Below are 144,179 nucleotides of genomic sequence, written 5' to 3' on the forward strand. Positions count from 1 at the left end.
GAGACAGCGGAGAAAAATTCATGTCATCTGTATTGGTGACAGCTGACAGCATGGGTGGTGCAGGACAGTTGCAGGGGATGGCACAAAATTTTCTAATGAGCAATTTAAATTAAATTAAATTAAAATTACAAAAATTTACTGTGGGGATATTTGGAAGATCTGTTTATTTAATATCATTAACTATATGATAATCCTGATTGATTTCACTTGCTTCAGATATTTAATTGTCCACTGACCTAAGAACTTGGCTATATATGTGAAAATATTATTTGTTTTTTGTACATAAATGGATATATGTGATATATTATGGTCAATAATCTTTATTCATTTGTTTGTATATACCGTACAATGGATAGTGTCATTCATATAATAATAGTAGCTAACATTTATTGATTAAATACTTATTTACAAAGCTATACTAATAAGACGCTACTTTAAATACAGAGAGGTGGAAAGTTCTTCGATAGAGTAACAAGCTTAGTCCATTAAGAATATTTTTAACATTCTTTTAAACTATTGGTCATTTTCGGATTTATGTATGAGGTGTGATAAAAAAAAATACGGTGAATATTTTTTTTATTTCAAAAAAGTAATAAACTTACATTGAATTTGATTAATCTCTAATTTAATTTAAGTACTGTTCGTGGCTGGTAATGCACTTATTCCTAGGATTAATCAATGATTGTAAACATTTCTGGAAGGCTTCTTTCGGAAGGGCTTTTAGCTGCTTGGTCGTGGCTTGCACAATGTCGGGAATGGTTTCAAAAGGTTTTCTTTAAGCATAGTTTTAATTTTTAGAAAGAACCAGAAGTCGCATGGTGCTAAATCGGGTAGGTACGGCAGATGTGGTTACACAGGAACATTTTTTCTGACAAAAAATTTTGAATGATTAGTGAGGTGTGACATGGCGTTTTGTTGTGTTGAAGAAGAAAGTTATTCCCCAATTTTTCAGGCCTCTGTCTTCATATGTTGTTTCGCAAAAGTTGCAGTATGCCCTTATAAAATTCAGAGTCACAGTTCCCCTTGGAATATTCTGATCGCAGTATGCCCTCATTATCGAAGAAAAAAAAAAGAAAGAGCATGACCTTCATGTATTTATTGTTCTTAAATTAAATTATGGTTTTATAAACACTACAGTACCAAAGTTAAAATTCATATCAGGATTTACACAATGACTGATTGAATATGCCCAAATCTTTCACTATGTTTACAAAATAATCATTGAAAATAATTGTAATCGACTTGGGATCTGAGATTGTTTTATCTCCATCCATCAAAGAAAAGATTCTGTCTCCATCCATTTGTTTTACTCACAGATAACATAAAATTGTTTAGTAGAAACGTGACTGTGTGAAGGTGAACCTTGTTATGTACAGTTAAATTTTACATACTATATACTTGGCTGAGGATAGTGGAATTAATAAATATATTTTACTTTACCAAGAACAGTTCAACATATGATTAAAAAGTACAGCATGTAAAGAAAATGTATTAAAAATGTCATCTGCACAATACAATTCTCCAAGTCACCCATCTTGATTCTCCATGAATATTTATTTATACATATGTTCTATTTAACTTAAACATAAATAAGTATTGTTTACAAATAGAACCAAAAGTTTTACTCTTGATCGGTTTTTATTCCAAAACAAATAAATTACTAGCAAAGGTTTAATATTTGGATGTGAGGTGATAACACCAGAGTATTGAAGAATGGGCTTGCCAGTTTGGTTAGTTTATTATATGTAATTTTATTCTAAAGATTTAGCTGTATTGATTGTTTTATCATGTTGCTATAAGTAGTAGAAGAGCTTTTAACTAAGAAATTAACAAGGAAACCTTTGACTTAAAAACTGTTGTCGAGTATCATGCTTTTGATTAAGCGAAATACAAATGTTTAATTTAGATAAGGATTTTGAAACAGAATATATTTTTAAACTAGAACTAGTAGTAAACTAGTGTCAGAATGAATGTTGCTACTTTAATTTTAACAAGTGATTTTTTTTACTTAATTTTTTGAAAGGTGTAGCACCAAAACAGGTTTAAGAGATAAAAAAAGGTTTAAATATTTTGAGATTTTACTAGTTTAAATATTTTGAGATTTTACTAGTTTAAATATTTTGAGATTTTACTAATTATTCATGTAATAATATTGATAGTGATTATTAATATTAAATTATTAATTATATTATGTGTGTGTGTGTGTGTGTGTGTGTGTGTGTGCGCACGCACGCGCACGCACACACACACACACACAGACACACAAACAGACACATTGACATTTATATAATATTGTTCAACTAAGTGAATAAAGTTTTCACCAAGGTATAAATTAATTATGTTTGGAATTTTATTTCAATTAGGGACTCAGTGTATATTAATTATATACTATATGTATAAAGATCTCAAAAAATATAATCATAAACTATATAGCAGCTTTTTATACACTTATTTTGTTTTATACAAAGTAAAAATTATAAGACTTTAATTATTGAGTAAAAATAAATATATAGCACACTAAATTGAACAGCTTGTAAAGGTCCATTATTGTTCATCAATAAGTCTGCTTTTATCAAAAATGTTTTCTGAAAACTGCTTCTTCATATTATTTATATTCATTAAAGTTTTCTTATAAATCACTACGAAACTGTTATTTCAGTGATACCATCTTTATAACTATGATGCAAAAGACCTTTATGAATTGAACAGTCTTGACAGAACGATTATGTAACATCTATAAAATTTATTTTCTGATGATTTTTGAGTTTATCTTTTATTTTGAGTTTCCATTTTATTTTGTCATGTTCACTTATTTTATCCGATAATATTATGTATATAATTAAGATTTTACTTCAAAAATGTTTTATAGAATTTAAACATACAACAGTTAGTATCCTTATCGGTCTTCACCTAAAACCAAGCTGGAGCACTTAAGCTGTACGAGATGAAGCGAGTGGTGCCATCAGAAATCCAAAGATTCTGTAAAGATTGTCTTGAGGTGGTAGGAGCATCTCCTCCCCATGCAGCGTCTCTGGCTGCAGTCCTGGCTCAGGCAGACCAGATGGGCTACTTCAGCCATGGTCTCAACAGGCTTGGTCAGTATCTTCTCTAAGAGAAACGATTATTAAAGTAGCCAGTATAGTTCAGTAATGACTATTTGATTAGAAAAGGTAAGAGACAAAGAATAGAATAAATTAAAGTTGATATAAGATGCACAATCCTTTGCATCTTTTTAAGCTGTAAAAACAATATAAAATATAATTTGTCTGTTGCCAATGTAAAAAGTTAAATGGTTTGGTACTTATACCAAATGACCTAAATGGTGATAGTTGGTAGCCTCTAAAAGAAGTGCGTAATAATTGTTTCCATAATAAACCAACTTTTTAAACATATATTATAGTGATTCAAGCGATACAAGTTAATGCTTTATACTTTAACATTAGGTAACGGATATTTTATTAAGTTAACACTACTATGAGGTAGAGTCAAAAAGTTCCCGGGATTGGTTTATTATATATTTATTGAACAAAGATGAAATCTTATAAATCTATTTTGCCTCAAAATACTTTTCTCCTGCAACACCACACTTGCCCCTATGTTTACACAGCTGTTCAAAACACTTTTGGAAATCATTAAATGGAAGTTCATTAATTTTTTTGCCACCATTTCCATCTGCAAATTGTTTTCCCTTTAACAATGTTTTCAACCACGGGAAAAAGGAATAAATCGGCTGGCACCAGGTTAGGTGAGAAAGGTGGGTGTTCTAGTGTGGTAATACTTTTCTTGGCTAGATAATCCTGTACATAGTAACAAGGACCATTGTGCAGGGGCATTGTCATGAAGTAAAACCTATTGTTTTCCACCTATTTTTCAAGGTGTTTTCTCCTGATGGTATCTATTAAGCAACTAAGAATGTCCACTAAAAGTTCTTTGCTCACTGTTTGACTCTCTGGAATAAACTGGTAGTAAATTAAACCTTTATAGTCAAAAAACACTTCCTGCATAACTTTTCTCTTGGTTTTGTCCACATGAAATGTTCCATTCCTTGGGGATGTTTTTATTTTCAAATCATATGGCTGATGTATTGTTTTGAGAGCCATAGCCAGTTGCAATATTTGTTTTTTTAAATCCTGAGCCACATTGTATATGATCAGTTTTAAAGAGTGTTGTAGTCCCACGTTGGCTGTGTCATTTTTCTCCGAATCGGTGTTTTAAAAAAAATGTTCAAACTTCCAATTCCCACGTCGATGTGTCCTATGCTGTGGAAATTGTATGTAGTGTTGTTGGAAGTATACTGAGTGTTAGTGAAAGTATACGTTATATGTTACTAGGACTAGGCCTATACTCATCTCAGGTTTTAAATATGTTAAATGATAGTGCAAATTAAATATCACTGCATTGAAGGCTCACACTTCTTCGCAGATGGGATAGTCAATCATATTAAAACAAAGCAAATCACTTTGATACGTTAATTTATTTTGATGTAATACAAACAACTAATTGTACTCACTTTGCTTTGTTGTTAATTTATTCACTAAAAACAATATCCCATCGCCCGGTTATAACTTTTAATACACTATTGCACAATTCCGTATTGCATTACTGCGAGGTGGATCTACACGTCTGACGTCCTCTTTGCTTCAACTCTCCAAACAGAAGGAAGATTCTGGGGCCAAAACCTTGCGTACTGTCTCAAACAATGCTCAACCCCTCTCCCGTTCAAATTAGCGTCTTCACGATTGAATATAAGTTAATTTTTTTTCTCATAATTATCGAATTTTATCACATTCACTATAATTGATCAATTCAAGTCTTTATATTTTCTTTAACTATTTTTCTATCACTTTTATTTAAATTTTTGCAACATGTGCTTTCTGATGTCATCAATACGCAAGTCATTTTATCCCACAATTGGCTTTTTTTGCGTAATTTTATTTGGTACTTTTAGTAAAAACAAATTTTGGTTATGTTTAGCTCAGTTTAATTATTTGAATTTGTTCCCGTATAAAGTTTAACATATTTCTCTATTATTAATTAAATAAATCTCAATTCCAATAACATGTGATTTACTTGTGTCACGGTCATTTGGTTCACCATCTGCTAATTCCCCGCGAATATTTAAATGTCGTAATTTGACCTGTCACAACATCAATTAAGTCACCTGCCAGTAACATTCAATTTTCTTTGTGCTCATCAATTAGCATTTTTGGAACAATTTGCAAACAAATTGTATACGTACAAATGATCTCGAAAGATGCTGGAGACACTACCATGTGATAAATTTACATTAAATGCAATTTCATTAATGGTTAGTCTCTTGTTTGCTCATACAACTTGAATCAGAATCAGTCTTTATTGTTACGTCAACGTTTATACATAGCATTGCTATAGAAACAGGTAACATTGTCATAAATTAATGTAATAATGATACATACACATATACATTCATACATATGCACATCACAATTCACATATACATATAAACTTAATAAAAATACATATAAGAGGTCAAGACAGCGTAACAAATTTAATGTAATCTATGTTAAAACACAATTTTAAAATTCAGGATCCATCAAATACTCATCAACACTATAATAGTTTTTTTCCAACAAAAAATCTGTTAGTTTGCTTTTAAATGTTTTTGAATTGATTAAATGTTTATATTTTTGAGGTAACTTATTGTATAGTTTTTTTGCCGTGTATATTGGAGTTTTTTCTACCAGACGCAGTCGATGTATGGGATATTGAAAATTAGCTTTAAATCTTGTATTGTAATTATGATCAAAGTTATCACTTGATAAGCTTTCAAAATTTGATTGTACTGTTAGTAGGGTTTTCAGAATGTATAAATTTGGAAGTGATAAGATTTTTAATTCTTTAAACAGAGGTTTGCAAGAAGTTCTAAATGATGAAAAGGTCATTAATCTCATAATTTTTTTTTGGATCTTAACCCTTTCAGTGCCAGGGTCTTTATTTTTTGCCATGCATAGAGTGCCAGGGTATTTTTTCATATGTGTATGTTAGAAGTGCCGGGCCTAATTATCATATTTTGTAGCGTTTTTAGTCAAATAATGATATTTTAGTTATTTTCTTGACCAAATCACTCCAAATTTGGTTTATATTGTTGTCGATAATATACTGTTTCATAAAATATAATATTAGGCTAGATAAAAACTAAAAAATAATAACTTTTGAAAAAACTCACCTTTAGAAATTTTTTTTTTTTTCGAATTTTCCAACTTTTGGTCTGAAAAAACTCCTCACAAAAAAAAATCTCAGAACAGTTGTAAATCACTTTATATCAAAGTCTATCTATTTGTGAACAATTAAAAAAAACACACACACTCAATTTGATTCGTAAACATAGAAATTATAAATTATTTTTTTTAAAAGTCTCTGTTTCATAAGTTTTTTTGGTTTTCACAATCACTGAGCCACTATGTAAACAATTTTTTTTTCTGTAGCAACCAAAAATATTTTTTTCAGCTGGTTGTGATATTTATTGTTACTTTAGAGAAGAATAATATCTAATATATATATATTTTTCAGGTCTATGTACAGTATATACAAAAGTTTCAAAACTGCAAGCTTTAGCAGGAGTGCAACGGGTAGCACAAAGAGTGCACCCCCTTTTTACATTTTTTACAAATAAAAAGTACTTTTTTTCCTTTTGCCACCAACTTGCGTTACTGGCTTTACTGCATATACAACAGTTTTTTTTTCTTTTTTTTGAGGTAGTTTTTCAAAAAAAGACTCTGGGGTCAGTGTGCTTGCGTCACCACCACCACCACTTGGGCCGTTCTTGGAGTTTCAGGAGGTGTGAAATTTCTCCCTTCCTTCTGTAGAAGCCAATCTTTCGATAACTCTTCAACTAATTTTACAGTAAATAAAATTCTGGTCAATGGTTTATCGGTATTCAACTTGTATAAAATATATGCATTTAAAATAATACGGTTGAAAATACTGAAAGGTAACTTTTTTCCAGTACTTTATTGACTTACGGTCATCCATATAGGAACATAACATTTGGTCATTGCCATCTACACCTCCCATGACTGCATTGTAGTTCCTGATTATGTTTGGTTTATTGCTAATAACTAATTGTTGTGCCGCCTCTTGGTTTTTTGAGTTTGTCCTGCTTTGTCATCTGTAGACAATAGAATCACTTGTTTTCTTTGCGACTGCTTTTCTCTAAACCCAACCATCAGCATATGATCTTTCCTCTTATATTTTAGTTTTTCCTACTTCAAATTTTTAGCAGTAAATCTTTTTGGTATTCCTTTTCGGTTGGAACGAACAGTTCCTGTTAGGGCTGTACATTTTGTATATAAATACTTTGCAAGTTTGAGTGAGGTGAAAAAATTGTCTATAAATATGTGATAGCCCTTGTTCAATAAATTTTCCCATTTCCAACAATTTCACCACAACATAATAACCTAAACCTTTCTCCATAATAGTGTCTTTGTCACTTCCTTTCGATCCTCTGTAAACAAAAAAAAAAATTGTAGCAATAGTGTGTGTCATTGCGTCACAAAGCATCCAAAGTTTAATACCCCATCTGTGGTGTTTTTTCGGCATGTATTGTCTAAGTTGTGTGTGAGCCTTAGAAGCAATGATGCTTTCATCAATAGAAATATTTTTATCAGGGGTAAAATAATGTTTGAATAAACGGTTTACATGGTCAACTAAGGGGTCGAATCTAGCACAAGGATTGTAATTTTGGTTGGCCAGGTTTAGCGAGATTAGTTGTGTCCAACCATATGGAAAAACTGTAAAATTGCCTGAAATCTGTTTCGTTTGAACATCCTTGAAAAATATGGTATGTATTGCGAAGAGCTTGTCCACCAGTAACTATAAATTGTTGGTTGTTTCTTTAGGCCCATATTTATCAAAACAGCAATGAAAGCCTGAATTTCCAATAAGCTAAACGGGTTTCCAGTTTTTGGCACGACTGTGGGGTTTTTTAGGGACTGTTGATGGTAGGCTAAAAAATTTTTTGCATATTGATTTGTGTATTTTACAAAAATATCTAACAATCCTACAGTGAAAAATAATTGCCAGTATGTCATGGGAGAAGAGTTTATTGGGGGTGCATGTTTGATCCCAGGAACCTCTCCGAAGGCAAATGGCTTTTGGAATCCTTGGTCATTTATTTCATCGACATCTACCCACCCAGAACCATCCTCTGAGTCACTTTCAGAACTGGATTGATCAGTTGGTACATTCCTAGGTCTTTTCCTAGGTCTTTCCCCTAGGCCTAGATTGTGGTGGAGTAAATCAAATCAAATCATAATATTTATTTCCCAAAAATATTTACATGCTAGCACATTTACTATCAAATCTATATTATCTTGTTACTATAATATTTAAATGTGTACTTAAAAAACATTAAACATGAAAATATTACACTCATCAAATTAAAGTGGCCTAGGAAATGAGCCTACATGGGCAGAAAGCCTGTGCGTAGGCTCGAGTTGCTTTCCTGGAGATTGTGGACGAATTGAATCGGGTGATTAATTATCATATAACATCAACACAAAACACACACTCACAACACACACACACACACACACACACACACGCGCGCGCGCCAAAAAAACCATATTTACATATTACGGTATTGAAATTTATCAGCGTACATACTACCAATAGTTTAAAGGAAAGATTTACTGAGATGAAAAACAATTAAGGAATGGTGTATTTTCAAGATAAAAAGGTCAACACGCAGAACAACCTAACCTATTACTAGCAGATTTTCTTGCCGAAATGTTATGAAATAAAAAATAAATGTATAAAATAGGAAAAAAACCATAGAGGCATCAGTGCTGTTGAAGTGGCATTTAAGAGGAGGGAGGCAGGGTCAAAAGTCAGGTCCGTCTGTAGTCAGCCGTGATAATTGCCTCGGCCTCTTCTCCTAGTAGGACTAGGCCTAGGATCAGCCTCATCATCGCTAGATGACGACACAGGGGGTCGGGTAAAGCGGCTAAGTGTTAGTCTAGGATTACCTAATACGGTGTGGAAGGGCCGGGTTGATCAAATGAATCTTCAGGGACATAGTCCGGGTCAACATCAGTGTCATCAGCAAAAATATCACTGCTGTTATCGTCACTCTCAATGTTTTCCAACATCAGACACGAAATCATCACTTATATAATCCTCTTCAAGAAGTTGCCTAACTGTCCCTTCACTTACTGGCGATTTCGGTGTTTCTCTGTTTCATTTTCAAATGAAAAAATAAACAATTACAAACAAATTAACTAATGAAAACACGTCTAAGTAAAATAAACGCAAACTGACAACAAACATAACCATGAAAACCAACTGAGGTATTAGACGCACCAGTGCTGTCAGCTGTCTGCTTCTCTTCACAGCACAGACGTTCAGATGTAATTACCGATATAACATTCGATATATCGAATAAAATCGATATGTCCTCATTGTAAAACAGATGTTCCGCTTTACAACAAGGAAAAGTATAACCTGATTGGTTGATACACAAGGCAAGAAAAAACCTAAAACGAGACGTCCGTATATACGGACGTTGGCACTTTATGCACAAACGGCCGGCGTCCGTATATACGGACGTTGGCACTCTATGCACAAATTGCTGACGTCCGTATATACGGACGTTGGCACTTAAAGGGTTAAAAACTTTATCAAAGTCAGAAGATGATCCCCAAAATTCAATACCATATTGAATTATTGAAAAAAAGAAAGAGTAGTAAATTATTATTCTAGTTTCCAAATTAATTGAATTTCGTAACACTAGCATTTGATAACATGCCGAGTTTAATCTTCTAATAATATTTTCAATACATTTTTTCCAAGAAAAGTTTATATCCAGATCTATACCTAAAAATTTTGCACTATCACATAATTTTATTTGTTGGCCGTGGAAAATCACATCCTTATTATAGCCCTCCTTTAATTGTGCTGTTCGAAAATTTAATAGTTGAGTTTTCTCTTGATTTAATTTCAATCCGTTAACCTTAAACCAGTATGCCAATTCATAAAAAGCTTGATTTAATTTATTTTTCAATTGAAAGTGAGAGTTTGCTTTAACAACTGCGGTTGTGTCATCTGCATATAATATAATTTTTGGTGAAACATTTTTAGGTAAATCATTAACATACAGAAGAAAAAGTAGAGGCCCCAAAATAGACCCTTGAGGAACGCCAACTTTAATTTCCTCCCAATGAGATCTAGATTTTACACTATTTTTAAAAATTACAGTTCTTTGAAATCGATGAACTAAATAAGATTCAATCCACAGGATTGATCTATTTGAAAAACTGTACAGTTTAAGCTTTTTTAAAAGGATATTATGGTTCACACAATCAAAAGCCTTGGACAAATCACAAAACACACCCATGGTTCTCTGTGACCCATCCAAAGCCCAAGACACCTCATTTACAAGTTTATTAATGGCCCCTAATGTACTGTGACCCCTCCTAAATCCGAATTGATCACAAGTCAAAATTGAATTAGATTCTAAAAAATTTGTAATTTGGTTTAGTGCTAATTTTTCAAATACTTTAGAAAATGATGGCAGTATTGAAATTGGACGGTAATTATCTGGATTTTGTTTTTGGCCTTTTTTATAGAGTGGTTTTAATTCAGCCCGTTTTAAATTTTTTGGAAAACTACAATTTTTGAATGATTGATTAATTAAAACTGATAAAGGAACAGCTATACTATACATTACATGTTTCATTACGTCCAGAGGTATTTCATCCCACCCAGATGATTTTTTATTTTTTAATGATTTTATCACTTTAACAACATTATCTGATGACACATTACCAAAATTAAACTTAAAAAATTGACATTCAAGATCAGTTTGTGCTAAATTTAGGGCCTCTTGTTCACAAGGTCGAGCCTTAATTTCTTTGGCCAATTCTGCAAATTTTTTGTTGAAGAATTGTGCAATTTCCTTTCCATCTTTAACAACCCTACCACTATCCAACACAACATCAGGAAAATTGTTAACAGATTTTTTGCATCCAAGCTCAGATTTAACTACATGCCAAGCAGCTTTATTTTTATTTTCAGAATCTTTTATGAAATTAGAATTATACATTTGCTTTGATTTATTACAGACATTTTTGAAAATTTTTTTATAATTTTTTACATAATTTATGAAATTTGGATTGTTTGACTGTTTGGCTAGTTTACTAAGCTCCCTCTTTTTAATGCTTGAAATTTGAATTCCTTTTGTTATCCATTTTTTATTTTTGGATTGTTTGGTTTTGTTAGCAGAGAATTTTAATGGAAATGATTCTTCAAATATATTTTGAAAGCAATTAAAGAAATTAGAACAGTTGTCAACAAAAGTAAAATTGTTTGAAACATTCCACTTAGTGTCTTTTAATCTACTGCTAAATCTATAAAGAGCTTTTTTAGAAAAAATCCGTCTTTTTACTCTAAGTTTAGTATTGTCATTATCAGAAATAAGATCTTTAGAAATATCTAAAAAGACTGCCCTGTGATCCGACAAACCCAATTCCAAATTCATTGTCTGAGATTCAAAGGATGACTTAAATTTAAAAGTTAAAATATTATCAATGCATGAATTTGTATTAAAAGTAATCCTAGTTGGTGATGCAAAATGTGTTTTAAAACCGTATGATTCAATCAGAGAAAGGAATTCAAATTTCTGCTGTGGTTTATTTGTTGTTTCCATTATATCTACATTAAAGTCTGATGCAATATAAACATTGTTTACATGGTTTTCTTTACCTAAAAGTTTTAACAAAGCCTCAAGCTTATTTAAAAATAATTTGAAATTTGAATCTTCTGGCACTCTATAAATAGAAATGATAATTATAGGCCTTTTTAAATTAATTATTTCTATGCATGAAGCTTCAAAAACTGAATCCATATTATAAATGCACAGATCTTCTCTGGTTTTAAATTCAAAATTATTTTTCAAAAGAATACATGAGCCTCCATGATAATCTCTATCTCTACAATAAAAATGTGCCAGATTATAATTAGAAAAACTATTTAAAATGGTAACACTATCCCTACTCAACCAATGTTCATTTAAACAAATAATTTGAATATTTGAATTTTGTAGAATTATTTCTAAATCAATTTTTTTATCAAGTACTCCTCCTTGGATATTTAAATGTAATAGCCAATTATATTTCTGATCAATTTTGGCTTCCTTACAAATAGGCCAAACATTCTTAAATTTTAAATTTTGATTTACCTTATTTGCATGATAGCAGTGAAATTTGTTACAAACTAAACAGAAGTTATCTAAATCTAAGTGTTCTTTATATTTTTGTTTGGAGGTTTGTTTTTTAAGTCTATCGCACCATCCTCTCACCATCCTCTTGACATACTCGCTCAATGTTTTCATCATTGGTTGCAGTTGAATTCACTGTAAGAGTCATCTTCAGTGCTTACGCAACCTTCACGAAACATTTCATAAACCTGACTCTTCTTTATTGCCATAAGTATGAATTAGCAACTCAAGGTGTCATTAGGTGACTTTTGAAGCAAAATGTTTTACACTAATTGCCATTTTTTTTTTATCGAGAATGTAAACTAGCATAGAATGTGAATTCTTTACTTTGTTTTGAAATTAGAGACATCTAGACAACAAAATATAAAAATATAGTGTAACCTAGGTAAAGATGTATTCTTATTTTCTCATCACATGCAAAACTGAGTGTACTGCAATGTGTCTGACATGATCTCTAAGCACAGTGGAGCAACCAAGTTTTCTACACGTGAGGTAGCTGTGGAGAGAAGAGTTGACTTAATGTGAGTGTTGAGTTTCACTCCAGATCAAAATAGTTCATTTTGAGCTTCACTCACATTTTTCAGATTTCTTCAAATGAACTTGACTGCAGATTCCAGGAGTCAAGTCTATGACAGTGTCAGATTCCAGATACTGCACTAAGAGGAAAGTGAATTTGAGCTAAACTCCACATTTACATTGAGTCAACCCTTCCCACCACAGCTACATTATGTGTGAAATATTATTAATTTACTCTCGTGGAATTTACATGTACCATACCCAATATCTCAAAAATCGTTCTAGATAAAAAAATGTTTATAACAAAATGTAGAAAATTTTACAAGCAATAGCAATGTTTGTATAGAACAGTTTTAGTTTTTTCTTTAAGTTCCTAAATAATGGAGTTGTGAATTTTGTTGTAAAAGGTATAATGGCTGCCATAATGGAAAGAAATCAACAAACTTAGTTAAGGAATTTAAAAGGTAATTTTTTAACCAAGTTTCAACTTGTTTCAGCATTCCTATCACTTGATGATAGAAAAGTCCAATGGGAGATCAATATCTCAAAACCGTACGAGATACCAAAAATTGCTTATTACAACATTTTTAGTAAATCTCATAAACATCTCTGAACACATTTTGTCATTTTTGTCTAGGTTCGGAAATAACGAAGTTGTGAATATTGTTATAAACCGGTGCTATATGGAAACAAAATTGTGTACTAAGCTGGCCAACAAACTTAACCAAAACATTAAAAAGATATTTATTTGTACCACATTTCAACTAATTTATTAGTTATCATTAGAGAGTTATCATTTCCAAAAGCCATGTACATTTTGAATAGGGGTGATTTTGGACTCTGAGGGTCATATTTAATGAAGTTATGAAGAAACATCTCCAATGCTACCATAAGGGCAATTATAATACACTGATTTTGTATACCACATGTATCTAAAAGCATTCAATTCAATTGTGATAAATTCTTGAAGAATACATTTGATAAAGTTGGAAAGCCAAAATAGATTAGACCATACATTAGATTTTTTGGTGGAAAGAAAATTTTTATTTTGTTTGAAAATGTTTAGTTATGATTTTGTAAAGTATTCTAAACAAAACCAGCCAAAAGGATAATGTGCAACACTGTAATTTTTAAATGACAGCGCCTGCTTTACTGTGTTTATTTTACAACTGATTGTGGATTGTACTTAATGTGCCCAATATTTCTCAGCAATAAATATTCTGACATCTTGATCACATTGGCTATATTTACTGTCTAATTATTCAAACTCATTCAATGTCAAAGTCAACAAACTAATTTTAACTGCACACTAGAGTAATAAAATAGTAAATAATATTTATAAGGGAATAAAGCTCTTGTATTAGTTGTTTTAGGAGGTATATCAAGAGGCGGTCTTCAGAACTAAGTTAATATCGAACAACCTTTGATTAATTTTTATTCAGATTCATTCAGCCACAAAAATTAATTCCAAATATTGTATATTTTAAATTATTTTGGTTATTTACAAATTGAAAGCATATGAGAGTGTTAACTTTAGCTACCAAGTGGTGCATACATTAGGAGTGTCACTACTCACTATATTACTGTAACTATGGTAATGAATGTATTAAACAAATAGGCTAATTAGAATATTTATTACTTTTTTTTTTATTTTAAAGACTTGAGAACTTAAGTCTCAAATTTGAGATGCACAAAAAACAAAAAATGAAAAAGTTGTTTATGTCTTTCTTTATTTAATTTAAATAATCCCAAAAGCTATTAAATATGTGTTGATTACAACATCATATAGAGGGGTATAAGGTGGGGTCTAACATTGCATTCTCTTTTTAATTCTAATATGTTTGTGATATGTTGTGTGATATGTTATTACAAATATTTAAGTAAACAAAGTTTTCTCTACTCTAAAGCCTACATCTTAAAATTACAAGTTTGAAATTGTAAAATCTTTTAGTTCAAAACGCGTACAACCTATATATATATAAACTACGTATATTTCTAGTACGTACAAATAAGCAGCCAAATTTCAGCTTGTTGGACTTGACATTTTGATACTAAAGAGGAGTTACCAACAATCAGACAACTTACTGTTTTTGAAATTCTTAGTTTTTCTATAGTTTTAAAATTGTGTTGGTATGATCACAATAAAAGTTAGTTATTAGAACACAAATAACTGTAGCTTCTTCCATTTGTTTTTTGTTTTACTTTAATGATTTATACTCTAAATGCAAGTCCTCTACATCTTGTAAAAATTATTGTACTATTTTGCACTCACTTGCTCTTCACTCCGACTAGCGGTGTATGAAATGTGCTCGTAATTAGAACAAACAATACAGCCAAACCTGACCAATTGTAGACTACCCAAGTACATATACATTACAGTCCCCATAAAGAATAAAACAGTACAGCACCAGAGTGGGACCTACCAATCAGAAATCAATCTCCAGCCTAATGTTGGTGTTGGGCAAGCATAAATGTTTATAGTCTCATCAGCTGATTGGGGACTGTGACATTGCATTATTCAGAGAGAGTGACTGTAGTATTGCTCCTTTCTCATGTTAATGGCCGACTATTTTGTGATGGGTAATCACTGATCAACAGAAACTGGATCTAAGATAAGTTTTATAAATATCAACTATTTCACTTTAAAAAGAGTGTTATGGCTGTATCAGACTTTATATTAAAATACTATTGAAGAAATAGGATTTTTCCAGACAATTGCCATCGTGCAGTGATACCAAAAATCAGTAACATATGTTACTGCCTTAAAAATCCTGTGTAGCACTAGTGTTATGTATTTTTTTTGTATCACTGAATAATGACAAATTTCCGGAAAAAACCTGTTTCCTTCACATTCATTCCATGGTCAAACATTCTTCCTTTTTTTTTTTTTTTTTTTTTTTATGATGCCTTAACCGGCGAAAGCGCTATTTTTAATCAATTTATTGTGGAAGTATCTAAGAAATGTCTTTTCCATTAAAATTCTTCCAATTAACAAACTTCAAACATAGATACGAATATTTTTACGATTATTGAGGGGTTAAAATTGATTAAATATATAACTAACCACATTTCATTATTTATACAGACAATTAATGAAAAAATATTATAGGTACCTACATATCTTTTGGATCGTAATGTTAATAAAATAATGTATTCAAATACAAAAGGAAATATTTGTAATTAAATTTTATGTACATTAATAAATGTTAAAAAAGGCAAAATAAAGAAATACTGAATGTTTTATGAACTTTGAAAAAGAACTCTGTAATGGTTTTCAACTTTAACATTTTAAGCTGTATCCTTACTAATCAATCCATAGTTTCTCCGAATCAACTGTTAGTCCACTGTTGAAACCATATCTGCATTAAGATATTTTTCAGATAATTTTTAAAAAATTATATAAACTATGACCAGCCTATTTTGTAAATCCAAAAGTACAATAACTGTTATATACTCTTATTAATTAATATTATGTTCCTCTGCAGCAATATATGTACAAGATGTTCAGCTGAAGCTGGCTGATGGTGCTGCCGTGCCCTCCATTATCAAGGAGACCACTGCCACAGCCTGGGTGGACGGGAAGAATGCTTTGGGTCCTGTTGTTGGAAACTTCTGTATGGATGTTGCCATCAAGAAAGCCAAAGAGTGCGGTATCGGTTGGATCGTTGCCAAAGGTAACTTTTTCAACTGAGTTAAGGAATAGAGATCAAATTTAAAATACATGAAAGAAACAGAATTTTTCTGGAAAAATGCCTTTGTTCGGTAATTAAAAAGATCAGTAACACTATATTTCAAGATCTGCAATCTGATCCCTTCTTCAGGTGCATAACTAATCTAACAAAGAACCATGATCTAAGTTAAAATACATAAGTCATACCAGAGTGTTGTCACATGCATAAGTCAGGAATAACAAAAACCATGTTGTGTTTCATTGCCGTTCATACATCACAAAAATGTTATATGTACAGATAGATAGGCTCGACTTATTTCCCCAATCAAAACTCATTATGAAAGCTGCACTGGTGGTCATCCATATTATTTTAGCTATCTAAGAACAATACTAAACTTAAAATATCTTTATGATCTTTTTTAGTCGTAGAATTACAAGAGATGTTTCATTTTAAAGATGTAATTAATATATTATCTCTAAATGATTTTTAGTGTTTAAGTATCTATATTGGTTATATAAAACGTCATACAAAGTTTTATATAGGCAACATTGAGCTCTATATTGATCCATCTCACTCCATGGTATTTGATGGAGTGTTAGCGAACATTTTTACATTGGTCTTATTTGTAACTATGATGGCAGTAAGAAAAACTTTGAATCAATAAATCTGAAAGCAAAATGAGTCCAATAATTTGATATTTTAACATTATATCTCATAACACATAAGATTTCTTTGTTTGATTGGTTTGTAAGCCATTCCTTTTTTACAATACACAGAAATAGAGTATAAATCAAAGAAGTGTGACAGTAAGAACAATATTCATATCTGATGTAACATAACAAGTTTATATTAATTATTGACCACTGCCGAGACCTTTAATATTCCATTGTAATATTCCATTTATTTGTATTCAACAAGACAGAGTTCGATGAGTACATCTCCTTTCATGGAATTTGGCTGAGAATTAGCAAAGCTAATAAAATGAATTGAGCAATAAACTTTAAATTTTGCATCCAATTTCAGCTAAGCTTTTTTTCCTTTTCATATCTTAGAAATAAGACATCTTCCATAATTCTATGACCAAAGTTAACAGTGTACAAGTGTGAATGTTGAGTTTAGCTCCAGTTCCTTTTAGCGCAGCGTCTTAAATCTGGCGCCACAAACTTGACTCCTGGAAACATGTTCATCTGAAGAGATCCAAAAATATTTAGGAACTAAGAAGCTCAAAATGAACTCTTTACATCGTTTCAATATCAGAGACACCTAATAATAGTGTAATTTAGGTGAAGAAGTATTCTTATTGTCTCATCAGGGGAACAACTGAGGAAGATGAACTGAAGCTAAACTCAACATTCACAATGAATCAATCCTTCCTACAATACCTACATTAAGTGTACAAGGTTTTGAAGTTTAACATTGTTCTTATGGGGTGAAACTGAAGGTCATTTCACTACTGTTAGGTCTTAAGGGACTTCACTTAATGATAATTCTATTGGGAATGCAAGTAGGCCATTTACTGGTAGGAACATCTCTGAGAAAAGGGTTTTTAATAAAAAAAGATTTGTGTAGAGAGGTTATTCCTTATAAAGCTTCAGTTTTACAGAGATTTTTGTTAGATAGAATTCCAAAATCTTTATATGCCTGAGTTCTTAGAATCTAATTACAGCCCACATAAATGTAATGTTTGATTTTTATTAGTAGGACGTGTGATAGTAAGCTGCATACAGTAAACAGACTTTATAATCACATAAAACATATTACATTTTATTTGCTTGTCTTGGTGACAGGTGACATTCTTGCATTACAGGCTCAAACCAGTATGGAATTGGTTCATGGTATAGTACACAAGCACTGAAGCACAATATGTTGGTGAGTACCTTCTCACTGCATATAAAAATGTGATTTATCTTTAATCATAAAATGTCTTAAAATAATCCGTAGAATAATTCTGTACTTACAGTATTTAAAAATAAATTAAAATAATTTAAAATAATTTAATTTAAGTAAATACAAAATGTTTTTTTAAATGTTTGTTAAATTTAGAATACATGTATTATACAGTTTTTAAATCAGAAAATATGTATTTTCTAAGTTGTATACAAAATATAAAGAACAATTTTATTGTAACTGAACTAAAACAATAGAATAAAAATTGAGCTTAATAAACACTAGACAAAATCCTCAATCTCATACCTATTATGAGTACAGACAGTAATTATCATATCAAAGCACAAGGTTTTAGTGACATTGTTATCAATATGAAATATTTAAACTTGGGGATGAGGTCACTACTTATTTCAGGTTTTGTATAGAGCCCTAAAATTACTTGAATTGTGAATATTGAGAATGTGCCTAGACAGTATTAACAATGAAAGCTTATTTTGATCTTAAGCAAATTAGTACATCAGTTTTTTTATGAAATTGTTTATTTCAGACTATTAAGCTCAACTCAGGTAGTCTTTAAAATGTGAACAAAAGTATATTGAAATCTTTTTCAGTGGTTCAAATGTCAAAATTTGTAATCCACATTTTGTGAAACAGAACTTAATGATGGATAAGGTAAAACGACCTTCTTGTTTGATGACCTTTATCAGTTTTTAATGCTTGTGATAAAGAGTCAATGTTTAACAACTTTGATATACATTAGTTATTTTTAAAGAATGTGTTTAGTTGTTTTGCTACTTTTAAATAAATTGTTAACAATGTAATTGAATGTAAAAATAATGCAGATTTTATGTAGCACATTTAAATTTAACAATTTTTACAAACTACTAATGGTATAGAATAATAAACCATCAAATCTAAGATTTAAAACCAGATAAAGTTTTCTTATTCGAGTATTCCTTTCGGAATAAAAGGAACTAGTTTCTCCATATTCTATCATAGTATTGTATACTTCCAAATTACTTATAATACACCTATTTATTACACAACACCTCTCCATGTTACAGGGAATGGTTTTTAGCAATGCATCTCCTCTGGTACCTCCAACAAGAAGTGAAAAGGTATATTTTAAGTTACAGAAATGTGTAACATTGTCGACAGTTAATCTACCAACACCAGCAATAATTACCTATAAGTAATGGGTACTAGGAATATATTTGATTAATAAAAATGAATGAGTAACAAGTTCTGAAAGAGTGGAGGAGTTCTTTGGTGTTAAAGGGCTCAACACAGAAAAAGGGAAAGTGGTCAAAGGTAGGCAATCTGGCATACCAATTAACATATTTTTTATGCAGCTGAAATACTTCTCTACTGCCCTCAATTTGAGGGCTAGATTTTCTGTCCTCCCATCAGAAATAGATCTCAAATGAGCCCCTTAAGTTTGTGCCACTTACACGAAGGACAAACTAAAAGTGGTTAAATCTTGACACAACCTACAAAAAATTTCTTTTGGTGATGAGTAAAAGGGATAAGTAAAGTTGTTCCTTCCTAAAGTATAGGTTGGAGTATGGAATTATGGATGAAAATTCAACAGCTGCATTTCTTGTACAGTTTCAGACTTACTGATCTTCTTACAAATATTATAAGTGTATTTAACATTTCCAGAGACATTATCTGTTGAATCATTCAGATCCTCTCTTTCAAGTCACCTGGAATAATTTCTTTTTAGAAGGATCAAACAATTTTTAAGAATTACTAGGTTTGCTGTTTAGGGATTTTACTGATTCAAGAACAACATTTCTGTGAAAATTAGTATCAATAATTAATCACCACTTAGCAATTATCTAATTGAAAATGACTTCCCAAATTATCTAAATATATATGAATATGTATTCATTTTGATACAAAATTAAATGCATGAGATCTATTAATGATAAAGTTCTATTGCATATTAATTACATGTAGAGAAGGAACGTGAGATGTCTAGTAGGATACACAAGCATACACTGGGTAGTGGGTATGAGCTGGCATCAATGTCTCCCACCCTTAATTTGCTGCTAATACATCAGACATTGTCCACAAATCACGGTTGGCTAAGCCATATGTTGGGTTAGTTCTTCCCCATTGTTCAGTAGTTTTATGTTGTATTGTCTGCTTTGAACTGACATCATTAGTTGTATTTATACATTGTGACAGTGTCAGGCCAGAAAAGTTGAAATTGAAAAGATATGATGCTGTGTATTAATATTAGTGTTTTCTTAAATCTATAATGCAAAAGGTGACCATCAGCATTTTAGACCATAGTATAGAATCATTGACGTCAGCCAATGAAAAGAAAACACAATTAACAAAGAAAAAAGAAAATTATTCTTTAATGTCATTGGCAATACATGAAATGATATGAGGTTGACAGAAATACATTTATTCCTTTTTGGTGAGCAGAAAGATCTTAATCTTCTCTGTTGCCTAACTCGTGCTATAAATATCTAAGCCAGCTAAGCGAACACGACTCATGACTTTATTCAACAGTAACTGAAACTTATTGCAGTTACTTACCATAATAGCAGTGTAGTTTCATCTGCATATCCCATGAAGAACATTGTTGAGGCAGTTAATTCTATTCCAATTCCTATTTCACAGTTACAGACTTGTATTCCTAAGCACAACCTCATCGTATCTGGTGAATGCACAACTCATGGTTCGTTTGAATTATATGAATTCCACTGACAGCCTCTTCCTTGCCATTGGTGAATTTGTAGGTGTACTTATCTGTGAATGGACATGGAAGCAAATTTCTAACCCTGCAGTTCACTAGTTTGCTCTTTGTCTCAAAGACCTATTCAATCATTTTTTTCACAGGTTTTAAGAAAGCATCTTTCTTGTAGAGAGTTTTATTACAATAACACTTAATTAAAATTAAATTAAATTTTTAGACATTAATGCATTTCAAATAAAGTTTTACACATGTAAAATGTTTATGTTTTTACTGATCATAAGATAAGTTTCCAAGTTCTCAATATTAAAATATAAAATACTAAAGGTGCTTTATTCTCAATTTAATTACTACATTGCTAGCCAAAATATATTTAAATGTTAAACTTCATACTGATGCTTAAAAACAATATTTTAATTTGTTTTGAAATTTGATTTGCTTTGTTTGTTTCTCATACATTTTGAGATTATTAAAATATGCCAAACAAATAAAAATGCAAAAAATATGCACCTTTAAAAATATGTTAATCCACTTGCATCCAGAAACAGTCCATAACCATATTTCTCTGAATAGGACACAAAAATTATATTGATGTTAAGTGATAGCAGTTCTCATGCTCCTTTTAGATGTTGTACGATTTGGAAATTTCCAGTGAATTTCTTGACATTTTTCACTAGCACCAACTAAGATGAAGAAGAATTGATTAACACATATACCATACAGTATCATAAAATTGTTAGTGCTTGTTCTTCTTCTAGTAATACTCAGCTTAGATGCTAATATAACAAAAATCATTTCGTTTTTGTCTTTTGCAAGGGTATAAAAAGACATTTATGCAAATATAAAGTGGTAGCTTATTATCATGCAAACACAGAGACTAACAGATAATGAATGTTTTAACCCACCTGAATATGTGTTTCAGAATGCTATGGGTACAAACCCTCTCTCTGTAGCAGCTCCAGCTATGGATGGAGACAGTTTTGTGTTAGACATGGCTACTTCTACTACTGCAGTTGGAGTTGTGAGTATAATTTTTCTATAGGCTCTACAAAAACCCTTTCTATTCTTACCTAATTTTAGATTCTACCATACAAGCTTGACTAATGCCTAATACTTTTTATATTACATCTTCAAAAAAAGATAGTTCAAATTTTTTCAAATTCAAATTTTTTACCGTCACAATTTACATAATACGTTCAATAAACCAGCACAGCTGGAAGAACAGGTGACATTGTCAATGTATAAAATAGAACTTAATATTAATATCAGTTATGAAAGATTGTCAATGTAAAATGTACGAATTAAATACCGTATGTATAATGTTAATAAATTATAAAACTGTCATTAAAATAAATTAATGCAAACATATATTAAAAATAGTAAAGGAACCAGAATTTATCTTTGTGGAATTTTACTTGCCATGCCAAGTTTTACTAGTCTATAATTATTTTACTCGTCACATTACTTGAGCAAATTGTCCATTTTTAAGAAGAACTAGTGTGTTTTTAATTGTTATTGGCTGATCTAGTGAAGTCTCTACATTTCTGTCTCTTTGTACACACAATAACCTCCAATAAGTAGAGCTAGATAGTTTAAATTTTCATGAACCTTCCTTTACCTGTACCACCTTTACCTCTGTACTGAAAAGGTTATACTGTGGTCCATTGAAGTCCAATCTCTATCTTTCATGGAAATAACCCATTGGTATTATGGGTACCCATGTTAGCCATGATAAAAACAGAATAAAAAAAAATAGTAAACAAACTGACAACCTACTTGGTTGTATTAGTTGGGATTCATACAAAGCTTGAACATTTTAGCTTAATTGCAATGTCATTTTTATATCAAGCTAAACAGTAGGCTAAAGGGCTTTTTACTGTTTTTGTCTGAATATTATTACTGATAAAAAATGGTGTGGATGGAGAATGTATGGTAGTTTGAAAGTTACTATTAATATACTTTCTTGTTTGTCTGTTAAGTATAAATATTTTATTGATTTTAAACTATGTTTGCTAAGACCTAGTTCTTGAAATTTGGAACATAGGTCAGAACTGGATAAAAGAGCTATAATATTATATTTTGATTTTGATACTCTGTCTCAGCTAATCTATTCATTTTAGTGAATTAAATAATGCTCTATATCAGTTTGATTTCTGGGTATAGAAAACTTTTTTTGTCGTTATATAAATACATGGTGGCGTGTACAGAGTGAAATTTCTAAGAAGAAAAAAGAGAAGGTTCCTCTCCAGGACATGAAAGATAACTACCAGCCGCTGGGATCATTTGGATCACTCTCTGCTCCCATCCGCAATCTTAAACTGACACATAAAAAATTGAGTGTAAGTTAAATATAAAGAAAATGTTATTTTCATTAGTCAAAAATAAACACATATAGGGTGATGAAAATCTCCACCCCTCCCACACTGCTAAACTTAGTTGCAAATAGGAAAAGGAAATTTAAGAATATTTGTACATGAAGAAAACCATAATTTTTCTACATTAAAAGATATGACATTTCCCAAAAAAGGGGGCAAATTTAACTTGAACCATTATGAAAACTACCCCTGTGTGAATAATCATTGATTATGGAATAACAAAGACACAAAATTAAAGAGAAAATGGATTTTTAACTAGTAATCAGTTTGTAGGCTGAATACATAACATAAATATTTTGTGAAATCTATTTAAAAATTTGAAAAATGCAATCTATGACTGAAATTTTAACAGTTGGAAACCCTTTAAAAAAAAAACTGTCAAATATTATTTTTACCACTAAAAGACATATGATCAATTAAGTTTTTATATAATTGTGGGGTATCTTAAATGTAAATAGGGCTTTTCTTGACATTTTTATTTTTTAAATTAAAGTTACTGAATTTAAAATATCTGTAAATATTTAAATATGATATAGATTTGGTTTGTATTCCAGGAAACATCTCTTCAAAATTTTAATACGTCAAAAACTAGAACTAGAACATTGACACAGGAATATTATCTTAGTTTCTTTTTACAATCTACAATTTAATTTAAAAAATTATAAGGAATGGAGTTTTCATCCCTCTGTATAATAGAATAGAATATATTCATCGTGTTGACAATATTTATATTACATTGTATTGCAATAGTCAATGATACAAATTGTATTTATCTTAAAAACTAAATCCATTCACTCGACTTTCCATACAGCTGCACGCAGGCACACATTCATACACATACATAGAAAAAAAATTCAAAATTCTTGGGACCAACCGCCAGGATTGCAACACCACCTCAAATATCAATCCCAAGTGTGCTCCATGAACTTACCAACTGAGTAAAAAGTGCAAGACACCAGGTAGTGTTTTAATTGGGTTTTTAATTTGTTGGATTTGTTTCTAAATTTAGTGTTTCAGGGAGACTGTTAATGAATTTGATCCCAGCTTGAGAAGGGAGGCATTCAAATGCTGCTGCTATTCTATGCTGTTGGGCTCAAAAGCGCTCCCAAGCTCTTGTCTCGTATCTATGTATATCACTGCCCTGTGTAAATATACACTGAAATTGACAGTAAAATGAAGTCTCTAAAATATACAAGCTGGGTAGAGTTAGCAAGTTGAGCTACCTGAAGGCACTTTGACATGACTCTCTGTTGTTCAATTTTGTGATGATTCGAACAGCTTTTTGTTTGTAGTCTGATTACTCTTTCCAAGTTTGATGCACCACACAACTGCACCACAGGGAAATTCCCTACGACAGGTATGGAAATATTAATCCATAGTAAGCCATCATTAAAACATCAGACGTAAAAAGCTTTGATAAATTTCGAAAGACAAAAATTCCAGTTGCTAATTTAGCACATACACTTTTAATGTGAACTTTCTAGGTTAACCCTTTACCTAAGTCTATTCCTAGAAATGTAGCAGAATCAGTTTCCTACAGAACAATGTTATCCACCATTACTGTTGGGGTTTCATAAGTATTCAACCTACGTAAACCGAAGTTGATGTAATTTGTCTTTTCATGATTAGTTTTGAGATTATTTACCAAAAATTTTGAATGGAGGAATAAAGATCAATGAAGGTTTGACTCTCCAAAGAAGTCAGAATCAGCCTGGAAACAGAGAGTCATGTCATCTGTATATTAAACGATTCTCCATGGATGTTATTCACATAAATCAAGAAAAGGACAGGACTCAAGATTGATCTCTGTGGGACTCCTTGGTATATTCTAATACTACTTGATACTGCATTATGGACCTGAACATATTGACTTCTGCTGCTCAAGTATGAATGGAGCCACTAGTGTGCTGTCCCCCATATACCATAGACTTCCAGCTTGTGTAGCAATATACCATGATTAACAGTATCAAATGCTTTTGAGAGATCAGGAAAGACACTGAGTGTTCTTTGGTTAGTCTCAAAGCGTTACACAGTAAACTGTACAAGTTGTGTGATTACTCCTGGTAAAAGTTTATTTTCCTGGTCTGAAACCAAATTGTTGATCAGACAAAATTTTGTGTTTTTCAATAAAATTAAAATTCCAGGAACAATTTGTCAAAAGTTTTGCTAAAAACGGATAAAATTGAAATTGGTTGATAGTTATCCACTATCTTTGGATTGCCTCTTTTGAAAACAGGTACGACTTTTGCCAGTTGGAGTGCGGATGGAAAGGTGCCAGTTTCAAAAGAAACATTTATGATTTTTGTCAATGGACTTAAAATGTGCTGATAACATTGTTTTATAAGCTATATTGATATGCTATTTATGTCATTGGAAGTTTTAGCTGAGAAACTTCTTACAATACGTCCCACTTTTTCCTCACACACAGGAGCTAGAACCATAAATGAAGCAGGGGTATGTGTGTTGACTGTATGTAATTCCAATTCACAGTCAGCATCGAGAGAACTAGCCAATGAGGAGAAAAATTTGTAAAATTGCAAAGCTATTGCGTTGGGATAGGTTAATTTTATCCCATCAGCATCAAGCTGAATAGATTTTGAAGATGCTTTATTTGCAGAATTTTCTATGATGTTCCAGGCTATCTTAGAAAAGTTTGATGACTGTTTTAGTTTATTGTTTATTTCGTATAATTTTGCACAAGTTATTACTTTTTTATAATTTTTTTGTGATTTACTATAGAAAGATTTGAATGTATAACCATTAGTGTTCCTGAATATTTCATTATAGAATTGTATTTTATTTCTAGAAATCAGAATTCCAGGTGTTATCCAAGAATTCTTCTGAACTTTACCTTTTATTTTTATTTTCTTAAGGGGACAGCAAGCATTTAAGTGGAACATGAAACAACTGTTGAAGGAGTCGAATATTGTCTCTGCAGAAGTAAAAGAATCTAAAAAATTTCAATTTTCATTTGCCAGACATTTATTTAAAAGATTTATGTTATGGGGTTGCACAGTTCTCCTTAAAACAATGTTGTGGGATTCTTGGCTAACTGAACATCCAAGGAGCATCACCTCCTGTGCGTAATGGTCATATATAGCAGTGTTCAGCACTGACACAGTACTGAGTACATTTGTTATGTCATTATCAATGGCAGTACTTGATGTCGCTGTTACACAAGTTGGTTACACAGACCATCTACGACTTAACATTTGAGCAAATCTTTAAACTGTTGAGTTTGATTATCATTCATATTTAAAACATTAAAATTGATATCCCCCATTATAACAAAATATTTAAAATTATGGAGAAAATAGTTTAGAAGCCACTCAAGCCTCTAGAAAACAAACACCAAATTGACCATTTGGTAATCTGTACAAAACAACCACGGCAATTCTCCCGAGAGAACTCAAGCAGACTTCAACTCCAGCCACCTCAAAATTTAATTCCATAGCTACATTAAACCTCAGTGGCTCAGACTTGATTCGATCTCCAACTAAAACTGCTACTCTACCTCCCTTATAAAATTGATCCTGAAATGATTGGTCCAAATCAAAGTTAATAATTTTGAAAAATGTATTATTTCGTTTGTAAATGCGTGTTCTGAAACTATGAAAACGTCTGGTTTTAGTTCCTCACACAGAAGAGCAAGTTCATCTAGCTTATTTGTTGCAGTTTCAGCATTTTGGTGGACTATGCTGAATGTAGAATTTGTTAACAAAGTTTTATTTTATATCTGTGTTTTGTTTTTGGAAGAGGTTTAAGTTCTGTGTTGCAACTCTGGGGGTGGAACCTGTGTCTCTAAAAATCATCTGTACATGTTTTGTTGTCAAGTCTTGTTATAATTGTGGTAGACACTGGCACTGGACTGTCTCTTTCCTCATGTGACTGCAGCACTTCTGATGTAGTTGGGGTGATCTCTGCTTCTCCTTCTGGTGTATCAGTGATCCCATTGACAGCATCCACGTACGTCTCATGGGGAAGTGTAATTAGTTCACTCTTAGTAGTTTGTGGAAAGACATCTCGAAAGGGCATTTTTGAAGGAAAAAGGCTACGATCTGTGTAGCCAAATCGTATATTTTTGGATATATGATGATTCCAAGACAAATTTGGTTTGAAAGTTTAATTTTCCCACTTGCATTAAAGTGCAGGCCATGTTTGATATGATCATGCAAGGTATATTTAGTATTTGGTACAATGACGAAGTTGTGGCTATCAAGTTTTGAGACTCTTATTTATTCGATCAGTGTGATATTGGATCTTTCAATAACATAATTCGTATTGAACCCTAACTTATCAAATCTATGTAGAATTTCAGGTATAATTACATTGGTTTTATGGGCTACTTGTTTTATTAAATCAAACCAAAAATCTAAATCTGATGTTCTATTGTTGAAATTATTTGTTCCTGCTAGGACAATGACATAATCTTTATTATGGTATGACTTTATTATTATTAGTTCCTCAATATTTTCAATGGCATCATTAAAATTTGCATTGGGTTTGATTATTTACGTAACCACAAATATTCTACCAAGCCGGTCCCTGATGTGTTCACCACATCCTCTCTCATGACTGAATAAGGATTTTATTTTTGTTTATTGTTCCAGACTGCATTGAAGGTGTTGATACGTGCATATTTTGTTTAACAGCATGTGTAGCAGAATGGCGTTGATTTTTACTTTTTGTTTTATTTTGCCTTGTAGATTTAAAAAAATTGATTTATTTTTGTTAATTTGTTTACTGTTTTCCTCTTTTGATTTTGTAGCTACTTCTGTATCATCTCCATATTCGTCCTCTCATCAGTCTCCTCTCCTGACAATACTTCAAAGTGATTGTGCATATCTATCCAACTACTAGTGGTTTAGATTTTTGGAGTTACAGATTTTTTATGTACAACAGGAACTTTTTGCCACTTATTTTGATCAGCGGCTATGTTTTGTATACTCCCTGTGTTCAGTTGTAAAGGTGGAAAACACTGAATACATTGAGATTTGTTTACAACCTTCAGTTCACTTTGTAGAACTAGATTTTCATTTTTTTATTTCTCCTGCAGTGTTTTATCTCTTCAAATTTTTTAAAATATACAGCGTGTTCAAAAAGTATCACTACAGTTCTATTCTTTTTTACCATTGCAGATAAAGAAATGAATTACTACATTTATACTACACTTATCAAATTTTCATCAATTTTAGGAGGCAGTCCATGAGTATTCAGAAGACAAGCTTAAATGAGAGCATAGGTTGAGATTTACATCAAATCAAAGATGTTTGGAGCAAAACACAATGCCACAAGTCTGATCTCAAAAGAATATAACTAGTTTAGAAATTACAAACAAGTTCTTTTTATTTCAGGACAGTTACATTGTAGATGCTTCTTATTTATTGGACTTAGTATTCTTCATTAATTTAAAAATCAAACAATCCAATATATCGTCTAAAATACCTAAAAATCTCATTATTGGATGGTTTAATTTCTTAAATTAACAAAGAATAAGGATGGTTGGTTGGTATAAAAAAGTCCAGAAATTACCAAGAAATATTTTTATGATTTTATTTACAAAAGTAAACTTTTGCACATCAATAAAGGGCATATATCCTTATTTTCTCTATTATCAAAGACTTTCTACCTCCTCATAAGGGTGGTCCTAGAGCAGTCGGAGGCAAACTTAAGTGTAAAGATAGAACAATAATGTAATCTTGTGAAAACATTAATTTTGGGGAGTAAAATATTAAGAAGCATGTCGAAAATAGGGTTGTCATTGGAAAAAAGCTATCCACTTTTACAAACTCATAAAGAAATAAAATGTTAAAAGTGTCAAATTTGTTAAAGTATAGCTTTACTTGTTTATTGTTGCACCTTACCTCCTTTGCGTTTACAGTTAGAGCACAAACTATTTTCTTTCTGCACTTTGGCAATGGGTTAGTCAGTTGTAGTAACCATATATGACTTTCTGCAGTATAACAACAGCGATTTCTGCAACTTCTTGCAAAATTCACTCTGAAAAGTCATTAATATCATTGGGTTATGTTTCATAAAAATTCTTGTTCAAGTGTCTCCATAAGCGTAATCCAAAGGAGACAGTTTTCAACTTTAAAATATGTTATATATCATATATTTAAAATTAATATTTAACACCTTCACTCTTCACTCTCTATCTGATTCTGTGCTGTGCTATAAGTCATTTGCTGCAGTCAACGTGTTAAGCATCTACCTACTTCCATACTTTGAACTAAACAGATAAGTAGGTGGGAAGAAAGTACTAGTCGAAAGAGGATAGAAACTATTACATTTATTGTAGAATTTGTATAAATAAGATAATATTGTAGTCTGGTGGCAAAGAATGATGAACCAACCCAATCTTTTCAACTTGAAAGAAATAATATTTCTAATTAATTTAAGAGTATTGGAAATTTTCAACACTCTTACTATTACTTTCAAGTTTGCATGTACATTCACAAACATTGGTTGACCAGAGCTATGTGTACTAAGTGTGTGCCATTCCAGTTTTGCATAAGAGCACAATCAGTCACATTGAGGAACATTCATGTTTACAGAGGTTAAAACTTATCTTAATTGTATTGCAATTTGTATTTTATTTTATTCTTATTTGTATTGTTAGTATTATTAGTTGTATTTTTTATCAGTAATGATATGAACCATGCTATGCACCTAATCTTTAAGAGAAAAGACAGAAAAATTAAGTAGAACAATCTATAACACCATTATGCCTATATTAAAATTAAAATGGTTTGTTTCAAGAAGATTAAGGAGTTTGGTTTCTATGCACAGAACAGCTAAAAATTACCGAAACTTAATGTACCTACAAACATTAATGGAGAAGCAACCATTTTTCATTTCAACTTGGTTGTTAGTCATTTTATACAATTGTTGCTACTAATTCATAAAAAAATCCCTCTATTTAATAACAATTCAGAGTTTACAGCTCTTGTAAATTCTTTTATTGTCTGCTTCACTTCTATTGTGTGGTTTAAAAAGCATGTTCTAGACCGTGGAAAGCCTTGCTGAGATCGAATAAATAAATAAAAGGTATCTAAAGAAAGAAGGTAGTGCTTTGGAGAGTTTATATTAGATATGAAGGCATAGTTGGAGGTACTTTATTAATTGCAGGAAGTTTATTCAGTATATCAAGTTGAGGGTTCAAACGAAATTTGTTCTTTGTTCATTGCCCTACTAACTGATTCCAATCCCACTTTTCCCATGACAATGTTTTCTATCTACTCGGAAATTCAACGGCTTTAGCTGAATTTTGTATCCATTAGCTTTACATTATCGCACAGAGGAGAAAGTCTAATTTCTTTAGTTCATATTAAAGTTTGAGGAGACATGAACCAAAGTAAGCCAAAAACCACAATAAATATAGATTCACGTTGTATAACTTTGAAAGATTTCTTGAAAGTAACTATGATTCTTGTTACATATTACTGTTTTTACAACTAATAATTTGGTTTTGCTGTGCAGTTCTGCGTATCAATAATAAATCATCGTGTGTTCATTTTCAGATTGAAGTGAAGAAAACGACACAAAAAAAAATTCCTATGGCTTGGGCTCAAATTCCTGATGAAAAACCAAAAGACACTATTGCTAAACTTGCTTGGGACATCAAGGATCAAATGCCATTAGGTGGGGAGGAGATAAATTCTGGTTATAAAGGCTATGGCTTGGCACTAATGGTGGAAACGTTTTGTGGAATTTTAGCTGGTAATCACAAGCTATAAATGTTTAAGTTATAGTACTTTTGTTTCAAATGTTTTGAAATAACAAATATACTCACTACAATAGGAAACTGAGTAGACTAACTGGATGTACCATGCATGTTAGACTGAATTTTGAAATTAGTTTAATCCATGGTCAACATATCATGGAACGGTTTTATGATGGTAAATAATTAATTGCAATATATTTCTTGAGTAAACGTGTTTTCAAGATGATATATGTTCTGATGTGCTTTGTTGAGTAGAATTCTAGCATTTTGTTTTAGCATATGAAAATATTTTCATGTATTTATTTGAGACTGTTTGAATTTCAAACGCCACTTTCCAAGTTCTGAAACCATTTAAAGAAAAAAATAATAAACGATAAAATGATGTACCTTAGTTAATCTAGAGATTTTCTACAACTATCGTTATTTCATTGAAGAATCATAGTTTTACAAAAGTTTTATTTAAAATAAAACAACACTTTAAAATGTAAACAAGACATTACCTGATTCATGAACAAAGAACATTCATCATTATTTAGTCCAATATAAACTTATTTTAGTTATTCAACAAACCTTTCTTTTATTCCATTTTTATTGAATCCATCCTGAGAAGTTAGAACTGAAGCATCAGTGGCATCTGTGTTAACAGACTTCAAAAAAATTTCATTGTGTCATAGAGCTTTTATTTATGGTGTCGTTTCACATCTGAAGGAAGGGAGAAAATAGTTATGAAGTGAATGAAACTTCAATGGCCTACCAATTAATTCAGACTGTTATTACTATAGTTTGTTTCTCTGTATAGAACTATACAACTCTCATGGTTGCCATTGCTTACTGGGATAAACACTTGCAAAGAAACAGTCGCCTTTAACTAACTAGTCTACTTATTCTTTATTGCTTTCAGCTTTTATTCATATTTGTTTTAAAATACATACTTGGAAATTTCATAATCAGTAATCAGTAATATATGTTAGATTTTATTTTAAAATACTTTTGGTAATAAAGCTACATACATTTGATTTAATAAATGTAATTCACCAAAAATCGCTTAACAATAACCCTGTAAATGGTTTCAGGAGGTGACTTTGGTCCAAACATCCGGGAATGGACAGATGCTAAGCGACCGGCTAATCTGGCTCAATGTTTTGTAGTTATTAATCCAACCCACTTTGCTCCAGGCTTTGAACAGAGAATGTCAGAGATGAATAGAATTCTCCGTAATTTGGAGCCTGTAAGTTTTTATAACAAATATCTATTTAACTTTAAATCTTTGAGTTTGAATTCATTGGAAGATTTTGCTAGACATAGCTTTAATTAAAAGAAAAATTAAATATAATAAACACAAGGGAAACAAGATGTAAGGAGCAACAGTAAGGCGTGATACAGTTTTCAAATCATTATGTACAGTTTCAGGGTGTTTATTAAAAATATTGTCTATTTTTTAAACAATAAACACCAAAAATAACATATTTTTGATGTTGTTTTATTGTTAAATAACAATAATTTCTGTCAATACATTAGTATTGTTCAGGGCAAACAATTACTAAAAAAAGTTCATTAGGAGAGAACAATCACGAAAGCCAATTGTATAGATTAGGTACAATTATATTCTTTTATATTTTCTGATTGTCAGCATTTTCTCCTTTTTTTACTAACTAGTTCTGTCACTTAAGAGACCAAACATTTTATTTTGATTTATTTTCTTGTTTTTTGTAAATTGTTTGGCAGTGGTTGGCCTCTACACCTGGGAGGTTATACTATATGTTGAAAGGAAGAACCTACCTCGAGTTGCTGACCACCACGACTGCTACACCCAACCTCCTGCATACTACTCACTACCAACCACCATTTAACACTGTATGAAATAAAACTGTCATATCCTGGCAAGAATCTGTACAACCTACTCCTACAATAATTGAAAGCTCTTAAACAAATAAAGTTGAAGGCATCGCTGAATGACTGGTTGACATCAACACCCTTCTAATTGTTAAGTGAAAAAAGTGTAGATTCTAAGTGCACTGGAAAGACATTCAAGAGTGACATTTCTGTTATACAATTTGAATTGTATCCATTGTAAACTGTCACTATACATTTCTCTAAGAAATTTTGTGATAAGAGTTTCTAATTGCAGTTTTTGTTAAATCTGGCACAAAAAATTTGAAACAGCAACCACTATGAAGAACAACAGAAATTATTTTTATTTTTAGCCAATAAGTAGTATTGAGTTCAAACTGTTAACTGTGCAACTGAAAGTTTCTACAGTTAAAAAGAATATTTGTAAAGTAAATATAGACGGAAAACTAAGCAATATATTGTAATAACTTAACTGTGTTGTTAGTTGTTTTACCAATTATATTAATAATTGGTACATTAACTTGCCTTGCCTTATCAATGACTGCTTGTCTTGACTGTAAAAATTCAAGCATTGTGATAGCATATTACCAAATACGTAAGGCACCTAGGATTAGATCAATAATATTTTGGTTCTCTACATTTTAGTTCATAACGTTTCAAAATATTGCAAAAAGTTAAAAGCTTGAGATATCCACCTTACTGTGGAGAAGAATCTTCTAATCAAATCAATCCCAAACTTTTCATTAATCAATTTACAATAAAAGTGCATGACAAATGAAATAATAATCTAGTGGCAAAAATAAGGAACAAATATTAAATACGGCTATATGCAGTGTTAGTGCTTATTAATAATAGTGAGTTTTACTTTTGGTGTGAAAAATATGACTTTTCTCAAGGTTTGTGAAAGTATTAAACACATATGAAGCATGTACTAAATAACCGGTTTAATTTTAGAATATTCAATGATAAAATTGTTGTAAATAAATACTATTTATTTTATATTTATAATTAACTTACGATACTCTACTGCTACCTGTATAAGACCCAGCATTACAGTGTACCAAAAGTCTTTACTCATCATGCTGCAATACTCATAGGCAGATGTGAGTTAAAGTGAAATGTAAATACTTTAAGTTAATTAATACTAGACTCAACAATTTAGATATTTTCATAACATTTGATATTATAATTATCAATATAGGTGGTAGCCAAGGTGTCAGAGATGTGTGCATTTGACATTAAGATTTATTAATAATGGAACCACTTTAAAATTATTTTGTTCTAGTCCAAAATATATATTTAATATAGAATGTTGTATGGTGTTATTTATCGTCCATATAATCAGTTCTTTAGTTAATTTTTAATTAGTGTTTATATCAAAATAATGTTACAGTTACACCCAGACAAGCCTGTGCTGGTGCCAGGGGACCCAGAACGCAAATATATGGAGAAAGTCAACAAGGAGGGTGGTGTATTGTATACCGAGGATCAGTTAACAGTTGCTGTGAGCTTATTTTAAAATAAAACCAATTAGTAGTTTTGAATTGCATCACAGATGGAACAGGATATAAATTGGGGCTTAGTTGTAGAAAGTTAATATTACAATTTATAATCTTTGTCTTGCATTGAATGGTAACTTTAAATACAGCAATATACTGTTATTTATAACGTAAAACAATAAACGTTAATTATTTTTGTGTTATGATATTTATGTAAAATACCAATCAGTACATAAGGTATTATTTTGATTAAAAACAGTTGGATTTACTTTTAAATACGCCTCTGGTATATGTTCAACATGTAGTATACACTATACGTGAATATTGAGACTATCTCTAGTTAGCTTCCTCCTACGTGCAGCATCTGAAATCGGACACTATCACAGACTTATACATCTGGAAAGATACAAAAAGAGTTGGCATTGAAGAAGCTTGAAAACTAACTCTTTTAACATCTAGACATCAAAGACATCTAGACTCAAAATTAAGTGTAATTTAGGGGAGGTGTTCTCAATTGAGTGCATTACAATGTTTTAGAAATGATTCCAAAGCACAGTAGAGTAAGAGTTTTCTAGACATAACGTAGCTATGGTGGGAAGGGTTTCTAGGCTCAACATTCACACCAAAAAAAGTTATGTGTGAAAAAAGAAAACACATCAAAGTTTATAGCAAAAAAGATGTATGGCATTAATATAACATAAACCTGAAACCCAATACTGTCAGGAGTACAGATAAAAAAATATGGCACAACACAGACGTACAGCTAAAACATTAGATGCATGTTTCACAGCAGATAAGTTGAGACAAACCAGAAATTCCCTGAAGGTATATCCTGCATCACCACAACAGCCTGGTTCAGTGACTCAATGCCAACCATGGACGCTGACAAAGATTGACAGGATGGCAAGAGTTGATGGGGAGGAATGGATATACGGATTCTTCCTGTCTCCTATTTACTCCACTCTTTTGTTCTGGTTCTTGAAGTTATCATGTCTGTCCAAACTTTATTGGATAATGTTGCTTTAATTTTTATAATTTGGTTAAGTTTCCCAGGCATTTGATTTTTTTTTTTTTTTTTTTGTAACAGAGGGCCAGGTTTTCTAGGCCTGGTAGTTGCCTCTCAGCCATCCGGCTTATTGTGCAGCCTCTCCCAGGTTTAAGCTGTACCAAATACCAGGCCTTTACAAAACCATGAGATCTTCTGAACAATGCTTTCCTGTTCTAACCCCTCTTCCGTATGCATAAGAACACCTAGGGATCTTGAGCGTTTGCTCTGTAATGCCGGACATTCAAATATGACGTGCTTGGCTGTTTCGTCAGCCTCGCCACATTTCCTGCACAGTGTTTCCTGAACTGGAATACTTATTCTGTTCTCAGGTGACTTCGGAATATCCAATGACCTGTAATAAAACCAGTCACCTGTCAGATCTCCGTTCTACTCATTCTAAGGACATCTGCTGCAATGTTCCTTGATGGTCCCTTGAGCATCCGCTTTGCTTATACATTCCCCTCAGTATTTCTCCAATGTTGTAGGTGTTTGTTAGCCATCTACTTGGTAACTGATCTATGTGCTAAGTTATATGAGACCCCACACGTTGGTTCAGGACCGGTAAGAGGACAGTTGGCTCCCAAGTTAGCGCAACTGTCTGCCCCTTCATTTCCTGTGATTCCTCTATGTCCAGGCACCCAAGTTAGAATAACTTTATTGGTTTTCGCCAGCAATTTCATGACCTTATGGCATTCCCAGACTGTCTTCGAATTACAGTCATGGTTGGCCAAGGACTGCAGAGCAGCCCTGCTGTCCGAGTTAATGTAGATGGTTTTGCCTTTGTAGCCCCTTTCCACGTTAACTCTTGCACATTCTGCAAAGGCTTTAACTTCAGCCTAAAAGACAGTTGCCAGTTTACCTAGGCTAAAGCTTAAGTTAACCCTAGGTCTGGCTCCCCAGACCCCTGCCCCAGTACCCTTCAGAGTCTTTGACCCGTCCGTGTACCAGGTTAGAGCCTTCTTCATGTAGTCAGGCTCACCTTTTGACCATTCGTTCCTTTCAACAATGTTGACTTGAAATGGTATTTCCCAGTCCGCAACCTTTGCCATTCTGTCAGACATCATTTCTAGAATATCCAGTTTGAGAATGTCAACGATCTTGGAGTACTTACTAGCATGGTGATGATGCCAGTTCCCATTGCACTTCAGTCTGTAGGCAGCCATCCTAGCCTCTCCTATGACGAATATATCTAGGGGTGGGAGGTTTAGCACTACTTCCATAGCAGCGGCTAGTGTTCCTCTCATGGCGCCCATTGTCCCCAAGCATGCCAACCGCTGTACCTTTGACAGGTTTTTGCGGCAGTCACCTGTTGGACTTTTGGCCACCATACCACTGAGCCATACACCATCATTGGTCTGATGACTCTGATGTACAGCCAATGTGACATGTCGGGTCTAAGCCCCCATGTGCATCCTACCGCACGTCTCACCATCATCAATTTAGTCTGAGATCGGCTGATTATGTATTCCAGATGACTATTCCAAGTGAGTTTATCATCTAGTTTGGCTCCTAGATATTTGAACTCCCTGTTTATCTGTATCTGGCCCCCACATAGGACTGGCTGTGTGATTTCCAGTTTCCTCTTACTTGTAAATGGTATCATGACGGTCTTCGAAGGATTCACTGCAAGTCCTTCTTCGTCACACCATCGCTCCACAATGGCCAGTGCTCTCTGCATCATTTCCAGACACGTAACCATATGCTTGCCTCTTATGAGTATGACAACATCATCTGCATAGCCTTGAGCGTACATACCCTGTTCATTCAGAGTCCAGAGTAAGTCATCCACAACTATGTTTCACAGGCTTGGTGATAATACACCTCCTTGTGGACATCCTCGCTGCGTTTAGACCTCTCTTGTGACTCCGCACAGAGATGCCTGTGCTCTTCTGCTCTTAAGCATGTTATTTATCCATCTAACAACAGTTTTCTCCGTACCCCTAGATGTAAGCTTAGACACTATAGAGTGAGTACTCGTATTATCAAAAGCTCCTTCTATATCCAGGAATACTGCTAAAGCTATTTCCTTTTGTTCAATAGCTTGCTCAATCTTGCCAACCAGACAGTGTAGGGCTGTTTCACAAGATTTGCCTTTCTGATAGGCATGTTGATTTGGATGTAAGGGACGGTTGATGAGGACTGTGTCCCTTAAATGCCTATCCAGAACCTTCTCCATGGTCTTGACAAAGAAGGATGTTAGGCTTATTGGTCTATAAGCCTTTGCAACCTCATAGGAGGGTTTACCTGGCTTCGGGATAAATATAACCCGAAGGTCCTCCAGGATGAGGGTATGACTCCTGTCGCTAGACTAGTTCTAAACAGTCGTAGAACTAGAGGTATCACCAAGTTCCCACTTTCCTGCAGTAAAGCAGGAAAAATACCATCGGTACCTGGTGATTTGAACGGCTTAAAAGACTCCAGGGCCCGTTCTATCCCTAAGTAGTTGACAACAGTCTTTGCACAGTTCCAGTCCTCCTTAGACGAGCTATCTCTAGGTTCTCGCCGCCATTCACTAACAACTGTTTCACTGGTTTGAAAAGATCCTGGGAAGTGTGTATTCAGTAAACACTGAAGAGTCTCCACAGAATCCTTGGTCTGAGTCCCATCTTCCCTAAGTATAGTACCCACCACATTTATGGGGCTTCGAGCTAGGACTTTTTGGAGTTTTGCACAGTCAGGTACCTTATCAATACTCTGACAGAATTCTCTCCACGAGTTTCTCTTAGCTCTTCTCACCTCTCTTTATTGTACTCTGTTAGGGCAGCAGAGTACCTATCCCAGTTCCCTGCACGTTTGCATGTATTATATGCTCTGCGAAGGTTTTTCCTCAAGGTTTCCAGCCCCTGGTTCCACCAACATCCTTTTTTCCTTGAGTTTTTTTCTATCACGGGGCAGGCTTTGTGGTACGATTCTTTCATGGCGTTTTGCAAGGAGTTCGCCATGTCCTCGACCCCTTGCCCCTGATACCCATTTTCCCTTACTAGATTGCTTTTTAGCTCTGCATTGAAAGCTACCTAATCTGTTTTCTTTGGGTTTCTATAGGTCTCATTTCTTTTGTACGACCTTATGTCAAAGGAGATATACCTATGATCTGAAGCAGATGCTTCATCTAGCACACTCCAGTTTAAAACTTTAGTTGCAATATAGTTGCTAGCCAGAGTTATATCTAAGACCTCTTCTCTTACCCCTGTACCTCTTCTTTGTACAAAAGTTGGTTTACGGCCTTGATTCATAATAACTAAGTTAGATTCTACTATAAAATTCAAGAGGCACTCACCCCGATTGTTGATGTTGCTGCTCCCCCAAGCGGTGTGGTGGGCATTCGCATCACAACCGACAATCAGGTGCCTCCGCGTAAGGGTTCCGAACTCCACTATCCGCCTCATCTCCGCAGTTGGCGGTGATTCTGGAGAATCGTATGGGAGGTAAACCGCTGCAAACAGGATTCTGATGTTACCATCACCTGTCTGCAAGTGAACCTCTGTCACGGCTGTGTCTCTAGAACACATTTGTGCCATTTTTAGTGATTTGATTTTGTTACTGACATATATACATGCTCTAGGGTTGTTACTGCCAGAATCGTAAATCAAATTACCTTTAGCGGTGCTCATCCCCATCACACGACTGCCAACGGTCCATGGTTCTTGGATCAGGACCACGCCTATGTCGTCAGCCAGGATCTTCTGGCAGAGTGTTGCCGTAGCTACTCTGCTGTGATGTAGGTTTATCTGGAGCACCGCTGTCATCCTCTATTGGTCGTTACTTCTCTGCAGCTAGAAAGTGATCCTGTCGCTGCCCAAAAATGGGCGCATCGCCAGAGTCTTCAGCTTCTTCAGGGAGTCTTCGTCCACATGACGGGCCAGGAATTCGCCGTTGGTGCTAGATTTCCCTCCAAAAGCAGTCCATTGGTCCGTGTCAAGGTCATTTTGGTTTTTGTGGGCTTCGAACAGCTCTTGCTTGCTGTCCACCTCGATGTCCTTAGGGATGAAAGTTGACACTTTAAAAATCTTTACAAGGCTTTTTAAACATAACATAACATAAACATAACAAGGCTTCTTACAAAAATTTATAGCTGGGCTCATTTTCAGCTGAACTCCTTCAAAAGGACTCAGCTCCTGGACCTGCTTCTCCAGCCACTCCTTAGTTTCTGTGTTTACACAGCCGACCACTATCGCTCCACCTTCAACATGACAGCTGGACATCCTAACGTTTTTGCCCTTAAAGGCGCGTTTGCCCAGCACTTTCTTCAGGTTGTTGGCTTCTTCCATCGATAGTGTTTTACTTCTGGGTGTTCAAGCCGGACAATAGCCAGCTTCTCCACAGAGATCTTTTCGGCATATGTTTCGGTTGTCTTCTTAGTGACACCTCCATCATGCCCCTTCCTTCTTTTCTCCCCTCCCTTTGCTTGTTCTTCAGGTGTCAGCTGCGATCGCAGCCTCTTCACACCTGCATAGCTTGGGGTTTGTTGTTTTTGGGCTGGTACGGAATGAGTTTTCCCTTGCTCTGGGGCCCCGACAACAACCAAGTTCCCTTTTGAGGAACCGGCTTCGTTGTGTGGTTTTATCAGAGCTCGGTTTTTCTCTTCCCACCTCTTCTGCCTTTCTTTCCGGGGGATTATCGGCTCACCTCTAGCGACAGCCTCTTCAATCCTCCGCTTTCGTAGTTCGCCTCTCGAGAGTCGCTTCTTTTTTGGCTCTTCCGGCCGAACTTCGCCTTCTGACAAGAGAAGTCTGTCTTCCTCCATTGGGGTCATCTCAGACACTCTTAATTGCTCAATCGGTAGCTCTTCTGGTTGAGTTTCGCTTACCTCTTGAGTTTCAGTTTTGTTTTTATTTTCTTTCTCATGCTCCATTCTGTTCCCACGAGAACCGGGTGTTTGCAGTCCATCTTCCCAGTGACCCGGTTAGGAAGATAAGGGTAATTACGACTGGGTGTCCCCTGGTTCTCAGAAGGCTCCGTTGAAGACTCTGAATATACCCCCAGTGCCACGAGACTCTCAGCACGGGTCGCATAACACCTTAGTCTGGGGTTGTTGGTAAAGTAGGGGTGGGAACATCAGGAAAGGAAGGGATAGGTAACTGCTCTCAATTTCAGGGCCAAACCAAGAGGGGGGAAAGGTTTTCTACCCTTGTCACTGGAATAGTGATAAGGGAAGGTGGCTTCCTTCCTTTGCCCTGCCACTCCCTTAGAAGTTGCAGCACAAGACGAGGATGGTACATCACCCACGATCCCATCTGGGACAGTGGCTGATGCCCATGAGGATGCCAGTCCCCCACGGGCCAGGCATTTGATTTGATTTCATGAAATGGTACTTGTATTGAGACCAGTAACATAGAATTTTGAGTAATTTTAGACTATTTTACTGTCCCTTTTCAGAAATGTTCTTGTGTTTTTTGGCTTGCGTTTAGAGGTTGTTTTGTCCATCCTATGTGTGCCCTATCACAAAAACATTGTATATCGTAAACACAATGTTTGAATCCTCCATGACATTGTTTTATTTGCTGCCAAGTGATTCTTCTTCAAAATGTATAATGTTATGTTTCTTCCCCTCCACCTCCCCACCCCCAACGTCCTTTGATAATTCCAGTTCATAAGGAATTAACATGTATGCAAATTATTATTTGTTTTCATTTTATGACTGGAATTGTTTTCTGTTATTTCTTTTGCTTTTAATTATGAATGAAATATCAGTTCTGTATAAAATTTAAATTGAACTTTTTCAGCTTTTTTTGTCAGACAGAGAGTATACAGCCACTTCCATGATACATGTGATTGTTTTATGAAAAATTTAGATGTTAACCCTTGTGTTTTCTTTCAATATATTGCCACCTTAAGTATGTTTCTATTCTTTGAATCACATTTTTTTATTTCTCGATAGTTTTTAAAATGTTACTAAATAATCTGACTAAATATACCTGTCTGTTGCAGGCACAGCTGGCAGCAAAATTGAAAGTTGCACCATTAAAGGTTTTATAGCTCCATTGTATAAAGAGTATTTCAAAATGTAATATAGTTGAAATGTATTAAAACAAACAATATAGGTTTGTGTTATTTATTTATTATTATTATTTTATTATTACAGTTAACAGAATTAATTCGAAACTAAGCACTGGTAAATTTACAGTAATTAAGCACAATACATTAGTACTAGAGGCTATATAGAAATAAGAAGAAGCAGGGGTGGCTCGAGATAGAAACTGAACTCATGCAAGATCTTATATTGGCACCCCAATCTGCTCCTCTATCAATATTCTATACGAATAGTTTGCTATAAGCCTTCAATAATATTATTTTATTATATATTTGTCTGTAATAATTATCTACTTGATATAACTGCCAGACCTCCAAACTTCCTAACAGTTTACAAGCATTTGGTATAAGTTGGGGGTAAAGATGGAAAATAGAATGGTTGATAACATAATTATGTAGTTACAGTTATAAACATGTTTCGAAACGTCATAGAATCCTTTAGAGATAAAATTAGACTTCGGTTTTAATCTAGCACTATTACCTGATTGGTTGATATTACTTCCTTGCAAGGACTTAGACAGAGAAATTCTCATCAAATTGGGAGAAGTGAATAAAACCTAGCACTTGCTAGGTCTAAGAGATTTTAAAGCAACTGCTTAGTTTGAAGTGAATGAAAAGCTAGCACTTTCTAAGGACTAGCAACAGCTAGGAATTTCCCAGAAACCTAGTACTTGCTTAAGAATTCAAGTGAATAAAGAGAAATATCTAGGTCTTAAAGCTAGCAATTGCTAGGATTTTATTGTCTCACTCAGGGCATGCTAGCTTTTTGTTACTGGATAGTTTTACCTCAGATATGGCGGAGTTCATGCACATGGCAACCAAAAAGTGTAGTGCTCGTAGAAAAATAAATAAGTATAAAGAACTGCTACGGTTTGAGACAGAAACTTTAATTTTTTTTTAGCTGGTGAGTTTTTAAATGCAAGTGATAATCTCGGGGGTGGACTTTCTCCTAGGAAACAAATGGAGATGTTCTTAAGTTTTGTGGCCAATCCTGGTTTTCAGACAGGCATTGCCAAAGATTTAGGTATTCGTAGATCTACAGCATGCAAAAATATAAGCCATGTTATTGATCAAATTACTGATAGAGTTAATTTTGTATCAAATGCCCAACAACACCAGTAAATGTAAATGAATCAAAAGTTCTGTGACAGAGACAATTTTGTTTACCTATTGCCATTGGTGCACTGGACTAAACACACGTAGTGATTAAGAAACCTATTCTCTATGATGACGAGTATGTAAACAAGAAAGGGCTTATAATAATTAATGTTCAAGGTATATGTGATGCTTGAAAAATGTACAAGCATAAGCATAGAGTGGCCAGGGAGCGTCCATGACACCTGCATTTGGCGCAGGAGTTCAGTGAGGGAAATCTTGTCCCGTTTTAGTAGTGTGGTTTGTCTTCTTGGTGAATCTGGATACGGAATATCGCTACGGTTGATAACACAATTTAAACCGCCAACTAATTATGCAGAAAGAAACTTTAGCTTGTGTCACGCTAGGGAAAGAGTTATAATTGAAAGAAGCTGTGGGCAACTTAAGAGAAGATTTCCCATTTTGGGAAGTTGTGTTAGGATAGCTTTAGATAAAATACCTGAAAGTAGTTGTCTGTTGCACTGTGCTTCACAATATAGCAAAACATATTTTTTTTATTCTGAGGGACAGAGACGTATTGTCTCTACACTTAGTCCTAAAAGGACCTTTGTGCCTCCCTTACTTACATTTGTGTCCTCAGAATTTGAGACTTTTACAGAAGCCGATAAGATTTGAGGGCTACTGTTCTCTGATGTCCTTGGGGCTGAAGAGATATGCCCCCAGGACTCTTTTCCGAATTTTTAATATGGCAGGACTGTTTAGCCAAATATGCTCCACTGTGATTCTTCCTCTTCTACGCAGAGTCTGCATTCATCAGTCTGATTGCTTTTGCCCACCCTCATAAGATGTTTCCTAAGGGGGCCACGTCCTGTCAACATCCCTAATATCATTCTGATATCCTCCTTACTCTGATTTAGGATAGATGCCCACCCTTTAGCATTACTCCAATTTAAGTTTCTTATCTACTTTCCCCAATCTTTTACAAGAGCTTTGCTGTTGGAGAAAGCTATCCCGCAACCTGGCTCTGGCCTCACCACCATGGACTCTGCTCCCATTTTAGCAAGGATATCTGCTTTTTCATTTCCATGAATACACTTATGGCCCGGCACCCAACCAAGTGTTACGTTATTCTTAGCCAGCTCTGCCAGAGCATTCTTCCATTCCCAGAGTGCTTTCGAATCAAACGAACAGGTATCAAGTGACTAGTGCAGCCTGACTGGCAGAAAGTATCAAGCATTTTGCTCCTTTTGTCCTCACTTGTATGGGTCTTCTGGCACATGATTCTATTGCCATGACTTCCGCTTGGAAGACCGTGGCATGTTTACCCAGGGGCACTGCTAGGTTAAATTCTGGTCCATATATTCCAAAACCCGCCTTAGAGTCAAGGCGTGAACCATCTGTGTAAAATTTCAGGACTCTTGTACAGTTCGAGGACCTTAGCTGTGCGCGTGACCTTGAGTGTGTGGTGATAGGCGGGAGGGGTGGCGGGGTAGCATTATGCGCTGCGTCCCGAAAACATTTCCTGTGACTCATGGGTAAAACCCTCCTTTTAGGTATCGTATTGAACCAAATAACTCATCACACTCGCTAAAATCAGTCTGTTTTGTAAAAGTGCTGATTGTGGTGGAATTAAATAATAAGAGAAAACCAAATAATAGGAATAATAGGACTTATCCTTGTTTTTAAGTTGTTATAGTGTTGTTTAACGTGTTTTTGAAAATAACGTATTCGTCAATTTTATCTGCAAATCAAAATCGTGAGTTTAAAGTCGTTAAAGAGATTGTTGCGCCTTCATCTCAGCGGCGAGCACGTAAACGCAACCCGCCACACAGATAGCGTTTATTTGTTGAGAGGGTAGTATCTGGGCCCTACGAGCACAGCTAAATTCCTCCAACTGTAAGGTAGGCCTCCTTTTTTAATCCATTTCTCCCTTTCTTCAATAGAGACTATTTATGGTTTTTCAAAGGAGTATTTCCTAACCATTGCTTCTGACACATTGGTTAACATTTCAGCCTCAGGAAATTCCTGGGTTATTTTCATGTGACCTTCTGAGGAGGATTACTTTTGTAACTAGAAGCTTCAATGCGCTTAGAGCGGCTGTCCTCATAACCTCCTTCATCAGAGGAGTGCATCCCAGGACCGCTTCAATTGCCAGGGTTGGACAGGAACTCATCATTCCTATGATGCGTACACAAGCTAGCCTTTGAAGACTCTGTAGCCTCTTGGCAGCTGTTTTTGTTCTACTTTCAGCCACCACACTAAAGCAGCACATGTGACCATCAGTTTTATTATAGTTTCATATATCCAATAAACCATTTTGGGTTACAATCCCCATCTAAATTCAAAGAGTCTCTTGCAGGCCCTAAGGGCCATTGTCGCTTTAAATAGCGTATTCTCAATATGTGAGTTCCAAGTCAGCCTCTCATCCAGAATTATACCCAGATATTTGACTTCCTTTAATTGTTTTATTCTGATTCCTTTCAAGACAGGTTGTACAAGCTGGAAATTTCTTTTCCTAGTAAAAATTATCATATTTGTTTTGATAGGTTAATTTGAAGACCTTCCCCATGACACCAGTAATGTTGCTTACGAAATTTAATTCTTCTTGAATACGCGTTCCAGCGTGCCTTTGTTTTTCCCTTTGATCATAAGCACTAGGTCGTCTGCATAACATAGTAGCCTTATTCCCCTCTTCTATGCTTTAGTTAGAAGGTCATCAACCACCATCGCTCACAGGAGAGGGACAGAACCCATCCCTGGGGACAGCCGTAATGGTGACCGATTCGTCCCCGTTTTTTGCTTTAACTTGTCTGCTTTTTAGGAGGGCTACTGTCCACTTGACCGCATCCGAGGGAACTCCAAATCGTTCCATAGCTGCATCTATGGATTGATATGCTACTTGGTTGAAAGCTCCTTCAATGTCCATAAAGACTATGGCTTCCTTTTTATTGAAGCAGTTCTCCACCGTTTCCACTAAGCTGTGAAGAGCGGTGGTAGTTGATTTACCTTCTACATTCGCATGTTGAGATAGTCTGAGTGGGTGTACTGGTAAGGTTTTATCCCTAATGTGTCTATTGATTATTTTTTCCATACTTTTCATCATGAAGGAGGTTAGGCTTATGGGTCTGTACGAGTTGAGTTGAGCCGAATCCCTATCTTTTTTTCGCATTAACACCACAAGTTCCGTCCTCCAGTTCTTTGGAATAAATTCTAGGGCGTAGCTGCTTCTAAACAGAATAATCAGAGTATTTATTAATCTTGAAGAAGGGCTGAACAAACTCCATATGCCCCAGGAGATTTAAATGGCTTAAAGGATCTTATTGCATATTTAATTCTTTCAGATGTGAATATTCTTTTTAGGTCCCCGGCATGAGAAAATAGTGGCCGCTGAATAATACTAAAGTACCAAAAAGACTTTCCAGAGAAAAACAAATTGTCCTTTGAAACCAATTAATAATGTTGAAATAGGTGTGGAAGTTGTTAAAACTAATATTTACCTACATGGGTCAAATGAAAACTAATTTGCAAACAAATATTTTATAAAATCTAATTTTTATTTCAAAAACTAGCGTTTTCATATGCGTAACCAGGGAAGGGGGTTTGAGGGTGGTAACCTCCACCCAATGTTACAAAATATTCAAGGTATATTTTAACTTGCGTTAAACTGAAAATATACTTGTAGTAGATCAATGTAACTTAGTTCAGTTTTGTTTTAATTTGTTTGATATTTCAACAATAACAGCTGACATATAGTAAACCACAAGACTCATGCTTTGTAAGTTTTCGAAAGTAGGACACGTAGGGGTTGGCAAACATAGTACAGTTGAAGGAATTTAGCTGTGCTCGTAGGGTCCTAATACTACCCTTTCAACAAATAAACGCTATCTGTTTGGCGGGTTGCGTTTACGTGCTAGCCGCTGAGATGAAGGCGCAACAATCTCTTTAACGACTTTAAGCTCACGATTTCGATTTGCCGATTAGTATTGACAAATACGTTGTTTTCAAAAACACGTTAAACACTATAACAACTAAAAATACACGAATAAGTCCTATTATTGCTATTATTTGTTATTCTCTTATTATTTAATTTACAATCACTTCAATAATATTTAGTTAATTAAAATGCTAGAATATATATAATTTTCTAATAGCAAATGTTACTTACGAGTACAATTGTTGTTTTTTCATTGGAGTTCTTCAATCCCACTCATAGTCTCCTCCTCTTCTGGATCACTGTCACTGCTATCTGTATCCGAACCAACTGATACAATAAGGGATTCTATAATATTGTCAATCTGGGGTTCTGCGGCTGCATAGTCCTTTTTTATTTTCTCTTCGTGCTTGCACTTTACTGACCACTCTTCTGCGCCCATACTTGATATCTTGTCTTCGCATAGAGCTTTAGCTTGAGACATAGTAAAAGATGCATTTCCCATAGCTACATAACTTTTGACTTCGGCCCAAATTAACTCAATGGGATTGACGTCTGGGTGGTAGGGCGGAAGTCGTAAGATGTCATGACCCTCTAGTTGAACAGTTTTGTCCAAGGCGTACCAGACAGGCCTTGGTTCATATAGCTGCACAAGTTTGTAGGTTTCAGGTAAAAACATATCGTCGCAGAATGGTATTCCTTTTTTTGAAAGCCACATCTTCATATCTTGCTTCCTACTTTTTTAAGTAGGAGCTTTTTCCATTTGTATGTTGTAAGTAGGGTGCGTTATCGACTACCAGCACTGAATTTGGTTCCAAATTCGGTAACACGTTTTGCTTTATCCACTTCATAAATATGTCCCCATAAACGTTGTCGTGGTAGTTTCCACTATGGTTGCTTGCTTTCCAACAGGTAAAAGCAATGGGCACGAACCCTTTCTCTTCACCCGCATGGATAATTATTATTCTCTCGCCCTTGGAAATCGGCACGTGTAACCCTTCATTTGAGCCATCCGACCAAGTTTGGTTAGATACGTGAGACGATAGTATAGGCTATTTTGTAATAGTCTTAATGTAGTTCTATCGTTTTGTCCCGAGTTAGCGAAAATAAACTTCACCGGAAGTCTCCTCAATCGCAACAGGAGGTCTCGGAAGCGCGCCCCTCCCAAACTTGGAGCAAAGCATAAAAAAACAATCACATGCCACTAGTGGGAAGAGAGACAAAATTTCGAGTACATGAATTTAATTAATTAGGTGGCAAACATTTTCATACAAAATACAATTACTGCAGCACCACGGTGCACCGCGTAACTTACAAACTAAATAACAACAATAGATAAAATTCCAATATTGACAATAACATAATAAATAGAAATTTGACAAATAAATAACATAATAAAATATAGAAATTGTATATATAAATAACATAATAAATAGAAATTTTGTATATAAATAACATAATTTCAGGTACAGCAGTAGTAAATATAAAAATTTTAACTGGTAATTTTTTTTATGAACTGAGGGGAGGGAAAAGGTTGTAGAATTTCTAGGTCCACTATTTTTAAAAAGTAATTTTGTTTCAAGTTTGTAGCCGAAAATTAAAAAAAAAATATTTAAAGCCGATTTTCGAAGGAGGCGGGGGCTTAGTTGCCTCCACGAATCCGAATTAAAGAAGAAATCCTCCCCTTCAGATCATGTCACTAAATTAAACAAATACTAGCTAATATACTGGCCCTCCCCCAGATATAATATCTGGCAGCGCTCCATACAACCCAATCCTCTCAAGTTCAGTACCAGAAGAAGGAAAAAAACATTTTGGATCCAACCTTGTTCAAGACGAATAGGAACACAGACACTGCAGTTGGATGCCGGTACAGTAGCGCTGGCAGGGCGCGGGCATTCAATTTTGGTTTCAGTGCTGTTTGGGCAGACTCGCCGCACCAGTCCCGTTGACGGCACTCACGGGGACCCTATTGAATGCCAACATAACCGGTAGATAATCAGAATAGTTTATGTTTATGTTTATGTTATATAATTATGTTTGTCACAAAGTAAATATAAAATATTTACATTTAACAATTAAAAATAACAATCTGTAACTAACAGTACCTTTTATGTATTGAAAAACTGTTTCCCGAAAATAACTCAAGACACCAAGTATTATAAGATACACTACTTGGTGACAATATTACAAAACAAATACAAAACAAATTTTCAAACATTTAAACATTTACTTATAGGCTAGAACAGCCATACTAAATTATTCAGCTTGGTAACATTTACTTGTAACAATAATTCACTGTATTTTAGTCATTATATAATATTAATTGTAATGTAATAATAATTATGTAATTTACAAATAATAACAGTACATTATTTTCCAAATAACAATAATTAAATTATAATCCGTTCACGATACTATAAAGCCAATAATTAATTAAACAATAAAATGGAAATCATGAATGTTGCCACCCAATTTTGCACGCAACACAAAACACGTGGTAACAATATTTGCAAAGTCTGTACACGTCTCGCAACACTAAATAAAGACAACGTGATAACTAAATAAATAATTTCCGTTCGCCGAACGGATCAGTTAAATAAGCACTAGTGCAAAAATATAATAAGCTTAACTGGCATAGTTAATAATTAACAATTTAGAACGTACGAAAGACAGGATACAACACTTAGAACACTTAGCGACACGAAAACGTACACAAGGAACACAATTTACAAAATAATAAATAAGCTACTTTTAACTAAGCTACGAAAATATGTGTCTGGATGGGAGAGAAAACCCGCCAACAATATTAAGTTAAGAGAGTGAAAAAGAAAAACAAACCTGCCGAAAGTAGTAGAATTAGCCAGCCATGGGCATCAGGACGAGCAGTGAACAGCCAGAGAATCAAGTCGCTTCTGCCGAACGTGTCCGACCGCTCCGAACAGTAGCCGCTGCCGGTAAACAGGTCAGTAAACAGTCAAGGTCAACCACCTGACCTCGACCAATCAGTCCATCCAGGCAGAAAATAATTAATACGTTGACGGAGTCACTCCCCCACCGACTGACAAAAGTGGCCGAGGTGGGAAAGGTAAAAGACAAAAAATGTCCAAACTGAGTCCCGGCTCAGTTTTCGTTGTTGGTGCTATTCTTATATTAGTGACATGTATTATTAAATGAATATAGATAGTGGTAGTACTAATAAAAAATAAAATATAAGTATAAAACCTCTAGATGCTGATTTTACCATTTATAAATATTATAATACTTAAAAATGGTTAACTGTTACTTTCTGTTAGGTACTTTTATACACCAAACTATACTATAAAACTAACTATACCAATAAAAGAATGAACTTTTAACCCTTTAGTGGTGAACTTTTAATATACCGTATCTGAAGTTACATGGTTAAATGTTTCAATAGCAATAAGTTTCATTTTCAAACTTCTTTAATTTATAATAACTATTATTTCTGGTGGGACATTGAATGTAAAATAGGAGCATCTTGAAGTTCTCGACTGTTAATTTCAAACTTTCTTTTAAAGACTAGATTGTTTTAAAAGCTACAACATCTTGGACTTTTGTTTTAATCAGTAATTCCGGGAAGTTATTAGATAGTGGTGAATACGTGATTGCCACGTAGTTACTAAAGTATGCTAAGCTTATTAAACTCATGCAATTGATTTGTCAAGGTTATTTGATTATTGTGGACAGTGATTATCACAATTTTTATTTTAAAATTACTACTTCTAAATGCCTTTATTTTAGAGAAAACTGGGTGGTATTATGTAAAATTTATGTAACAACACTTCCAGAGGACATCACAAAACAATTATATATAATATATATATATATATATATATGTGTGTGTGTGTGTGTGTGTGTGTGTAGTTAAGCCTTTTGCCGTTATAGAGAATAAAAGACCACATTACTTCTTTGGTCTGTGACATCTCGATTTAAAGTACTGTATTGGTATCATAGAACAAGCTTCCGTATCCGATGGTGGTGTTTTTGTTTTATAAGTGTTTGTTTTGTCTGACAGTTTCTCTCTATCAGATATTTGTTTTAATCTTTGGTGAAGAAGATGGCCATCGGTATTTAGTCTAATTCGTCTTATGAATGTGCTTTGTGACAGTTACTTAATGCTTTTCTTTGTTATTTAGTGAATAACAACTAGGAATCTATTACTAATAGCCATTTATTTGCTTGATATAAATATATTGATTAGTGTTTCTGTCTTTGGAAATGGATAACTTTAACTCAGTACCGATACAAGAACCTTCCTTTCCAACAGAAGCAGAAGTTTGCTCTTATTTTCATCAAGAAGAATGGGTTGTAATGACTGAATTTGAAAAAATGTCATTTAGGAATATATTCCATAACTATAATATGATGAAAGTATTAGGTGAGTAACTCATACTCAATATGCTGGCTACCTAGGCCTAGTTTATGGATCATTTAATGAAAAATCACACAATATATCGGGTAGACTTTAATAAGCATAAGGGGCCAACACTCGATTCGGTTGTTTTAACAAATTGTTCGATGTTTTTATCGGAAGGCAAAATTCAATATTATAATTTATTTAACTTGGCATATAATTTCACCTTATTACTTATTTACTACGGTAAATCTTAAGATCAGCGACTACCGCTTCAATCGCCATAATTTTTTGTATACTAACACAGGTTAACGTAATTTCACCGAAAAAAATAGTCCCGATTAGCTAATAGGCTAACATATAAACACCAGTTTTCAGCAGTAAAATGTTGGCAATACAAAACACATAAATAACAAGATTTTCGAATATCAAACTAAAAACAATGGCCGACCATTATCGTTTTGATGAGTTGACAGTAGTCACGTGACAAACAAGAAAGTTTCCGATTGGCCGGGCGGGTCACGTGACCTATAGGACGGCTTTGATTGACCGCCAGACGTAATCAAACAAACCCACATGGACAAGGAATAATTAATTAGTGAAGTTATTGACATTGCGTGCGATGGTTCTTGTCACACGCTAAAAAGACCCTAGTTTGCCTATTCAAAACTCAGATCACGCGATGCTTGCCCGCTGCGCAGCGCTTTGCGCTGCTTGCTCTTTTAGACAAAAATTAACTCGAGCTTGCAAAGTCCAAGCCCAGATCACGCCATGACTGCTTACACACATAAAACTCAGACAGAACTAACGCAGGTTTCATTACAGGCAAAAGATAAGCGGCACACGTTTATCGCTGATAAGATATGACGAGTTTATACTAGAAGTAGTACCTGGACTACTGCCCTACGAACTAATAAGACCAACAAAACAAATAAATGCATTGTCAGTCAGGTTTTTTTAATTTTTTTTTTTTTTTGGGGGGGGAGTAAACGGCTACGGCGATAATCGGGACTATTTTTTTCGGTGAAATTACGTTAACCTGTGTTAGAATGTAAAAAATTACGGTGATTGGAGCGGTAGTCGCTGATCTTAAGATTTACCCCTAGCAGTTTTAATGTAAACAATAAACAGCAAGAAGTAACTAATATTTTGAGACTGAAAATGGTGATGAATATGAGGAAAATATGTGAGATATTTCTCACAAGTGACGAGATTAGTTTAAATTGTACAATTAGAAATAAATTAATTGTAATATCGAATTATATTTCTTTGGATAAAAACATCAAACCATTCGACAAAAACAACCGAATAACAAGTGTAGGCCACTTATTAAAGTCTTTATAAGTAGTTAGCCTATAATATATTAAAAACAAGAATAATATATTACATTTTAATAACATTAATTTAACAATAACATTACAAAATAATAAAACCAACTATGGCCTAGACATACATATTAGAAAAACATTAGGGTCGGTCGGGGTAAAATGGGTACAAAAACATGCTCTTTTTAACTTTAAGGCCTTTTAAAAAGTTTCTTGAAATAATTACAAAATAATTACAGGTTCCAGCTTATCATTGTGACCTCTTAGAATAGTTTAATATGTAATAAAAGTTAATAAACTATTTAGTATAAAAGTAAATTATTTTTTTTTATAGTATACCTATTTTACCCCATGGTTTGGGGGAAAAGGGTATATAATGTTTTCATAGTAAAAACACAATAATTACAAGTGCTGTACTTATTTTACCCCAGTATTTGTGTAAAGTAGGCACAGTAAAAATAACTAATGAAATATTTTTGGTCACAAAAAAATTTATTATTACTAAAAAAATTCAGTTAGACAAGTAATTTATTTAAAAAATTAAAACATAGAAAACAGTTCGTTGAGAGGGGCACTTCACACAAACTTGAAAAATCTTCCATTATAATCTGGTACAGAAAAAACATTAGAAATTTGTCCTAAATCAACCCACTCAATGTCTTCTTTATCAGGAAAAAATGTAACGCTCTCCTTCACCTTTGCATTTTGTCAAAAAACTTTACGGAATATCGCTCCTTGTTGCGAAGATCTTGTGCCAGTAATTTGTCCCCTGTACTCCTTCACAACCGTGCCACATTCACTTTGGTAGTTTTATACCTACCCATGATCCTACAGTGGGTTCAGTAGGTTTTACGTTTTTAGGTAGGCTGCTTTCATCGTCACTTTCTGCCGTATCAAATAAGCGTTTAGTAGCTCTAGGTTTTTTTTGCGGCTTTGCTTGGACCAATCCAGGCTCTTGTTTTATTGTTTTTCCTAAGGCTGTAATGGGTTTAGGCCTATTAGTTTTACTTTTTATTTTCTCTTTTCTGGCATCTTCTTCTTCTTTCAGTCTGTCCATTACTTCATTTGTTGTCATTACTTCACCACAACTTCCTTGAACTCGTCGCCTTTTTGTCTTAGAATTTTTCAATGCATCTTTTACACTTGATGACTGTTCAGGTGACAATGTACTTAAAATTGCTTCTCTCAGTTTCTTCATTGGTGAAGGAGAAATTTCAGGTAGGCCTGCTACAGAACTTGATGGGCCGGGTAAATCTTGTACAGGATTAGCTAACTTTAATCCAGTGGGTTCTGGTCGGCCAATGGGTGCCTCTGCGATGTCTTTTGGGTGTTTCGATGGAGTTTTGCTTAGGTTGTGCTTCCACTTTGTAAGTCCATTGGCCTAGGTTGGTTGTACTGAAACAATCCTTTTTTCTAAAACAGACTTATTCACAGGATAGATCCCAGAGCCCTTAAAACCACCAATAATGTGCTCAGATTTGAATGAAGTCGATACCAGTTTACTTAGAAGACTTGGAAAAAACAGCCTTGTCAACATTTTTAAGCCGCGATTCACGATACAGTTCTTCAAAATTTCTCTCCACGCACTTTTCATAGGAGCAAATACCCCCAACATCCAATGGCTGAAGTGCATGGGATGTATTTGGGGGCAAACACAGAAGAATAATGTCATTGTCTCTTGCCACTCGGGTTACGTTATAGGTCAAGTGACTTCCATGTCCGTCAAACAAGACAAGAACTGGTTTTTCAAGATTTTTTGTCTGATTTGCAAAATTAATGAGCCATTTCTCAAAAATGAAATCTTGCATCAGCCAGACTGTGTGACTCCATAGAGTGCACCTGGCGGTCCTCCTTGAACCCAAGTTACTTTGCAAATCTCCCTGTCCTTTTAAAAACAACACAAGGTGGGTAGCGTTCACCGGATGCACTGGCTACAAAAAGAACACTGTATTGCAGTCTGCCAGCTCCTCCTGATCTTGAATAGGACACTTTTGCACTTTTAGGGACAAGACCTTACCCTTAGTGGGATCTGTGCCTAGGCCAGTTTCGTCCAAGTTGAAAAATACGTTCTGGGTGATTTTCTAACCCATTTTCCACAAGAACTTGCTCATAAATTTTAAAAAAACTCATCTACCACAAACTGAGACAGTCCTTCAGCCCTTGCTTTTGTTAATATTTCGGGTTTCCGTTTTGATAGTTCATGTGCCCACCTTTTTTCAAACCCTCTTAAAAAGTCATACCCTGGCATATCGTCTTGAATGGCGTCTTTCTACCCACTGATTTTACATAGCTACCACACCATATATTGCAAGTCTTTTCTATCTAGTGGATAACCACATTTTGCTGCATACAATAAAGCCTCCACAATATAGTTTCCTCTTCTTTTGATAGCACTGTTGCCTTTCCAGAACCAGGAGTTTTAGGAGGATTTTCACTCCACCGCCGAAGGGTTTCATAAGGAATGTTTTATATTTTTCTTGCTGCAGCATATACTGAGCTTCCATTGTCAACTTCCTTTACTGCTTCCTTCAAGAATCTTCATCATATTTTTGGGTTTTTTCTTTTATGTATGTGCGTGGCATGATCTAAAACAAAAAAGTGAGGTTAGTTTTCAGTTTTTAAATATTATACCTATTTTACCCCATGTTAACAAATTATGAATAGCATAAAACCTATTAAACTTTAAAACATTAAACAAGTTTTAAAAGTTAAAGTATATATGTGTAATGTATACATACCTGAATTTGAAACTTCTATTTGATTAGGTTAACTTTTAACAATGTCAATCAGTTAGGTTGTCTTGGTTACAACTGGACTCCTGTGAAACATATGTTTTTTTCATTTTAAGAAGCTACCAGCAGTTTAGCCAACTCACTTTCAGTATAATATCATATAAGATGATGTTATACATTTATGGTATTTTTTTCTGATCCAAAACATCAATAACTCAAGTTTTATAATATTAAAATAATGTTTATACCCGTTTCACCCAGTATACCCATTTTACCCCGACCGACCCTACAATACTAACAGCTTGCCCATCATATCAGTGATCAACTGCTTTTTTGAAAAGTATTCTTCATGGGTGACCAGGAGCCAAACCCACAAGTTTATATAGAAGTATCTTACATAATTGTCTCATATTAATTGTCTCCAAAAATTAGTTACTTCTTGCTGTTTATTGTATACTTACATGAAAAATTACTGTAACTAGCCTAGTTTAAATCATATGGTTAAATAATTGTAATGTTGAATTATTCATTCGGTTAAAAACAATTAATCCATTCAAAAAAACAACCGAATAACAAGTGTAGCCCGCTTATTAAAGTCTACCCTTATGTCAAGCAAAGTAAAGTCATTTTTATAGTATTTGAGTAATAGCCATAAGTACAATAATGGCGATAAATGTGAGTTAATTATATCACAAGCTGCCAGACGTATTTATCCTCCAAAGTAGAAAAAAGTAACTAGCTTAAATGCTACATTGCTTAGTTTGTTATATTTAATAAATGCACATAGCCTAGATAGTCTCCATTCGTCTTTAAATTATTTCTTTCTGAGATATAAAAACAGCTGAATGTTGTAGCCTAATTTGAAATACCTGTAATGTAATTCAGTTTAAAAACATACTGGGGGGTAGAGTACGATAAGTGGACCCAGTTTTTTATATCTAAATTATCAAACTGTATTTAATTATTATACCCATTGATATAATCAACCGATAGTAATTAATTAGAACAATAACTAATCATCTGCACCTATACATATATTTTCATATTCTAAACATAATTTATTTTGTACATAGGTTTTTTTTAAATAAATCAAGATAATTAAGTTTAAACAACTATTCAGAATAACACTAAAAGATTATTTATTGTGTCTTTCTTGGTTTCAAAATGTTTGTTTTGTTGTTACGTTATCTTTATTATTTGAAATGACGTTTTCCCGATCACCCGTTTTAAGTTTTCGTTTGATTAATGGTTATGGGCTTTGTATTATTTTTGACATTACATATTATTGTATAAACTATTTCTATTAATTTAAAAATTGTGATTTTAATTTATTTTTTTATATACGTTGTTATCAATTGATGATTCTGTTATTCAATATTTATAAAGTATCAATGATTTAATACCACTTATCATACTCTGCTCCATTTTGGTTTCTGTAGTTTAAATAATCATAAATATCAATGTGATGGTGGTCGCTTATCATACTGCAGCCCAGTGTTCTAATGTATAGGCTACATTGAGCATTAATAGTACTGTATGTCTAAACAACAAGAGGGATGTTGAAACGCCACACCATACATTTAATGTAAGCTATCTTAATTCCAGAAAAATAAATTTTACTAATATGTTTAAAGCATATTATTACCACCTTCCTGACTATGGTTTTATTAATTTTATTGGTAACCACAATGGAAATTTCATCTCTAGCCTGTACCACTATAGGTGATAGGTATAATATAGCTTAATATTAAATTTACACAGCCCTTTGACTTAAAATTTATTTTTTAATGAAATCTATAGGCAATTTTAAGGAGTTGCAGATATATTTTCACCAAGAACATGGGGGGTACTTATCCGGAGGCCACTATTTTTGGAACAGTTTTTCTTACCAGGGACCTAAAAAAATTACAGTATTAGAAAGAACAGACTTTACTAGTCTTACTGTGAAAAGTATATGTCATTATGATGATCGGTTCTTGTTTTTGTCTCCCAAAAGGAAGCAATGTCGTCCAGAAGTAGACCGCTCTGTCCTTATTTCCTTTTTGTTTTGAAGTGGTTTAAGCGGTTAGATTAGGTTATCGTAAATATGTCACTATTAGTACTAGTTAAAGAGAACCTGTACGAGCGCTCATGTGACCTAAACTTGAATTTGGATTGGATCTCAAGGAATGTTTTTCTTTTTTGCCAGAATTGCGGGAAGGTGTCACCAAGCCCGCACTGATGGCCAGGGGTATTTCCAATTGGTACTTTCCTGCCTCAGATTACTTCTCAGATCATCCAACTTTTCCGACGTCGGATCTCATGCCAGATCGCCCAACGTGATCTGAGGTCGGAAATGACCTTGGCCAACATCACGGGCTTCGGTGGCGCTACCCCCCACACTTCTGGCAAAAAAAACACTCAAGATAGTACCTAAATTCTCATATCACGTGAGCGCTCGTAAATATCAACTTTTAACTTTTATACTTATAACAGGTATGTATTTATAGCCTGTAACAAATAGTTAATAGGGACAGAGTGGTTGGCTTCTCGCCTACATTGCTTCCTTTAGATAGGCAGAAAACAAGAATAAATTGTCGTATTGACATGCAATTTTCACAGTAAGTCAAATAAGATCTGCTCTTTCTAATAATGTAGTTTTTGTAGGTCCTCGATAAAAAAAAGTACTAAAACATGTTTTACTGGATCCTATTTCCATCTTGTGTAATAAAATAATTATCTAAATACAAGAAGAATGACTTTATATAAAGGAACAACGACCCTTTCAATTTTAAACTTTCAAATTACAATCCTTAGTGCCATAATTATTTTTGATAAGATACTATCTATGCCTACTCCTTCGACTCTAAAGCAGTAAAGAAATGTAGGAATGTACTAGTGGTACTGGCAAAGAGAAACAAAGTTACAGTTCATTGGATGGTGGGCTACAAAGGTATTCAGGGAAATAAAAAAGCAGATATACCAGCACAGAAACCCTTCTGGTGTGGCCAGATCCAGGCTGTAGAGTTGATTTTTCCTACAGCATTACTGGTTTAATTTTGGATCATGATAATGTCTCTTCTCACATGGTTGCAACAACTTTGAAGTTTTTAGCCAAAATTACATCAAAACTATGGTACACCTGCTTTATTCATCCAATCTTGCTATGTGTGCCTGACTTGTGGTTATTTTTCAATCTGAACAAACAATTGCATGGTCGCCTTTTTTCGTTGAAAATCAAAATTAATGATGAGATTTCTAAATATTTTGACTCCATTCCAAAAATTGAGTGGGTGTGTGCTTTCAATGAATGGGAAATTTTTCTCAAATGCATTGATTTTGGATTTAATTACTTTGATTATGCCTGATTTTCATAAGTTTAGCACAACTCACATCTCAAAGTTACCTTCCCATTAATTGACTTTTCACTTTGATGTATTGATTGACAAGAAGAAAAGATAATCAACCCATGGGTACAGGAAAAGTAGTCATCTTATTAATCCAATGAGCCTTCAACCACTGCACTTTATGTGAGACAAGATTTGTTTAACTTATGACTCCATTTGCTTATTCCCCTTTTACAGTACTCATAAGATCAAACTAAATACAACATATTTTGTCCCTCAGAATCTCAGTATGTATTTATAAAGCTGATATAACTGAAAGGTCACAAAATAAATGACAAACTAGCTGCTGAGAACAGTTATATTAAAACCACCTAGGGGTTACATGGAGCTTCAAAACACAGTGTTGAAAGCAGGCTTTATTTTTGTCAAAAAGTACATGGTAGCCATTTCGAGCATCTCGTCTGATTGAAAATGGGGTGAGATTTCAAGTTTTTTACCATTTCATTTTGCTATAAAATTATTCACAAGTAATGGGGTTTTGTAAAAATATTCAAACTTTAATTAGCCATTAAATTTAGTAGAGTAACATTAGAGACGTCTAGTTTTTGCTATTATTCTTCTTTTTATAATACCTTTAAAATGATGAGTCACTTGCTAGGGGTTCCTATTTAAAAATTTTGACTTACCTCCAAACTACCGCATTTTGGGGGGAGAGGTTAAAAAGTTTTCATACATAAAAAACTCCTAAAATTGTCACATAAACATGCCCCAAAGTAAACCACTTCATCTCTATTTATAAGAAAGTTAATAGTGGAGGTTGGACTTTTAAGACACTCAGTATTATGTAAACCATCTACATGATATTATAAAAAGGTTTTTAATGGATTCTAGCACTGTTCAGACAGAGTTATTAATACAGCGGTTGATGCTCACAACACACTAAAGGCCACACATGTACAAAAAGAACTATTCAGAGGTTTATATAAATTAATTAAATGTTTGTTATAAATAAAATCATTTATCTTATAATGTTTAATGAAGAAAATCTTGCAAAAAAACTCTCCGAGGTTTTATTTTAGGTTTGAATCCTGAGAAGCCACAGTTTATGATTCACAGCTCTCAGAAGCCTTCTCTTAAGAGAAAAGAGGGCAAGAGTAGCGGTCCTGTCCCAGGAAAGAAGACACACCAAGAAAAGTCAGATACAAAAGCTACCATTAATGTAAGTTATTAACATATAAGCAATTGGTCACTGAAAATGTTAAATGTTTAGTCTAAAGGTGTTTAGTACATCTTCTTTTTTCCTACACTTCTGCACTTCTGAACACAATTTTCTGGATGAGGCCCTTTCTTTAACTGTCAGATTTCATCTTTCCCCCTCCTCTTGAAAGTTAGTCTGGCTAAGTCACTGACACTGATAAACGTAAAGGAACAAAACAATGTTTAGTTTCTTTTACATTCTTTGGTGTGGATGTGTACATATATACTATTCAATTATATATAATTCAATTGTATCTTTCTGTCTGTTTGTGTATTACTCAATTACGTAACATTACTACATTAAACGAACAATAATGTTACTAATTGAAACATCATGTTCAGTGTAATTAACCGTTCTGTGTAAACATCGTATTATGACAGCACAACCACGTAGTTGATTAATTTTACCACTATTTTCAGTTTGTTTACATTTATAGTCTTGAAAACATGAAGTACGCTTGATAGTAACACTTCTTATTTCAACCTTTTCTGCTGAGCATAGATTAAGCAAACATCCAGATATGAAAATTATAAGTTTTAGTAAAAATATACTTCTAACTGTATGTTTTAGCAAATATTAAGTATGCAGTTCTTGGTTAGTACTGTAATGCAGATATCAAAGACAAAAGTTACTATCTAACTTGTACTATATATTTAAAAAACTGTTATAAAACCTCTTTTGGTTGTCTTTTGATAGAAGTGAGCTTCCCAGTCCTGTTTTTGTATATATATGTCCTAGATGAGGGCAATGAGCAAACTCAATTGTTTCACTAGAAATATCTTAGAGTGGAAGTAAATTACAATGGCTGAAAATAGACACTTTATTACTAAAGTAGGCTCCTCAAACCTGTGTATTGCTATTATATATTTTTTCTTGTGAGGGAAACAAGTCAAAATCGGCTATGGCATAAAAAATACTAAGATCACAATAAATTACAATGGGCATAAATATGCACTTTTTGACATCACGTTAACTAAGAGGTAAACTCAACATTGGTGTCGGAAATATAATTCACTCTAACCAGAAATGCTCATACATATCCAAAGCCTACAAAATTGTGTGCAAAGCCGGAGGTAAATGCTAGTAAATATTATATGTATATGATTCATTGTTTGTTGAAATTGAATTCGGCTACTGCCAATTATACAAATTTAATGAATGTGAATAAGTCGTTTGACAGGGACTTGGTCTTCCGATCATATGTTAGTTTGGTTATTTAAATGCATATGTGATAGAAATGGCCAAGTACAATATAATTGAATCTTTAAAAGTAAGGGCTCTATGGTGTAGTGGTAGTACACTCACCCGGTAAGTGAGAGATGAAGGTTCGAGTCCCGGCGGATCAAGTACTTTTTGTGACTCAATGTTTATTGAAATTTAATTTGGTTATTGTCATTTACACAAATTTCATGAATGTAAATATATATATATATATATATATATATATATATATATATATATATATATATATACAGAGTGAGTTTTATGTCCTGGCACACCTGGATATAATTTAAACGGCCCAAGATATCTATGTGAAACCTTGACCTTACCTATTATAACATATTTTTTTAATTTTTCAAGTTCTTGAAAATTTTTCTCCCCTTTTCTAAAGGGGGGGTAAAGGGGGGCAACTAAAAATTTTCAAATATAAACCCCTATCATGTGACGCCTCATTTTAAAGGGAATAAAAAAAGAAATCCAATAATGCAAACTAGAGGTCTCTACGTTTATTTTAACAGATTTTATGACAAATTTACAATTGAGTAAAGGGGGGCAACTAAACATTTTCAAATACAAACCCCTATCATGTCTGAAGTTTTTACACACGTCTAGCACAGTGTCAAACAGCCGAAGGTTTTGTCAAAAGGCGAACAGTTTGAACACCTGCTACATTAAAACAGGTAACTGTTTTTGGAATTTGCGTTAGTGTTGACTCATGTTACGATAAACAGCACGAGACAGTTACTGATTTTATTATTGTAAATTTGTCATAAAATCTTGATTTGTATATATTAAACTATACTTGTTGGTCCTTGGCTTTTACATAACTTCAAGGACTAGAACATTAAATCTAGTCTGAAGAAAAATGCTACAAGAAATAGTAGGTTTGTATCTGAAAAAATTGACCTCAGCCTCTTTACCTGTTATTTAGAAATAGATTACAAAATGTTAATATGATCTGAGAAGGTTGATTATTATGTCAGTTCAAAATATTTTGATTTCAGGACAAATCAAAATATGAAGATGCTGGAACCATTCATACTGCTCTCAAAAATAAGTAAGATTATCTAAATAGGTTTTAATTAAATGTATTACATCTAAGCTTTCATAAATAAAACTTACAGTAGTATCTGACATAAAGTGCTAGAATTACAGACATAATTTGAACTTGCATGATTGTAATCTATAATCCATATAGATATGACAGCTTTAAAACATGGCTACTGTCACTGCACAGGATTCAAGTGCCAAGCACAAATCACAAGTAGAAGGATAACAATCACATATCACACTAGCACAGACTACAGTGGGATACTAACAAGAATGATGATGTCGGCTTTTTCATCGGCCTCGTAGTGTCATCTGAAACAATGGGACAGGAGGGCGATGGTCATAAGGGTGAAGGAGTAAAGGTAAGCCGCTTCCAGCCCTAAGTTTTGGTCCTAGACCTTAGTATCATGGTGTGTGTGCGAACTTTGTTGGTTGAGGTTTGTTTGATTGTTATAATCTTATTAGGTTACTAGTTATTATTTTTTTTAACCCTTTGAGTGCCAACGTCCGATTTTACCGGACGTTCGGGAAAAAGTCACTAAAAATTGTAATCTTTAATATTTTTAAATAATATCATATTGAAATGTTTGTGAAGAATCGTTCTTTTCAAAATAAATTGTTATATTACACTTCCGATCAAACTTTAAATTATGAAACTAACATATAAACATTTTTGGTTGCCATAGCTACCGGAAACAATGTGACAATAGTTTCTTAAAAGTTGTATAACTTACTCATTATTGTTATTTGAGATATACAATATCTACAATATACAAATAACAATATACATTTTTCAAGATTTACAGACAATTGCATACACTTTCCAGTGATATGGACTAAGAAAAGGATATGAATTTTTTTGGTCATAATAATTTGGTTGAAAAATGAAATTTAAAAAAATTTTTGAATTTTTTTTAGGTAAGTCCATTTTTGGTATTCCTAAATTTAGTGTTATGGTAACTTTGTTATTTTATGTTAATGAAACATAGTTATCAGAGAAAAATAAAAAAAGATTCATGTTGATAGCTTATTAAATAATCAAACTGTGAATTTTTTACTAAAACCTTGCAAATTGCCTGCAAAAGGGCTGGCACTTTTAGGTACACCCACTAGAAAAATACCTGGCACTTTTCAGTATACCCACTCAATAAATACTTGGTACTCAAAGGGTTAATATTGGTACCCACAGTGGTCTAACCTCAACCAAAGTTTGACTAAGTGGTGGGTCTGCTAATTTTATGTATAAAGCCTCAATAAGTTTGCGTTTGAAAACATTCTCCTTGCTGTGTATTTTCCCATTTCATGTGATAATTTTCAGACCAGCAATCTTGAACAATTTTAGGCTTTTCCACTAGTCCTTTTTTCGTTCTTTATGTTCTTTAATTCTCACATTTAGTGGTTTTTTTTTGTCTCGTCTGTGTGTTTCCTATTACAAGAACATGTTATACTGTAAACACAGTTTTTTTCCAACTGTATCCCACTGTAGCCTGTGCTAGTGTAATGTGTGATTGTTATCCTCGTACTTGTTATTTGTGCTTGGGACTTGCATCCTGTGCAATGACAATGCCTGGACTCCAAGCAGCTTTTGGGTATGTTTGAACCCTTTATTTCTTTCTGTTTGTTACTTTTGTATGTATGTTACCTCCCCCACTTGACGAAGAGGATAGATTCCAATCCTCGAAACATTGTGTTATGTCTTTTATAAACTATAACGATTGCAAATGTCCGAAATCCTGTTATCCTTCCAAATCTTCCATCATCATAACAAACTTTAAACAAAGAATGGTTACTAGCTTTGTATTATAAGTAAGTTTAATTAATGTATTTAGGTTAACCTTTACACAAGTACAATTATTTGTTACTAGATAGAGTAGACGTTCTACTACAATTGTCCACTGCTCTTAACCCTATGCACTCGAAGGCAGTATTTATAATTTGTCTTTGGAGCTCGTATAGCCAGCTCTACTGGCTGCCGCAATTTTGTTGGAAGCGCAGATTAATTTTTGCTGTAATGTTGTCTCAGCTTGTATATCCAGCTGTACTGGCCAAGATATAATAAGTCCATAGCTCGTAAGGCCAGCACCACTGGCCACTAAACATAGCAGTTATTTTCTAATATCCTCTTTGTTTTATAATGAATGGTGAGTACTAAAACCTATTGAGCAGCTGTTTTTTAAAGTAATTTTTAGGTAAAGTAGTAAATTTTAAATTAGCTTACAGTCATTTTCTAAACATTAACTGTGCAAATAAGATTAATGACGTTTAGTGGTCCTATACACTGAAGTGATAGAAACCTAGAAAATTTTACTAGAAGATGTATGCTAACTATTCTTGACTACACATAGGTGTGTGTTTTAAAAAGTTTTATTCCGTTAAAAAAAATGTAAAGACTGAGAAGATGTAAAATAGTTCATGTCTGAGTATAACATAACTGTAAATGCTTACTTTATAATATTTTATTTACATATCATTTTAACAATATACATATAAGAGTTAAATTTTCCAAATGTGTGTTTATCTTTGCAATAGAAAGACTCATTAAAAATAAATTTGAATTATTTTTCATTTCTTCTTTAAACCTTAATATGCAAATAACGCAGAGAATATTGAAAAATAATTCAGATCTGCAGAGGCAAACAACAAAAATGGCCAATGAAAATAGTGCGGCCATCTGTACTGGCTATACGAGATGCGAGGACAAACTACGGCAAAACTAAAGCGAGCTGTCTGCAACCTTGGTGTGGCCGGTGCTGCTGGCCTTTCAAGCGCAAAGGGTCAACCTTCAATGACTGAGGAACCTTATCATCATTGTCGATACTCTCTGCATTCTATAGTTCCATTCATTTACTGTGCTGGTAGTAGTCACTTCATGTTTTTTATATTCAAAATAATAATTTTGTTATTAGTTTACATGTTGATTTATGAATGTAAAAATTAAACCAGCATATGTTTATTGTATTTGGAATATTATTTAATTCCTATATCTGTGCTCTTATGAATATAAATCAATGATTAATATAAATGTAATATAATTATTTATGCATTAATTCAAAGCAATGAATCATTGCAAGTTTGAGTTACAACCAGACATACATATTTAATCTTTTAAGGAGTAATCATGTCATACAACTTGGCACAAAAACCATCGTAGATAAATGTGGACTTTTGCATATTAACATGGATAGAGTGATAACTTTTTCATAGTAATTGTTGTAAATATGTCTATAAGAGTTTATTTTTAGCCACAAACATACTAAATAGGTAGTAATAAAAATTATAATTTTTAAGATTATTTTTAACTGTCACAAAATTTTATAAGAATAAGATCAGAACATTGTTTTTAGAACTTAGCAAAACGTGGATAAACACACAATGTCGCCATACATTCCTTGTGTTTTTATGAAGTGTCTTTCCTTTTCTTTATTGTTGCTGTAATCAAAACATTGGCACTGAATCCTCTTCCTCCCCTATTCTCCACTGAATGGTAAAAGTGTGGGAAAATGCCGCTCAAAAAGTCACATTGCATCCTTGTCCTCTAGTAGTGGATGTTTCATTTTCTTTACCCTTGATAATGAAAGAGCCTGCAGTAGTTGACTTTTGATATTTAGTCTGAAATCGCAGAAAGACTTTTTCTTTTTGTTTTACGCTTGCTATTTTATGCATGTAATGTGGATGTGAGCATGGCGACGTGCACCAAGTAGAAAAATAACTTGTCGTACCATTTGGTGGTTTTTCGTGAACTATCACTGAATGATATTACCATATCTGCCTTGTTAACAGCTCCCATGTTTTTGTTTTTGTTACACACAGTTACTGGTTTGTTTGTAATCTTTCAAGATTTTTCTGTGGTTACCATTTTGTGTTTGTGTTTGTAGCATAGTCATGAGTATTTTGTTATACCACTTATCAGCAAGCATTGTACACCTTTCTCTTTTTAATTTTTTTGCATTTGTGGTTACTTCTAACAGTTCCGCAACTATCAGTGGCATTTTCAAACAGCCAAATATACAGCTGAGGACTAGAATACCGTGTAAATTATATTTTTCAATCCAGTGTATGGTTGCATCAGTGATTGTATTACCTGTGCAAATCTACCTAAGTCTGCAACTACTGTATTATCTATACTTGACTATATACTATGAAATCCTAAAGAATGCCACTGCTACAGTTACACGGAACAAAAAGTTTGATTTCAAAATGTTTGCTTTTTTGGGATTTTATTGTCTCCAACCTCATCTGCCTCCCCATCCAACCAGGCTTTCGTCAATTATTAGGTTTTGTTTTGGTTTGAGAAAGGTCATGTACCTGCACATCAGTGTTTCAATTAGTGTATGTACTTTATACTTGTCTCAATGTGTTTTACTTTTGAGAAATTACTAATCTCATTTTGCAAATTAGTGTAAGCATATTTATTAGTTTCTCCTGCTATGTGGGAAATATCCCAATTAAAAAACTGATAAAAATATCATTTCCATTCAATGTCTCAAGAGGTTTGCCATTTATTTCCAAATGAAGGCCAGAGTTAGTAAGACACATCGAATTCAAATTTATTTAGTCCAAAATTACCATTGTGGTGTTATTGATATAAATTATACAAAGAACCATTGTCTGTACTCACACCATTATTAGGTAATCCCCCTTCTTCAGGAAGGTCCGGTTTTGGAGTTTGTAACACTGAAACATATGTAGAATTCAGGGGTTCATTGCTTGTTGCATTGGAATAATTTTTTTTTATGTCCATAGAGTCAAAACTGTTATCACTAATCAAACCTTCCACTTCTCTTCTATTTTCATCACTTCGTAACAATCAAACCTGTTCATGATAGTGCATTTTTACAATCACCAAAAAAATGTAATAGTTTATAGGGATACACTTAACGTCTGTGCACCAAAAAGAACATTCAATCACTAATGGTCACATAAAAGGCGCAATGTACAATGATGCTGAAAGAAAAAGTATGAATTCCCGCAATTATTTTGGTGGGCATTTAGGTTTAGCATAAAGTAAATTCCCACGGATCTGTGGGAAATAGATTGAACTACTGCTCTGTTGTTTGTTATTGGCTGCTAGATTATGTGCAGAACGTTTTACAACTATGGCATAACAATAGCACATTATGTATTCTATCACATATTATTTCGTTAACATTACCCTTTAAAATATAAACTCCAAATATGTCATATGACATGATCACTCCTTCACCACAAAGCATGAGCACACCAAATGATGTGATTACTATTTTAACGAATTTTTTCATACTTGCTAAAGGTTAAGTATACACATTACATTTTTTGTGTGAACTCTGTCCTACAGAAAAAAAGAAGCATTAGTTAAGTAAATAAAAGTTACTGTATCCGTAATGGTTGATAAAATCATGTATTATACATACATTAAATCTTGATGCTAGTATCCTTTTTATAAATTATTTTAGCTATGCTGTATTCAATAGTACAGAATACGTTTTACAAAAATCATTCCTAATATCACTAAACAAACAGAATTCAAACCAAAACTATTAAAAAATTATTGTTGGTTGTAAAAATAACTTATTAATTTCTATTTACAGGAGCATCCAAATGCATAATGTATTCAGTGAAGTATTACAAGTGTACCTACGCTGCAATACCATAATCAAAGGTAGTTACTTTGACCAAAATATGCCGAGGAGAAAGACAATCACAAATGCTATAAAAAAGAAAGAGGTTTGCATTGATAGTAAGAGTGCAAAAAATAGATTGAGTTTGGATACTGAAGTATTGAAAACACAAATGACATCTGATTCTAATATAGACAAACATGCAGGAACTGATAAGAAAATGCATAGCGATAAAGGGACCACATCTTCAAGAACTAAACACTTGGAAGGCAAGTCCAATGAGTAAAATATTGGATTTAAAGTATAGCTTTAATACCTTATCTGGTTATAATTTGCTGAAATAATTCCATATAATGATAATAAGAATAAGTTTTTTAAATTTAATAATTCAAACTGTACTCTTATAAGCTAGGTGCCTTTATCAATCCGTTCTCTTAAAGAGCAAAGATAATTTGGTTATAGATTTCACCACACATTGATGTCTGATTTATTTGATCATTCTAGGATTTTAACTCCAAATTAATTGGTTGGAGCTGTTTGCAAAGAATCGATCATATGCAGGAATTAAATTCTATCAACTCCCTGGTAATTAAAGAAACGAAAATAATTTAAAAAACTTAAAAATCTAAGAGTACCTGGTAAATAGATATTTACATTCAATTGAAATTTTTTTGAAAAATTATAACTTTATTTTTGTTACATGAAAATTGTTTTATTATATGACAAGTAGTAATAAAGCAGAAAATGTGAAATTTATTAAATGATTGATTAGTCTAAGAATAAAAATTACATTTTTAATTTTGATAATTTCTCCAAACAATTTAAAAAAAATATTGTCACCATTTGTATTGTACCATGTACTTTTATTGAATATGATTGATTGATTGATTGATTGTGATTGAATGGATGTATACAGACTCTTTGGTGATCTTTCGGAGATTTGATCTTGAGGTTAATGCATAGAAAAAATGCAATGCAAACGTAGGTCAGAAATGCTCGGTTTGCTGTCTGTATGTGCTTTTGTAAATTACACTTTTTATTTAAAAAATCAATAAAGGAAAAAATTGGATAAAAAAAGGAAAAGGATAAAATTAAAAATTTTGCACAATTATTGTTCTTCTAATCTCAAATGAAGAGGAAAATTGTATTAGATTATTATAACATGTTCCAAGATAACAGATGTTTAAAATCTTAAAATTATTATCATGTAAATAATAATAAAATTATGAAAGTTTATAAAGAATGATACAGTTTCTCAATTTAAGTACAACATTTTGACATCTTGACATTATAACATTATTTTTATTACCTTGGTCCATAAATAATGTATATGTAAACTTTTAACTGTTGTAACGCATCCCAAATTTTCGTTGTTTCCCTGTTCATGGCATCATTAACTGGTCCATTACATAAGTTAATAGCTTATATATGTATATATGTTATATATATAATTTACTGACCAACATTTATGTTCGAGGTGTCACAATATTTGTGATTACATTTTGTAACTTTTATTACTCTTTAAACATGTTCATGATTTTGTAAGTTTTTATGTTAATAAGCTTAAAAAGTTTGAACTGTCTGCCTTCTTGCAATTATGGCCATTGATTATTGTTAATAAATCATTGAAGAATCTTTAGTTATTTTTCTTTGTGCTGACAACAATTATTCTTTGAGCCATTTACGTAAAGGAATATATTCATAATAATTGTTGATTATGTAGTCGCAAACAGTAGCAGAGTCATTCTAAGAATTACATGTAAAATAGTATTGCTTATTTTAAACGATGCTCTGAGCTGTTTCCAGTTGTTTCAAGTGTGGGCATATAAAATAACCTCAAATCACACACTATCTTAATGCCACTATTAGGCAACTTTAATGACTGGAATCAGTACTTTGTTTGAAGGTTATTTTTGACGATGGAAGGATTGTGAAGGAAACAGGACTTTTTCGGACATTTGCCATCGTTCAGTGAAACAATAAATCAGTAACACTACGTTTCGAGATCTGCAATCTGATCTCTTCTTCAGGTAAAGAACTAACCTAATACATAATATTACAAACTAGGTTAAAATAAACAAATCTTACCAAAGCGTTGTGGCACGCCTAAGTCAGGAATCACAACCTACATGTTGTTTGTCAACTTCACTAACTCTATAAACATGCACTTAATAAAAAACTATACAAAACACTAATCATTAAAACTGAACTACGGAATACAGGTCACAATGCGTCTTCATTCGTCTACTAACCACCTACGACTAACCAAAGGGACTAGCCAATGGTAATCGTGACGGCAGACTAAAACAAGATGGCGGAAATAAAAAGGAAGGGGGACAGGAATGGGAATCTGTACAGAAATTTATTGTTTCACTGAACGATGGCAAATGTCCGGAAAAATCCTGTTTCCTTCTGGAATCAGTAATTCTTCCATTCTCTTTTTTAACCCAACACATACAAGTTATATGTCAAACATATGTGTCAAATTAACTTACAAAAATAAGGCATTGAAATATTACAGTTGTTTCAAAATCAAACAGCCTAGCCTGTTTATTACTATGATTGGTAATAATTTAGTAATAGTAATATTTATTAAAACTGTATAAATATTTTTGTAAATATTTTTTACTTTTTCAGTTGGAAGCAAAAATCAATCTAATGAAGCAGGTGGAGGGATTCCAGTTGAAAGAATAGTTCCTCAAGACATAGAAAATATTCTAAAAAAGGATGAAATGGAAATTTTTGCATTCTCTGATCTCTCAGATCAAGAAACTGGTCAGTACTGAGGTTTTCCATTAAGGGCTACTGTAACAAATAAATTAAATGTGTAGTTCTTGTTTGGAATATAATTTTCCCCCTTTTTCTGAAACTCAATAGTTTTATATTTTATTCCATATAATATATAAAAGATTAAAATAATTTTAAAATACATAGCTGAATCATTATATTCAAATATTTTATCACCCTTAAGTAATATTATGGTTAATGCATATATGAACGCCAACTTTTGTAAAATTTTACTGATTCCAGGTCAGATTGTGTAACATAAGGAAATATTGTAGGCCTATATCATTTTGATGCTTGGAACATTAATTTAAACACTGTTGTAACTGAAATTGACATTGAATGTTTCAGATGAAATGTGTAAGAAAACAGTTGGAGAGAAATCAGAAACCACTTTGATTACAACAAAACCCCAAGATCAGAGAGACACAGAAACTGCTGACACATCTGGGGAGTCTGGTATGTGGGAATACCGCTGTACAGTTAACTGTTGTAATAGTAGACTGAAGATAATATCTGTTAAAAAAAGTTAGAATTCTTTGTAAGAAAGGAAACAGAATAGTTTTCTAAACTCACGCTGTAGAGATCTATCTTCAGTCAACACTTTTGGCTGAAGATGATTGATTAGCCAAGTTTCAGTTCTGTTGACTAATATAGAAACTGCTGACATGTTCAGGGAGCCTTGTATGTGGGAATGTCTCACTGAGGCCAAAACATCTTCCTTGTGAACTTTTTAACTGGAGAAAATTGTTAAGATAGTTAATTTTTTATGTGGGAAAGCTATTTATTCATTGCACAAGGTATCATAGATTATTCTAATAAAGATACAGTATTTAAAGTGTAGGAGGGGCAAAATTGTAACAATAATAATAAGCAGTTACTGGAAAATGTTAATTATAATTATTGGTTGGTTTTAATTGAAAACTGTGATATTTTTGTGCTTTGACTTGAAATTGTTAATTAAAGTAATTTGTTCAGTAGGTGGCATTAAAATCTATATATGTGTGTGTGTGTGTGCGTGTGTGCGTTTAAAGTTTGTCTGCTCATAGTTTCAGAAAAACGCTACCCTCGGCGTAATGTTCCAGTACTAAACTACACAGAGTCAGAACTGATTGAGGATGACGAGTATTTGTGTAAGTTTTATTTCCAAAGATAAATAGCTTCATTTAAGAGTTTTATTGTAAGCTTTGTTTGGTAATTAGTAGTGTGTCCAAACATTAAGAGGTATTAATGTATCTTGGATACTCGACACTTACTCAAAGAAGTACTTTGTGTTCCAGTTGCCTCTGTAATATCATCTGTTACCCTGTCACTTCTTCAACTGTGTTCTAGACTGATTCTTTTGATTCTTGAGTATAAAACCTTACCCTTGGAACTAACATACCACAAATAATTATTTTTACAGAATTTATAACTATCTGCAACAAGTATTATGACAAAGACTTTTCACTTTCTGAAAATCCTGAATCTGTTCAGCTTCCAGCTACCCCTATATTATCATTGTAAAATTAAACAACGTGATCCTTAAATTTTTGATTGACTCAAATGTCACATATCTGCTGCAAGTGATATATAAAGAATAAACACTATATCAGTAAACGCAAAGATCTTACTACTACTATGTTGTATATTAAAATTCGCTGAGTATCTTGGATCATCCTTTAACTATTATACATCAAAGATCAACCAATCGTTATCCAAATACTGTTTGTAGTCAACCTCATTACGTCATTAGATGTGCGAATAAAATAAAAATAATTACGAGTACTTGGGTATTTGCATGCAATTACATGAATAAAATACAAGCACAAGCTCCCATTCAATACAAGTAAGCTGTTCACCTATTTGATTAAAACAGCTTTGCAATTGGCCTAAACATGGTGAATACATTACCCATCATTGACTCTAGAGCAGTGATTCCCAACCTGCATATGTCGGCGAACCTCTCTGTTTAAAAGGTAATTGCCACGGACCACCCAGTACATTATTACAGATAGAGATCTGTAAAAATTACATAACGTATTTTGGAACACATTTCATGGTAGAAATGTTTAATAAGCGTGTCTGGTCTTTCATAGTCAATCCGTACATTGCAACATTGACACATTAAAATTGTATTAACTTACAAATTCTGACTTTTTATTCTTGAATAAATTCTAAATTTTTATTTATTTATTTATACACGGTTGTCACCATTTTTACAAAGTAATATAATAAATAGATCGTGTTCCACAAGATGGCAATATATACAATCAAAACAAAACAAAACTTCATCTTAAGTGAATCATACTCATGCAACAGGAGAGAAGCCAAGAAAATTATGTACATGCAAACAATACAATATGCTAAATACAATGCTAAACACAATAAACTACTATGCATAAATAAACAACTGACAGACATGCAATACATTTGATTCATTATGACTAGTTCATGCACGAGCAGTCTGTATAGATTCATATACCCTAAAACAAACTAATACAACAACCAACAACATGCAACCAGTACATGCCATTAATATCTAAAATATACAGTTTATATACAAAATAAATATATTAAATAATAAATAACAATAATATCTACATAGAAAAACACATTGAAAATAACTGCAATATCGGCAAGGTGCAATAACTATTTACGAAATATAGTAGGGCAATAATCAACAAATACAGTAACTAACTAGTACAATTCAACAATAAAATACAAAAGAGCTATAAAACGAACTGGTAAACAATGCTCTAACTATCCAGTATCAGATAATGCTTACATAGTGTAGTCCAATAATAAAAATATCCTTTTCAGCGATGACACACTATTGCAAAAAAAGTCGTGGTGATGGCAGATTAGGTTACCAAGCCGGTGTAATCTGGGGATGACACTGTGAAATTCATAGTTGGTGGAGCAATGCTGTACACAGAAGATGTCCAGAGAGCGAGTTCTACCAGGTACTCTGAGATTGATGAGGTGGAGTAACTCCGAGCAATCGATATCTCCAGTGAGGATCTTCTGTAGAAACACCAGGTCATGCAGTCTCCTTCTCGCATATAATGGAGCCAGCCCCAATTGATCCGCTACCAACTCCAAGGGAACTTCACTGTAGTTGTATCCCAGCTTGGTACCAATTATCCTAACAAAGCGATCTTGTATGCTCTGCAGTCGCTGAATATGTCCAAGTTGGTAGGGACACCACACAACACAGCCGTACTCCAACACAGATCTAACTAGCGCTGTGTATGCTATCTTCATCGCCTCAACACTAAGACCGCTTCTAGAAGTCCTTATGATAAACCCCAACATCTTAGCAGCCTTCCCGGTGATTATGTCTATGTGTAACTCAGGGCTTAGATCCGAAGACAACCCAATTCCAAGGTCTCTAATGTGAGACTTACGGCAAAGTGTGGTGTTGCTTAGACAGTAATCAAACATCAAAGGCTTGGAGTTCCTGTGAAATGTTACAATAGCACACTTCTCGGCATTCAGTCTCATTCCGTTGAGTAGGCACCACTCCTCGATTCTCCTAAAGTTACGTTGTAACAGATGGCAATCCTCAATGGATGAAATAGGACAAAAAACCTTAATATCATCAGCGAAAAGTAAGCACCTTACGTTGATAACATCCACCAAGTCATTGAGAAATACAGTAAACAAGAATGGGCCCAGATGAGATCCCTGAGGCACCCCCGATGTAGCATAAAAAGGCCGAGAAGTGGCACCCAAAAACTTCACAGAAAGACTACGGTCTGCCAGGTATGATTGAAACCATTGTAGAAGATTGCCAGTGATACCATAAGCGTTAAGTTTGGCGAGAAGATGCGGATGACTCACAGTGTCGAACGCCTTGGAGAAGTCAATATAACCGGTGTCAACCTGCATTCCATCTCCAAAAGCTGCGATGATAAAGCTTTCATACAATGCAAGGTTAGTAGTAGTTGATCTTCCGGCTGCAAAACCATGCTGCGCAGATGTAAGAATGTGGCGAAAGGAAAATCCAATGCGATCCAGTACAAGTGATTCAAACAGCTTCCCAAGTGCAGGCTGTATGACAACTGGGCGATAGTTTCGGACATCCTCGATATTTGAGGACTTGTGTATAGGAACCACAAAGCTGGACTTGAGTCTATCCGGAAAAGCACCTTCGAGTAGAAACTTATTAAACATAACGGTTAGCTGGGGAGCAAGAATATCACTGCATCTCTTGAGAATTAGAGGAGGTATATCATCAGGGCCAGTACCCTTGTAGGGATCCAGTAAATCAAGCTTTCGTTTAACTTCATCAACTTCAAACCCACAAGAAGATAAATTTGTATGTAGATCAAAACTATATGGTGGCACAGTCACATTTGAAGCAGAGTATACGGAAGAAAAATGGTCGGCAAAAAGATCACAAACTGTAAGTGGAGTTGAAGCCATACGATCTCCAAGGGTATATGAGTCAGATGATGTCCGATGACTTCCCAAAGTTCCATTGACAAAGCTCCAAAAGGACTTAATGTTCCTGGGAATTGAACCATTTACATGTGCAATATAACCCCTATAACATTCAGAGCTGAGGTCCTTGCAGAGAGCGCGGACATGCCTAAATTCCTCGTAATCTGTAAGTCGATTAGTGACCTTGTATCGCTTGTGAGCAGTCTTCTTAAGAATTGTCATCCTCTTCAACTCAGCCGTGAACCAAATGGGAAACCTTGATTTGCCAACTTTCCTAGTAGGTGTGTTTTCAATCACAATACTCCGAATCTTGTCCAACAGATCATTGAAGAAATCAGAAACATCAGGCAGGTCACATTGAACAGTTCCAAGTAAATAATGCAATCTTCTAGCAATTTCACCCACATTACATTTAATAAAATTGTAGACTACACGTTGGTCATCGACAGTCATTTGGGGAGAAGGTATTTCACAACAAATAGCCGGGTGAGCAGGTTCAATAGGCAATAGATGATCAAGGGCAGCAGTAACCAAAACAGAGGGGTCAGAGCCAAATATGAGATCCAACAACACCCCGCGCAGATTGAGCACAGCATTTATCTGGGTTAAACTATAAGTGGCTGCAATTTCAATAATATAGGAAGCAGCTCCATTAGAAGCGAGAGGATCAAGTCGAGCCCAATCCACATCCGGCAAGTTGAAGTCCCCCAGCAACAAACTGTGGCAAAAAGTAGTACCATCTGAAAAAACTTCATCGACTGCATTGCAGTAGCGGGAGAAGGTGACAGCGGGCTGTTGTGGTGGAATATAGACTCCTCCAATCAGTATAGGTAAATCTAACTTATTGGCCTTAACAGACAAAAAGATGCATTCAATATCTTCTACAGAAGTATGTATAACATTAGATCCCAGATATGTACTGGTGGCCACTAGAACCCCACCTCCACTTTCTTTATAACTAGACTGAGAAGATCTGTCGTGGCGATACACTTTAAAATCATCAAGACCCAATTCGGAGCTATGAATATCAGAATTTAAGTTTGTCTCTGTGAAAACCAGGATATCATAGATGCGTGTAGCTGCTGCTTTACAGAGGTCATTTAATTTGGTACGGAGACCATTAACATTTTGGTAATATACCGTGAGATGAGATATCCGAGAGTTAGCTAGTTTTTTGGACTCTGTTTGACTATCTTAGGAATGCCGAGAGTATACTTGATTGTGAGACCAATCTCACCAGCGTCCTCTCTTCTCCTCAACTCAGCCCTAAGATTAGAGAGATGCTTTCTTTCCTGAGGGGTTCTGTCCCGGGAGAAACTAATTCCAGAGAGACGAGAATCCAGGCCGTCTAATGAAGATTGATCAAAGTGTCTGGCAAAGTCGGTGACATCATTGCAACTATTTAATGCTACTTTCAGAGGTCTGGGCTTTACAGCAGATGGTTTTCCTATACGGATAGACTTAAAAGTCATATCCTTGCTAGCACAAAATTTGCTTATCAAGACGGCAATAAGCTGATTGTCGTGCTCAACTCTTACAGCCAACGTTTTACTACTGCTTTCAGGTAAATCATGTATGATAATGTTTCTGGACCGACGAGATCTATCAGACATCTCCTCCAACACAGACTCAATCCCAACCCGGGACTCATTGCCAGTCTGTAAATCCTTCAAATGGTCCTCAAGTGTCTCCACACGTTTCTCAATATCAGCAATGCGGGGCTCGAAATTGTTTAACTTTTCGTTAACTGAAGCAAGTTCATCCTTAATGGTGCCAATGTTCGCAGGAACATCCTTTAAGTTATCCAATTTGGTCAAAACAAGTGCCATTTGCGAAGCGACCACATAAAACCGAGAAAACATTTGGTTGAGCGGATGCTGGTTTGGCTTGGTACAGTCCACCCTATTACAAAACCATTTAACTTTATTATCAGTGGCCAACTTGCGATACTCCGTATCAGTCACATTCATGCAATGGGAGTGAAACCATCTACCACATTCCTTCTCACACTGAATCCCTTTCTCAGTGTCTAATACTTCCTTCATACAAACCAAACAGACAGCCACATCAGGCAATAAAGACATGTTGGAGTATAGTTAATTGAACAGAAGAATATGCGCTAAAGGCCTTTAGAAATGAACTTTGACAGGGATGAGCAAAATACACAAAGCATGGATAGCTACTCGATCCACCAACGATGAAAGTGCATTTGCTATAGTATATGTGAAGAAAAGAAGAGATATGCGATGTATATCGAGAAGGCTGTGGCGCTTGTGCAAACTGACGTGGAGACTTTACACGATAACAGATGTTTGCTTTGACAATCGTTAGTGACAATACAGGGATATGGAGCAGAGTTATTCGTGAAAATATTTATTCTTTGATGAGGTTAGTGAAACATTCAGACTTCTACAGACACAAATCACTTAGCTGACCAAAATTAATTAAGTTGAGATCATGAAATCAAGCAGGACACACGTAATGAAGCATAAATTGAAGAGTGAATCTCAAGTAATCCAAGCTAAGCAGCCATCTTGTCTTTTTTTCAATTTAAACTCTAAATCTCGAGATTTTGTACTAACAGAATTTTTGTGCATTTTTGACGACCTCTGCCTCTGGCCAAAGGATTGAAACTACCGAACTGTTATATGAGATGGCATCAATAGCTATACCATTGTTTTCTTGAAATGCCTAATGATTGGTAGGTCACTTTGACATCACACAACTGATCTTTTCTTCCATCTCTCTTTCTGTACCATTCCTACCTTTGCGGACACCCTTTCTTGAGAACTTACATTTTTAATTTACCTATGTTTTGACAAATCTACAGTAGTTATATTCTAAAATATTTTTGTATTATTATTTATTTATTAGATTTTTATTTACTTAGTGTAGCAAATGCTACAGCAGTTTGATATATTCTGGATGATAGACTGTACAGTGTCAACTAATATGAAAGAATACCTGTGTTTGATAAACTCCTCCTCTCAGTTATGTTTACCATTCCCGGATTCTTGTGCAACTGGTCTTCATAAAAATATTGATATATTGATATTGTTAGTACCCTATAAACTTTGGGTAGAGTTCAATTGTATTTGTTCCAAATCTGTCATTAATATAAACCGAGAGATAATCCTTCCAAATCGTTAAAATATATCCACATACTGGTTGGTTGATTTAAATAGCTTTCAACATCTCTAGAATACCGTTTTTGACAACGATTCAGTTCTGCTTTTATTGGCAATTCGTGTGGTTTTCTTAAATCCAACTTAAAATGTATTGTTTTATGTTACAGTTTGTGACATTTGTGATCGAGAGTATGAAGGTGATTGTCCTGTACATGGCCCTTACATTATTTTCCATGACAACTATGTAAGTCACTTTGAAATATTTCAATTTACAGGTAGCTAATAAAATCTAGAGATTACAATTATACTGTTTCTCTTTGTAATAAACCATACATTTTTATAAATTTCATGTGTTTGGTTCCAAATTGTTAAAAATTTATGTTTAATTTTATGTGTTCCCAATTTATCTGATTGACATTGCCTTATGCTTCTTTCAATGATTTAAGTTTGGTTATTTATGTCATGTTCACTTGGAAAAAGAATATAAGAAAATCTCTCATTTCACTTAATCATAAAAGGACTGTTTTGGTACTTTTGGAGTGACAGGATTGGTAAGGTTGGTGATAGGAGCCACCTTCTTTCGAAATAGCATGAGGATAACTGACAATATGTGAGTCATGTTATTTTGGAAGAAGGGGAAGCTAGCTGTGTTTCAGTGTATTCCAGTCAGAGCAGGCAGGGAGACAATACTCCCTTATGTGTAGACTTATAATACAGCATTTAATATTAACCCATTGCGGATGGTATTGTTTAGGCGCGCAAGAATATTTTATTGTCATCCTACATATGTGATGCATTTACTTAGTACAACGAGCTATTATACTGAGATACCATAAATAATATAACATTAGAAATAAAAGCTATGGTAAGTACAAAAATTAAAAGATCAATACTTAGTTACAATACAAGTGAGAGTCCTAAAATTGTTAGTTATATAGATAATACAAGATAGCATTTCCTAAATGGAGTAGAAAGCCTTTTGTTTGAGACACCTTGACATAACATTCTTAAAATGGTTTTAATTAGTATTCATAGCAATAAGAGACAGTTTATTAAAGAGTTTAACATAAAGAGTTCAGCATAAAGATATGTATGGTGGGTTTTGGCTAGTCTAATATATTTTTAATAAATTAGGTATCTATTTCTGGTAGTATAACAGTGAAATTGGCTTCTCACATTGAATAAATGTAGATTTTCCTTGAAATACATTAAAATTTGAAATTAAAATTAAGTTATTAAATTAGATTACATTTCTAATAAAATTAGGTTGAAATTAAATCATTCAGTAATTTTTAGTACGTCTCTTATTGCAGTTTTTTGTGAATGCTATGACTTTCTGCATGATCTCTTGCTAAAAATATTACCTATGTAATAATTGTCAGTCACTAAACCGAAATGACTTTGCAGCTAATGCATTGATAAAAATTGTATCCATTACTTACTTATCCACTGTAATTGTACAAGTAAAAATGGAATTACCTTTATTGGATGAATTACGAGATAAGAAAGAGGTAATGATTTATTTCATACATTATTCAATAAATTAAGGGTTTAAAAAAATTGTATATAATTAATCACTCAAAAATTGTCTTTAAAACACAACAATGAGAAAATGCATCAAATTAGTGTGAATGTTTACAAATGAAATACTAGCTTGTGTGTTTTAAACCCAAACAATAATTATAAATCAAATCACAAGCTGTGCTCAAAAGTGATGGATAGGATAGTATTTTCTGTATAATTATAATCTGTTGAATGTAAAAGTATCAATTTAGTTGTGTAAGCCTTTCATCCATTTGTTTTTGTTGACCGTGTGCTATGGACATTCCATATGAAATGTTCCATTAATTTCTTCTAGCAACTAAAAGGATGTAATTTACATGACTTGTTATTGTGTGTACAAAATTCAAAACATAGAATAGGAGATTCATTTTTGAGTATCTTTAAATAAATTTTAAAATTGTGTTGTTATTTCTAGGAATATGCTTTGATCATCTGCCATAATGTAACGTGAGTTTACATGTAATATATTGTACTTGTGTCTGTTGCTTGCACCAATTGTTATGGTTTCACTGTAACAAACTACAATGTTGCATGTTGGTAACTGGCCTTCTGTGTTACTGAGAATATAGATATAGAAGTAATATATACATAACATAGTTTTTTTAATCCACACTACATCAACAGCTCTTAACATGTATAGGCCTTTTACAAGCTTTATAACAACACCTCAAATGTGTTGTAATAAAGCCATTTAATATCTTATTGTATTTTTATATCTAGAAACTTAAAAGGCTCATTACTATTGCTAACTATTTCAGTCTTTTTTACTTGTAAAGCTTAATGTAATGTCTTGAGTTTTACTCTGATTAATATAATGTCAACTTTGCCATGCACCAGTCTTCTACAATACAGATTATACGTTTAAGCTCATGCTTGGTCTAAACCTAGTTTTTACAACTTTAAGCAACAAAAATCATTGGCAAAAATGTAGGGAACAACTATATTATCTGTAGCGATATCGCTTGGCTTGTCATTTATATACAACATGAACAAAATGGAACCCAGAACTGAGTCTCGTGAGACCATTGTATTCAACTAATTTAAGACCTGATAGAGAAGCCATTGACAAAAACACTTTGATACCTTTCTGTAAGATAAAGAGTTTATATTATAAACTATACTGACTAATATTCAGACGATAGAAAGACTAAAAAGTCGAATCAAGATTTTATGGTTCAGTGTCCTAGGCCAGAAAATCTTCATTAAAAAACTACCTTTCTAAAATCTGGCATAGGCAAAAAGAAATTGTCAATATTTTGAATGTTAAGTCCAGCAGTAGAGGTTATCAGTAAGAGGTTATAAAAACATCCGAAAGTGAAATTTGTTCGAACTGTAATAGCCTAAACCAGTGATTTTATAGTGATTATCTCAAATGATTTACTTTATAGCCATAAAGTATATATATTGATTATATATATTAATATTAAATAACGTCTGACAAGATTTCCTTTAAATCGATTGATAAATTACATTTCATGGGATCACAGTATTTATTAATGAAATTGATGGATGCAGATGGATTCCAAAGCCAATACCATTACTCTTTCTCAAAATCTTGTCAATTTAGGTATATAAGGTATATATACGTTACTTTTTTGTTATTAATCTGTGATTGTTATTTTTGTCTTACAAATGTTTTTTTTAATATCCAGTTATAACATTTCAAAATAGGAATATAATTATTTTTGTATTAGAAGACAATCTTGAAGTAACAACAAATCTATGTGGATTTTACCATTTACATTTTTATTTTGTCGTCAATTTCTTTATCTGTTCATGTATATTATGTATTCTGTGACCTTACATACCACAGTTGGAGATTAACTATTAAAAATAAAAAAATATAAGGCTTTATTAAAACTACTTTTATTGATGTTATTTTCAAATATTTCAGGAAGACTATTTTTGTATCCACAAAAGTTCTTATTCTCATTGCTTACAAAAAACATTTATTTATTATTGCCTTAAAGTGATTATTTTGCACTAATGAATTAGTCCACTTCGTACAACAGATTTGCTGAAAATAATCAGATGTATGTTAACTTATAACATATTCTATTTACTGTACAATTTTTGTGTTATCAGTTTTCAAGCAATAATGTATTAAGGGAATGTCATTCTCATTTAGACAAAGTTAAAAATAATTTTTAATTTCTTACACATTTATTTGCCATGACATTTTTATATCATGGATTTTTTTAATGTTTGTCTAACAAACATTTTACTTTACAACAATATTTTTATGCAAAGCAATTTCATTTATCTTATGTAAAAGAAATTAAACAAATAGATTTACTGTATGGCATACCAGAATGGAATTCTACATTTCCTAATACAAAACACATTTAGCAATATACATTTTGAGTAGACTTTATATAAATAAAGTTTTTTTTTTAAATAAGCTTGCAAAGTGCTGAAAGCAGGGTGGCCATTTTAAACATTAAACATGTCCATACATTTAGGGTTAAATTAAACTATGTTATATTTCCCCTGAAAAAATTAAGTGATATACAATGTTTGTTGCAGTGGTCCTACACGATTTTCTGCTATAACATTATTCTATTTAGTATTTAGTTGTTGATATAAATAAATCAAAAGAGCGGACCAGAGAGAGTATTGAGTAAAAAGAAGATAATACAAAAGAAATCTCTATGTGTTTACGTCCTAAATATTTTTAAATGTTCTTTTAAAATCTTTTTCACCTCCTAGCATGAAAAATATTTAAAATTACTAAAAAGCATGTAAAATAATATTTTGTATAAAGCTCCAAACCCTTGCATGTACATTTATAGTTTTAATATAGTTATAAGAGATAGCAACAGCTGATTTTGTGTGTACTTAAAGCATGCTTATTGTGTGACCACATATTTACTTTTGATGTTAAATGTGCATGTACTCAGAAAGTTTGCATGTTTTCAGAAGGAAGCTTCAGTTTTCACAAAGAAGCTTTGTAAGTGGTTACTGGTTAATCCTTTTAACAGCCTTCAAGAGTTTGTACAGTTGGTTAAATTGCTTTTTAAGAATTATTTACTCTCTAATGTTATTAATCTCAACTTTTTACTAGTTGCTTTTTCCTTGTAATTGCAAATTAGTCTATAAACTTTAGTTTTTATTGATGTACTGTTATTGTTAGTTCATTTGTAAATATTTTATTCATTGTTGAATTTTAGTTTTATTTAATTAATACCATTGTTTTAATTGCTATTTAATTGTAGTAATTTATTTTAACTAATTTATAGCATAGTTTTCTCTTTTCACACCTCAACATATAGACCAAATTATAAAAAAATATGAATTTTAAATATAATCATTTATCTGTAATTTATAGTATATCTAGATTTGGCATTTTGCTGCAATACTGTCGTTGTTAATACTTGTAAAAAGTCTTATAACAATAAATTTATGTTATTATTACTCGAACAAGTGTGTATTATGCATGAATTTTTTTGGCCATGAGTTTATTTTCAACGCATGTGTATTGTGAGCATTCACAGACGCACTCTGCTTAATCATGACTTACACTAAAATTGTACACGGCTTCAAAATTCTGAGCCCATCTTTGTTGGCATTGTTATGTTTGAACTTGACTTTCATGTAGATAAGAATGTTTCATACTGAGCGGCTATCATATAAAATTATACAGTTAGTAAGGTCAAAAATGCAATTTTTTAAACTCAAGGAGTAAAATGTTTTATAGTTGACCTCTTAACAGCTGTAGGCGTGTTAATGCATAAAGTAGCGCCGAGCCAGCTAAGTAGGAGAGTCGCAGTACAGCCAGTTCAAGGTTAGATCATGGATTTCGGTATACTGTTTCAACAACTGCTTATACTTGGAATAAAACAACTGTTTCTTTACCTAAATTTTAATTTAAAATTGACTGGTTATATTTTTGTTGTTTAACTGTTAACTGGATTCTTCAAGAAATTTTCTCATTTTACTTTTGTCATTGTCAGCCATAATTGCCTTACACCCTAAAATATACAAATCATAAAAACTATCACATGAAACATACACAAGGTTAATAAATTACAGTTAGACATGAGATAATATTTTGATGTAAACATGTGCTTTCGACATAGTACCAAAGTTGTAAAACAGGCTATGACACTCAAGTAGTGCTTACTTCATCATAGTACTGAAAATAACCACCAGAGAGCAGTCAATGTTCCTTAGGCAGGAAGAAATAAACAATAATCAGCCGTGTCTAAAAACTTTTCAACACAAGAGTAGCAGAGATGGAACAACACATCGGAACATGTAAACATGAGTAGTGCTGGATGCAATCAAGTCGCTGTATTGCAAAGCAGTTAAGGGGTTAAAACATTTCACATGTTATTTATAATGTATGTTACTTTTAATTATTTATAATTTTGTGAATGTTTTGGCAAAACTTCAAATTAGTAATTAACAGTGTTTGTTTAGAGGTAGAATAATAAAATCAGGCACAAAATTACTCTTCAAATATGTCTAGTTACAGTATGTAGAAATAACTTACAAATTTATGTGAATTAAAAAAGAATCGATTTTGATCATTTATTAGAAAATAAGGAGATCTTTATTAAATAAAAATATGAGCATGTTTTAGGGTAATAAATTACAATTTATGAGTGAAACCAATAAAAACTCATAAAACTATATTCATTTGCAAAGTAAATATTCACTTTTTAATTGTTATTAAAGTAAACAGTTCACTTATCTAGAGGAACTTATAGCATAAAATCTTAATATGCTAAGTGTTATTAATTTTGGCTATGTTGTACTGTCATGTCTAAGTTTGTATTACATTAAGAGAAATATTTCTAAGACGTTTAACAATTGTTGACTCCAGGTTCCAGTCACAGGTGAAGAAGGCAGAGCTGAGAAAACTTCTCCTGCCCTGGTGCATGTGGCTAAGTCTAAGATACCAGGAGGTGGTAGTGGAGTGTGGACAACAGTAGGGCTCCCAGGACACGCCAGACTGGGGCCGTATGAGGGCAAGAAGAGCGACCAGCCAGACCCTCTGGGCTACAGCTGGACTGTAAGTTACCTATAACACAAAACTAGCTGCAAGTACCAAAACAGTAGCCAACAAAAATATCAATTTAATTAGCAATAGTTATCTTAATTATAAATCCACGCTTTTAAAATTTTGTAAAAAGAGTAAAATTAATTTTTCCTACATAGATGCAAATTTATAATCCATCCAGATTACACTAAACATTTGTAGTAGAGAATTTTTAAATATGAAAATACTTGTAAAACTAAATAAAAACACAAGGTGCATGGCTGTAGATCATTTATGCTTGAAGCCATTTCTTTTAGCCTATGTTTTTTTTTATTTTGATTGTACTAATATTTTTATAACTATTAACATGAACTATTACAGATTTTTAGTACAGTCTGAATTCAATTATGAATCTATATGCATTTTACACATGTTATAATATGTATAAATATGAAGATTTGTTACAAACGGAATTAATATCACAGTTCCAACTAAGTTTTCCAAGTATATTAACACAAAACCTAGAAATTTGATTATGTCAATCTCATTTATAAATTATTTGGCCATAAACAATTAAGAATTTATCTAGTTTTTGTTAAAAACTTCATATTGTTTTGCTGGAGTCTGGCAATACATCTAGTTCATATAAGCAATGAAATGCATTAGAGATATTAATAAAACAGGAATTTTATGCATCAGAATCTTTATTTGTAAAAATACATTACATAGATGTTGCATGGTACAAAGTCACAATTAATTAAAAATAAGCTCAATCTTAAATTAAAATAATGATATTATCTACCTTACTAAGCTAAATTATTATCATATCTAAAACATCGTGAATAGAATAATACAAAATTGATATTAGTCCAAGAATGTGTCATTAAAAACTCAATTGTATGATAATAGGTTTTCCTCAGTAATAGTTGCTAATGTTTTTCATTAATCTAATACTATTTTTGTAATGTAGTGGTAATTTGTTATAAAATTCAATGCCTATGTAAATTAGATTTTTCTGAAATATGGGATAGTCTATGATAGGGATATTAGAATGTCTCTTTCTTCATTGTACTATAACTATGTGAAAATGGATAAATGTGATCTAAATCTGTACTGTTATTGAAATATAGTAGTGTTTCAGAAATAAATAAAGATGGTAGAGTTAATACATTTAAATTTTGAAAAAGAGGGTTGCAAGATGCCAGGTAGAAAATTGTATTATTATTCTTATGCATATCTTTTGTAATTTAAAAACCGATTCCACCCTATTACATTTCTCCATGTAATTAGTCCATATTGCAAAACCAATAAAATATAAGCACTGTATACTGTTCTACAAACCTCTATTGAAATATACTATGATAACATTGACAGAGCGGAATAGGATGTGGATAGCCTTTTACAAACATAAGCTATATAGAATTTGAAAAATTCACGAAGCATATGATACTCAGGAATATCTATTTCATTGCCATTGTACAGAATACTTGATTGTGCTTTGAACAAAATTAATGAAACATGCTTTACAGTATTTCGGTGGTAAATTATTTTCTACCAACCATTTTTCTAAGTCAGAGTATGTGATTAGCACAGTATATTTCATTTCACTCAATTTATTTATTGTAACTAAAGCAGTAGTATCATCTGCAAGAATAATTAACGTTGAATAGTGGTGAGTTTTATATAAATAATAAAAGAGATGGAACCCAACATGAAACATCTAATTTTACTTTGCTCCAGGAAGTAATAATACTCAAAATGGTGTAAAATGCTTAAATAAACTAATAAACGTTGTATGTCTGCTGATTAAATACGACTGAAGCAGAAAATGTATAAATCAGAATTTGAATTCCGTAATATTTTTATATTCATATAATTAGAAAATTTATAAACAAACTTAATATTGAGATTTTTTAACCCTTATAGTGACAGGCATCACATTTTAATGTTTTGTTCTTAAAAATAAATTTGCTTGTAATATTCCAAATTTATAACTTTAAATGCAAGAGATTTGTGTACAAGATGCATTACTCTCTCAAAAATTGTGCATATAGCAGATAACAAAGTATAAATTTCATATTTTTAAGTCACAGAATTCATAACATGGTTTAGTCTTTGAAAGTTTCAGGAAAATATCTGTTGTAATCAATGATGATTCAGTGGTGTTATTATGCTTGATCAAGGTGCTTATTGTTGGTGTATATAATTCATTCATATCAGCCTGTTGAATATTTACTATCAACAATGACACTATAATGTTGTCTAATTCTTTAGAGGTAATAGAGATGAAATGTAATTTCTTATAATTTTTGTTTGCTTGGTGGTGAATCATGAGCTAAATTAATAATTAATTCAGACTTGGGATGTATAACATTATTAATCATTGGTAAACAATAACAATAAATATCTTACATACATTACTAATACTAGAACATCTTCCAATCTTCCAACTTTTGTATACTTTTGATTCATATACTGTTCAACTCCTTTATCCCTAATGTTTCAAGTAGTTTTAATAACATTTTAGAAGTTTAGTTCAAAATAAGATAAATAGTTTTGTAAATAGTCTGGTCTTTAGTTTTTATTGTCTTATTTAGACTCAACATATCTCTTTTGTAACTTTTCATTTACTTTTAGCTTTAAAAATCATACATCAAAGTGAAAAATAAAATATCAGAGAAAGCACACAATTCACACGTGACAGAATCATTAAAAATATTGATTAAATTTTTATTAGACATTCTACAATAAGTAACAGTATTTCCCTTGTGCAGTGAATTTTTTATTCTCTGATCTCAAGTAATTTTGCATCTTTAAAATATAATATAAATAATATTGTGATTGCCACAAAAGTAACACCATGGAACCTTCTGTTATAGCTTATTTTATAAACTGTTATTTTTCGTGACTGACAAGATATTGTCATTTGACATAAAAGTTCACTTATTTTATGTAATCTAAAAGTTTAAGGGTGAAACTAAACTATCAAACCACATACTAGAGTCAAAATTTTTCTATTTTTCAATTGATGGTAAATTTTTGAACTTAAATAACATAGTTGATCAAAGTCTCATCCTTCAAATCTAAGGTGAATTGGATGTAGTCTCTTGATTCAGAAAAATTACAGAGATTAATTCTTTTGATTTGTAGTCGACTTTCTCTACTTGCTACCCACATCCTCAAAATCTATAGTTACAGAATATAGAAAACAAGATGTTTTACTCACCTAAATTGGGCGTTAATAAAGCTATACATAATGTGGTTACATTTCATGAAGTGATTATATACAAATGAGTAATGATGGATCTTTATAATTTGTCTTGAAATCATCACAACAATAATATTTATTTATACACTGATTCAAAACTTAATACATTAACTGTGGTAGACACCTTAGGCTATGATGCAGGTTTAGAGTACTCAAGATCACTCAGTACAGAGTCATAGTGAAGGTGTTAATGGTTTTACTCAGCATAATTAAATGCTGTACTACCATATTATTAATATGATGCTCATACTTGACTTTTATGCTGTTCCAGATCATGAAAAACAGGAAGGTAGACCACTACATTGCAGCAGACTCTACAGTCACAAGCAACTGGATGAGGTTTGTGAACTGTGCCCGACACGAATCGGAACAGAATCTGATGGCCTTCCAGTACAAGGGCCATCTGTACTACCGGACTGTGAAGCCAGTGCCACCCAAGGCAGAGTTGTTTGTGTGGTACGGCAAAGAGTACGCAGAGAAACTGGGCATATCTCTAGAGAGTTTTCACAGCCGCAACACCAGCCACTTGAAGAGTAAGTTGTATATTAGTTATCTATATAGTATTCTGGTTCATACTTAATTAGATGCCCTTCTCCACTACTGCTTGATTTGTCAACATTTTTGAAACGGAAAACTTTAATATGCATTATTGTTGTGTAATATAGTAAAGGTTTTGTGTGAAATGAAAGGTTTGTAATGGTGGGTAGTTTACAAGTGATATGGCATCATGACTAAACATACAGATGATAGGACTTATTGTGTGTCCATAGAATGTACTGGAAATTTGAGACAAATATAATCAACCAATTAACTACAAGTAACCAAGTATTTTGTCAAACTGAAGTATTCTATAATAGTTGTACTAATGATGCAAAATGTTTTGGTCATTATTTGACTTTGACACTCAGAACAAAATTTCTATTCAATTCAAATTGTAAAACCTTTGGCTGTCATTACATATTCCAATAAAACAGGGGATATCAATGTAAGACAGACAAAACCAGATTCTTCAACATGATCTGGAAATTTTACTTGCTCTCTCCCTTTTCATATAAAAGTTTCATTTTAATTGTTTTAATTTTGATTTGGTAAAATGGTGGATGCAATTTATTTGTGTAATTTTTACTGTTCTTAAAGTGTCAATGGTATTTTCTGTTATTAGCCATTTGTATCTAAAAGTACTGTTAAGTTTTGTATATTAACTAATACGAGTAAGATAGATGTAAAAGTAAAATAAAAATAACCAATCAGTTTTGTTTACAAATGACTATGTGATGATTAAGATGCAGTAGAAGTTTTCTTCTATGATAATATTTTTGTAAATTATTCTTTTTTACATCAATTTCACTTCAATGTCCTGAACTATTGCTGTTGAAAGTAAACGAGTCCTTATTTTAAATGTAACTCATATAGACAACTATAAGCTAATAATGCATAGACACTACTTATCATGTTCTAAGTCTATAGACGGCATGTACTACTGGTAAGTTTTGTAACAAGTTGATCAATATGTTTGTTTGTATTAAAATAGTGAACTTAGATACTTTGTTGGGTCTGTTGTGGAGAGTTTTGTGAAGCTATCCAGTTTGAAATGGAAATTCTAATTTATTTTCAATAACAAAAAGTAAATGCAAGTGAACTTGATATACCGAATTGTATATTTGATGTTTCTACTTTGTAGTGTGCTGATGTTGATAACTTACCTATACTTAAGTTGATACTACTGTAAATTAATTTCATAGTTCAATATTACAGTATAACTATGAGTACCAACATATAAGTTCAATAATTTCATTGATGAAAGAGTCTCAGTGTAAGAGATATAAAAATGTTTCTGTTTCCAGACCTGGTGTTTCCCTGTGACAGGTGCAACACTACATACACATCTCCCCTCTATCTGGAGAACCACAGGAAGGTGTGTAAAGGTAACAGAGGACCCAAGATACTGGTGGAGCCGGACAGTCTGCCGAGTGATGTTCGGACTCTGGGCTCGCTCCGTGATGGCAAGCAGGTGTACAGCTGTCCTGTCTGTCAGTACGAGACTGGATACTTGCAGAACATGAAGCTACATCTGTTGGCACACACCGGACAGAAGCCACACACTTGTGATGTGTGCGGTAAAGGTTTCTCTCAGACTTCTCACCTGGTCACACACAGACGTATTCACTCAGGAGAGAAACAATTTAAGTGTACAGTGTGCACCTACAGTTGTAATCGGTCTAGTGATCTCCACATGCACATGAAACGACACACAGGGGAGAAAACATTTGCTTGTTCTCTGTGTGACTACAAGACATCTGTTAGCAGCAATATGGTTGTACACTCTCGTACTCACACAGGTGAGAAACCGTACAGTTGTAGCCAATGTCAGTACAGAGCTGTACAGAGCGGTGTCCTCACTCGACATATCCGGGCTGTACACTCGGGGCTCAAGCCGCACACTTGTCCTCACTGTTGCTACAGTACCGCATGGAAGTCAGACTTGACACAACACATCAAACGTAAACACTCACAGTAACACACACACTGTCTCAGTCTAGCACTTGGGAGGCATCATTTCTTACACATTAACAGCACCATAATAGTTTGTGACTCATTAAAAATTATACGACAATACTGCCACAATTGTAATTACCTTGTCTTAAATTAGACTAAAAGTTGAATAATTTTAATTGGCAATCCTACGCTTTATTTGTATACACTTAAATATAAAAACACTATTTTCTCTGTGATAGAACACTAAAACCAAGAACTATTTGTATGTTACACTCTCTGCAGCTGTTACCGATTACAACAGGTGTTTGTTTTGTATGATTACAAAATTAAATTGTAAATCGACTTTTTGTAAATTCAAAAGTTGTTATTAATAATGATGACACTTCTGTGGAAGTTTTTGAGCGTTTTATGACATGATAGAAGACTTTATTCTCACCTCTTTTATATAGTTTAGTTTGTAAACAGTAAACATAGTCATATTGTATGATCTCAAATTTTGACAAAAGTTTTTGTGTGTCATATTCAGTTTTCTTAATTGATTTGTGAGGAAGGAACAAATTGTATATATCCATTCAATCTAGTTAATTAAGTTTTATACAATTGTTTTGACTTTAATCCAGTGATATGTTAGTATGTAGAAGACTCCTTAGTTTTTAATGAGAATTCACGTATATGAGCTATAAAGTGGTTGGATTGTTTAACATATATAGAATACAGTTAAAATATTGTAATAATAATCAACTCATTAGTACTTCTCCAAGGCTATTGCTAAAGCAGGCTCAGTGACATAGATTTAGCTCTGAGAGTGTGTTAAGTTTGCCACAATCATGACAGCACATCTACGCTGTTACTATGTGGACAATGATATGCAAAGTTATATTTCTGAAGTATTTAAAACATAAGATTTTTTCAAGATTGTGTATAAGGATGATAATTGTATCAATTAAGTGGGTCATGTTTAAATTAGATGTAACACAGCGATAACATACTTTGGCATTATTTCTTTTCCAACTAATTAACGTAAATAATGAATGAACAATGTTTTTAAACCTTTGAAAGTAATAAATTGCATTTTGCCATAAACCAAGTTAAAAACATTTAAGCTTTTTACTTATTTGTTATAGTGATATCTTGACTGAATTGAACTAAAATATTATTTACGCTATTACATTCTTCTTTAATGTAAACAGATGACTAGTAATATGGAAAACAAAAATGTCATTTAAAGCTGACCTTTTTCAAGAATTTGTCTGGCAAGGTCTGTAATATTTAACTGTGAGTATTACTGGGATTGAAGAGTGTGAAATATCTGTTTTTGTGTGTTTATAAGCGGCCTCTTGAGTATCAGTGTGGAATTAATAATTAAATAACAACTGTTGTTAGTAAAAGTAGTGATTTAATTCTTTGTCATGAACATTTCTTATTTTTCCTGTAATTGTTAATAGTAAATAACTTCTATCATAAGTGACATGCATAATGTCAGTTTCGTGACTGTTATTAGAATTAAGTTTAATTCAACATGTTAATTTAGAGCTTAGTTTAGTTATAATTATGTATGTATATGAATTGTAGAATTGTGTAAATTAAATCTATGACTAAATAAAATCTTATTGAAATTCATATATATATGTAGTGTTGTTTATTCCAGATTGTTCACTTATTTTAATTTAACTCCACTTGATAGATAATATCTATTTAATATTAGGAACTTCACCAAACAATGCAATTTATCCAAAATAAATCCATTTAAAACTAGAAACTTCTCTCCATGTTCCACTATCTTATTATCACATCAGTTTACTTTCTGTTCTATTAAAAAAAACCTTTTACAAAATTATGCTGACACATCTTATATTAATTTTTTGTTTTCATTTGTTATATATGATCAGCAGTTTGGTTTCAGTAGACCATATTACACTATACATAAACTTCACAGTATGGTGGACTTTTTGACTTCAGGACAGAGAAAAAAACTTGCATTGCTCTTACTTTATGTTTGCAATGTTAGCTCTGCTCTTGATAAAGTGAGGAAGAACTGGGATTTAAATTAGTGACAGTTCTTTGCAACCATTGATATTCCATTTTGGGTGACAGAATTTTCAGAGCAAGGCAAGGATCCACTTACTGTACATTGGAAGCTTGGATTCTACAAGGATTAATTTTACTGTTGCTGTTTATAGTATCTTCACATCTGACTTGCCAGTATCTCCAGAACATATGAAGGTCTTAGGCAAATGCATTAAAGAGAATTTAACCAAGTTACCTTCATCTTTATACATATGTATTTATCAATAAATTATTTCTATTCAAATAAGTAAAAAAATTAAAAGGTTCGAAAGTTTGTAAATCTTCATACATTTACCATTTACTTCTTTGTAAAACACAATTATGTATAAATATTTACAAATATAGACAGTACAATAAAGTTTTTATTTTTTTTAATAGAATATTTGTACATACAGTAATACATAAACAGACTAACTAATCTAGTACTCTTATGAAAATAAGAAAATCTATAAATACAACGGATTAAAATAAATTTAAATACTGTTTCTGGGCAGAGGTGGAGTCAGTTTTTTAAAGTGGACAGACTAGCAAAGGGTTTGAGCATACAGTAACAAAATAGTTAAAATGCTTAATAATTGCAGTTGATAAATAACTTAGGCGGATTAATTCGAAAAATATGAATATTACAAAAAATAAGAGTAAAAAATATCAGTCAATAGGAAATTCCACCTTTTCAAAATCTGAACATCTAAAAATCCTTTTTGTTTAGTCTGTTTGTGTGCTTGATTAAAATTATTTGTTAAGTCATTTGAGGCAGTTAAAACTATATTCTATTTTTTGTATAGCTCATTTTACTTATAACTGCATTAGCTACTGGCCATCATACAAAGTTAGCCAAATTAGTAGTATTTTTTGGTAGGTTAGATGTTTTCCTTTAAAAATGTACTAAAACACTTACAAATTATGATCTAAAAATTACTTTTGTATTGATGACTATACCTCCACACCCCTGGGATAGCTCATTAATTGTTTGTGGAGAGTCTTTAATGTCAGTGTATGTTAAGTGGACTATGATCATTTATTGGCTATTGGCCTTAGTACATTTACACTAAGCTGATAAATATAACAGTCATCTGATTTTAAAATAATGGATTGCAAATATTTTTATAAAATTGTTCATTTGATCCATCAAGCTTTTTGGTTGTCTTAAGTTTAGCAATTTAAACATTTTTACTCTTCATAAATAGATATAATGTTAATTTGGGGTCTTTTTAACTTATGAATTATTGATACTATTATTAATAAAAGTACTGATTATCCCCAAAATGCCAGTGTTCTAACCAGTTATTAAATCACAGATAACTGTGTAATCAATTTTTAGTTATGTAAGCATCATTATATATAATACATATAAAGGGTGACAATTAAGTCTGGAACCTCTTTTTTTAATTTTTGAACAACAATAGAAAGAAATACCAAAGTTCACACGTGGTTACTGGTGATAGTAACGCACACATCTGCCCAATTACCAACCGGATAATCCCTTCCACAAGGAGTCAGACAATATTCTTAAATAGCAGCATAGGTCAAGTTTGGTATCAAATTAAAGGTCTTACTTAGCAAAGTACAATGCCGCAAACCGGACTTCAAAAGGTGGATTCATTCAGTAGTTATAGCTATTTGAGTTTTAAAACAATTGAACAATGTAAATTATTAAGTATTACAAGTAAACACCAATTTTTAAGTACCTGTGATCAAAGTAAGTGTTCAAAATGTACCCCTCCCATCATCTGGCAATGTAGTAATCAAAGCCAGGAATCAATAATTATTACCAATAACACAACTATTGTTAGAATGTGAAAGTGGCAGATTGAGTCATACACAGCATCCACAGAAACTTAACGTTTGGGCAGGTATTATAGGAAATCAAATTATGGGCCCATTACTTAGCCCAATGGTAATTTAAATGGTGACTCTTATCTAGCAATGCTCCAAAATGAGATAATTCCTGCACTACAAGCCGCTCTTGGTCGACAATTTCAAAAAATTTATTTCTAACAAGATGGCGCGCCACCACACTTTGCTCTCCTTGTTAGAGAATACTTGGATACAATATTCCTTCACAGATGGATTGGAAGACGTGGTGCAGTAGAGTGGCCTGCTCGTTCCCCTGATTTATCTCCGATGGATTTTTTTCTTTGGGGATACCTCAAAGATAAAGTTTATCGTACTAAGCCTCAAGATTTGGCGCACCTAAGAAATCTCATAGTCCAAGAAGCTCAAGATATTCCTCGTGACTACCTTCAAAATGCAGTGGATGGCTTTTACAACTGCCTAGGACATTGCCAGACGATGGGAGGGGAACATTTTGAACACTTACTTTGATCACAGGCACTTAAAAATTGGTGTTTACTTGTAATACTTAATAATTGAACAATTGTTCAATAGTTTTAAAATTCAAACAGGTATACCTACTGAATGAATCCACCTTTTCAAATCCGGTTTGCGGCATTGTACTCTGCTAAGTAAGGCCTTTAATTTGATACCAAACTTGACCTATGCTGCTATTTAAGAATTTTGTCTGACTCCTTGTGGACCGTTCCCCAAAGGGATTATCTGGTCGGTAATTGGGCAGATGTGTGCTACTATCACCAGTAAGCAAGTGTGAACTTTGGTATTTCTTTCTATTGTGGTTCAAAAATTAAAAAAGAGGTTCCAGACTTAATTGTCACCCTGTATACATATGAATAAAATTGTAGTTTTTAATTGAAAATTACTTTGCTCATTTTACAAAGTGATATACTGTGTACAATTAGTGGACATTATGGTACATGTGTTGGTGGAACTGTGCTAGACAATTACAGTTCTACATATTTTGTACAATAATTTAACTTTTATGGGTGATTAAATTTTTATTAACTATGTAGTTGCTCTTAGAATCTGCAGATTGTTTGTTATAATCTATAGGGCCCAATTCCTGTACACTACGAATTGTCTACCGGAACTCTGTGTTAGAGATGTGTCGGGACTCCTGTAACGGGTAATTGTAACGGTTACTCTCTTGTCCCGAGAGTAACCGTTACAAAAAAACTGAATGTAACCGTTACAGTTACTCCCGTATTCTTACACCAAGGTTTTATTTTTATTTTTAATACGTGGTTTTATGTGCTCTATAAACCTTGGTCTTGCTCCAGTAACCGAAACAACGTACTACCTTGTAGTGATGCGCGATTACGAGATGTTACAATCGAAACGTTTCGATTGTTTGGACCTCTCGAGACATTTCGATTGTGATTCCCTTAACGAGAGGTTCTTACCGAGAGGTTTTTGCCGAGATGTTCCTAGCGATTGTTTCATTGCGACACGACATCTCTTCTCGTACCGGGCATTCGAAGTGTTTGACGAAATGTTGAAAAAGAAATGTTTGATTCCATGATCCATAACTTTGTTTTTGCGATACACCATAGACGCTTAACGAGAGGTTCCAACCGAGAGGTTTCTAGCGATTGTTTCGTTTACGTGTACGATCTATTCCATTCTTTAACTAGGCAATAGAAATTCTAAGGAGATATGTTTGCCGATCGACAGAAGGATTTAACTGAAATATAAATTAATTCAGTTACTTTTTTTACTGACTTGACTTCCGAGTTTATTTAATGAATTATTATATATTAGCAGCTACATTTAACATTATACTACATTAAACGCTTATTCACGTTACAATAATGACGTATGAACGGTTTTAAAACATCCAAAAAATAACATGGTACAAAATAAAAACATTTAAATATTTTTAAAAATAATAACCAAGAAAAGCTATTTATTATAATTCAAAATAATATATACTCAATCTTAATGCTTGAAGAATTATAATTTACATTTTGACTAGACACTATAAAGTAAACTACTGGAATTAATGGAGAGGAGAGTGTGGTGCAAACCAATGTATGGAACGTAAGTATGAAAAATAGTTTTGAGACAGGCTCGTGAAAAGTAAACAATAACAAATTGGCTTAACGAATGCAACAATCGAGAGAAACCTTTCGATTGTAAAGACCTCTCGCTAAGCAATCGAAACAATCGTTAAGCAGGAACCTCTCGAGAGAGGAACATTTCGATTGTATTAACCTCTCGCAATCGCGCATCACTAGTACCTTGTACCCTTTAGCTGTTTGCCGTTGCAGTTACTCCACTCGAGTCATGGTACCAGTAACCGAAACATGTTCCTTGTACCTTTTTAGCTCTTGGCCGTTCCAGTTACTCTGGCAGTTACAGTTACTCGAGTACCAGTAACAGAAACCTGTACCTTGTACCGCTTTAGGTCTTGGCCGTTCCAGTTACTCTGGCAGTTACAGTTACTCGAGTACCAGTAACAGAAACCTGTACCTTGTACCTCTTTAGGTCTTGGCCGTTACAGTTACTTATTCCGTTACAGTTTACTCTCTAGTACCAATAGAGTACCAGTAACCGAAACATGTACCTTGTACCTCTTTAGCTCTTGCCCGTTACAGGTACTCTGGTCGTTACAGTTACTCGAGTACTTTTGTACCAGTAACAAACTTTTGATTGTACATAATTATTATGTAGGTATAATAATAGTCAAATAAACACTAATATTGTCAATAATTTACTTTATTAAAAATAATATGAAGTCTATAATTATATTACATTAATTTAAAACAAATTCTACAAATAATCATGTGCAAATTTATAATAGCAATCATAATTCATTATACAAATATTATTATTAATTTTATTATTTTTAATTATTTATTTTTAGTTGCATTTATTATGTGCAGTTTTTATTTATTATTTACATAAATATTAAAATAAATGTGTTTTTTTCGTTTATTAAAAAAAATGAATGATGGATATAAATAACATATTATTGTAATTTCGTATATTTTTGTTTTCAATGGGTTATCAAAATAAAGCCGGGGACTCTACAATAAAAGTACTGAAATAAATCATTACAACTGAAATGGAACTACTGTACGTACATCAAACATAACCTCATTTATCATTCAAATTCACGCCGTAATGGTGGCGCAAGTAACAGCGAGTACTTTGTAACGGGTACTTGTAACCGTTTACTGAAGAGTACCAGTAACGGTTGTAACAGTTACTGAAAAGTACCCGGTTAGCCCACCTCTACTCTGTGTTCGTTGCTAGCGCACGCAAACGTGCACTTAGGCCCCGCCCACTACCGCATGTTGCCGGCTGAATTCCCTGCTGCCAGTGGTACCAACGCTAGAAATGGAAATTGTTGTTGAGCGGCTACGCGTTGTGACGTTATTCTACCAGATGACTCGGTGTTATTTCAGCAACTGTTGCCGACTGACCATTGCGAAACGGTCGTCGTTTATCAATTGAGCAACGTTTCCCAGTGTCTGTTGCTTGTATGTAAAACATTATTAAAATACAATAAACTATTAAAACACGGAATTTGTTACTATCATAATGTATTCAAACTGTATTATTGAATCTGCTTACCCTCGTTATTGTGATTTATTTTGAGATAATTAAAACTACAGTTAGATACAATTTAGAACAAACTTAAAATTAATCACACGTTATTCATTAAATTCTTTATTATTAAAATAACTCGTAATAAAATAATATTTTTTATTGTTATTGTACCAATTAAGCATTGCAAAATTTAATACAACTCAACCATGGTTTTATCATATGACTGATTATTCATTCACATACTTTTATCGTTGAGAATTAATTATCAATAAATATTATAATATGAATTTACATCATGTATGAATAATTATTAACTAGCAAGACATAAAACAAAATATTATTTCAGTTTTTTAAATGCATAAGTTTAGACAATGCACATATAGTAACTTTACACAACAAAGAACACACATAAAACATACTCAAACTGAACAATTTGTTTTGTGGATTAAACATCATAATTGAACAATTAAATTTTGTCCACTAAACATAAATTACAGTAAGGCTTTATAAAACTTAAATTCAAGCTGTAAACAGATTTCCGAAATTAAATAATAATGGTAACACTACACCTCTGTTGTTCATTATACACCCGTTGCTTAAAAATAACAGGTGAAGAGCTTCGAGTCGGCCGCTTTAGACTGTTTGCAGGTCAAGCTCATCGTTGCCGGCAAATCAACCGAATGAATTCATTGTTCGTTGTCATCACGTTGCCAAAATAACAGGGAGTTTTTTATAATACATTGTGGGAGCAACTGTTGATGCGCGGCAACACCGTTGTTTATCCTGTTAAAGCCCATCTCTAACCAACGCTATGCTACGGTAGTGATGGGAGAATCGAATACTTTAAAGAATCGAATACAGTGATTTCGAATTTACCCCTGTATTCGAATATGTATTCGAATACTTTTGCTCAGCTGAGCGTTTCTAACAGACAGGTCTGGACCTGTCTTACTTGTTTGTCACGAATTCATCACTGTATTCGAATATGTATTCGAATACTTTGGCTTTTGGTGCTTGGTATAAACAAGTCATGCCCATGATATACGAACTTCAGAAGAAATATCTTTGTTTACCTGCTACTTCAGTTCCGTCTGAAAGACTATTTTCCACAGCAGGTCCTGTTACTAATTACCGTAGAAATAGACTGAAGCCAGAAAACCTCAATAATATTTTGTTTTTACACAACTATATAAAATAAATATTCATATTTGTTTTTATTGCTTAGAACTGTAACTCAGTTAAATATATCATATAATATATATGATATATAATATAATATGTATTTTTAAATTTAATAATCATACAATTAATTATACTTTTTTTAAAGTATTAAAATTTGTAATTGTTTTTTTCAAATTATGAATCTCCCCTAAATTATTCATTTCAAAGTCTCCATATATGTATTCATTTTAAACCTCATATGAATACGAATACAGCTCTTGGATATTTTATTTGAATACTATTTGTCAGAATAAACGAATACTCCAGGTTTGAATTCAATTCTTCCAGAGAAATTGTATTCATTTCAAAAGTATTCGAATCCATTTTGATGTATTCGAATACGTGAATACTCTGGCTGTATTCGAATACTATTCGATTCTGTATTCGATTCTCCCATCACTATGCTACGGGCAGTGATGTACTCGCCAGCTTTTTATCCGAAGCTGCTCGTACTTTGTGCACGCAATGTACATTATCGCTGGGCCGTCGCCATTTAGACGAGGATTCTGAACAGAGAATTAACAGTATACATGCTGAAATCTGTTGTCTGCGGAAAAGTAACGCAACGGTTGTACCAAAAAAAAGGTAACTTCTTTCACCTTCACTTAAAAAAGAATTTATAGGTACACAAATTCTGACATCTTTGGACTCAAGCGAGTACACTCTAGGTATATTCTGTGATCTAAGCCAAGCGTTAGATGTAGCCAATTACAAATCCTGCTTGGAAAATGTAAAGTTCGAGGTGTAGCACTTAAGTGGTTCCAAATGTTCCAATCCTTTTTTCTTGGTTCCAGCTGGTAGAAAGTGTTCATTGCATCTAAATTTCAATAATATTCAACAATTTCAATATTTATCGGAATTTTCCATTTTTAGGACCTACCCCAGAATTCGTTGCTAGGACCATTATTATTCCTGTTAAATATTAACGATTTTTTGTATTTCCCCATCAACGAACATAACACTCATGCAGTAACTATTATTCTTTTTGTAGATGTAAACGCAATAATTATCAATTCTTTCTCATCACTTTTGTACAACTTTTATACGACTTCTTGGATGGATTACAACTCCATCTTAATCTATCAAACACTCAACTAATGGAATTTGATTTTCCGAAACCAAAATAAAGGTCCCAAATCAATTTATTTTCGATCAAAACCCTTTATACAGTTAAAAATATTATACGTTCTGCCAAATTATTTTATATCCAAATAGATTTCCGTCTCAAATAGGGTTGTCACATTAATTTTCTTGTAAAACAGCCTAATTCAGTGATTTTTGTTCCGAGGTGTTTCTCTTTGTTTGCCTCAGAAAAAACTCTCAGACTGGATTATAATGGTTTACTCAAATCTAGAATCATATGCTATATTATATTCTTGTGATCTTATTTCATCTAATAGGATATTCTGTTTTCAAAAGATGAGGCTGAGAATCATCTGGGGATTATAACCAACAAGGGAGCTGTATAAAATTCTTTCGATTAAATACAACCCATCATTCCTTGCATTGGCAAGTCTCTTTATTTACCAGACTGAAATTTTTATCTTTAAAAATAGATCTAGTTTTGAGATTTTAGATTAATCCTATATCACTAGGAATAGACAAAATCTTGTAATTAACAAATTTAGACTGTTTTATTGTACAAATTCTTTGTTCTCTTTAGGCTCCACATTGTTAAATAATATTTTCTAACATATAAAACAGATTCGATATAAATAGTTTCAAACCACTTGGCCGAGAGAACTTTCTACGGCCTTCAGGAGAAACTGGAAGGCATATGAGCAGGCATGTGTTTTTTTAATTGACCGCCATTGTAGCATAATAAAACTGCATGTTGCATGTTTAAATTTAATGTTTTAAATGTATTTTAATAGTTTATATATTTATGCGTGTATGAGTATAAAAACGTAATTTTTATTGTAAAAATAAAGAAATTTTTAATTTGAACCTTTGGAATTAGGTTATTGCAAATTATAATACCTAATAGGTACACACGTTTTAATACGGGTAACATCGGTGGTCAACTTTAACCATTTTATGGATAATGTAAACACTGCTATATTAGCCTAACTTAATGAACAAAAGTAAGAATTTGCGCTCGTAAGGCACTCGAAAACAATATTTCCTGACGTTGTGGCCGGCATGTTTATAGTAACAAAAGGAAACATCAAAGAGACGATCACTAACATAAATCAGAGAATCTTTCACATGGATACTACAATCTAAGTAAACAAACTAGTTCCTAGAAATCTTGATAATTATTGTTAAGCGTATACAAAACAATGCACCAGATTCATATTTGGCTAAGGAAAAGGTTGTAAAATAGTAACATAGCTGAAAGTAAGGCTGTTTTAAATTGTTCTGATTAGTCGTATTTTAGGATTGATAATGTGAAAATATGATGGAATTCTACTGTATTAAATTGACAGAAAATTGTCCAGGAAAATAAATAAGCTATTGATTTAAGAAGTAAGAAATTCTCTTTATCAGAACGCATAATTTAGCATTACAACATTAGCTCATTATCATAACATAATTTTTCATCATCAATCAAAATAAGAGCATATTAGAAGCTGTGCTAGATCATCAACTAAAGGAGTTTTCATTGTGTCAGGAGGGGACAGAGGAAAAGCTTCTACTTAAATTTGTAGTATGCAGTATTCCGGGTGTCTTAAAAGTCCCCCCCTCCCTCAATAACTTTCTTATGAATAATAGAGATGTAGTGATTTAATTTAGAGGGGCGATTAAATTATCAACTGAGGATTTTTTTATGTATCAAACTTTTTGACTCCACTCCCTCAAAATCGAGTGTTTGGGGGTAAGACTTAAATGTTATAATTAATAGGTTTATTATTGTTATACGATTGTACTGGGGTACCTTTAAAGAAATCGAATACTCTTTGTAGCGTTTCTTATTGATACGGTTTGCTACAGCTGGATGTCCTCAAGGATCAAAATAGATCAGCTGTTTTATTTACCCGCGTTACTGGGGAAATTCCGATTATTGAGTAAACAAACAAATTAACTGTAAGTGAGTGTTACTGTGTTATTTATGTTCAGTGGGTTACATTTCAATTAATGCAATATAGTTTGTTGTAATTTTGATGTTTTAATTATACATTTTAAAAATAAAACTTTTGTTGTGTTTGTATCACATTATTTTACTTCTAATTTAATGTATTCTATTGTGGTTCTAGTTAATACAGTATAGAGTAAGTAGATAATTATGTGATATATTATTTATATTAAAAAAATGTAATAATGATACACCCGTATAACCCTATGCTGCAGTATGGCCATACCCTGCAATCGAATCAGGATACCAAATATGGATGAGAAATACCTGAACTATTATTGAATTAAAAAATATTGTAATTATATATATTTTCAAATAATCATTGCTAGCTCTTTTTAACATATTGAATAACAATATTGTTCCAAATTAATTGCAATAAAGTAAAATCGTTTATATGGTATTGGAGTAATGGCCAAAAGTATACTGGTGAAGTACATGTGTTATTCGTGTCACAAGCTGTCAAACAGGTTTATCCTTCAAAACTTAGTAAAAAGTTAAAATAGTGAATGTTACACTGTTTGTTACATTTTATAAATACAAATAGCGTAGATAGTTTTTATTCATCATTAGGTTATTACTTTTTTTTAGATATAAAACAGCTGAACTATACTGTAAATTGAAATACCTATAACATAACTCCATTCGACATTTTTGTTTCTGCAGTTAAGATAATCATAAATATAGATGATTCTGCTGTGGTGGTGGCTGCTTATACTGCAGCCTAGCCCTAGATGTCGCAACGTAAATTCTCTGTGGTGGCTGCTTGGTTTAGGCCAACTGTTTATGTATTTTCTAAATCATAAATTATAACCTCAACCAATGATCAAAACTGTAACCCAGAAGAAAATTTTATACAGAAGTGGTAGATATTTACTTTAGCCACTTCACTATATTTGATGTTTTTTCAAATGGTAAATGCTAAAATTAAACATAGAAATTAAATTTTGGATAGACCAAAACCTTTTTTTTATCTCGTAAAAGGCACTGGTAGAACGTGCTAACAATAATGCATCCAGTCACCAGCATGAGCTTCAGCAGCACCTTCACACTAATGATAACAAATGAAAAACACCCTCAGAGATAGTACTAATTAGGCAATGACCATTATTGTAGAAGTGCACAAACCATTTAAATTTGTAAACTATAAAGTAAAATAAAACAATACAACATATTTTCTGTCCATTCCATCACAATAACAAGTAGTATACATTTAATTGCACTCATGACACTAACTTTTACATTGAATGATGTAGAAAAATACCACTCACCAGCACCACAAAAGAAATAAACAATTACTGTATCACAATTAAATGGCTTTACAACTAAATCTAACCAATCAGGAAAAGCTACGTTGAGATGCCCAAAGAAGTTGCTTAGTAGCTAACAGGGCCAAAATTATGAAAAACAGATAAAAGTACTGAAAGACTCTTAAATTATATTTATATACAGTAATATTTCTGCTATAATTCTTGTGTGAATGTTAAAAACCCTGTTATCCTCTCCTCTTATACCTATTGCTCCTTAGTTTGTTATCCTCCCCCACCCAGAAACCCTGATTCCTCTCGGTCCTAGGATTTATTTATTAAATACTGAGATATAACCTAAATTAAAACGCTAATAATTTTCATGCAATAAATGGATTGCGACCACCTAAAAATTCTTTCTGGAAATGAGAGCATACTATTTTTAGAAATGTATAAAAGTTGTTTTAGATTGCTATAGCTAATATGCCTAATGTAAATAGTATCAGCATTTTTATTGTTATTATAGATTTATGATCCACCAAAACCATTAAAAAAAAATTAAAATAAAATTTGATTCATCAGATTTTGTTTTGTCTTTAACTTCAAAGTGCATAAAGAAACAATTCTAGTATATGTATGTAGTTTCTCAAAAATGTAGTGGTAATTTCAGAAATATGTAGTTTATATGATTAAAAATAATATATATTTATATATTTTATGTATATTTATGAAAGTGTACAAATTTACTTATTTTTTAGTATATAAGGGAATAGAGAAAAAAAAACCTATCATATACAAGTTGATATATAGTGTATTTAAGCCTCTAAAACAATTTTTATTAATAATTTTTATTGTAAATCAACAGAAAATAAAGTATAAAAGCATTGATGGAGCATAAATAGGCTATATTTACAATATATACAAGTGTATGTGTATTCCTTATAACCATGGAGGAACCTAACAATAAAACTAATGAAACACGGTATTAGTGAGAAGTTTTAATTCTTCTTCTTAGCAAACTTGAGTTTTATCACTATCGGATAGTATTCACTTAAAAAAATAATGTAATATGATGCAACTTAATCAGGGCAGATATCCAGCACTGCCATTTGAACAATGGTCTACTGCACTGTATATCCTGCACCTGCCACTTCTAGAGTTAAGGATTTGTAGAGACCCCCAGGCTCTGGGGATCAAGCCAATTTTGCTATGATTTAGTGTTTTGAAATTTCACAGTTATGTTTCTATCAGTAATATTAGGCTCAATATATGATGTACATCTTATCTTAAGATTTCCTCTTCCGGAGGGGGGGGGTGCCATGACCCCCCCCCAGTTATAAAAGTTGTCCGATTTCAACCAAATGTCTTCTAAAAAAAAGTTTATGTCTATTATCAGGAAAATCAACCACAAATTGTTTAATTCCCCAACTTACTTTAGGTGACTTAAAAAACCGTACAATGAAACATGATAAGGGGCAAAGAAACTTTTATAATTTTAAAATAATGAAAATTAGTGTGCATTATATTTTGGTTTCTCCAGTAAGAAAAATGTTAAAATTATCTCTTTTTAGACTCAAAATTATCATTCAAGAGTTGTAGTTTAGGCCAACAAGTCCTATTCAGTAACATAATATTTTAGTGAAGGATTGTTAAAAGCTTATAATATTACTTTTTAAGAATGTGGACATATATTTTAGATATAATTTAGAGGAATCTATTCGGTTAAGAAATAGACTAATAAAATCATAGTACTTTTAATTTTATATCATCATACAACTTATATAAATTTTGGCTTAAAAAAATAGTTGGAAATAAGCAAATGAATTTTAAAATCAGAGCTATGAAGCAGTGCAAGTTAGAGAAATTAAAATTTATTGACTAAAATATTAGAAATGGGAAGTGTAAACGTCATAAAAATACAAGATAACAAGATATAAAAATAATATCAAAATCTAAAGTAATATACACATTTTATTGGCACAGTCATTATTATTATTAGAATAACACTTATCCTGAAAAAGCAAAATGTGTAATTATTAAGTTACGGAAAGTAAATACTAACAAGTTAGTTAATAAAGAAAACATGGTAGAGAACAATGTGGTTTGGAATAATGATAATAATTCAATAATAAGAACATGTACAATTTCATCGGAGAATAGAGGCTGTAGACACAACAAATTTTTAAATTTTAAATAATTTTTTGAGACAAATCCAAATTAAATAATAGAAAACTCTGAGCTGATGTAGCAATTTCACTATTATGATTAAAGACCCCATTTGTGAATCATTTGTTCATTATTTAATTAATGTGACATTCCAGGTAAATGGTGAATATGATGAACATGAAAATGACTCAAGGCTAGAAACAAATAGCAATATCAAGGAATTCACCCAAAATACCCATAAACACTGATTAATGAAAATATGCTGGAAAACTTTTCACTAATTTTACTTAGAAAACATTGTATGGAGTAGATATACAGGGTGTACATAAAGTTCTGCACAGGTATAATATTTTCTGAACGATAACTGATAAATCAACAAGATTTGGTACCTCAACACTACACCCAAAAATCTACTTTTTGGAGGAACTATCAGTTTTCTGTAATATCATGGGGATGTCCCGCAAGGAGTCAGAAGGAAATCTTAAATAGGAGCATTGGTCAATATGCACATCATTTTAAAGGGCCTATCTAGCAGAGTTTAATGCCGCAAACCGCACTCAAAAAGATTGATCCAGTAGAAAATGGCGGCTGTTCAAAGGTTTTACTTGGTTATATTTTATTAGTAGCCATAACCCCAGTAAAGCAAAACTGCAACCAAACGAATACTGCAGCTAAATACTACATTATGCTTGTCAATTGTACAGAAGTGAATTGTGACGTTAGTTATCCTCAAGGGTTACAAATTTGGTTCTAATATATTGATAACGGGGAAAACATGATAACAGCAACAATTAGAAAGCTCTTATCTTTGGGTCGCAGTTTGGACTTTCCTATTAGCCAGTCTATTCATAGTAGGTTATTCTAGTTTTCTTGTTTTAGTAGTTCTGTCCAACCTTTCTATCAGTGCGCTTTAGTACAAAAGAGTTTGTCGTATTGCTTGTAGTTCTTCAACTACACTATGTCGCTTGACGAACGTGGACATATAACACTTCTTATTGTGGTTGGTTGGGGAAACAACAGACGATCACATGAGGAAGCATGCCATTTATTTAATGACTACTTTCACGAGAGGCAGCCAATTTCTAGAACAACTGTAGGGAGAACTGTTCAACGCTTTATGGAAACAGGAAGTGTTTCCGATCGTCACAGGTCAGGAAGGCCTGCTACTGTGACAACCGAAGACAACTCTTTAGATGTATTGCAGTCATTTATTGAGAACCCGCAAGAGTCCCTACGCTCAGCAGCACAAACTCATGATATCTCTGTTACGTCTGTTAAAAAATTTCTGAAAGGGTTTAATATTAAGCCTTATAACGTTCATTTGGTGCACAAACTCAACGAAGATGATTTCGATCGACGTATAGAATTTTGTGAAACTATGATGGCCAAAATAGATCGCAACAAAATTGATGTAAACAATATTGTGTTTTCAGACGAGTGTTCATTTATGCTGAATGGAAGCGTAAACAGGCACAATTGCCGTTACTGGAGTAGCGAAAATCCTCACTGGATGCGGGAGGCACATACGCAGTATCCACTAAAGGTGAATGTCTGGCTTGGTGTGATAGGTACCCAGTTGGTAGGTCTTTTCTTTATTGAAGGAAATTTAAATGCAATATCAAACAACGTTTGCTGGAAAATGAAACTACACCAGCACTTCTCGAAACATGTTTGGAGAATATTTCCAGAATATCTGGTTTCAACAGGACGGAGCACCCCCACACTACGGCATCGATGTAAGAGCCTATTTAAACACTGTTTTTTGGCAACGGTGGATCGGAAGGCAGGGGACTGTAGAACGGCCAGCGCGTTCACCAGACCTGTCTCCATTAGACTATTTTGTTTGGGGTTACCTTAAGAACAACATCTACAAAACAAAGCCTCAAAATTTAAATAAACTGAGACAAAGAATACTTCAAGAATGTCAGACGATTCCTCAAGTTGCCCTACAAAATTCTGTTAATAGTTTTTATGTGCGTCTTTCCAACAGTCAAATAACCAGAGTAAATTTTTTCGAACATTTACTCTGAAAACATTTGGTAAGTAATCATCTTTTTTAAATAAAACCTTTGAACAGCCGCCATTTTGTACTGGATCTATCTTTTTGAGTGCGGTTTGCGGCATTGAAACTCTGCTAGATAAGCCCTTTAAAATGATGTGCATATTGACCTATGCTCCTATTTAAGATTTCCTTCTGACTCCTTGCGGGACGTCTCTATGATGTTACAGAAAACTGATAGTTCCTTCAAAAAGTAGGTATTTAGATCTGTTATCGTTCAGAAAGTATTATACCTGTGCAGGACTTTATGTACACTCTGTATGTATGAAGGGGATGAAATGTTCAGAAGAACCAAGATTAGAGATTTTAGTTGATCTTAATGGCCATATTCAAAATGGCATCTTCCCAGAAGACTATAAAGTGGCCAAGATTATGCCACTCTTCATAAAGTAATACGGGTCAGGGGTGTGCAGCTGTCATGCAATATTGTTCATATTAATCTTCTTGAAATCAGTATAGAAAATTATTTGTAACTAATTGACTGAATACTTGAAACAAATTAATCTAGTTTTTTGTAAGCAACGTGGCTTTAGGAAATCCAAGTCTACAGAATCGGTATTGGTTGATTTTAATGAAAATTCCATTGGCGGTCTTTATGCTATATAAATGATATTTACTATGCTGAACTGCATTTATAAAAGATTTGACTTATATAAAGATTGTATTATTAGGAATTGTGGAAATTGGTAATCAAAATTATGTATTATGCTAATGATCTTATACCTAACAAATTAAAGTTAGATTGTTAAAGTGTAACCAGAAGTAAAAAATGGGAAGCATTCCCTACCATGAGTACCCTTGTGATTCAATGCTTACAAGTATTAATACACAGTGCGTGGACAGATTCAGGTGATCATTGTTAACACATCTGTGGTCAAACTTATTTTTATTTAGTTTTTGTACACCTAAAATTAAATTCCACAAGTTAGACCAATTTAAATAAAAATAAGTTTTGATAATGCCATTTTTGCCACTCTCTATAATAGTTCTCTACAGCTGATTTTATGGTATTTTAAATTTCTAAGTTCTAAGAAACCTAATGTTGAGTATACATCTTAATTACATTAGGGATACAACTTAATTTGATTAGCTATGTATATGTGCAGGACACATGTTTTTTTACTTCAGAAATGATGTTGAATGCACCTTTCTTTGACTCTGTACTGAGTGACGTTATCTCTAAAGACATTAAAAAAATTAATAATAATGAAAAGTAAAGAACTTTTTAGGTAAGTAATGTAATTATGTCTCATGTGTAAACCTTTAATTGTATGATCATTATTCAAATTTCATAGTGTTTTTTGTTTGGCTATATCTATTACTGTTTGATCAAATGACAATCAATTATTTTAAATTGTGTGTTGACAGCTAGGTTTATTAATTTTTCAACAAAATGGGAAATTATCATAAACTACCTGATGTCCAAGAAGTAGAGGAGCAGGAAGAAGAAGAAAATTCTACTATATGTTCTGCAAAATCTACAAGACATCAAAGAAAAGGTTTGATTTTACGATTTGGAATTATAATGATAACTCCCTAATCTTTGATAGCCTACAAGTTTTTCTCTTTACTCACTTTATCATCAAAATCACTGTATCAGTAAATAAAAACTGTATGCAGTAAATAAAAACTGTATGCAGTAAATAAAAAACTGTCTTAAGAAATGTTACCGTACAGTTTTATTTCCCAAATGGGTATTGAGAAAAGTACTTGAAGGGACTCTATTCACTCACTTTTTATGGCTGATAGAGGCTAGAGATTAGGTAATAGTTTTTTATTCTATTATATAATCAAACTTAAAGAACCTATGAACAGGTATATCTTAAAAATTCATTTCAAAACATTCAGAATTGTATAGTTAATCCTATAATATATTAATTGTCTCATTGGTTTAATCACCTAATTGTTTTATCTGTTAGACCTCTACCAAGATATAGGTTTGCTGTTCTACCCCATAATGCCAAACTGTATGATATGAGATTAGAAAAGTTAAAAATATTCAATTTTGGCTGTTGTTTTCCTACTTGTTCCTGGTAACGTTTGTTCTTGAGCAAAGACTTTTTAACACAGTTGGTCAATATATAAAATGCAGTGAAAAATTATTTCATAAATCTAGAGAAATTGTTAATACAAAGGTAGATTTTGATGACTAAAATATAATATGAGAATGTAAAAATAAATGTATAAACCATAAATATGTGTTATTCTATCTGAAAATTTTAAACGTTTTCCTTATAAATGGAATCTCATTTTTTAAATTCTAGTTCCACTCTAGAAACTTGCTTTTCTAAGTTTGTTACTGAAACTTTAAATATTAATTCAAAACTATAGATCACTACCCACAGCTTTGATGTATCCCTCATCTCCATTCCTAGTAAAAACATTTCATATTACCACATATGATAGCCTCCTTTAGTGTGTGTAATGTTATATTTGGTGGTGATGAAAATGTAATTAAATGTATGCAGTGGACAGAGTGAGCACCTGTTTCATCCTAAATGCCTTAAGGATGAGCTTGGAGGTGTAAAGACCTATTCAGGCAAGGACTGGAAGGGAAGAAATTGTAAATCACCCTCTTCCAATAATAGTATAAATTCTTCCTCAAGACTAACCTCACTAATGAATTTTCAAAGCTTTGGACAACTTTAAAAGAGAGGTTTTTGTTCAGTTTAAAAACTTTAAAAAGAAGATTTGAGAGCTCACGGTGGCGTCCGTTCACTTCCTTTCTGATATACTTGACTGTACAAATGCACTTATGAATCAAATGAATACTGAGTATGCAGGATTGAAGAAAGAAAAATGAGGAATTGCAGGGGAAATGGAGCAGGTACCATGTGTGAGCTTCAGGACAGAGTCAGAGCCCCCTACAAGAAGATTCAACATACAGATTAGCAGTATCTCAGTAACATCACAGGAAAGAGTGAAGACATTATGAAGAACTTTGGACAGGTGTGCAGAACCCTCTTATGGAGTATGGGATTATGGAGAAGTGGGCCAGTTGCAGCCATCAACCCAGGGCCAATTGTATCCCTAAAAATGGTGTGGTTATTATTGTATGAAGTAAAGGAAAGTATGTTTTATGAAAAGTGTGGTGGGCGATGTACCTTTATTTTGTAGTTCCTCACTTTCTGTTTCTCCATCATATTTGGTACAATCTGAATCTTGTGGCATGTGACCACCACTGTGATCGGGTCGATCAGTGTGTAGCATGTAGTCGGCCGATCTTTGACCGAGGGATAGAGACAGGTGACAATCAAGCCGTTTTTCGGTGAAACGGGTTTGGGCCAGAACGGACGGTGGTGGTGAGCGAGTAAGGAGACATGCATGTTGACTGACACCGGAGACTGGACGGGTAACCGTTAAGACATAATTTAAATTTAATTCCCGGTATATAATTTGGTTATACTTTTGCTACCAATAAATTATGGCGGGCTAAACAGGTTAGACGAGGGATTGATGCGGGCCTTTGGGGGGAATATAATAAGGATTTGTTTCGGGATCACCACGTGGTGTTTCACCACTGTCGGTCAATAGGTATCATAATGATAGCTAAATAATCTACACTCGTTATAATCTTATAAATGTTATGAATGATATCCAGTGCTAATTCCTGATATCTGTTCTCTGGGAAAACATTAAAACACATTGTCTTTTTTCAGATCATGATAAAATTCCACTACAATACACCAACAGAAGAAGAGTTGAGAGGGTATCAGCTGATAGTAGTAAGAGCAATGAGTGAGTATCCTGTCAGTTTACAAATGTGACAAAAAACTATGCAAAAAGTAGAAACAGTTCTGCAAAACATACCAAGATGTCTGAAAGGCGAACTATTAATGTAATATTTTTAAATGTACTGTAAATAAAATCATGATATTTTTATGCAGTCCATTCGGTTATTATAATTGTAACCGGAAATACGATTTGGGTAGAAACGTATGAACTGTGAGACCACAATACATTCTATGGAATGATGGATACAAAATTCTCCAAAATGCCAAAAAATAAAAAACTACATGCAAATTATGCCAACAGGGAAGATTACGGTAACTGTTTTTTATGCTTCTCATTGATTTTCTTGAACATGGAAACAACTATAATCACTGATAATTATTTTTAAACTTAAGTAATCAAGATTAAGGGCAGAGGAAAAATTTAGTTTTAAAATGATAAGAATGGAAATGACATTCAAGAACTATGGGATGCTTTTAAAGCTGGTAGGTGTTTCTGGATCTGCATTACAGTACAGAAAGTACACCAAGCGACTACCATTTGTTTCCAGAGATCAATGTTGGATGTTTTATAGATCAATGTATCAAAACTGATTTTTTATATATATGAAAAGTAATGTTTTAGAATAAGTTTAATTATGTTCAAAGTTTAATTATAGTTCAAAGCTCAACAAGGCACCCTTAGCTACAAGAATAAATTAACGATCTTCCATCAAAACACAGATAGAATCTCCAATACAATAGATAGACTCAATGCCCTTTTGGATACCGTAAAAACCTGATATAGTAGTACTGAATGAACATGGACAAAAAGAAGAAACACTCAAAAATACAAGACTTATTGGTTACACTCTAAAAACAGGATTTTAGTCACAAATCTCACCTGAAAGGTGGAGTCGCCATATATGTCAAAACCAAATAAGCGAAAAAGTGGAAGAAATCAACATGAAAGAACACTCCATTGAAATGATATGTGAGATAGCTGCCTTGAGAATAGCTTTTGGGAAATCATATCTTTACATTGTAGGTATTTACAGAACACATGGTAACCTAGAAACAGGACTAGATGTCATCTATGACTCCCTTTGAAACAGTCTCAGCAAGAAAAATACACAACAGTTCTAATTGGAGACATTAACATTGACTGCCTAAACAAGGGAGATGAATTTTTTCCAAATGGATAACACTCTAAATTGCTATGGACTGCGTAGGATCGATCTTCCACCAACCCGTATAACACATAGATCTCAAAGTTTAATAGATGCCATCTGCACCAACATACCAACACAGGAAATCAATGCGGAAGTTATAAACACCGCCATATCAGATCACACAGGCCAACTGTGCACACTTTTCAAAGAGATAAAGACAACTAATGCCTCTACTATAAAAAGAAGACCAATGAGCACCAGAAACCTTCGAGAACTGAAAGAACTACTAGCCAATGAAAACTGGGAAGATGTTTATAACTCCTTCAATGTAAACGAAGCCTACAATAATTTTAGTCACACCCTTCAGGGAGCACTAGATCAAGCTTGCCCCTTAGTTCAGTTAAAACAAAGAAATAAAAAAAAGCAAAACAATGCTCAATGACCCCAATACACTTCATTTAAAACAGCAATTTCTGTCTGCTCAAAATGCCTACAACGCGAGTGGTAGGGAGGAGCATAAAAGATATGCCTCACAATTAAAAAAAGAATACAACTTACAACTTAGAGAGCTGAGGAAACAGACAAATGCTAGAACCATCTTGGAAGCGGACAACAAATCTAAAGCCATTTGGAATGTAATAAACACTGAACGCAAGACAGCTGAAGAAGTTAACTCGCTAACAAGACTCAAAATTAACGGAGAAGAAACTACAAACCCCCCAAAGAAATTGCAGACCACTTCAATCAGTATTTTACATCTATCGCAGAAGAAACTATCAAAAGTAGCAGAAATACACGAAAACAAATAACCCAGCCAATATTTAACAGAAATGTGCTGTATTTAATCCTAACAGAAACAAACTGGGATGAAATGATTAACACCATAAGGTCATTGAAGACAAAGAACTCAGCCGGATATGATGACATTTCATCAAAACTTTTGAAGTTGTGTGAGAATGAACTCAGCAAACCTCTGGTAGATATTGTCAACAAGTCATTTAGAACAGGAGTCTTTCCTTCTGCCCTAAAAATGGCCAAAGTGTACCCAAAATTAAGAAAAGGACCAACAACTGAAGCAGCTAATTACCGCCCCATCTCTCTTATTCCAACCTTTTCAAAAATAATAGAAAAAAATAGTTTTAACACGACTTTTTGATCACCTCAACACATTTCAACTTTTAACACCCAATCAACATGGCTTTCTCACAGGAAAATCCACAAGTACAGCCCTCATTAATCTGGTTGAGTTCCTACTTGACCAAATTGAAGAAGGAAACACCGCTACAGCAATATTACTGGACTACAGCAGAGCCTTTGACTGCCTGGATCATGAACATCTTCGTACAAAGCTTACTACCCTTGAAATTCAAGGCTCTTCCAAGTCATGGTTTACAAGCTACTTGACTGAAAGGATACAAAAAAATGCAATAAAACATGTACAAAATGGAAGAACAAATATAGTAAAATTCTGATGCAAAACCAATAACCCGAGGAGTCCCCCAAGGCTCTGTTTTGGGCCCAGTACTCTTCATCCTCTTCACTAACGACTTCCCACAATTCATTCAACAATACAGTGATACACTCATGTATGCTGATGACACTGTACTACTACTTGGAAGACTCAGACCAGAACATTTGGATATAGACAGCTTTGTGGCCTTAAACATGGCAATACAGTACTGTCACAATAACGACCTGGTTGTTAACGAAACTAAGACACAGCAACTAATACTGGGACGACAAAAACAGGATGTGTCAGGACTACCCGACCTTGGAGAGATTTCTTCTTGTTGATACCTAGGAGTTACTCTGGACGACAAGCTATCCTGGAGACCTTATGTGGATACTCTCTGCCGTAGATTAAGCACAGGACTCTATGTAATACGAAGAATTAAAAACACCAGTGACATCAATACTGCAAAAATAGCTTACCACGCACTGTTTGAGTCTCATCTTTGCTATGGGATTACAGGTGGGGAGGAACTACAACGGGAAATTTGCAGCAAGTACTTGTGCAACAAAAACAAGCAGTTAGAAGCCTTAAAGGTTTGGAACCGAGAGTATCCTGCAGAGAAGCCTTCCGGGAACTCAAAATTATGACAGTAATCAATCTCTATATCCTAGAAGTAGTCTCCTACGCTCACATCAAAAATGCCAACAACAGTGAGAAGCGGAGTACAAATTCACCAGTACAATACAAGACATGCTACTAACTACTGCCTTCCAGTACACACCCACGCCTCAACGGAAAAGAAACCAAGCTACATCGGTGCGAAGATCTGGAATTCACTACCAGAAGCCCTCAGAGGATAGACCGACAGCGGTTTAGAAAAGATCTGCGAGCCTGGCTGCAAAACAACCCATTCTACTCTGTCACTGAGTTCGTTGAATGGAGACCACAGAACAACCCTTAGTGTACAACTTTTGATTCTTGTTGTCTTTGTATACGAAATGTATTATTATGTAAATTGACGCAACTACTGATCTTGAAGATCATGTAAATAAAGAGTTTTGACTTTGACTTGTGTAGTTTTTAATCATTGACTATGTACCAGTATTTATTACATTGTGATAGCAGGAAACGTATTGTACAATAAATATTTGTCTATTGTCCAGAAGTTATTAATCAACAATAGTTTCCAGTCACCAATCATATTACAAGTGTTACTTTCATAAAATTACAAAAATATCATGAACCATTATAATCCTATTTATAGCTAATTCTTATACTTATATGAACTACTCCAACAGTGTTGGTTTCGACAAATTTTTAACTTACGATATATGATTTGAAAATTTTAAAGAATTTATATGGAATTGAATTCTTTTCTTAAGTTATTTAAGCTTTCTGTTCTTTCAAGGGAAGAAGTTGTCAATACAGCAAAAAAATATTTAATAGTTTTACCATAATTATTATAAAGTATAACTCAGAATATTTAGTGATTAGCCACAAATTTTATACCTTTCTCAGTTTCAAATTCAGCTTAACAGAATTGAATAGTAACTTTGTTATTTAATACACCACTATCTGAGTTTGTTTTAACAAGAACAGAATCAAATCACCAACAAAAAAATATTAAGATGGATGAGTTTTATATTTACAATTTACAGGGAGAGAAAAAAAGAAAATGAGCAAGAATTCGAGAATATACGTTCACAAATTGAAGATTATTCAATCTCTAAAGGGCATTCGTCACAGAGGTCAAACAATAGGAAATCGTGTTCAGCTTCCCAACAGTGCCTCCTCATCAGGCAGCTCTCATCCTGTAAGTTAATCAATACGCTTATGTTTAGTTTTTTATTTCAAACAATCTACTGTATTTTAATTTGGTTACATTTTCAGTTGAAGAGCTGTAACACCAAGCAGAGCTGATTTAGTGGTCTTAGATATACATTGATTTAATGTTATGACCTGTAATGAAATATTGTATTTTGAGCTTTACACTCTCACCTGTGGTAGTAGATTTGTAGTAGTATTAGGACAAAAATAACCTTTAACTTTGAGTTTTATAAATTATTTAATAACATTCTTGCTTATTCTCTTAAACAGTTCAGATCTGCTAAATTGTTTAGGTCGTTACCAATTTTTTAACCGATAATTTAAATTAAAGATTTTTACATGACCTGATTGTGGGGCTGTAACTTGAATGTTTATATCTCTGAATCTGTGAGGCACTTGCTTGAGTCCTGCGATACTTACTTGTGTTTTCAATTTAGCAACAAAGTAAACAGATTTGGTTGTTAAAAAATAAATTGTACATTATAAGCTTAGCCTAATGATTCCAGACTCAGTATTATAGTATGTTTGTGCCATATTTTTCCATTTATTTAAACTCAATGTCTATGACTTATTAGTCCTGTTTGCACTGAGAGTCTAAAACAAGTTTCCACCATTCCTTTTACTTAATATGAAAAACTGAGAGGAATCTGTGATGTTTAATATTGATTTTGGATTCAAAGCCATTTGAATTTAATCAATTAACTGACACATACAATTGTTAATTGAGATTTTTTTTAATACCTTTTATAAAATCATTGATTGGACTGGGTATACCAGTAAAACGTAACAAAATCAATGGTACATGTGTTTTCTCAGCACAGCTATCTCAATCTTAACACCTTCACTGGGGTTCTATCCTGAGCTATGATGAGTAGTCTTAAAAGACAGCAAAGTGCAGACATTTGTCTCAGTCAACGTGTTGACTATAAATCTGTGTTATCAACATTCAACTGAGGAAGCTACGCAATTCTAGACTGATGTATCGTCATGTCATTTCTTATTGAAATTTGTCATAATATAAATTTACTAAATAGAATTGCTTTTATTTTTATACCAATCAAAAGATGAGATTTTAAAACAATTTGTTTTTACCCATATAAATGATTGTAGTCACTATAATAAAACATTGGTTTAATACATGGTATAATACATTGGTTTGTTATTGTGTAGAAGTGTAATGTTTCAAAGACAGAATGATCAATAGCCACAGTTGAAAGTTATATTCTCCATATTTCTGTTACTTCAAACCACATTAATTGTAATAACCTAAGATGGTGGTTTCGTAAAATCCATAAATGGTAACATAATGTAGCATTTATATACTTGTATCATAGGGCTTGTAGGTAGATTTCATAGAAATATATGTACTGTATGTAGTGTATATGTATGTATAGGCTTCTGTACAATAAGACAAGCTTATAAACATGACAACTGTTGTAATGTTTAATCGATTCTGATGAAACATAGTATAAAGATATAAACGTATTTGAATAAAATTGTTAGCCAGTTTCAACTGGTAATGGGTTCATATTTGTTCACAGTTTTATTCTAAACTATTTATAATGTAAATAAAAATTATATGCTTTAAAAATATTTAACCATTTGGAGTACCTAACTTTTAAATAGTTTTTTTTTTATATTAATAATAATAATATTGTAATAAATTTTTTATATTTACACATTTGTAAATATCTCTTAGAATTTCAAGGTGGTAGCCTTTTAAATTTAGGAAAATAAATGGGCATTAGAGTGGGGTTAAAGCTTTAATTTTTTAATTTGAAATACCTCAGAACTGTGTATTTGGTTAGTATGGACAAGAAAATAAAAAAATAAATGTTTGTAAATGTTTTGAGATGCACTAAGATGCTGGGAAGAAAACTGTTTTACTTAAAATTCCACATAACCTTGGGTGTTATAACATTAAATAGGTATCTTTGTATACTTAAATGCTTCAAATAACTTTCTAAAGTCCTAAACAAAGGTAGTAAAGCATTTTAAGTTATAAACTCATACTTATTTGGTATAATAGTATACATATATACTATATTTCTAATACTACTATATTTCTAGAAATCAGGTAGTCTACAAAATACATATAATTCATTACTCTGTGGTCTTTTCTGTGATGTTACATGTTGTAACTGAACAAAACTGTGTCATCTGTTCTAGTAATCAATTAAATTTTGAGTCCAACCTGTGTTGTTTTGGTTTAGCCAGTTTGTATTGTGTTGTTAGATTGAAATTTATTGAGATGCATGAAGTAAAGACAAAGAATATGGTAAGGATGCCCTGTATTTAGCTTACTACAACCATTTAAACAGTAAACTTACAACCTACAAATAGGTTATTGAAATCCTATTTGTGGATTGAGCATGTACTCAAACCAGATATTGGTTTGCAAAAAAACCTATGTTTGGTGAGTTATCAGAGATGGTAAGTAATCTTGCTGAAACGTTATAGAAAAATTATCCCTTCCAACTCATTCAAGGGTAATTAAACTAATTCGAGACTATCAACACACACTCTTATTTTTGGTCATATAATGATAGGAAATTTTTAATTTAAAAAGTATTATTACTAAGCAAATAAATGGTGTTTAGTTTTACTTTTAAAGTTTTTATTTTTTTAAATATTCAAATGATGAAGTACAAAATACATTTTACTGAAGAAAACATTAAAAATATCAGTTCTTTCCACTGATATTAGTTATCAAATCAGTTTGATGAAGCAATTTCCAGGTTTTTTTTGGTTGTATGTCTGATAATATCTTTTAAATCAGATACATATCATAATATTCTATGATTAAAAATAAGCACATAAAAAATGTTTTAAGGGTTTAACGTTTTTGTTACAGGGTTAAAATGAAGATGGTCACCATAATAGCTGTCTCTTAATCCTCAATCTATATCATTGTAGTTGTATTCAAGCTTGCCAGTAATGTTATTGATTATCTTGTACAAAATTTAAATCAATACTATTTTTATACTAATTACATAACAGTAAATTATAGATTAGATGGTTTTTGTGTTTCAAATTTGTAATTTATTTTGTGATTTCTAAGGAGGGTAGAAGCATTCCAGAAGTATTTGAACGAACATGGGGGCCACTATGGTGGTTGGAAGGTGAAGGATCATTTGTTTTTTCTGAAAATGAAGAAAAAGTATCCCTTAAACAAAACAGCAGAAACTGTCAACGAACACTTCCCAGGTCAGTTTGCCAAACAACACTATGTGTTTCTATAGGAGCTACTCTTGCTTAAACTAGTTAGCTATAATATTGCAATATTAAAATTATAAAAGGCACAATTTAAATTATATTTTTTTATTAATACTTTTGATAAAAATCATCACAATATGTGGTATTACAAGGCACATCAAAAACTACTATACTATTAATAACTTTCAGATGCAAACAATAATCATCGTGAATTTTGCAGTACGGAAATGTTGATTGTGTGGGGGAGGTGTCTTGGGACATATCCACTGTATCTTGTTAGAAAATAGATGTCTGATTATGTATTTCTAGATTATCTTACAGTTTTGATGAATACCATTTGTTAGGTTTTGTGAGATATGTATATATATATATATACATTAAACTGTATAAATGGCAATAGCCTTATTTAATTTCAATAAACATTGAATCGCAAAAAGTACTTGCTCCGCTGGGAGCATATATATAGATCATCGTATACGGACATTAGTTCACATCTACATGTGAATAACCACAAATGTTCACATAAAATGTGAACTTTTGTACCTGCCATGTGAACTTTTGTACCTGCCATGTGAACTTTTATACCTGCCATATGAACTTTACCATCGCAAAGACACTTTTGGGCTCACAAGATATACATGTGAAATTTTGTGTAGATTACTAAAGTTCACACACACTCCACTTTTTGTCACGGTGCGCAATTGACTTCTGCGCATTGTTTTTGTGTGCTGCCAATCAAATTAATACTAATCTTGTTCTAACTTTTGTTTTACCTAACCGGGAAACTTTTAACATGTAACGCACGATTACAAAATAAGTTATTAATTATTCATCTCAAAGTTTGGTTCTTTGGATAATGTTCCTTCTGTTCATTAAGTAAAATAATATTAAATTTATTAAACTCATAAAGGAAAAAATTCCACCTATATGAGTCTGTGAAATAGTCATGAATTTAATTGTTCGCAAGCAACTGAAGTAAAGGCTAATTCTTAACCATAAGAAAAATTGGTCAGGCTACCGTAGCCTCAGAAGAGTGCTGGACAATGGGCGACGGTACTTCTCTCCACCAAGTCCTGCTCGACCAAGACCCCGGCGACAGGAAGCCCTGCTCGACCTTGACCCAAGCCCTGAACTGTTCAGCACCCAAAGAGCAGAAAAATTAATTATAAGAACTATCATCAAGGTTTAATTTGCTAACAGTTTTATTAGGTAAATATTCCTTACAAGACTTGATTGTAACACTTGATTTCAATATCAGGACTCGATTTTAATGACATATGAGGGGACACCCTACTATAGAACGACATCAGTGAATATATCGACTGATTTAGTCCACTCTTTTTTACGGGTTTATTTATGGTCTATTTAACGCGGTTTCGCCTGCAATTCCTCTGCACTGAATTGCATCTAAAATTCCATGTATTTGATTGAATAGTTCCCACGATTTGAGTAACACTGGAATTATTTTAGACTAATATGAAGAAACCCTATAATTGAAGTACTTAGCTTTCTTAGTGAAAGCATTTATGATACAATGGATAGATAACTTAACGCAATGTCCTTCGACGATTTTATATAATTCAAAAACTGCATTGAGTGTCTGATATATTGCTTTGTGATTTTACTTGCAGTTACCGGCTACGCACGCAATGTTATAGGCTTTTCACTTGTATGAGTAATTTTGGTTCCGATTGAATTATATTGCCACGACCAAGACAATCACTAAAACAGTGTATATTTATAGCCATTGCAATTTAATTCGATCTACTTTTACTACAATCTGATTTTACTAATGAAATTGAAGTTTTGAACGTTATTAAACACCTAAAAAATAAGAACTCCTTTGGATTTGACAATTTTACTGTTCTCTTGTTAAAAGCTATTTCAAATCATATCGTACCAGTTTTAACACACACACTAAATTTAAGTTTTAGTAATGGTGTTTCCTGAAATATTAAAAACTAGCGTTGTTGTTCCAATCTTTAAAAAGGAAAACTTCATAAAATTGGATAACCTAAGAACTATTAGCTTACTTTCAGTCTTTTCAAAGTGGTTAGAAAAAGTAATAAGAAATAAACTTATTAGTTACCTACATGGCATCTATTTGTTCAATCCAAACCAATTTGGCTTTATGAAGGGTAAATCAATAGAATATGCACTAATTAAATTCTCAAATAAAATTTACGACTGTTTAAATAATGGTTACTAAACACAGGGCTTTAGTTGATTGATGGTCAAAAAAGCATTTGACCTTGTAGATCACAAAATTCTTTTAAATAAAATGGAGGAAGCGAATGTGAGTTTCTGAACCAGTACAGAACCTTTTTGAATGGCAGTACTCGGTGCGTTACCTCACCAACCCTCTTCTTAATTTTATAAATTTAATAACCTTTTAAATGTTTTCGGTAATATAACTGCTTTCGCTGACGACATTGCTTTCTTGTACTCCGAAATAGACGTCAAAAAGTTATACAATAACATAAATAAAGATCTATGTTTGTTGATTCAATTTAGTAATGTCAATAATATGAAAGTTAATGTTAGTAAAACCAAGTTCATAAACTTTGACTTAAGAGGCTTCGACCTGCCTACTTCGTTAAATCTATCATGAAACAAATTGTAATGGAATATCTTGTGCCAATTTTTAGGTAAAGTTAGTAATTTTAAGTACCTGGGTGTGATTTTGGATGAACAATTAAATTGGGACAATTATGTAATTTATTTTCTAAGCAATCTTAGAAAATCAATTAAGAAATTTAACTTTTTGAAAAACTTTTGTCAATTACCTTTGCTTAAAATTTTATATTATTCTTTGATACATTTAAAACTGCAATAAGGAATTACATGTTGGGGGTGGGACTGCGGATATTTTATTTAAGTAGTGGCAATAGGGGTTCGGAAGACACCGAGGCTGTTATCTCTCTGGGCCGGCCTGGCCGTTGACCTCACAACATAACATAACACAATACAATACACTCTCACCGACTCACTTACTGTACCCCTCCCCCACATACCATCACCAATCATCTACTATTAATAGGCACAAGTTCTTTCAGACATAATTAGAATGAGATAGTTATATATTACATATTAGACAGTTCCAAGCTGAAACCCAGACTTACTTTTTCTAAATTATAATAAACTATGTTTATCATTGTTATTTTATTTATTTTTTTATTGTTTCTTTCTTTTTTTTTTAATCGTAATATGTTAGTTAAACTTTCTTTTAACTTCTTCATTATCATTTCCCATATTATTAACTTAGCTCACACTGCAACTTAGTCTACGCACAGGCTCTTGCCCATGTAGACTATTTCCTTTTTTTTATTATATCAAGGTGTTTTTAGTTATAATTAGTTACACTTATTTTAAGATTATTAATTTAAAAAACTAATCAACAATATGCTTATTTTTTTCTTTTCTTTCTTTAGGTATGCACCATGTATATACTTGTGGTTGGGAATAAAACGATATTTCATTCATTCACATAACATTCTTCATTACATTAGAAGTTTTCGACAACGGATGTTTAGATTACCAAAAGTTAATAAATCCATTTTAAGACATTCGTTTCAGTATGAAGGACCCAAATGTTTCCATAAATTACCCCAGCATCTCAAAATTATTCAGAACCTACCAAAGCTTTGCAAGAAGCTTAAGATCTGCTTACTTGAGCATGACAGTTTGGAATTTCTTAATGAATTGTTGCAATAGTGCAAACATCTCATTAATCAGTCTTGATAATATTTTATAATCTTTGTAATATAGTCTGGTTATTATTATAAACATGATCAAAAACATTATCCTAATACTGCTCTTTATTATATTATGTATTTGTGTTTATGATTTATCCTTCTGTATACTAGTGTATATTTGTCAAAACTGTAGCTGACGCCACTGAGCTAAATGCTTTAGTTACTATGTTACTGGACTCTTTCAGTTTGTTAACTATTTTGTTTTTGTGCATATTTGATTTGATGTTTTGTTCTAAATAGCTGCCACATAACTTGATAACGTGGCAGTTTAATTTCTAAGACATTGTTGCATGTACATTGATTGATGGTATAAAAAGGGAGAAATATATCTTTATTTTCATTTACCTTGTTTCCCAATCTAGAAAATATATATACAAGATTTCGTACATGCTCAGATCTGAGAAGCCTGTTTCTGTCAAAAGGCACCTAAGATGGGTTTTATGACGTTCTTTCAATGTATAGTAAAAGTTATATGGTAACTATGTCTTTTAAATGTTCATTTCATTACTGACCATAATGCAATATATAATCTTTTACATAATATTTTCTAAAATGTACAGTTAAAACTATATGTTTTACCAAAACTTTTAATTTTCTTATATTTATTTCAGAATAGGTTGAAATAAGACACGTTTTAATATCAAGATTACTCAAAGACTTCAAAACTTAAAATGTAAATAAATTAAAAATATTGGTGATTAAAATATTAAAATGATTTAATCATTTGTTTGTGCTGTTATAAAAAAATTTTTATACAAAACAATTGATTTAATTTAACAGGCGCTTTAAAATTCATAATATCCGTTTGTCTTAAACATACTACCATTAAACTCTTATTTGATATTGTACTATTCTGTTCCTTTGGTTCTAAATTCATATATATATATATATATATATATATATATTAATCTTCAATAAGAAATCTTCAAATGTATTAACAGTTTCTATATATTTCGGCTTAAGCCGTCTTCAGGAAATTACAAACATATAAATAGGGCTATAAGAACGTAATAAAAATAAAACATCAACACAGAAAATGAAAATTAAGAATGAATTATGTAGAATGGTAAACATATAATTTAATTTTATAAATTCACTTTTTTGACTAAGTCACCTCAAATTTAATCCACTTGGAAATTTTGATTTTGACGAGTTGATGGGCTTGTTCCATGGTTCTTAGACTGTTTGTGCTTAAATTTTCTGATATTTTTCTAATTGGTTTCACTGAATATGTTTCTTCAAAATTTAAATTATGTATTAAACCATGTGCCACTAGAGGTTGCTCTGTCTTCTTATGTTTATATGCATACCTGTGCCCTGTCATCCTTGTTCTAAGAGAATTTATATCGTTGAGCCAATATAATCTTTAGGGCATAACTTGCACTGAATTTGGTAAACAATATTTTTTGATTCGCATGTTAAGTCTTCAAATATACTGTATGATTTTTTTTTTTAGAACTACTTGTAAATGTTTTTGAAGTAGAGCACATGTTGCAAACTAAACACCTGGGTTTATTGCAAGGATGTGACCCAACTGTCATGGTTTCTTGGTCTTTGTGCTTAGGTAATTTTGGATGGACTAAAATATCTTTCAAAACTGGTGGTTTTCTAAATCTTATTTTTGGAATGTATTTGAAAATGTTTTTAGTTGAAGCAGAGCTGTCCAATAAACTGTATGCTACTCGAAGTATATTGTTAATTTTATAAAGCCCAGAGTGGTATTTTTTTTTAAAACTGGATCATTATTGTCAAATTTAGATTTATTTGTTCCAATTGATAGTGATTTAGTGTTCAGTTTGTTGTTTAAAAGTTTGCGTGGATAACCCCTTTTGGAAAATGCTGATAATAAATTATCAATATATTGTTCTAAGTGATATTTGTCACTGCATAAATTTTGGCTAAACTCTTTGGAATGTATGGCTTTTTTTGACATGGGATGGATGACAACTGTCATAATGTAGATATTGAAATGTGTTGGTGTTTTCTATATTGATCTTAGTTTTCAACTTCTGATTTTCAATAAAAATATCTATATCCAGGAAACTCACAATTGAATCAGATATCTCCCACGTAAATTTTAAGTTGCAGAAAGTGTTCAGTGATTGTAAAAAATGTTGTAATTGTTCGTTACTATACGTCCATACCATGAAGATATCGTCAATGTAACGTTTCCAAAATATGGGTTTGTATGTTTGTGTTTTCTAGAAAATCATGTTCAAGCTTGCCCATCACAAGATTAGCATAAGAAGGAGCCATTCTTGTTCCCATAGCTGTCCCTTTTTGCTGTAGATAAAAGTTATTTTGAAACCTAAAGCAATTCATAGTTAGAATTTTAATTTATTAATGTTTAAAGAAAATCTGACAAAGGAAGTGTATTTTTGGGACGTTTGTTTAAGTAGTATCTAACAGAATCAATTCCTTGTTGGTGTTCAATATTTGTGTACAATGATTTGACATCGATTGTTACTAATTTAGTATTTTCAGGAAGAGGTTGAGCTACATTTTTCACAATGTGTAAAAAATCATGACTATTTTTCACGAAAGAAGGAAGATTAGTCACAAATTGTTTAAATGGTCATCAACAAAAGAATAAATTCTCTCAGTTGGAGAAGATATTGAAGCTACAATTGGTCTTCCTGGTGGATTTGAATGGATGAATATATATATATATATATATATATATATATGCGCGCGCACACACACACACACCCCCCCCCCACACACACACACACACACACACACACACACACACACATATAAAACAAATATTCAAGATATTATTATACGTTTTGCTTTCCTAGAGTATATTCTGGGAGTGGCCGATGGCCGAGTGGTCTAAGACGTTGGACTTAGAGTCTGAGTTAGAGATAGCGCAGGTTCGAATCCTGTCTGTGACCGTTGCACTTTTTATCAGTACCATCGACCTTGTACTGTATCGACTCTCCCCCTTATTCTGTTTGATAAGATCCTCGCACAGGCCAGTGGCCCATGAGGACGAGCAGAATAAGGCATAATAGGAGATCGGCTTCTCCTTTATAAAAAAAAAAATAGGCTACTAACTAAAATTTGATTTGATTCCACTGTAGTGAATTATTAAAATAAAAATGAAGTTCACTAATATTTTTCAAAGCAAGTCAGCAAAGTGCCATCCATGATATGATTAACTAATTTACTTAATAGTTTCACAAGCATATATATATATATATATATATATATATGTCCCACTTTATCTGCAGAAATAAATGTAATTATAGAACTTTTAAATTAGTTGAAATGGAATGTGTGAAAAAGGTAAATTGGTATTTCAACATGTTTTAGTTGATGATGTTAGTTTCTAACAAATATTTGAACTTTTATAGATATCAGTATTGAAATGGTATTGGCACATGATGTTTGGTATAACGAGTACTCAAGGTTGAGAATCGCTAATAAGAGGGCTGTGGAAGAATGGAAAAAATCACAACAAAGTTTTAGTAAAGTTGAGGAGAAGCCAAAACCGGAACCTATATCACAAACTGTTCCGATTAAACGAGATCCAAGGCTGAAAAGAGAAGATTGAGATTTGGAAAGTATGTATCAATACAAATTATTTAACTAAGAAAATCTAACTTTATATTTTTTAAATTTTAGATTTACAATTAGTTTATAATCAACCCTTTATTTAGTTTAATATAAATTAAACTATATTTTCAGGCTCATACCCTTGCTGCCAAGTTAAAAAGAATGGAAGAGCACCAGGAAAAAGAATTAAGAAAAAAGAGAGAAGAAGAAGAAAAGAAAAAACTTCAAGTAATTTCTTTATATATAAATAGTACAATTAGTATTGATAGACCCAAACCTCCCGTCCACCCAACTGAACTTTTGAACTGTAATAATTTTGTATAATATTAAAACGATTTCCTTTCAGGTTGTTGTAATTATATTAGTTTTTTTCAAGGTTAACACTGCATGTAGGGGTTTTGAAAAATATTACCATAAACTTTATTCCTATTAACATGATTTTTTTCTCTGTTTGTGTGAAAATATGCGTACTTTCTTACAACAATAATGGTTTCCTTGAAGTATTTCTCATCCTAATTTCTACCAGTCATATATATAAAAACTTAAAAATTTCTAATCAATTGTAAATATAAAAGTGCGTTTTATTTTCAAAATATTTTGTATGATTTTAAATATAATTATAAGTAAAAAAACCAAAACATCATTAAGATATTACTATTTACAGATGAGTTACAACAATTACTGAGTGCAGTAAGTAAACTGGATTTAATGGTAGGCGTATTGATATGTGAAATAGTATTTTTGACCTAGCCTTCAAAGGGTTAAATAGGAGGAGGAAGAGATTTTAAATAAATTGGTCGCCAAATACCATGTTAAAATTAAAGGTCTTCAATAGACAAACTGATGACTTAAGAATACCAATTCTTACTTTGTCCAATGTCAAAAGTCAAAATCTCTTTATTTACAATTTCATTGAGAAATGTAATGGCGTCAAAAGTTACAATGGTTATGGATAAAGTAAAGGTACAATATATCATTCGTTTCGGTGTAGAAATTCTTCCAAGGTGTAGAAAGGTCTGGTCACCAGCCATCTGTTCAGTGATGTCTTCAAATTCTTCCCCTTCTGAGCCTTGATGTCGACTGGTAGAGAATTGTACAGCTTTCGTCCCATGTAAGATGGCTTCTTTCCATACAGTGACAGATGGTAAGAGTGACAGAGGAGGAAATCTTTCGTAACTTGCAACTTTGGCAGTACCCAATACTGACTAGTCCTGAGCAGGTTGAGGCATCGTTTTGGAACCTTTTGCTCTAATCTTACTGCCCTGATTAAATTTTATACGCCCTTAAAGTTTTGTGGGGCTTCTACCTTCCCTTGTTGGTTCTCACAAGATTTGAAGAGACTGGTATCCTTAAAGAAGAAGCTGCATTGCAAATATAAAACAACAAATAGTTTGAAATTATATAGAGAATTTTGCAGTGTGCGGACACAATGTAAGGAACTTACTGCACACTGTTTACCGGCAGTATATTGATTTAGTTGAAAGCGCCATGCAACATAATATTAAGGCCTTTTGGGCTCACATTAACAACACAAAGGGCAAAACAGGGATAAATGACACAATGCATCTAAACGATAGGGCTGTAGATGACCCGCAAGATATATGCGAACTTTTCGCAGAGCATTTTTCATCTGTCTACCAGATGCATGTTGAGTGTCCTTCATATGAGGACCAGTTTAACTGCATTTTTCTCTTGCAGAATTTTCTATTTCTTCCGTGGAACTTGAGAGAGTGCTGTCCTCCCCTGAATGCCAATAAAGGAGCGGGACCTGATGAGATACCTCCGTCAATATTAAGATACTGTAGCTCTATTCTAGCTCCTCACTTAACTTTATATTTCAATGAGTTTTTGCGGTTGGGGGTTTTCCCTCACTGCCTGAAGACTAGCTACGTTACGCCCATATATAAGAGTGGAAACAGCTCAGACATAAGAAATTACAGGCCTATCTCAATTCAATCGACTCTAGCTAAGGTGTTTGAAGCCATGGTTTTCAATAGACTCTCTTTTTTTGTCAAGAACACTATATCCACTGCTCAGCATGGTTTCTTGAGAGGAAGATCAAACCGCCACGAATCTCATTATTTATCAGGATGACATCATATCTGCTTTCAATATAGGAAGTCAAGTTGATAGTGTCTACATAGACCTATCTAAGGCATTTGATAAGATTAGCCATGAACATCTGCTAGCCAAGCTTATTAGTTTGGGCGTTGTTGGTCCCATGCTACGATGGTTTCGAAGTTATTTGAGTGATCGTTATCAGGTGGTTAGATACAGAGGTTTGAAATCCACAGCTTTCCCTGTGCTTTCTGGAGTCCCCCAGGGTTCCCTCCTTGGGCCTTTGCTTTTTGCCATTTATGTTAATGATATGGTTTTCTGTCATTAAACACTCCAAGATATTGCTCTTTGCAGATGATGCCAAAATATACAAGGAGATCACTTCGGAGTCTGATTGCAGAGATCTACAGGCTGACTTGAATGGTGTACTATTGTGGTGTTATAGAAATAAAATGGAGGTTAATGTATCAAAGTGCTCAGTACTTACTTTCTCCCGACGGATGAATGAGGAGACCTTCGAGTACTTTCTTGGAGAGGAAACCACTCAGCAGATGTTCTATGATTAAGGATCTTGGGGTGACTATGACATCTTCACTTAATCCTAAAAGCCACATTGACTTTATTAGCCGTAGGGCAAATTCAGCTCTTGGATTTATTATTAGGGTATCCAGAGATGGGTTTTCCCCTGTAGCGCTTAGAACACTCTATGTACAATTAGTTCGCCCCATATTAGAATATTGTTCACCAGTGTGGTCGCCATATCAGATAGGCCATATTGATTCCATTGAGAGCATACAGAGGAAGTTTCTTCGAGTTCTAGGAATGAAATCAGCCATCAGTTTGGTCTTCAATCTCTGAGCACCAGGCGGAGGATCAATGATTTACTTCTTCTCCGAAAGATTATTACATCTTCAGTGGATTCTCCTGATCTACTTGGGAGAATAGATTTTCGCTGCTCAAGATTGGCCAGAACAAATCATATGTTTGAGAGGAAATATTGTCAGACTCTGTATTCTTACCACAGCTCAGTGCCACGTCTTCACCGCCTGGGAAATAGCTTACCAGATCACATTGATTTCTTTACTATGTCTGAGGTAACTTTTTAAAAAGGAACTCTCCAAGTTTTATTTTTGAATGGTGATCTGTTTATTCTGGAATATGTAGAGTGTAGACATATTTTTGAACTTGCCTGTTGATTAGAACCATTTCTGTATATATTTATAATATAATAAGGTTTCTTAATACTTGTAATGATTTAGCACAAGTTGTACGTCTTTTTTAATTATTTATTTAAATCAATTACATGGTCTGTTAATTTGTGTTTGGTCTATAAGGGTATGTATTTAATAGTAATAGGGGCGGAGGTAACCTCATATACATAGAATTAGATGCCTGTATTGTTAGCCATCTAAATCCAAACTGTAAATTTATCATGTAATATAAAATGGTGTTAACCGTATACAATACATAAATAAATAAAATAAATGGTGCGCTGGCAGGATGTAGTTGGGATGACCATGCCGACTTTGGCTAGTATGCAATCGTGAATTTTTGTGTTCCACCAAAAGGAGCACCACTGTCTATTACTTAGTTGCTCGCCTCCTCGATTGCACAGGTCCCCTCCCCCAGTCACCATCAAACTTCAAACGGCGAGCTGCTCTGTCAGCTCTGTGCCAATCACCTAATGCACACACGCATACTCACTGCACTGGTGATCAGACGTACGTAGTAGCGGCTCAAGCTTGACATTCATGTTGCAGTATTTTGTGAATACTGTACATCTTATAAGCAAGGTAGTACAGATATTTAAATTTCTTTTGATATTCTCTTGAGTCAATTAATATAATCCTTACTTCTCTGTAATAGTCAAGGATGTAACACATTGAAACTTGAAATAAGAATGTGTCCCAAATGTTTCAGAGTGCATGTACTAGATAAAATAAACCATTATAATAAATATAGTAATATGATGGGGTGACCAAGGGATGACCTATCCTAGACACACAAAAAAAGTAGTAATACACTTGTACTGTATCATTTCTGTGTCACATAGGTTTACATTTGAGGCTTAGCTTGGTAAACATATAACTTGTCAAATCAATCAAAAAAACATTTTTCTTAAAACTAAAGTTTACTAATTCTAAAAGACATATAACTAACTCAAATCTAATGTGCTAATATTAGCTAAAATAAAAAAACATCTACAGAATAGTATGCCTGGTCTAGGAAATAATGCTTTAAAAATAAACTTAATTTTTTAATGTCCGAATAGTTTTAATTCATAGGGAGCCTATTAAATTTTAGTTTGAAATTACTTGATTTTTTTTAATGGCACATTTGATAATAAGACATTTGTGATCAGAGATAATATGACTTGTCTTTTAGTACAAAGGTAGTAATTATATTTGCCAATGCAAGTTGAAGTATTTTTTTATATCAATTTATATCTAGGACTCCATCAGTCATACCAGTTTATCTGGCAGTGAAACATTAAACAAAGATATTTATTTTCAAGGATTAGTGTTTCTAAATGACTTAGAAACTAATATTGCTATTAATGAACTAATATTGCTTCTTTTGAATAGAAGGCATAATTTCAAGTTCATTTAGTCCTATTGATAAAAAAACACAGGAAAAGTATGTATTTTCTTCTTTGTTCACAAATTGTTATTTTCTTGCTGTATAAAAACATCTAAATGTTTTCAGTTAAAACAGGATAGGTAATAGAAATTAGAGAAATCTTGAACAAATAAATTACTTCATGAAACTAACACAATTTAACATTTTTTGACACCCATTGGTTTGCAAAAACAGGAACAGAAGAGGGCACTGGTGGACCGTTATCGGCAGGAAAAACTGAGCGAAGAGATGGCGATGAAGACAGCTGAAGAAACAGAGAGGCTCCAAGCGAAGCAGGAGTCAATGCAACAGGCAGCTACGCTACTCAAATACTTCAGGTACTAAGTTATATAATTGAAAAATACATCTTTGACATTTGGCAAGTCTCTACCTTTCTTGGGCTATAACATGTCACTCATGACAGAGTTTGAATCACTTTAGTGCTTGCTGAAGGGGACATTCCAGTTGGTGATTAATTCCATTTCTTCGATTTATTAGTAACTTGTGCATAATAAATTTGTGTAGGAATGTAAATTCTTAAAAATACAACTAAACCAATATTCAGCATAGCAAAGAACATAATTATGTGTATTTCACTGTATGATATTGAGTCTAGCTAAACAATTACTTGGTTTATCATAAATTGTTGTTTGACTCGTTTGTTTCATCTTGAATATCCTTATTGAAGTGGAAACATGAGATTAAAGAAACGTAGTTGTTTTTCTAGGAACATAAGAAATTATTTTCAGTTTAAGCTATTTTTTTGAAACAGAGACTACAGGAATATGTAGGTGTCTTTTTATATGTACTTTGAATACAATTTTATTTTGGTAACAAGCACTGCAAAGCTAAAGGATCAGTGCTTGGTACTCATTTCAGGTATTGTGCATATAAGAGCACTTGTTTGAATTAATTAAATTTCTGGCACCATAGTTGAATTTGTATTGTTTATGCAATCAAGAAAATATATACACATACACAGACAAACTTTCAGCCCGACTCAACTTTTACTTTGGTCAGACAATCAAGGGGGTGACCTATTTTGCTCTTTTTAAGGCTACCAACATGCTTATTGTGTTTATGTAGGTTTTATGTATTTATCAACCATTTTCTTGTTTTGCAGATATAAATTCATTTTTCCAAATGAGTTTGTTTATTTTTTGACGTCTTCAGCTCATTTTCTTTGATGGAAAACTCCAGTTGGCTCTTAGCAAATTACATTTATAAATTGCTGGCATAAAATAAGTTTTGCATTACAATGCAAACATTTTTTTACTGTATTTTGTTGGATTTGATAGTAGGTACTAAGGAAATTCACTATATCTGTAGTATTTTCAATCTTCTCATTTGTGGTGGTTTTCTTTAAATTTTCTAAGCGTTGTTATCTTTTATCAATGCCATAATACAAATTTCACTTATGCTAACTAGGATACATGGGTTCCTAGTTCCAAGTAAATGCCAAGATCAAAACAAAGTCTTTCATTTTAATTATATCTGTGCGCCTTGAATCTTGACATGTAAAAATCTGGCTTCTCAATTTATTCAGTAAATATTTGCATCAATGTATGAGACAACACTCTCTGATTATTGGAATGGGTTTTTACATGCAATGTAATCAGTCTTCTAAATGGTGGTACTTCATTTGTTAGTAAAATAAAAATACCGCATATATTTACTGTCTTGTCCTGTGCTCCTTTAAAAAGATACATTAAAATAATAGTTTAGTAAACAGGGAAACCAAGATGTAGGTCCATAACAACCTATGTATTGGGTTTTGTTATTAAGTACAAAGATTAACAAAAAGAAAACAAGGAACATTAGGAAGTATGTTTACTTTCTTTTTTAATTTGAAGTAATTGATAACATAATGTGACCACATACACTTATATGTGTTTGTAAATGAGTATTCTCAAGTGTGTGAAATATGTATGGCAGGTATGAAGATCGAAGGTTCACAGATCGGCTGAAAGCTCGAAAACAGCTGAAAGAGCGAGAGAAGGAAGAGCCGAGAGTGAAGAGCTGTGTGGAGGTGAGGAGAGATCCGAACCGCCTGCTACAGCCAACACTGGGCTGGCTTTACCACACCAGAAAGTGTGAGGACTCTGATAGCTCTACTATCTCTGCCCCTCAGCTACATATCCAGCACTTACGCAAGTTGTAAGTACAAGCTAGATGTCTTTATCTTTACTTATTAAGATTCTGGTTGTGTGTTACTCCTACACTGTGAAGTGTTTTCCAGTTTAATACAGGTCTCATGTCCAACTGGAAGAGATTGTATCTCTGTACCACTGGTAGAGAGACAAACAACATAGTTTTTCAGAAGGGTAAAAACAAAATTACTGTAAACTTTTGTAATGAGTAACAGTTGTAGTCACAGAGGTTTTTCGCGTGTTGTGAAACCGCAGATAACGGTACCTTATTGAAACGAAACTTTGGGGTTAGATTCTTAGGGATATTTAAAAAATGTTAATACTGTTTTATTAAGTGTGTATTTATTAATTTTAGGAACATTGCACAGTAAATGAATGCAAAGCCTTAAAAATTCTTAATTATATCTGTTTGTTTCATCTTTTTTCCGAACTCCTTGCGAGCTTCTTTCATATGGGTGGACCAGAATCTGGATTCCTCTTTGAAACGTCCCTTACCATGAGGGGATCGTATGTTGTAATGTGGAAGATCTCGTTGATGTTTTTTGACACATTTTCCTCTTCTTGATCTGATACATCTTAGTTGATTAATGCTGAGAAAACTTTTTGTGTCATCAACTCGCACTTATAACAAAACTCATAATCAAGCCAAGCAAAGAACTGTACGTGTGATCTGATAGTGGTTGCATGGGGCATCACCTAAATATCAAAAGAATAACTTGTTTTTGTTATTTCCGTTTGGTTGCTGGCTATCAATATCAATATCATCAATGTTTCCTGTTAGTAAAATGTATTTATTTTATCCGAGAGCCTTATCTAATTCACTTTGATGAAAATGTTAATTGCTTAATCAAGGTTAGAGCTTGGCAGCATACAAACTTTTAGTATGTTTATAATCTATTTGTTCAAGTTTCATTTCAAAGAGCGCTGTTTCATAAATAAGTTCTGTGTCTTCCTTACTTTTTTCCTAGGAGCTACTCATGTTTTTTCTAGACCTTTATTTATTGAGTTAATACAAGGTGTTTATAAACCCTTGACAGGATGTAGAGCATGCCTGCCAGTTACTTATTGATAATTAAACGTAACCCTAAGATATAAAATAATATAAAGTAGGGTTCACTTCTAGCTGGTTTATATCTTGGTTAAACAAATCTGATATGCACTTAAATCTTGACTACCTTAGGATGTTCAGGAGTGGCACATCACTAACAGCAAATGTTGTGATGTTGAAGTTCAAGGGTAGTCAATAGATCTAGTCTACTATGAAGGATAACTGTTAGGGTTGGTGGGGCTCCCTAAGTGTTAAAGGCAGTTGCTAGGCTGGACATAATGACATGCTTCTCCTGCCCACTATTTTCCAAAGTGCCATGACAGATATAATGCCCGTAATCCTTTCTCATGGATTTTGACAGGAGGTGGCCTTTACCCCTAATGTTACTCATCCTTAATATCCTGTCACTCCAGAAGCAGTGGAAAGGTCTTTTTAAGAATAAGTGCAATGAGTGGTTTATCAGCGTCTTGTCGTAAGAGAAAAAATAGATTTAAAATGTGCTTAGTTAATCATGTTTGTATTCAATCATCCGAAACTTGGTTGAATTAATTCTAAAAAGTTATTTATGCTCTAGAGTCATTTCACCACCAGCTAGTTGATGAAAAGTTTCATTTTAAAACTTAGTTTTATCAATTTGCCTTACTTCCTCAATTTTTTCATAAATATGAAACCAATGTATGAAGATTTTTTTCTGGCAATCTTAATTGTAGTAATCCCAAGCCTTTTATTTCCAGAGGAAAACCAGCGTGGAGGAAAGGTTTAACAAGCTGACAACCTGGACAATTTGATTTCATCTAATTCTGGATCTCACCATTTCAGTTTGGCAGTGTTCAGCTGATCTCCTATACACCAGAGTACTTTGGAAATTTATACTTTACAATAAATTAAAGTCTATTATAAGTTATTTAAAACAATATAAGTTTTTATGTAAAAAGATGAGGTTTTTATATTTAAAAAGAGTATACTAGTTGGATTTCATCTTTGTTTATGGTGTAATATTAGTTCTGCTCACAGCTTATCTTAAACTAATTGGAAAGGAAGATTTTAAAGATGATCTTAGATAGAAGTTAAAATGTCTTAACATGATGAACAAGCAGTGGTAGACATGTACGCACGTAAGTAGATAGTAATATGGGGTTCCTGGCGCACTTTCGGAGCCGACCGAAAAGCAATGTAAAATACTGTTCAATGTACCATAAAGGAAGCTGAGAAATAACACAGCAAATCTCAATGAAAAATTAACCGAATCTACAGTCGTTCGTCTCCAAAAGCGATCGGTACATTACTATCTACTCTGTGGAATGAAAAATTAACCAAATCTACAGCTGTTTGCTTCTACTTTCTTAAGCTGTGCTTTGTAAAATGTTGTCAAATCTGCTACGAATAAAGGATTTATCTTAATAAAATTTAATCAATTTAAAACATTTTTACTAAAAACATACTGTACTTTAATAAAAAACTTTTCTACTAAATAAACAACATGAACTCACCAAGCTCTCTTCAGTTTCTAGCATTAAAACAGTGCAACAAAGATGGAGAATTTCAACGAATTACCAAAACATTTTAAAGAACAGTTGATACTTTCCTTAAATGATACAGAATTCAAAGAACTTGTAAAGTCTTTTGCAGAAAAAAACGTCTAATGGAGTGTTTTACTATCGGCAAAAAACTAAAAAAGTAAGGGATTACATATTTAATATAATTACGAAAGATATTGAAAAGAAAGTAAAAAATAAACAAACAGAGAGTTTTCATCGTTTTTTTATGACATTTTTCCCATATTATACGTTCTTTCAAGATAATCAAGACTTAATTGATGAATTTCTTAGGAATTTTTGTGAGTATCAAGATTTATCAACACAATTCATTAAAGAGCATTATAGAATTTTTCTTATAGAATATAGCCACATTTTGTGTGAAACAAAAGGTATTACTGTAGATAATATTCCATGTGATTCCTATGAAGAAAGACACCAACTATGGTTATCAAAACAGTACTATGACGTGGGGAGGGACTGCAAGTTTTAGAGTTAAGACTTTATTCTACAAAGTTAATTGTTATAATTTCTTTATCTTTTATAGTCTTCTTTCCAGTAACAATCAAGTGTAATTTTTCATTTTTGTTTAATTCTTTAATCTTTTTTTCATCCAAAACAGTCAAAAATCTGTTCGGCAAGTGTACTTTACAATCTTCCAACTCGGCAATTATTGTAAACCCGAATTTATCTTTCATTTTCTCCAAATTCAAGATTCTATGTTTCTTCCTTTCTTCCAATTCATTTAACTTCTTATACTCTTTAAACTTACATTCTCCAATATCATTTAACTCCTTCAAGAACTCCATTTAAATAGAAAAAATTTAAAGACGGAAAAAATGAAATTCGCTAACCTTCACTCGAGAAGTCGGGGAGAATGTGAGTAAAACCGCATTCTTTTCAAGAGGTTCTTCGTTTAATTTCTCCAAATGTACTATAAAATCATCGAGGATTTCTGGTTCAAAATCATAAACAAATTCAACATCCAGATAATGAAAAAATACAGGTAATATCTTTTCATAATAAACGTGTGTATCGATACCTACAAACCTAATGTATTCTTTGAAAAGGAAAATAATTTTGTCAATGGTTCCAAGAGATAAGTAAAAATTTTTATTCTGTTTTCTAAATTCTGTAACAAATTTTGTTTGCTTCTTGTCTCCATATTGCAATTTTGTAAGCAGGTTATTCAAATGTGTTAATTTATTTCGAAATTTCTTAGGTTTAGGTCTTTCTAACAAAATTAAATTACAACCTCTACAAAACTAAATATCTTTTATCGATAATTTCTCCTCTATTAGAACACTTGTAACAGTTGGCATTATACTCTTTCCATTTAAACAAAAAGATTTTTTTATAAATGGAGATTATGGAACTAAGTCTGCCGAGATATAAATTTTTCAGCGCAAATGTTTGTGTTTACATTTCTACAACAGAGATAAATAGAAATAATTTCATTCTATTGTACAACTATTTAGGATATTATGTGTACGATTATAAAGATTATTCCGGAAGAAATCGAGATTTTTCATCAGCGAAAGAGTATATTTTTGAAGTTTTAGAAGGAATGAAAGAGAATAATATGAACATCATCAATTATTGTAAAAGACAAAATGAATGATTGTGTCTTTGGTGTAGTGTTGTTAGTGTGCGTGTTTGCGCTATGGGGAATCACATCACATTCAACTTCTACGGTGTCTATTGTTTAGAGACTTGGCCCTGCACTGCTACTGTCCAACCAAGTTAATGGCTAGGAGCTGTAATTCGGGTCTTAGACTCTGGAATTTTTTTGTTCCCAAGTCTCATTTTTCTTTGGTAACTACTGTGTAGAAGTTGATGGAGAGATACAATTAGGGAATTTGTGTCGGGTGTTTTGTAAGTGTAATGTTGTATTAATGAATGATGTGAATGATGAATGTAATGAACGAATTAAGGAAGAGAAGGAATATACGAATTAAGGAAGAGAAGGAATTAAGGAATGAAGTGTGGAAAGGTGAGGAAGCAAATGGCGCGCCAACCACAGTTGTCATTACTCAGCTTGTTCTATAGTCATTACACTATGGCCACTCGTGTAAAGACTTGTCCCCAACCACTGAACGACAACCATGTCTTCCTCAATAAAAAAGCGCGCCTGAAGCTCTGGGATTTGAACCCAGAACCTCAGGCTTTGAAGGCAAGCGTCTTACCAACTGAGCTACGGAGAGTCTCGAAAGTTATAAGCTATATCTCTGGCTATATTAAGTTGTTCAATTAGGAGTGCTAGTTTACAAATTTATTAATAATTTTATATTTCAAAAACCACTCAACCGATTTTAATGAAATTTGGTACACATATAGTAAATACTTAACTCTTTCGACTTAACTTATCCATAAGGGTGAAATCATCCCCTATTTCTTAATATTCATAAAAAAAAAATAAAAAAAAATTATCAGAAAAATCTGAAACTTCAAAAAAAACAAGCGAGTTCAACTTAAAATTTCATGAAAATAACAAAATTTTCAAAAACTACCCCAATCATCCCTTATCTTAAAACTCTTATATCTCGAGAACTATTGGAGCTTTTTTGCTGAAATTTGGTATATAGGATCAGTAAATATTAAAGTATTTTTTAAAATCATAACTTCCGGTCCAACCCTTAAGATGACCTTGGAATAGTTTTTTGTTAATATCATCCCCATTTTTTAAGATATTCTTTTGAAATTAAAAATGAATACTTATATCAATGTCTTTAACAATTCTGTAAAGTTTTAAAATTATCCGATGAATAATAGTGAAAATAACGTGATTTTTACTGAATTTCTCTAATATCGTTCTTAATCACATCATAGGCTAAAAAATTTCTCAGAAACCACAACCACATAACAAATCGCGTTTGTAACAGCTTTTTGAAAATCCATGTTGATAATTATATCGTTCTTTGAACCAGAAATATTTGTCATACTCTTTGTTGTATCAATGACATAAATAGGTCTATTCGCTAAAAATTCTTTAGGATTGTAATACATTTCCTTATTATTACAGTAAACTTTCTTAAAATCTTGATACATCTGATACATGATTCTGAAAAGACCTCCTGAAATGTTTAAGTTTTGTAATTCATCTGGATAATAAGAACCGTTCAATTTTTACTCTGATATTTTTTACATCCAAACTATCAAACTTTGAAGGATTTTTTTTCTTGATTATTCTGTCTATCTGTTTGAAAACCTATGATAACGAACTTGGGATTGAAGATATTTCTATAAATATTTGTGATATCGAACGAATAAGTTGTTCCGGAAATACCTTTTTGTTCAATACATTGCCAATCTAGAAAATTAAACATAATGTTTTGACTTTTTGTAATTTCATCAATCAACCTAATTTTACTCGTGGTTTTATAATCAATCATTGGAACTCTAATAAAAAAATCTGTAATTGTTATTTTTCCATCAACAGGCATAACATTTCCAGTTGCAGTCTTCAGAATCACATCATCGTCTTCTGCTCTTATAAAACTTAGATAAAATCCTCCTTTATAGATCGGAATAGTAACATTTTCAAAAAATCCTAATCCAAAATGAGATAAATTTCCAGCTGCTTCAAAAACACCAAATTTAAAATCTGATTCAAAGCCATTAGAAGTTTGAGAAATAACATCACTTTTTGAATACGAAATAGTTCCTTTAATTGTGCTTAATTGGCCACAGTTTTCGACTTCTTCTATCAATTTATTGTGTTTTCTTACTTCAATCTTAGAAAATAAAAACGGTATAAAATTATCGATTAATCTAACATTATCAGTTCCAAGATATGCTTGACCATCTTGTTTTGTTAAAGTTCCAGAAATATAAAACTGGAAGTTAGACGAGCAAAAGTTATCTCCAAAATCAATATTAAACTCAGTTCTTTTATTCGGTTCATTCAAATGTTGTTTACTAATTGGATAGAAATTTTTAAACTCCGCCCTTTCAATATCACTAGCATATTTTCTGTAGTCCGCCATTTAATAAGAGAAAATTTAGAAATTTTAAACATCATGTATCATTTTTTCATCGATCTAATGTACGTTTTTATAAGAAAAGATATAAATTTTAGTAAAATAATTAAAAAGATTAGAGTCATTTTTAATGATCTACTTCGTCATATTCAGGATTCTCTTCCTTAAATTTTGCGATCTCGGTCACATATTTCAATAAAATCTGCACAGGATAGTAAACCGCTATCTATAATATTGTTCCAATCAACTGTATCTTTTATTTTCATCCAAAAACTTTATACTCAAGTGTTGATAGAGACAAAGAACAGACATATGATCTTTTAATTGATAATGTATATTTTCTTGAATGAACTCTGATGATAAAGTTTGATATTTAGCAATGTTATACCAATTCAATTTGTTTACGTATAATCTCATCATATCTTCGGATAATTCATATTTTTGAGAAATGTCATCCCAATGTTCTTTTTTCAAATCTCTTTCGTGTTGCATTATAAAAAGATCGAAAGCACTGTAATGTCCCGCCATCTCTATTTATTAAGAAAAAATTTTCAAAATCAAGTTTTTATAAATTGGCTCTTTTTTGAGTTACATTCAGCACATTTTTCCCGAAATTCTTTTAACTCCGTTAATGTTTGCATAGTATTTTATATCGTTTGTGGCAGTTTTTCTCTTTACATCTCACACAAATATATGAGCGCCATTTATATAAGGAAAATTAGTCATCGTAACCACCTACTCCATTAAATCTGTTGTTGATGTTTTCAAAAGTTTTATCGACATCTTCTTTAAATTTATTAAAGTTTTCTTATAGTTTATTTACTTTATCGAGATATAAAGAGTATCGATCATCTATACTTTTAAGTAATTCATTATTATGTGTTGCTTTCTCATTGAAACGTGTACCAAAATTTTCTAAAAAGTTTAAAAAATTTTCCTGAAGTTTTAAAACTGTTTCACTAACATTTTTTTTATATGTATTAAAGTCTTGCGCAAGTTTTATAACTTTTTCATTAATTTCACCAACATCGTCTACTGATCTTCTATTTCTGGCTTCTAACTTGTCATAGACTTCTGTTGTAAAATCTTTAACATGCTGTTTATGATTCTCGTAATTTTGTTTTAGTTCATTAAACATTTTAATAGGATCTTCTAATTGAATCATTACAACAACATCAAATGGATTAATTCCTTTACTAACACCGCTAATTCTTTTTCCTTTAAAATCTAAGGCATTTTTAACATTCGGATCATGTAAATCAACAATATCGATGTTTTCTGATAATTTTAGAGGTTTTAAAATTTGTTCTTTAACAACAACATCATGTTTGTCAATACCAGGTCGAACACCGACAATTCTTTTCTTATTAGCCAAACTAACATAATTCTTTTCAACTTTGATCGCTTCAGTAATTTCATCAGCTTTTTCGATGTGAGACATTAAATTGGTAAATAATTTTTTTACACCATCATCAACTTCTTTTTCCAATGTTTTTATTTTATCAGCAACTTCATTTGAACTCATGAAATTTGCAAGTTTGTTATCATATTCTGCTTTAAAATCTTCAATCTCGACAGCAAACATATCTGAATCTGGAAGGTTTTGTAATACATTTTCTAACTTGTTATCAAACTCATTTCTCAAACTATCAAAATTCAAACTATTATCTACATTTTGAATAATTTGTGTTCCAAATACGTCAAAAATATTTTGTGAATCCATATTTATTAAGCAATAATTTGTTAACAACTTCTTTAAAATCTTTACCATTACTCAGTTCATTCAAAACAAAAACACATAAATGACCACAAATTGGGGGATCTTTATAATCTTGAATCTGAGAATCATTGTAGTAGACGCTTGATTTTTTCAAATATTTAATCAATTCTATAGGTGGTTTGTCCTCAATTCTTCCATACGAATCAAAATAACATGCATTCTTATCATTTTTATAATAACAAATCCAATGCGTTCCACTTCCCATAATCGAGTCTAAATTCACAATTCCACATTCAAATTTCTTAACTTTTTCAGGTAATGTATCTCTCATGAAGATTCCTCTAAAATGTTTAATATTTTTGCAGATTTCTTCCAATTCCCCGAATGTTAAAGGTTTAAATTTTTTTTTCAATGTTTGATTTCACGTAATTCAAAGTTTTTTCATCTAATCCAGATCCTGTAACATCTTCCAACTCTTTATCTAACCAATTTAAAATGTTTCGAACAATAGGAATCACATCTTTTTTAACGATTGGAGCAGCTTTACGAACATAAGGAACAACATTTTTAACAACTGGAATATTTTCTCCAAAATCTAATAAATCTTTCAAAAGTCCACCATTTTTGAGTTCTTTCAACTGATTATAAGAAAATTCTATTCTGGTTCCTTTATTGTTTTTCTTATGTTTTTCGAGTTTATTGTATTGTCTATTTGTTAAAAATATCTTATCTTCGCCATTTTTTAGTTGATCTATTTTAAATTGAATACTAACGGGTATTTTCTTCTTAAAAGCGGATTTTATTTTTTCTTTCTGATTTTTGCTGAAATTTACATTCACCTCCATTTATATAGTTAAAATTTCAAGTTCTCTTCGATTCCCATTCCTAGTTTTCTCTTCAAAAACATTGCTCCAGCTGTTGGAAGCGCAACAAATCTTTCACCTAAACTAGCATCTTTTTGATAAAAATCTATCCATTGCCTTATCTTGCAAAACTTTATCTGCGATATGTCTGGAATTTGTGTCTCTATGTTTTGCATAAAAAATATCGTGTTCCATAGCAGCTTGATCTAATTTATTTATACCAGGATCTCCTCTTTTTAGTCTTTTTTCGAGTTTTGTGCCAGGCCCCAGATACTGATAAGTTGGTACGTGTAATTCAAAAGGTAAATTGTTGATAAAATCATTCAAAAGTCCACTACCCTCAATCATAGATGAACTTATTGCCGGCAAAACTCGTTTTAAATATTTAATTCCATCAGGTTTTTCAATCATTTCATCAAGTTTGTTCGAAATAAAATCTTTAATCGCTTTCTTTTTGTTCAAAAAATTGTTGTTTCCAGCCTTTTCTTGAGCATAAATATAATTAATAATTCCATCGAGTTTTGTCAAATCGTCGATATATCTGTATTCAATCTTATTATCACTGTATTTTCTCACACCTGATCCTTCGATTCTTTTTTCCCAAATTGGTTTAATCAAATTGAGATATTTTTTACCTTTACTTGACTTTGGTTTCTTAGTTGATGGATCATTATTTTTGTAAATTGAATCAGATTTCCATAAAATTTCAGTATACTTTTTCAAGTCTTCTTCAGAATATAAACCGTCTTTTGGAACATCAGTGCCTGTTAATAATCTCCATAAACCTTGAGTTCCTTCATATGTTTTTTCATTAATAATGATATCATTATGTTCAAAATTAACGGGTAAATTTCCAATCATAAAACTTTTCTTTTTTTTATCCCAATACAAACCAAATTTATCATCCTTTGCTCTAGGAAGAAATTTTTTACCAATTTCACCAATTATTATATCCGTTGTTCCAGGACTTATTGGTTCAACTATGGTAGAGTCTTCAATGATTCGAGGTCTAAATGGTGTTGAAGATGGTAATTTTGGCAATTCAAACTCAGATTCTGGTATCGAAATATCAGCAAATTGTCGTACAACTGGAACCAAATTCATCAAATTTTGATTATCGCTTAAAACATTTTCAATTTTGCCCTCAACATTTTTTATTGCAGAAGTTACAGGTTGATTAATTTTTTTGAATAAGTTCTTGTTCTTTTTCATCAATTCGAATCTGTTCTTTAAATTCTTTGATTAATTTCTTTTCTATTTGATCAAGTTTTTTTGCTTCTTCTGAAGTTACGTTCGCCATTTATTTAGGAAAATTTTGAAACGTGAAACGTAAAAAACGTGAACACGAAACGTGAACACGGAACGTAAAACGTGAACGTGGACCGTGAAACACGAACGTGAAACACGAACGTGAAACGTAAACACGAACGTGAAACATGACCGTGAAACATGAACGTGAAACATGAACGTGAACGTGGAACGTGAACGTAACGTAAAACCGTGAACCATGAACGTGAAACATGAACGTGAACGTGGAACGTGAACAGATTTACCGTTTTTCTGTTATTTTCATAATGTAAATAAAAAGTAAAGATAATGTAAAAATAATTGTAACAAATATTTTATCGAGACCACTGAGCAGCATTTATGTTAGAAAATTTATTCAAATATTTTCCATTTTTAGGCTTCAAAGTTAGATTAATAGTTAAAAATCCATAGTCTTCTTTCCCTCCAAATTTTATCACACAATTCATTAAAGTGGTTAAAACTCATATCAGATCCAACATAATTGTTGTAAATCTTTCTCGAATAGTGATCGTCTTGCTTAAAAACACACAACATATTCAGGTTATTTCTTATAACTTGTTTATCAACCTTTGAAAAGCATTGAGAAAGATAGATACAAGATATGTTTTTGTGACGGGACATTACGAAATATTCCTTAATAACGTCTTGATTTTCTAAAATACAATCATCAAAAACGATTAACGAATTGGGTTTACATTCGCTTAACGGAACTATGTCCTCAGAAGCATTATAAAAATGTGATATTTTTTTGTTTAAGTTTTTCTCAATATTTTCAAATCTTTCTTGTAATTTTTTATAGGCGTCTTGTTCTAAAGATTTACTAAAAACATAC

The 144,179-nt window shown here is 32.8% G+C and overlaps 6 protein-coding genes across 11 annotated transcripts; 5 read left to right on the forward strand and 1 right to left on the reverse strand.

Moving 5' to 3' along the window:
* Window positions 1–1,508: 1,508 nt before the first annotated feature.
* LOC124354936 (uncharacterized oxidoreductase YjmC-like) lies at window positions 1,509–41,577 on the forward strand. 6 transcript variants are annotated; one of them, XR_006921724.1, is made up of 12 exons: window positions 1,526–1,730; window positions 2,870–3,095; window positions 16,255–16,443; window positions 18,248–18,309; window positions 19,392–19,445; window positions 21,960–22,058; window positions 23,245–23,376; window positions 30,936–31,134; window positions 32,212–32,366; window positions 32,864–33,121; window positions 34,383–34,493; window positions 41,465–41,577. XR_006921724.1 is itself a non-coding variant. In XM_046805751.1 (11 exons), the coding sequence occupies exons 2-11, from the start codon at window positions 2,945–2,947 to the stop codon at window positions 41,510–41,512; spliced, it is 1,122 nt and encodes a 373-aa protein (XP_046661707.1). In that variant the 5' UTR covers window positions 1,509–1,730; window positions 2,870–2,944; the 3' UTR covers window positions 41,513–41,577. The 6 variants fall into 6 exon arrangements, 5 of the variants coding, with proteins under 5 accessions (XP_046661707.1, XP_046661708.1, XP_046661706.1 ...); XM_046805751.1 differs by lacking the exon at window positions 32,864–33,121 and having other exon boundaries at window positions 1,509–1,730; window positions 30,936–31,056; XM_046805750.1 differs by lacking the exon at window positions 32,864–33,121 and having other exon boundaries at window positions 1,532–1,730; window positions 2,922–3,095.
* A 9,032-nt stretch (window positions 41,578–50,609) lies between these two features.
* On the forward strand, window positions 50,610–67,715 carry LOC124354937 (histone-lysine N-methyltransferase PRDM7-like). The gene is made up of 5 exons (XM_046805753.1): window positions 50,610–50,994; window positions 59,433–59,572; window positions 61,837–61,889; window positions 62,070–62,244; window positions 67,450–67,715. The coding sequence occupies exons 1-4, from the start codon at window positions 50,835–50,837 to the stop codon at window positions 62,098–62,100; spliced, it is 384 nt and encodes a 127-aa protein (XP_046661709.1). The 5' UTR covers window positions 50,610–50,834; the 3' UTR covers window positions 62,101–62,244; window positions 67,450–67,715.
* Window positions 67,716–70,681: 2,966 nt separating this feature from the next.
* Window positions 70,682–76,775, reverse strand: LOC124355875. Its single transcript, XM_046807029.1, has 3 exons — window positions 75,929–76,775; window positions 73,116–75,737; window positions 70,682–70,779 (listed from the first exon to the last, which is right to left on the reverse strand). The coding sequence occupies exons 1-3, from the start codon at window positions 76,773–76,775 to the stop codon at window positions 70,682–70,684; spliced, it is 3,567 nt and encodes a 1,188-aa protein (XP_046662985.1).
* Window positions 76,776–76,937: 162 nt separating this feature from the next.
* Window positions 76,938–90,342, forward strand: LOC124355876 (histone-lysine N-methyltransferase PRDM9-like). The gene is made up of 5 exons (XM_046807030.1): window positions 76,938–77,001; window positions 77,987–78,063; window positions 84,211–84,399; window positions 87,906–88,167; window positions 89,479–90,342. The coding sequence occupies exons 1-5, from the start codon at window positions 76,938–76,940 to the stop codon at window positions 90,150–90,152; spliced, it is 1,266 nt and encodes a 421-aa protein (XP_046662986.1). The 3' UTR covers window positions 90,153–90,342.
* An 11,559-nt stretch (window positions 90,343–101,901) lies between these two features.
* LOC124355877 lies at window positions 101,902–119,939 on the forward strand. The gene is made up of 5 exons (XM_046807032.1): window positions 101,902–102,039; window positions 108,741–108,871; window positions 111,032–111,110; window positions 115,366–115,520; window positions 119,764–119,939. Exons 2-5 carry the CDS (start codon window positions 108,766–108,768, stop codon window positions 119,937–119,939), a joined length of 516 nt encoding a protein of 171 aa, XP_046662988.1. The 5' UTR covers window positions 101,902–102,039; window positions 108,741–108,765.
* A 6,117-nt stretch (window positions 119,940–126,056) lies between these two features.
* On the forward strand, window positions 126,057–134,712 carry LOC124355878 (coiled-coil domain-containing protein 112-like). The gene is made up of 5 exons (XM_046807033.1): window positions 126,057–126,074; window positions 126,199–126,294; window positions 130,939–131,081; window positions 132,679–132,900; window positions 134,676–134,712. The coding sequence occupies exons 2-5, from the start codon at window positions 126,229–126,231 to the stop codon at window positions 134,710–134,712; spliced, it is 468 nt and encodes a 155-aa protein (XP_046662989.1). The 5' UTR covers window positions 126,057–126,074; window positions 126,199–126,228.
* Window positions 134,713–144,179: the final 9,467 nt, after the last annotated feature.

Source organism: Homalodisca vitripennis, chromosome 2 (assembly GCF_021130785.1).
Source record: "Homalodisca vitripennis isolate AUS2020 chromosome 2, UT_GWSS_2.1, whole genome shotgun sequence".
NCBI lineage: Eukaryota > Metazoa > Arthropoda > Insecta > Hemiptera > Cicadellidae > Homalodisca > Homalodisca vitripennis.

Excerpts from the sequence above, each read along its gene's own strand:
- LOC124354936 (XM_046805750.1), top strand. The coding sequence starts at position 2,945 with ATGAAGCGAGTGGTGCCATCAGAAATCCAAAGATTCTGTAAAGATTGT. Across the intron at positions 16,444-18,247 it reads CGGTTGGATCGTTGCCAAAG|GCTCAAACCAGTATGGAATT; the intron begins GTAACTTTTTCA and ends CTTGCATTACAG. Across the intron at positions 18,310-19,391 it reads CACTGAAGCACAATATGTTG|GGAATGGTTTTTAGCAATGC; the intron begins GTGAGTACCTTC and ends TCCATGTTACAG.
- LOC124354937 (XM_046805753.1), top strand. The coding sequence starts at position 50,835 with ATGGATAACTTTAACTCAGTACCGATACAAGAACCTTCCTTTCCAACA. Across the intron at positions 50,995-59,432 it reads TAATATGATGAAAGTATTAG|GTTTGAATCCTGAGAAGCCA; the intron begins GTGAGTAACTCA and ends GTTTTATTTTAG. Across the intron at positions 61,890-62,069 it reads CATACTGCTCTCAAAAATAA|GATTCAAGTGCCAAGCACAA; the intron begins GTAAGATTATCT and ends GTCACTGCACAG.
- LOC124355875 (XM_046807029.1), bottom strand. The coding sequence starts at position 76,775 with ATGTCTTTATTGCCTGATGTGGCTGTCTGTTTGGTTTGTATGAAGGAA. Across the intron at positions 75,738-75,928 it reads GAGGAGAAGAGAGGACGCTG|AGACAAACTTAAATTCTGAT; the intron begins GTGAGATTGGTC and ends TGGTTTTCACAG. Across the intron at positions 70,780-73,115 it reads CCCCAGATTACACCGGCTTG|ATATTATCTTCAGTCTACTA; the intron begins GTAACCTAATCT and ends TTTTTTTAACAG.
- LOC124355876 (XM_046807030.1), top strand. The coding sequence starts at position 76,938 with ATGTATATCGAGAAGGCTGTGGCGCTTGTGCAAACTGACGTGGAGACT. Across the intron at positions 77,002-77,986 it reads GACTTTACACGATAACAGAT|TTTGTGACATTTGTGATCGA; the intron begins GTTTGCTTTGAC and ends TTTATGTTACAG. Across the intron at positions 78,064-84,210 it reads TTATTTTCCATGACAACTAT|GTTCCAGTCACAGGTGAAGA; the intron begins GTAAGTCACTTT and ends TGTTGACTCCAG.
- LOC124355877 (XM_046807032.1), top strand. The coding sequence starts at position 108,766 with ATGGGAAATTATCATAAACTACCTGATGTCCAAGAAGTAGAGGAGCAG. Across the intron at positions 108,872-111,031 it reads TACAAGACATCAAAGAAAAG|ATCATGATAAAATTCCACTA; the intron begins GTTTGATTTTAC and ends GTCTTTTTTCAG. Across the intron at positions 111,111-115,365 it reads GATAGTAGTAAGAGCAATGA|GGAGAGAAAAAAAGAAAATG; the intron begins GTGAGTATCCTG and ends TACAATTTACAG.
- LOC124355878 (XM_046807033.1), top strand. The coding sequence starts at position 126,229 with ATGGAAGAGCACCAGGAAAAAGAATTAAGAAAAAAGAGAGAAGAAGAA. Across the intron at positions 126,295-130,938 it reads AAGAAAAGAAAAAACTTCAA|GAACAGAAGAGGGCACTGGT; the intron begins GTAATTTCTTTA and ends TTGCAAAAACAG. Across the intron at positions 132,901-134,675 it reads ATCCAGCACTTACGCAAGTT|AGGAAAACCAGCGTGGAGGA; the intron begins GTAAGTACAAGC and ends TTTTATTTCCAG.